Below are 143,624 nucleotides of genomic sequence, written 5' to 3'. Positions count from 1 at the left end.
ACTACTTACTATTCCAGCTCCTGCTTATTCTAAATTTTAAAATAGACTATTCCCCTAGCTGGGAAGACAGTTCAAAGGTTTGAAGCAAATTGCATTGTGTATCATAGCCCTGACTTTGATGTCTGGCATGGCATGATCCTCTATGCACCTGTGAGAGTGAGCACTGAGTTGGGAGTAATCCCTGAGCACTGCCAGGTATGCCCCACAAAGAAAACAACACCAGCCCTCCTGAGCATTACAGATTCTAGCGCTGGAGGCGTCTGAGGACCACTAGGTGGTCCTGGTGATCTCCAGCATATGTCACAGACTGAATATTGAACCATGTGTTTGGCCAGCTACCCTTGGGAGTGACCCAGTGCAATCCCCACCCCTACCAAATGGACCACAGACAATATATAACATTCATAGTCATTTGGGGGCTGTAGAAATAGTACAGTGGATAGGGCACTTGCTGTGCATGTGACTGGCTGGGTTCAATCCCTAGCACCCCATATGGTCCTCAAGAGTTCTTCGAGGAGTGATCCCTGAGCACAGAGCCAGGAATAAGTCCGGAGAACTGCCATGTATGGTCCAAAAAACAAAAAGAAACTACCAAAAGCTGACTCCTAGTCATTTCATGTGAGTGTGTCGGTTTTTTGTTTTTTTTTTTAAGGTAGGGCTATTTGAGTCACACTCAGTGGTAGTCAGGGCTTACATCTGGCTCTATGCTCAGGATTCACTTCTAGCATTGCCTGGGGGACCATATACAGGGTAGCACTGTAGCCCTGTCATCCCATTGTTCATCGATTTGCATGAGCGGGCACCAGTAACGTCTCCATTGTGAGATTTGTTACTCTTTTTGGCATACTGAATATGCCACGGGTAGCTTGCCAGGCTCTGCCGTGGGGGCGGGATACTCTGGGTAGCTTGCCGGGGCTCTTCGAGAGGGATGGAGGAATCAAACCCAGGTCGGCCGCGTGCAAGGCAAATGCCCTACCTGCTATATAGGGTACTAGGGATTAAACCCAGGTTAACTGTGCAAGTCAAGCACCCTTACTCTATTGTACTATCACTCGGGCCTCAAGAAAAGGTTGAATTCTAAAAATAGGCCTGGGACTAGAAAGGGCTGAGCAATTGCGTTGCATGCATGAGGTCTGGTACATTCCCTACTATCACATGCTCTGCCAGTACCACAGGAAATGACCACTGAGCACTGCCATATGTGGCCTCAAGATGAAAGTAAAATAGGGGTTGTCAAGCCCCTAAAACAATTTTCATAGAACACAAATTACATTATACTTTTTTCATGTCAGAAACTGGTGAGTTTTGGGGCCAGTGTGATAGTACAGCAGGTAGGGTGCTTGCCTTGCATGTGGCTGACCTGGGTTTTATCCCCGGCATCCCATATGGTCCCCTGAGCACTGCTAGGAGTAGTTCCTGGGTGCAGAGCCAGAAGTAACCACCAGCTATAGCTCATAGAAAAAGAAGGAAGGCAGGCAGGAAGGAAGGCAGGCAAGTAGAGAGGTGACTTTGAGAGTCAACTCTGCTCAAAACGCCACCTCCCCTCACCGCAACACAAAGCCATTGTCTAGTTTTCACTTCCCAAAAGTCTTCCTAACTCAATCCCCTGAACCGAAGCACTTATCAGTTCCCCAGAAAACACAGCTTCTAGTACCTAGCTGGAGAGGCTGGAGAGATAGTACAGTGAGTAGAGCGTTTGCCTTGTATGCGGCCAACCCGGGTTCGATCCCAGGATTCCATGTGGTCCCCTGAGCACTACTAGGAGTAATTTCTGAGTGCAGAGCTAGGAGTAAGCCCTGTGTGACCCCAAAAGCCAAAAGTAAGTAAGTAAGTAAGTAAGTAAGTAAATAAATAAATAAATAAATAAAACCTAGCTGGATAAATTGCTTTTTTTTTTTTTTTTTGCTTTACAGGTCACACCCAGTGTTGCACAGGGGTCACTCCTTGCTCTGCACTCAGGAATTACTCCTGGCGGTGCTCAGGGGACCATATGGGATGCTGGGAATTGTGCTATCACTCTAGTCCCTGGATAAATTACTTTAGCCCAGTATAATTCTTATCTCTTCACAACTACCTGAAACTTACATCTTCTTTTGTTTGTTTTGGTTTACACTTGGAGGTACTTGGGGGCCGATTCCGGCTTATTAGAAGGGGATTGCTCCAGTTGGTGCTTGGGGGATCACAGTTTTGATAATGGAACTTAGGTTTTCTGAATGCAAACTATGCATTCTGGCCTTTTGAGTCAGATGGAGCCTGGGTCCCCGCCTGCTGTACTAGCCTTCTACACCTACCACCCAATACTGTCTCTTTGGCGTCTGTTTTATTTCTAATTTAATTCCTTTTTGCTGTTTTTGTTGCAGTGCTTGGACTGGACTGAGGGTTGCAAGCCTTTTGTTATGCTTTCTGGGAATCACATACCTTTGGTTGTGGTGCCAGGGATCGCCAACAGTAGTGCCACCGGGATTTTTTACAGCATGTGAGGCAATGCTGGGGTTAAACTCTTGGCCTCAGGCCTGCGAGGAAGGGGCTTTACCAATGAACCAACTTTGAGTCTTGTGTTTCTTAACCTATGTCCATATGATTCACCTGTGCGCCTCCAGGTTATTCCAAGGGGGCTGCAAGTGAAATTAACATTGAGAGAAGTAGTAGAGTGGGTATGGCATTTGTCTTGCACTTGGTCAACGCAGGTTTGATTCCCTGGCACCCCATATGGTCCCCCAGCCTGGCCAGGACTAATTCCTGAGTACAGAGCCAGTAGTCCAGAGCCAAAATTAAAAAAGGTGTGGAGGGAGTACAGGGGGTAAGGCACTTACCTTGCATGTGGCTAATCTGAGCCTATCCCCAGCAATGTACATATTGGTTCTCTGAGCTCTGTCAGGGGTCACTCCTAAGCACAGAGCCACAAATAGGCCCTGAGCACTGCCAGATGTGGTCCAAACCCCCTCACCTCACACACAAAAATAGCACTGCACTGGAGCACTGTCATCCCGTTGTTCATCGATTTGCTCGAGCGGGCACCAGTAACATCTCCGTTGTGAGACTTGTTGTTGCTGTTTTTGGCATATTGAATACAAAAATAAATGAATAATTTTTATTCGCAGTAATCAGCGGCCATTCGCAAGGCTAAAGGCCAATTTGTAGGATGGCAGTACAGTGCTAGGGGGGGCATACCAGAGAAACAAGCTCAGAAGGGGACCACATTGGGAAAGATCTAGAAATGTTGCTCTATCCTCTTTATGTATTTTTAGTGCTTTTTCAAAAAAAATTATCTTTTAATGAATCACCATGAGATATAGTTACAAAGCTTTCATATTGAGTTTCAGTCACACAATTATTGAATACCCCTCCCTCCATCAGTGTACGATCTCTACCACCAATGTCCCCAGTATCCCCCACCTCCACTCCATCCCAACCCCCCCTTGTCTCTGTGGCAGACAATTTCCTTCTTACTCTCTCTCTACTTTGGGCATTGTGGTTTGCAATACAGATACTGAGAGGTCATCATGTTTGGTCCTTAGTCTACTTTCAGCTCACATTTTGGAGCTTTTTGGTTTTGCTTTTGTTTTGGACCACACCCAGCGGTACTTGGGGGCTACTTCTATCTCTGTGCCTGAGAGTCACTTCTGGCAGTGCTCAGAGAACCTTATGTAGTGCCAGGAATTAAACCAAATTTTGCCATGAACAATGCAAGTGCTTCATCCCTGCACTATCTTTCCAGTTATTATTATTATTATTATTATTTTTGCTTTTGGGGTCACACCTGGCGATGCTCAGGGGTTACCCCTGGCTCTGCACTCAGGAATCACTCCTGATCAGGGGACCATATGGGATGCTGGGAATCGAACCCGGGTTGGCTGCGTGCAAGGCAAATGCCCTACCCTCTGTGCTATTGCTCCAGCCCCTAGCTTTGTATAGTCTTGAGCCAAGAGTATCCCCTGAGCACTACCTGATATGGCCCAAACAAACAAATGCCATTTTGTTTGCTTTTTTTTTTTTCATTTTATTTTAAAATCCAGGGAAAGCGTCCTCAAGTGTAACTCAGGGTGCCAGGGCTTCACTCCCTGCTTTTCTCTGCTAACTTGCCTGGAAGCTGAATGTGAGGGTCCAAAGACAAGGTGCTTCTGAGGCCCTGTGGTGCCAGGAGTGGTGCTCAGATGCCTCTAGGACTACACACAGTGATCCTGGGGGTGGCGGGGTATGTGGTGCTGGGTTTTGATCAACAGGAGATCTCCCTGGCACCGAGTTTTTTTTTTAATGTTTTATGGTTTTCTCTAAACAAATCATACATTATGGAATGCACAGGAAACCGACAGTGATTTAGGCAGAAGACTTAGTTTGGCACTTGTGTTTGTTTTATTTTGGGTTTTGTTTGGTTTGGTTGTTTATTGTTTTTATTTTTCAGAGTCATATCTGCCAGGACTTAGGGACTATTCCTAGCTGGATGCTCAGGGGTCACTTCTGGCTGTGCTCTGGGAGCCATATTCAGAGCCAAGGATTGAATCTAGGCCTCTAGCTTGCAAATTACGTGCCTGTTGAGCCATCTTTCTGACCCTCTTGTACTTTATTTGTTTTGTCTTGGGGGGTGCCACGCCTGTATTCAGGGATCACTACTGGGGGTCTCAGAGACCATAAGCAGTCTATGACCTGGTTAGAACCCAGGTTAGCAGCATGCAAGATAACCAAGCCACTTCCTTACCAGCTGTATCCTTTCTTTCGCTACCCGTTTTTAAAATTTTGTTTCAACTCATCATTTTTATTTTGTTTTGGTTTTGGAGCCACACCTGGGGTTGTTCAGTGCCCCAGTGGTGCTATTGAGACCATATGGTACCAAGGATTGAACCTGGGACTCTCATATGCAAAGTATGCAGTTCAGCACTTTGAGCCAACTCCCCAGCCTTTTAACTTTCTATTGCAGTTTAAGTGCTTACAGGAAAGTATGCATATCATAAGCACAATTCAAAACATTTAACAAATTGAATTAACTCATAAAGTCAGTCTCACAATCAAGAAAGACATTACTAAGAATCATACAGGGCTTAAAGTGCCTGCTTTGCAACTATGTGGTCACAAGTTCAAATCCCAGGGTCTCACATGCATTAAGTATTATCTAAAGCTCTATTGTTCGGGTCTGGCTGCTCTGCTTATCTGCCATCTCCAGCACCACAAACATTTCTGCTTGCACAATAGTGAAGTTGGTGCAACCACCACAAAAAAAAAAAAAAAAGGGTGTAACCTCCAGAGGTTGAGCATTACAATTAAAAAAAAAAAATGCTCCGGTTGCCTCAGAGGGAGTGCAAAGAGCTGGAACCCATGCCTGATGGTGCAGGGATCCAGGTTTGATCTTGGCAATAAAAAGGCTCCCAGGCACCACTAGGTATAGCCCTGGTAGCCCCTGGCACCACTGAGGAAGTTAAAAACTAAAAAAAAAATAATAAGAAACATAAACAAAATAACCCACAACTGGAATAGTGTGCAAGTAATGCAATTTGATGTGTGACTCCTAGTAAGTACCACACATTTTTTAATTAAATTAATTTTTTTTTTTTTTGCTTTTTGGGTCACACCCAACAGTGCACAGGGGTTACTCCTGGCTCTGCACTCAGGAATTATTCCTGGCGGTGCTGGGGGACCATATGGGATGCTGGGAATGGAACCTGGGTCGGCCGTGTGCAAGGCAAACGCCCTACCCGCTGTGCTATTGCTCCAGCCCCTAAATTTAATTTTTTATGGGGGACAGGTTACACTCGGTGATGCTCAGGGGTTACTCCTGTCTCTGCACTTAGGAATCACTTCTGGGAGTGGTTGGAGGGATCACTTAGGAATCAACTGGGTCAGTTGCATGCAAGGCAAGCACCCTGCCCACTGTGCTATCTCTCTGGCCCCTCCTCATGTTTTTTTAGACAACTCTTAGTCTTTACAACAGTCGTAATGAAGAGAAGGAGGAGCAGGGAGGAAATTAAAATTAATAAAATTTTAAAAGGGAATCACCAACAATCTCCCAGATGGCTAACTGTGATTTGGCTCTCTAACACCAGAACTTGCTTTTGCCTTTTAAATGGGAAGGGTAACACTTACCGGTGTCAGTTAAATACTTGGATCCGTTCCAGAATAGAAATAATATTTAAAAAATACCTCTGAACATGCTTGTCCAAGTCTTTTGGTTAACACATACATGTGTATTTGCCTACCCAGAGTTTCAAATATCTGAACAAATCACATGAAAAACTTAAAGCTCAGGGACCACACATTGGCAAAGCAACTACTCTACCACTCACACACATACCTGGCTCCGAACTCCAAATAGTTCTTCTTAATTTGGGAACCACAGTCAGCTGTGGTGAGGGTTTACTCCTGGCTTTGTGCTCAGGGATTACTCAAACTCGGGTTTGCTGCACGCAAGGCAAGAGCCTTATCTGCTATACATTCTCTGTCCACTATGTTTTTTGTTTGTTGTGTTTTGGGGTAACGTGGTGATGGTCAGGGGTTATTCCTGGCTCTACACTCAGGAATCACTCATGGCAGTGTTTGGGACACCACAGGAGATATCAGGAATTGAACCCAGGTCAGCTGCACGCAAGGCAAGCAGGGTACCCACTATACTCTTGCCCCAGCTCCTACAGTTATCTCTCTCTCTCTCTCTCTCTCTCTCTCTCTCTCTCTCTCTCTCTCTCTCTCTCTCTCTCTCTCTCTCTCTCTCTCCTCCTCTCTCTCTCTTCTCTCACCAAAAGATTTGGGGCTAGAACAATAGTACAGTGAGGGTAGGGCTCTTGCCCTGCACACAGTCGACCTGGGTTTAATCTCCATCACTCCTTATTGTCCCCCAAGCATCACCAGGAATGATCCCTGAGCACATAAACAGAACTAAAAATAAATCCTGAGCATTTCTGTGTGTTTCCCCCGAATAGCAACAACAACAGCAGCAGCAACAATAAATGGAACATTTAACAACACAATCCACATTTCCTCATAGCCACATTTGGCTAGACCTGAGAGTTGGTTTAGATAAATATGGCTTCTTCATGGACCCTGCCATAATGCATATCTATTTATTTTAGCAGCTAATTTAATTTTTAATTCAATAATACTTAGGAGAGTCTTCCCCCAAATAACTAACTCTAAAGCTTATTTCCTTATTTCCTCCATGTCTGCTCACATGCTACCCTATCAGGGAGACTTCCCTGTCCTCCCACCCTATAGAAATGTCAGCTTTCGGGGGCTGGAACGATAGCACAGTGGGTAGGGTGTTTGCCTTGCTTGCGGCCGACCCGGGTTCAATTCCCATCCCAGCATCCCATGTGGTCCCCTGAGCACCGCCAGGAGTAATTCCTGAGTGCAGAGCCAGGAGTAACCCCTGTGCATCGCCAGGTGTGACCCAAAAAGCAAAAAAAAAAAAAAAAAAAAAGAAATGTCAGCTTTCTCCTGCATTATGCTTCCTATCTTCCTTATCTCACTTTTTCTCCATTTTATCTCTGTCCATTTATTTTCTCTTCCACAGTCCTATAAATCCATGAGGGCAGTTAGCTCTTCTTATTTGTGTTACTACTGCTTCTACGGTTCCTAGAATAATGCCTAGTGTCTAGTAGAAAGTTGATTTGCATGTGTGTATATGTGTGTGTGTGTGTGTGTGTGTGTGTGTGTGTGGTGGAGAAAATGGGGGGAGCAACCACACTTTTTGATGCTTGGAGACCTCTCCACTTCGATTTTCAGGGATCACCCCTTTTGGTGTTTCCATACAAAAGATTCATTCCAGCTTTTTGAGCTATCTCACTGGCCCTAAAAACTTATTTATTTGGGGCTGGAGTGATAGCACAGCAGGTAGGCCATTTGCCCTGCACTCGGCTGACCTGGGTTCAATTCCCAGCATCCCATATGGTCTCCTGAGCACCGCCAGGAGTAATTCCTGAGTGCAGAGCCAGGAGTAACCCCTGTGTATCGCCAGATGTGACCCAAAAAGCAAAAAGAACAAAAACAAAAACCTAAAAACTTATTTATTTACTTATTTACCACACCTGGCAGTGCTCAGGGCTTATTCCTGGCTCTTTGCTCAGGGATCACTCCTGGCAGAGCTCAGGGGACCAGAAAGGGTGCTGGGGATTGAACCCAGGTTGGCTGCATGCAAGACAAGTACCCTACCCCCTGTACTATCATTCCAGCCCTGAAACCTTATATTTAATGCATGAATATTAATAGTTACTGAAGAGCTGCTATGCACCAAGTATTGTTATCAGTACTTTTTACATGTGAACACAGTTGATCTCCGCAAAATCCTATATTGTGGGTGGACAGCATTATTTGCTCCGTTTAACTTTTCTTTTGTTTTGTTTTGTTTTGGGGCCATATCCAGCTGTGCTCAGGCCTTACTCCTGGATCTGTGCAGAGTTTACTCCTGGTGGGTTTGGGGGACCATATGGGGTGCCAGGGATTGAACTCAGGTTAGCCGCGTGCAAGGCAAATGCCCTACCTGCTGTACTATCACTCCTGTCCTTGTTCCATTTTATCATGAGGAAATGAACCCAGCATATTGTACTCCCACCGGTAGACATATTTGATATATTGTGCAGCAACCAAATTTTTTTTCCTTTGGGTCACACCTAGTGATGCTCAGGGATTACTCCTGGGTTTGCACTCAGGAATCACTCCTGGCGGTGCTCAGAGGACCATATGGGATGCTGGGAATCGAACCCGGGTTGGCCACGTGCAAGGCAAACGCCCTACCTGCTATGCTATCACTCCAGCCCTGCAACCAAAATTTTAAAAGGCCTTTGAATGTGCTAGAGAAGCATCCCACCAAAGATGCCCTGGTGGGTATCGTGCGTACCTCAGAGAAATACTGGGTGTAACACCAACCAAACAAATATGGGCTGGAGGGTAGGGAGCTTGCTTTACATGTTATTGACCTGGGTTCAATCCCTAGCACCTCATATGGTACCCCAAGCCCCACTAGCAATAATCCCTGAGCACAAAGCTAAAAGTAAGCCCTGAGCATAGCCAGGTATAGTCTTCCCCCACCACAAGAATATGTATCTATTTTTCAGAGGTGAGAGCAATAACATAGCTGGGAGGATGCTTGCATTACATGTGGCTTATCTGGGTTCAATCCTCAGCACCACATACGGTCCTTCAAGCCCTCCAGGAGTAACCCTGAGCACAAAGCCAGAAGTAAGCCCTGAGCACTGGCTGTGGGGGGGGGGGCGGAATCCTAAAAAATAAATTTTCAGGGGATGGGGAAAAATTATTCTTTAACTGGGACCAGAGATAAAGTACAGCGGGTAAGTTGCTTGCCTTACAAGTGATTCCTGAGTGCAGTCAGGAGTTAGCCCTGAGCAAAGATGCATGTGGCCCTAAAAACAAAAACAAAACTATTTTTCAACAAGTTTTTTTTCTTTTATTTGGTCACACCCAGTGATGCACAGGGGTCACTCCTGGCTCTGCACTCAGGAATTACTCCTGGCGGTACTCAGGGGACCATATGGGATGCTGGGAATCGAATCCAGGTTGGCCGCGTGCAAGGCATATGCCCTACCTGCTGTGCTATCGCTCCAGTCCCTCAACAAGTTATTTTCTAGAGTTTTGGGGTCACACCTGCTGGTGCTCAAGGCCTACCCCGGGGCTGTGTTCACATTGGCATCTGGTGCTGCTCAGGCAGTGTCAGAGATCACACAGGGTCTGTTTGAACTGATGACCTGTTTAGCTCCTCTCAAGCTGTTTTTTCATTACCATTCACTTCTGGGATATTCAAGTTTTTGGTTGTATGTATGGCCTAGAATGGTATGCAGTTAATTTGAGATTTCAGGGATTTAGGGCAGTGGTAGCTGATTAGATTTTGCTCTCAGATGGGCTGCAGTTCCTTTCTTCATCTTTCAGAGTACTCAGAACTGGTAGTACCAAAGTCTACTTACCTGATGGAAAGTTTATTTCTGGGGGCAGGATAACACCCAGTGCTTTTGACAGGCTATTCCCAGTTTAGTACTTGGGTTGTTCTTGCTGGTGCTCAAGAGACAGAGTTGCTGGGCATAGAATCCAGACCACTCATGTGTGAGCCTGCTCTTCTGTTTCTCTTGCTTCTGTACCTTTGACATTTTGTTGTTGTTGTTGTTGTCGTTGATTTGTTGTTATTGTTTTGGCCATACCTAGTGGTGCACACTGGCTCGACTCTTCACACGCTACCTCTCCAAATGCAAGGTAGCGTGTTTTCCCAGTGGAAAACCAGTAGGACCGTTCTGTTGTACAAGAGAGACATCCACAACATCGGCAACTATCGCCCAATCTGCCTGTTATCCGTCATCTACAAGTTATTCACTCGAGTCATCCTGAATAGAATAGGCAGAACACTAGATGAAGGACAACCATGCGAGCAAGCCGGGTTCCAAAAAGGATTCAGCATGATCGACCACACAGTGACCAAACTCATTGAAGTTTCGCAAGAGTTCAAGATGCCGCTCTGTCTAATGTTCATCGATTTAAAGAAGGCCTTTGATTCTGTTGAGACTGAAGTGGTTATCGAAGCCCTAGCCAAATAGGGTGTTCAAACTCAGTACATCAAGATCCTCCGCAAGTTGTGTTATGGATTCACCACCAGGATCTCACCATTCTACAAGGAAGTGATCATTGACGTAAAGAGAGGGGTTCGGCAAGGTGATACCATTTCGCCAAAACTCTTCAGTGCCACCCTCGAGAACATCATGCGATGACTGTAATGGGAAGGAATGGGAGTGAAGGTAGACAGTCAGCAACTACACCACCTCCGCTTCACTGATGACATCATTCTCATAAGGACAAACACTAGCCAAGCGGCAGAAATGCTGGCCGACTTCCACCGCAAGTGTGGAAAGGTAGGATGGCAGCTGAATCTCAGCAAAACGATGTTCATGAAAAAACAAACTAGTTTCTGATGTTCCATTTGCTCTCAATGGAATGAACATCTCCGAATGCAGCAGCTATGTGTACCTGGGTCGAGAACTCAACATGAGGAACGACTTGGTACCAGAACTGCACAGGAGGAAGAGAGCAGCATGGAATGCCTTCAGGAGCGTCAAAGAAATGGTTAAGAAGACAAAGAACCTCCGGCTCTGGGCACATCTTTTCGACTCCACCATTCTTCCTGCACTAACATACGGCTCAGAGACCTGGGACGTATGAAAACAGGATGAGAACGCCATTCAGGTATCCCAAAGAGGAATCGAAACAGCCATGCTAGGAGTATCACGCTCCACTCAAGTGGGAGAAGGAATCTGGAGTTCCGACCTCTGTCGATGGTCAAGAATAAGGGATGCTGTCTCATTTGCCAAGGTGTCAAAAATCAGATGGGGGGGCTGGAGCGATAGCACAGCGGGTAGGGCATTTGCCTTGCATGCAGCCGACCCGGGTTCGAATCCCAGCATCCCATATGGTCCCCTGAGCACCGCCAGGAGTAATTCCTGAGTGTAGAACCAGGAGTAACCCCTGTGCATCGCCGGGTGTGACCCCAAAAAGAAAGCAAAAAAAAAATCAGATGGGCTGGACATGTAATGCGATTCAGAGATGACCGCTGGACTAGAGCTGTTACCAACTGGATTCCATGGGACGTCAAGAGACCGCATGGCCGCCCACCAACGAGATGGTCAGACTTCTTTGTCAAAACCCTGAATGAATGATTTGAGGTTCTTCCTGTTCCTGAAGCGAGCAGATATCATTGGGCTACACTAGCACGCAACAGGGACAAATGGAGATGTTACTAGCACCCGCTCGAGTAAATCGAAGATCAACAGGATGAAAAATGATACAAGTGAATGGTGCTCAAGGTTTACGCCTGGCTCTGTGCTCAGGTATCATTTGTAGTAGGGCTGGAGGACTGAGCCTAGGTCAGCTGGATGAAAAGCAAATGCCTTACTGCTATACTATTTCTTCAGCTCCAGTTATTTAATTTTTGGGGGCCACATCTGCTAGTGCTCTGGGGTTCAATCGGTTGCTTGTGGCTAGGGATGGTGGGGAGTGAGGGAGGTAGCCTTGAAGAAAGAGTGCCTCCACCTCTCTGCTGGACCCACCTCAGCTACTAGTCTCGGGGAAATGTCTGACATGGGTCAGGACTGGTAAAGTGGGCTATGAGCATCCACACAGCACAGAGACTTAGATCTCACCAGTGTCAGACACAGCTTGACAAGGCAGCCATCATGCAGTGTCTGGAGTCCACTTGCTCTGCATGGCGTGGGAGCTGATCCCTGCCACCTGATTATTTGAGAAGCTGTGGACTCAGGCTGGAACAAGGGATTGTTCTTTGCAGGAATAGAAAGTCAGTCCTAACCTTGACACAGGAATTCTGTGTCCACTGCTTTCCCTCAGAAAAAAAATCTCTGGAGGAGGTGAAATGGTGAAGCAAGAGAGTTTGATTGTAACTTACTTAGAAAGATGTGAGAGAAGGAGGCCAGAGAGATAATACAGAGAGTAAGGTGCTGGCCTTGCCCTTGCCCCAAGGGACCCAGCCCCGGCAGCCAAAAACCCTCACAACACAACTGCTGCCACGCTCAAGGCCTCTCCCCAGGCGCTCAGGCTGAGCCTTACATATGAGTAAACATTTTCCTGGACCACGCGACTGCTTTTGAAGCCACACAACACATCATAAAACACTCCCTACCCTTTCTCCATAATTACCACACCACATTTGATGGGGTTCAGATGGCAGGCAACAAATCATAGAGGGAAATATATATATGCATATATACATATTTTCAGATATATATGCCAAAGCTCACAACATGTTAGTGATGTCCTATAGGATGTCTTAATGGCTCCTGCCAAAATAGAACAATCTTCACACTGTTTGCTACATGAAAACTCTTTTGTAAGCATGTTCAGCAGTTCTTCATAACAGACAATACAAAATATACTATTTTGGTTGTGTTTTGGGACAGGGATTGGGGCTTGGGATGGAGGCATCCCGAATTTGGTAGTAGGAAGGTGTAATGGTGGTGGGATTGGTGTTTGAATATTAAAGGTAATCAAACATTGTGAACTAACATAAAATTTTTTAAAAAAGTAATGTGGAGTTCATGCCCAATTCAATCATCTTAATCAGTGGCTGAATAAATAGCAGTGCTACTTATATACATTAAAAAGGTGCTGGCCTTGCATGTGGGAGACCCAGATTCAATCCCCAGCATTCCATATGGTCTCCCAAATATGGTCAGGATTCCTGAGCGAAGAGCCAGGAATAAACCCTGAGTATCACTGGGTGTGGCAGCACCAGAATAATAGTACAGAGAAAAAGAGAAAGAGAAAGAGAGAGGGAGAGAGAGAGGGAGAGGGAAAGGGATAGAGAGAGAGAGAGAGAGAGAGACAGAGAGAGAGACAGAGACAGAGAAAGAGAGAGAACACCACAGACTTCTCCAGAGTAGAAATAGGCAAGCAAGCAAAGAAACACAAACAAGTGAGATAAGAGCTGTTTAAGGAAGAACTCAGGCTTGAAAAGCAAGCCCAGAATAGCTTTGGGAGGAGCTTTTGCACAATTCTTCAGAATTTTTTTTCTGGAGTTTGCATACATAAAAGTTCATCTGGGTATTGCCAGAGAAAAGTTTTGCATGGTTGATGATCTTCTCATAATCTCTTGCATAGTTGTTGGTCTCTTTATAACTTTATAATCTTATAGATTCTTTTGTAGCTTCTCCTTTTCTAAGGGGTCCACTCTTCACTGGGTGGGTCCTTGGATGATGCTGGGGTGATGCCTCAGTTTCTCCTCTCCAAAGAGCTCAGGATTTGTATTTCAAGGGGATGTGTTCTCCATACCTTGAGGGATATTTTAGGACTAGGAAATCTTTTCTTTTTTTTTGGGAGGATACACTGGGGATGTTCAGGGGTTTCTCCTGGTTCTGCACTCGTGGTGGTGCTTTGGGGACCATATAGGAGGCTTGGGATTGAACGAGGGTCAGTTGCAGGCAAAGCAAACACCATACAATCTCTCTGGTAGAAAATATCTTCTTGGGCCGGAGTGATAGCACAGAGGGTAGGGCGTTTGCCTTGCAAGCGGCCGACCAGGGTTCGATCCCCGGCATCCCATATGGTCCTCCAAGCACCGCCAGGAGTAATTCCTGAGTGCAAAGCCAGGAGTAACCCCTGAGCATCGCTGGGTGTGACCCAAAAAGCAAAAAAAAAAAAAAAATCTTCTTAAATTTTATTATTTTCCAAAACCCAGGCCTCCCTATCTATATGCCTACCACAGATCCCAGGGCTCCAACATGCAGCATGTATGTTCTAGTCCTTAGAGTCATCTTTCTGGTCCAAATAAATGGTTTTTGTTTGTTTGGGGTTTGGAGGCCATACCCAGTGGTGCGAGGGGCCATGCCTAGCTGCGCTGGGGCACTGTATGCAGTACTGGGAACCAGGTTCCTAAGTGCCTTGACTTTTGTACTATCTCTACAGCCCCTAAATAAATGGTTTATTTGGGAAATATGAAAGGAGAGATATCTCATGAAGGAGAGTATACTATAGAGGCAGGAAATTATATACCACATGCTGGAATAAAGGCAACTCCAAAATGTACTGTGCCCCATGGTAAATTTTAGAAATCTGTAAAGTCTGCTCCCTTTTACTACTATTTTTCTTTTTCTTTTTTTGGGTCACACCCAGCAATGCACAGGGGTCATTCCTGGCTCTGCACTCAGGAATTACCTCTGGCAGTGCTCAGGGGGCCATATGGGATGCTGGGCCCCAGGGTTGGCCCACATGCAAGGCAAACGCCCTACCCACTGTGCTATCACTCCAGCCCCTACTTTTTTTTTTCTTTTTCCATCCTCCCTTCATATATGTCCACAAAGGTCTGTATTCCACCTTTCAGAGTCTAAAATGGCAAAACTACTAAAAAGAGAAGAAATAAACCACCAACAACAAAGAATGAAACTGGCAAATCAGGGACCAGGGAGGTTTGAAAGGGCTGGAGCAAATGTTTTGCCTGCAGTAGCCCTGGGAGTAGCTTTGAGCACTGTTGGGTGTGGCCCAAAACAAACAAACAAACAAATGGGATAACTAGAATGGATTGCAGACGTTATTTTGATCTAACTTCCTTATTGGTCTCGGAAAAATAGACCTCCGGGAGAAAATCATGTTCCTGTCTTCTATGTCTCTGGCTTTTTCTCTTCTGAGAAAATTTCATGAACTCCTTTGGCATTAGCAAATATCCTAATATTAAAGACTCTTAAGGGGCTGGAGCAATAGCACAGCGGGTAGGGCGTTTGACTTGCACACAGCCGACCTGGGTTCGGTTCCCAGCATCCCATATGGTCCCCTCAGCATCCCATATGGTACCCCTGAGAGGTAATTCCTGAATGCAGAGCCAGGAGTGATTCCTGTGCATTGTGGGGTGTGACCACCCCCCCAAAAAAAAGACTCAAGATATGTATTCCAAGCACTCCACCTGCCCTGCTTTTAAAGAGTCTATTTACAGCAGGTATGCATGCAGCCGATCCTGCCCGTACAACAGAGCCTGGCAAGCTCCTGGTGGCATATTCCATATGCCAAAAATAGTAACAAGTCTCACAATGGAGATGTTACTGATGCCCGCTTGAGCAAATCGATGAGCAACTGGATGACAGTGACCGTGACCACACTCAGCAATGCTCAGGGATTACTCCCAGCTCTCAGCTAAGGAATTACTCCTGGTGGTGCTCTGGGACTATATAGGATGCTGGGAATCTAACCTGGATCATCCCCGTGCAAGGCAAGCAACCTACCTGTTGAACTCTGGCCCTGTAAGAGCCTGTTTTTTCTAATGAAAATTTTAAGTCATTTAATTAATTTAATTTGGGGGGGGGGAATTTTTTTTTTTTTTGCCCAACCCAGCGCTGCTTAGGGCTTACTCCTGGCCCTGTACTTGGGATTCCTTCTGGTGGTACTTGAGGAAGCATATGTAGTACTGGGGATCTAACCCAAGGCAAGAGCCCTTAATTCCTATACTATCACTCTGGCCATGAAGTCACTTTATTACAACACTTTCCCCTAGGGCCAGAGAGATAATACAGTGTGTAAGACCCTTGTACAAAGCAATTGATCTGGGTCTAATCCCCAACACTACATATGTGTCCCTGAGTAGCACAGGTGTGATCCCTGAGCACTGCCAGTGTGGCTCACTGTATCACTGTATCACTGTCTTCCCGTTGCTCATCGATTTGCTTGAGCAGGTGCCAGTAACGTCGCATTTGTCCCTGTCGCGTTAGGGTCATGGGAATGAGGCCCATTATTGTTACTGTGTTGGGCATATTGAATACGCCACGGGTAGCTTGCCAGGCTCTGCTGTGGGAGATTCTGCATTGCCCTCTTTTGGGAGCTTCGTTTTATAGTCTCTGGAACTTGGCTGTTGATGTAGGGGCAGCTTGTGGGTGTGACTGCCAAGCTACTGGAAAACGGGGGACCTGGGTGGAGGAGGCCCAGTCCCAATCCGAGCAGGCTTGGAGATCTCAGCCATGGGTCCCGCATACCTGGGTTCCTCTGTCGGTTCCTTCATGCGAGAGGCTCGTCTGAGCATGTGGAGAGTGGCCTTGAGCATGGCTGTGGCTGGGTTTTGAAGGTTTTCGGCTGCTGGGGCTCTGTTTGGGGTGGGGAGGGAAACTCAACTCACCCTCCTTTCAAGGGGACCTCAAGTGTGGCTCAAAAAAACAAAATAAGCAACCTAGAAAAACCCATTCCCCTAACCCCCCTTCCTTTTGCTGTTGTTAACATAATTGGGTAGAGGCTCACACAAGTGGTGCTCTCACACATTTGGTGTGGTGGTTGCAGTGCTTGTACACATTCTGGTTGCAGTGCTTGTACACATTCTGCCTGTTGTGTTCTGAGGTTTGCTGTGGGGCTCTACCATGTGCTCGCTGGTAGTCTAGGAGGGCGGAGGTGTGAGACTGGAAATCACTGTGTTGTGGAGCAGAGCTCAGGATTCCAGGCAGCCGAGCTGTTGGGACTGAGCTCCGTGCAGGTGGGTAATTCTAGGGATCCTCATCTTACTTTGCCAGAGACCACTTTATCATTGCTCCTTCTCCCCTGGGTTTTCCCAAGCCTTTTTTCTCTGTCTCTGTCTGTCTGTCAGTTTGTCTGTCTGTCTCTGTCTCTCCCTCTCTCCCCTCAGAACCACAAACTTCTCCACAGAGCATTTCTATTTGATGTTTATATTTGCTAGCCAGTGCATTCAAAGCTACAATAAATACATGATCTTCTTTTATCCACATAAATGTCCTTTAATATAATGACATCCACCTACAACTCAAATCAAGCCAGGTGCAACCCTTGATATTTTCTTTTAATGCTCCTCTCTGAATCCAATCAATTGCTAAAACTTCTCAAAATACCTCCTAAAATATTAATTTTGTCCACTTGTCATTTTCTTTGTGCTATTACAGTAGACTGTTATTCCCCCCTCCCCACACACAGTTATATTTTGCCAGCATTCACTGTGATTTTCTCCCAAATCTTTATCTATGCTTCCTTCTCTAAATCTATTGCCCACTATGTTCCTATTAACCTTTATTAGCCAATGCAACATTTATAGCTAATGACTGACGTCTCTATTTTTCTCCCTTCTGCCTACTTTTCCAATCTCCTCTGGTGCCATATTCTGTCATTATCTGCCAGTCATGCTGGCTTTCTTTCAGTTCCTTACCAGTGCCAACCTCCTTCCCCTTTGCACGTATTGTTCCCTGGCTTTCCTTCCTTCCTTGTCTGGTCAATTTCTAGCCAACCTAGAGGTCTTAAAGAAAGAGCTCATGACCCCTGGCTCTATTGTCTAGATTAGGTTTTAGACATTTATTTTTTTCTTTTTTTCCTTTTTGGGTCACACCCGGCATTGCACAGGGGTTACTCCTGGCTCTGCACTCAGGAATCACCCCTGGCGGTGCTCAGGGGACCATATGGGATGCTGGGAGTTGAACCTGGGTCGGCCACATGCAAGGCAAACGCTCTACCTGTTGTGCTATTGCTCCAGCCCCTAGACATTTATTTTCTCATTGTATTCTATAGAGCTTTTCATTTACTATTCGAATTATTGTGCTTGCTGTCATTTCCCTCAGTCAACTTCACAATTGGGTGAATTCTTATGATACCTGGCCCTAAATAAGTACTTGTTTAAAGGGTTTTTCTTTGAAAGTATAGACCGAACATGATGACCACCTAATACCGCTATTGCAAACCACAACACCCAGAAGGAGAGAGAGAGCAATAGGGAATGCCCTGCCACAGAGGCGGGGTGGGGGTGGTGAGAGGAATGCTGGGACCATTGGTGGTGGAAAACGGGCACTAGTGGAGGGATGGATACTCGATCATTGTATGACTGAAATGCAAGCATGAAAGTTTGTAAGTCTGTAAGTGTACCTCACAGTGATTCACTATTAAGAAAATAATTTAAAAAAAAGATGAAAGCACTTTTTTTTTTTTAAAAAATCCCCCTTCCCCATGGGTGCTGGAACAGTACATAATCATGAACAGTTTTGTAAGGGTCTATCTCACAGTGATTAAAATAAAAAAAAAAATCCTCCCAAACCTAAAAAAAAATAGAGTTTTTCTTTCTTGGTGAAGGAGGGGGCACACCTAGTGGTGCTTATACTTGGTTTTTGAGTTCAGCACCTGGTGGTGCTCTGGGGACTATATGCAGTGCTGGGAATTGAACCTGGGTAAGCTAGTAACCCTCTACACTATTTTTTTAAAAATTTATTTATTTATTTTATTTTAATTTTTTTGCTTTTTGGGTCACACCCCGCAATGCTCAGGGGTTACTCCTGGCTCTGCACTCAGGAATTACCCCTGACGGTGCTCAGGGGACCATATGGGATGCTGGGAATCGAACTGGGGTCAGCTGCGTGCAAGGCAAATGCCCTACCCGCGGTGCTATTGCTCCAGTCCCTAACCCTCTATACTATTACTCCTTCCCTAAAGAGCATTTAAAAAGAGATTGAGGTGCTGAAGATAGTACAGGGGGCAGAACATTTCCCTTGCTTGTGTCCTACCTGGGTGCAGAGCCTAGAATAAGCCCTGAGCATAGCTGGGTGTGACCCGAAAACAAACAAAGTAAATAAAAGGGATTTATTGCTTAATATACCAGGTTAGAGATGAAACTAACTCAATCTCTTTTCTGCTAAAATGTTCTTTTCTCCAAACCCTGAGGGTTCTGGCCTCATAGAATGACTCTTTTTATTTTGTTTTGGCCACACATGGTGGTGTTCATGGGCTCAATGAGCATGGGTAGTGATGCCTGTTATGACCATAGCTCAGGATATGCAGTGCCAGGAATGGTACCCAGGTCTCCTGGTGTGCTCCAGCCCACTAAACTGTCCCTATGACACATCACTGTCATCACTGTCATCCCGTTGCTCATCGATTTTTTTCAAGCGGGCACCAGTAATGTCTCCATTGTGAAACTTGTTGCCGTTTTTGGCATATCGAATATGCCACCGGGAGCTTGCCAGGCTCTGCCCTGTGGGCGAGATACTCTTGGTAGCTTGCTGGGCTTTCTGAGAGGGACAGAGGAATCGAACCCGGGTTGGCCGCGTGCAAGGCAAATGCTCTACCTGCTGTGCTACCGCTCCAGCTCCCTATGACACATGAAGTATTTTTTTTACATTACAGACTTTTTCCTTCTCTTCTTAGAATTTAAATATATCAGTCTTGGGTGTTGTGTCTCTAGAGGCCTGTCAAAGGCAATCGAGTGAACTAATTCATGTTTAGAAACTATCCTTCTCCCAAGAATATTTGTGTTTTAATTGTCAACTCCAGGAGGACAAAAAATAATCACGAAAAGATTTTATTTAAAAGAAGGAGAAGAAAAGAAAAGGTATGGGGGGGGCAGAAAGATGCAGGGCTAAAGTGCTAGATTATACTGGGCTGACCTGGGCTTAATCCCGACATCCCACGCAGTCCCCAAACACCGCCTGGAGTGATCTCTGAGCACAAAATCTTGAGCACTACCAGGTGTGCCCTCCTACTCCTCTCAAAAATAAAGAAAAAAACCCAACCCAACACAAAAACAACAACAAAAAGAATTCTGGGTAACTCCAGGATAATGGGAGGGGCCGCTCTAAGATTCCCCAAATTGACAAGTAGATACAAGGGCCAAGGGAATTGCCCCATACCTGGAAGACTGCTTCATGAGCGGAGGGGAGAAGGCAGATGGAATAGAGAAGGGATCACTAAGAAAATCATGGCTGGAGGAACCAGTTGGGATGGGAGATGCATGCCGAAAGTAGATAATGGACCAAACGTGATGACCTCTCAGTGTCCGTGTTGCAAGCTATAATGCCCAAAAGTAGAGAGAGAGTATGGGAATATTGTCTGCCATAGAGGCAGGGGGAGGGTGGGAAAGGGGGCATATATCCAGGATATTGGTGGTGGGGAATGTGCACTGGTGGAGGGATGGGTGTTTGATCATTGTGAGATTGTAACCCAAACATGAAAGCTTGTAACTATCTCACCGTGATTCAATAAAATTTAAAAAAATTAAAAAAAAAAAGATTCCCCTGATTTGGGAAACCTAACCCCCCCCCAAAAAAAAAAAAAACCCAAAAAACCAAAAACAAGCCTACAGCGACATGGTGCCTGAGTGACATAGTACAGCGGGTAGGGCATTTGCCTGCACGCTGCCAACCCATGCTCCATCCCCTGTACCCCATATGGTCTCCTGTGCACTGCCAGGAGTAATTCCTAAGTGCAGAGCCAGAAGTAAGCCCTGAGCATGACCGGGTGTAACCCCCAAAAAGCAAAACAGAACAAAAATGAGTCTATAAATGCAACATTTAATTTTTTTTTTACTTTTGCTTTATCTACACAACCAACCTTTTAGACAAATATTATTATTCCCTTCATCAAATGAAAGAATCTGAGAAAAGTTTAGTTTACCGAATGTTGCAATTTGGTAGAGGGACCAGTATTTAGTCCTTCCACCTCCCAAGACATGATTCCCACTTTTAGTCCTTTTACTATACCACACAGCTTACTACTTTCAAGGATAAGTTCAGAAAACGAAGCTTATACATAAATCTGGGCCATGGGGTTAAATGGTTCAGTATCAAAAAAAGTGTTACTAATTTATTTTATTTTCCTGATAGGGTTCTAAGTTTGGGACTTGATGATTGACTGTCTCTGCCAGAGTTCATCCTTTTATACTGCCTGATGTCATTCCCTCCAACCACAACTCTTGCTAAGGGTAGAAACAAATGCTTAGAACAAAATTAAAATATAAAATTCATTATGTTATGCCAAAGTTTATTGTATTAGTCCAGCAAAGTCACCTGGATCCAGAAAGTGCATCGTATCAGGTTGACACCCAGTAGTGCATGCATTATTTATCTGTTTACTACTATTTACAATAACTAAGCTCTTAGGAAATGTTGTTTTAGGACCAAATATTTCTGTGTGAATTGGGGTTGCTCAAATGAAAAATGCTTTTGTCCATTTTTTTTTTTCTCGGCAACACCCACTGATCCCAGGAGGAATCACTCCTGGAGGACCATATGCTGTGCCGGAGACCAAACGGGTTGACTGCGGAGCTTAACCCCTGTCTATTTCCCCAGTCCCTGGACATTCTTTGGTTTGTCTCAGGATTCTGGTTCCTGAACACAGGAATTCTCTCAGAGTGGGTGGAAAAAGTTTTGGCTATTTAATAATTTTGTGATATCGGGCACATTCCTTATTATGTTTCTCCTGTTGTAAATCGGGAGACAGAGCTATTTTGAAGATGCTGAAAGCCTCCAATGAGTTTGAAAACGCCTAAAAGCAAAAGCATAACCCAAATACTAAAATATTTCTTTGAAAGACTGAGAGGAAGAGGATGCAGTGTGAATGGTTTCGTTTTTTCTTTTTTTTAAAATTCTCCTTCCTTACATTTACAGCTATTTTGAACTTGTTGAAAGTTCATGTGAAATTTTGCTTACATGTGTGAGGCGGTTTTATTTATTTATTTATTTATTTGGGGGGAGGGGGAAGCACACCCGGTGCTCAGGAACCACTCCCAGCGGGGTTTGGGGAACCATATGGAGTACAGGGGATGGGACCCGGGTCGGCCACGTGTAAGTCAGTCGCTTTACTACCGCTCTGGATCCCCAGATGCGTTTTTTCTTAGAAATAAAGTTCAACGGATTACCGGGCGGGAGAAGGGGGGGGCAGGCGACTTTGCTGTAAAAGACTCGCAGACTCTCCTGCCTCCCGCAGTGCCAGAGAAAGTCTTTTTGCGGAAAACTAGATTTTTGTGTGTGGCTAACTTCTATCTCTGGGACCTCTATTTTTGCAGTCTAATAAAGGTAAATAATTAGGCCATGCCCCTGGGGAGGGGGTTTCTTGAGGCACGACCCTCCCCCGCCCCAAGTTTTCCTGCGGTGTCCGTGGCCCGTCTGGGGGCGCTCCCAGAGCCGGTCGGGTGCCATTTGCAGCTGGGAAGCAGGTTCATTTTAAGGTCGCTCAGGCTTCGAGGGTCGCCTCCTCGCTGGGAAACCGTTTTTCGGTGGCTTTTCTCAAGCCGAGCCTCCGCTCTCCAGGATAGCGAAAACCTCGTGGTCCGGCTCCCCCCACCCCCCTCTTCCTAGGCCCCAATCGCGAGACGCGGTGGGGGCGGGGAGGCCGCACGCGCCGCTTCCGCTCCTCCAGCCCGCCAGGAGGCGCTGCGGCCCCGCCTCTCCCTTCCCGGGGTGCACCGCGCCGGGCGCCTTCCGCGTGGGTGAGTGAATGTGAGAGTCAGCGTCGCGCCGCGCGCGCCGTCCGCCTCCGCCGCTCGGCGCCCTTATTTTGGCTGCGAGGGGCGGGCGCGCGCGCACAGGCATAGAGACGAGCGTTGAGCCGAGGGGCTAGAGCGTCGCCGAGTCGGAGCCGGAGCCCGAGCCGCGCGCTTGAGTCTCCGCTGCGTCCGCCGAGGCCCCCGAGTGTCAGGGACAAAAGCCGCCGCCGCGCCGCCTGCTCCCGCCGCCGGGGCTCATCTGCCGCCGCCGCCCCGCCGAGCAGAGTCCGCCGCCGTCGCCCCTCGTGAGGATCCGAGAGCCATGTCGGCCAGCAGCCTCCTGGAGCAGGTACAGGCCCGGCCCGCATGCCTCGGCCATTGTGTGAGGCGAGAGGGAGTGGGACTAGGCCCGGGCCCGCCGCCCCCGGCCGGACCGGGCCGGGCCGCGCCGCGCCGGCGCCCCTCGCGGGCTCGGTTCCGGGCCTCTCCGCCCGGCCGCGCCCCGCGCCTCGCCCTCAGCCCGCTCGCCCCTCGCCCCGCGGGCCTTGGCGCCCGGCGGCCGCGCCGCGCTCCCTCGCCTCAGGGCACCGCGGCTCTCTCCCGCCGCTGCCCTCCCGCCTCCCCGGGAGCCCCCGGGTGTCCTCGCGGCGCGGCTGGCGCGTCCCCCGCGTCTCCCCCGCCTCCCGCTCGCTGCCTCCCCCTCAGCCCCGCGCCTGACGCCTCCCCTCAGGCCCGCGCCTTTCCGCCCGCCTCGCCTCGGGCCCGGCTTTAATTTGTCTTTCCTTCTCCCGGGCCTCCCGCGGACCGCTCGCGCCTCGGCCACGTCTCCTCCGCCCGCAGAGACCCAAAGGTCAAGGAAACAAAGGTGAGGCCGGCCCCGCCGGCGGCCCGGGGCGGCGCGGGGGGTGCGGGGGGCCGCGGCGGCGGGGTGGGGGGGCGGGGTCTGCGGGCGGCGCCCCGGGGAGACGCGCTCTCGGGAGCCGCCGGGGTTCGCAGGTGCCGCGCGCTCGCTCGCTCGCTCGCTCGCGCGCGCCTCGGACCCGCTCGCTGGGGTGCGTGCAGCTGGCGCCCAGCTTTTTTTTTTTTCCTCTCTCGCTTTTTTTTTTTTTTCCCTTTTCGGGAACAAGGAGTAATTCATCGCGGGCGGGGGTGGCTACGGCTTTGAGGCGTCCCAGGTCCGGAGTTTCCTGTAGGTCTTAGGAGGCCTTTGTTTTTCCTCCGCGTGGACCGCACTCTGGAAGTGCTCGCCGGCGCGGGGGGGAGGGGCGGCGGGCGGCGGGCGGCGGGCGCGATCGCCAGGAGCCAATAAAATGACCTTCTTGGATCCACTTGCTCTCTTGGTGGAAGGAGGCGTTTTCCGGCCCCTGACGAGCGAGCGCTGCCCCGCGCGCGCGCTCTCTCCCCGTGTTGGTCCTCCGCGAATGGAAACTTCCTCCCTCGCCGCGAGGTGTCTCCGCTTCGGACCGCGTGGATGCGTGCGGGCGGGGGAGGGAGGGATTGAGGCACTCCTAATTTGAAAATTTTCCCTTCAGTACAAAATGGATCTGTACACCAGAAGGATGGATTGAATGATGATGATTTTGAACCGTACTTGAGCCCACAGGCGAGGCCCGTGAGTAGTTAACCGTTTACATGCCTGATGGGGGGGGTGTGGGGGTGTGTGTGTGGGGTGTGTGTGTGTGTGTGTGTGTGTGTGTGTGTGTGTAAGCTTGCGCTTTGGTTTTCTCTGACCCAGCAACTCTCTGTCTTTAAGACTAGTCAGTGTCCGTGTTATACGATAGGTATTACAGAGTCAATACGGCCAAGATTCTCATCTCTAATGTCAACAAACGCTGAACTCAGTACTGCTGGTGGCATTTCCCACATACTAATACTCATCTGTTTAACTACTTGTTCCTAAACAAGAATATAACAGTGCAACATTATTTTCAAATACTGTGCATATTAAAACATTCTGAACTTGCATCAACCAAACCATACTCTTTTAGGAAAATAGAATTCACTTGATGTGAAATAACTAATAAATTTGCCTGAGCTTCATTCAGTGTTGCTGAACTCGGTATCCTTCTGGTCACTAGTTAGTCAGCTCCTAAGTTATTAGGTCTATTTCAGAGTTAGGCACTCATTTGTTTAGTTGCATGGTAACATAGAAACAAATTTTATATACCACTGGCTTCTCTTAAGAGACAGGATTTACAAAATTAGAGTAAAAAGAAGGTTTTTAAAAGGTGTGTTAGCAGAAGAAGGTTTTTAAAAGATGTGTTAGCAGAAGCTAAGATCAAGAATCAGTTGACAGTTTCTACTGTGAAGATTAGTTGTACTTAGTAACATAATTTGTGCATGTGGAAACTTCTTTGGTTCATTGTGGGTTTTTTTTTTTTGTATTAACAGATCCCAAAGAAATAGTCTTTAAACTTGTAGCTCTAACTCCCTAGAATAAAAGCCAAAAGAAAGTTGACAGTAATTTCATCTAAAAGATTCTTATGGAGCATTTTTATACAAATTCTGAAAATATGTTATGTGGTATGTATAACATCCTCCAATAACTTGACTACTGGCATGCCCATATTTGGATATAATTTTTCCAGGGAAATTTTAGATTGCTTAGGTAAAATTTTCTGATTGGAAAGTTTGTAAACTAAGTATTGGGAAAACGTTTTATAAAAGACAACCAGTTAATCAAGTAAAGTAGGAAAAGAAGTAGAGGAATGAACTATTTATAGGTTCCTGCTATTGAAGTAGTTTGCTTACATAATCATTATAACCGAGAGTGTGGGAGCATTTGGAAACATAATTCTAGGCAGTTCTTGTGAAACATTGTGTAATTCACATTTTTAAGGTTGGGGCATGTGGGAACCTGCCAGTTTAAGGTGTAAGCATTCAACTATATAATAGCATAGTCTGATATTAATGCATTTGTTCTTTCTTGAATAAACTAAGTCTAAAAAATTGGAGATGACGGAACAGAGAGTAGTACAGTGGTAAGGCACTTTCACAGCCGACTCTGTGCAAGCCCAAGCATTTAATATGGTCCCCTGTGCAGAGACAGGAATAACCCCTGAGCATGGCCAGGTATGGCCCAAAACCAAAACAACAACAAAAATTGGGGTTGGGGGGGAATAACATTTTGAATAGATGGCATGGGAATTTTTGCTTCTCATTCTGTATTCCTCGCAGCATGGAATTTGTCTTTCATGGTCTGTTGAGTAATTCATCTACTTTTAAGCCTTAGTTTTATTGCCTCTAATGGAATAATACTTCAGGCTTAATCTGTAATTATAGGCTGAATTTCTTATAAATTGGGATTTTAATCTGTTACAATTTTAGTATTCTCACCAAGAGCTATACCGTTGTTTTCTTTTTTCTTTTTGGGTCACACTGGGCAATACTTAGTTACTTTTTAGGCTCTGCATTCAATTGCTTCTGGAGGTGCTCAAGGGACTGTATAGGACCCAGAGCATCATACCTGGGTGGTCTGCTTGTGAGGCAGAAGCCCTGCCTCAACTATACTGATCTTAAATGAGTGTATGTGTGAAAAGTCTTCTTAAAATTTATTTTGGATTTTTCTAAAATTATTTTATTTTATGTTTTTTTTTGGCTTTTTGGGTCACATCCGGCGATGCACAGGGGTTACTCCTGTATTTGCACTTAGGAATTACTCCTGGCAGTGCTCAGGGGACCATATGGGATGCTGGGAATCAAACCCAGGTCGGCTGCGTGCAAGGCAAATGCCCTACCTGCTGTACTATCGCTCCAGCCCTGTATTTTGGATTTTTTTAGTCTACCTGGTGGTGCTGGGGGCTGCTCTTGGCTGCTCAGGGGTCACTCCTAGAGATGCTCTGAGAATCATGAGGTGCTGGTGATCAAGCCACTTGATCAGCATGTAAAACTTTATAATTCTTTTTCTAAAATTTATTTATTTTGCTTTTTCGGTCACACCCGGCGATCCACGGGGTTTATTCCTGGCTCTGCACTCAGGACTCACTCCTTTCAATGCTTGGGGGACCATATGGGATGTCTGGGAATGAACTCGGGCTGGCCATGTGCAAGGCAAATGCCCTACCTGCTGTACTATCGCTTCAACCCAAGACTTAAATTTTAATCTTTGTACTGTCTCTGGCCCTTAGCCTTTTTTTAAAAGGAAAATTTTAAATTGGCAGAGAACAGCACCACCATTGTATCAGTTGAAACACTATTTACTTTGGTAAACAAACTTAAGGCCTAACATAGTTATGGTCATCTTCTTTTAAGAACAAAACTCTTTTGTTAAGATAACACATTCTGCTATACCAGAGCTGCTTTAGACTTTTGGTGAGGTGCTGTTTATTTTCAGTTAGCTGTATCTAGGTGAAGAATTGTATATAGATAAGATTCAGAAGTTTTTTTTTTTCTTCCAAGTATGAGTACTATAGGATTTATTGAAAAACATTAGTACTGTTACATACAGTCTAAATAGACTAAGAATGAGTGAGATTTTTGCTTTGTAATCTGTTGCATTGAAGTTTATCAGGTGTTTTTTTCTAGCATGATTCCCCTCCCTCCCTCCCTCCCTCCCTCCCTCCCTCCCTCCCTCCCTCCCTCCCTTCCTTCCTTCCTTCCTTCCTTCCTTCCTTCCTTCCTTCCTTCCTTCCTTCCTTCCTTCCTTCCTTCCTTCCTTCCTCCCTCCCTCCCTCTCTCCCTCCCTCCCTTCCTCCCTCCCTCCCTCCCTCCCTCCCTCCCTCCCTTCCTTGTTGGGCCACACTCAGCAATGCTCAGGAGTTACTCCTGGCTCTGTGTTCAAGAATTAATTCCCTGGCAGTGCTCAGGAGACCATGTGGGATGCTAGGGATCAAACCCAGGTTGGCTGTGTGTAAGGCAAGTGCCCTCCCCCCCCCCCACGTGCTTGATATTGGGCCACACTTTGCTTATTGCCCAAGGGTTACTCTTGGTGGTATTGGGGGACCACCCTGTGCCAGGGACTGAACATGGACCTCCCATACACTTCAACCACTTGAACTGTCTACCCCCATTCTCCTGTTTTTGTAATAGAAAAGTTAAATTTCAGCATCTAGCCACCTTATAGGTGATTTTTCTAGTTTTAATTTCTCTGGAAGCTTAAGTGCAGTTCCTTCCAGAGTTATAAGTAAAAGTGGCATATATGAATGTTTGTCAGAAGCAAGCACTGTAAACAGGATTTAGTTTAACCTTCAGTTGTTCTTTGGTTTACGCAATATAGGCTTTTGGTTTAGGACCTTAATTTTCCAATCTTTATTTATCAAACTACTTTTGTACTTTAATTTTTTAAATTTTTAACCCGGCGATATTCAGGGGTCTCAAGAATCACGCCTGGTGGTGTTTAGGGAACTATCAGATGCCAGGGATTGAATCTAGGTCGGTTGCATGCCCTACCCACTGTATTACTGCTCCAGCCCATGTTTTGTACTTTAATAGGAAAGCTCTTTGAACACTGAACTTTTGTTCTGCCAAAATTCCTGCTCCTTTGACTAGGAATACAGCATAGGAGTAGAGCACTAGCTTTATATGTGTGAGGACTTAGGTCCAATCCCCAGCATTCCCCCACCCCCCCAAAAAAAGTAACGCCATAGCACTTCTACAGAGCAGGACTTACCACTGCTGGTGAGATTCTTGGTTGTCCTTATTTTTAAAAAAATTGCCTCGAGTGCGCGCACGCATGTATTATGCTAGTTTAGCTTTATTTTGTGTGTATGTGTGTGAGTGCGAGTGTGTGTGAGAAGCCAGGCATCATGAACCCAGGGTCTCACATGTGAGGCCTGTAATCAATCACCAGGTTTCATTATTGTTACCAATTTAAATTTAAATAACTGTTTAAACAGTTATTAAGCAAAAATCTCTTAAAACATTCCAAGTATTTTTACAAAGTAGAAGATTTATGGGAAGAAATCATTTGGTCAGGATCAGGAGAGACAGACAGTGGGTAAGATACTTGCCTTGCCCATGCTGATCTGAGTTCAGTTCTTTGGTACCACATATGATCCCCTGAGTTCTACCAGGAGTGATCTCTGTGCATAGCCAGATGTGGTCTTTTGAAAAATGCAAGAAAAATCAATGGTTGCCTTTTTAGTAAAAATGACTCAAGTATTTTGCGTGAATAATTGCAAGAGGAAATGTGATTATTTTGTTTTTGTGTTTTATTTTTGATTTATTTGCCTTTTTTTTTCCTTTTTCCCTACAGAATAATGCATATACTGCCATGTCCGACTCCTACTTACCCAATTACTACAGTCCCTCCATTGGCTTCTCCTATTCTTTGGGTGAAGCTGCTTGGTCTACTGGGGGTGACACAGCCATGCCCTATTTAACTTCTTATGGACAGCTGAGCAACGGTGAGCCTCACTTCCTACCAGATGCAATGTTTGGACAACCAGGAGCCCTAGGTAGCACTCCATTTCTTGGGCAGCATGGTTTTAATTTCTTTCCCAGTGGGATTGACTTTTCAGCTTGGGGAAATAACAGTTCTCAGGGACAGTCTACTCAGAGCTCTGGATACAGTAGTAATTATGCTTATGCACCTAGCTCCTTAGGTGGAGCCATGATTGATGGACAGTCAGCTTTTGCCAGTGAGACCCTCAATAAGGCTCCTGGTATGAATACCATAGACCAAGGGATGGCTGCATTGAAGTTGGGTAGCACTGAAGTTGCAAGCAATGTTCCAAAAGTTGTAGGTTCAGCTGTTGGTAGTGGGTCCATTACTAGTAACATCGTGACTTCCAATAATTTGCCTCCAGCAACCATTGCTCCTCCAAAACCAGCATCTTGGGCTGATATTGCTAGCAAGCCCGCAAAACAGCAACCTAAGTTGAAGACCAAGAATGGCATTGCAGGGTCAAGTCTTCCACCACCCCCAATAAAACATAACATGGATATTGGAACTTGGGATAACAAGGGTCCGGTGGCAAAAAACCCCACACAGGCTTTGGTTCAGAATATAAGTCAGCAGTCAACCCAAGGGTCTCCCCAGACTGTGGGTCAGCAGGCTAACAATAGCCCGCCAGTGGCTCAGGCATCGGTAGGGCAACAAACAGGGCAACAGACACAGCCATTGCCCCCACCTCCACCACAGCCTGCCCAGCTCTCAGTCCAGCAACAGGCAGCTCAGCCAACCCGCTGGGTAGCACCTCGGAACCGTGGCAGTGGGTTTGGTCATAATGGGGTGGATGGTAATGGAGTAGGACAGTCTCAGGCCGGATCTGGATCTGCTCCTTCAGAACCTCACCCAGTGTTGGAGAAGCTGCGGTCCATTAATAACTATAACCCCAAGGATTTTGACTGGAATCTGAAGCATGGCCGGGTTTTCATCATTAAGAGCTACTCTGAGGACGATATCCACCGTTCCATTAAATACAACATCTGGTGCAGCACAGAGCATGGTAACAAGAGACTGGATGCTGCTTATCGCTCCATGAATGGGAAAGGCCCTGTTTACTTACTTTTCAGTGTCAACGGCAGTGGACACTTTTGTGGCGTTGCAGAAATGAAATCTGCTGTGGACTACAACACATGTGCAGGTGTGTGGTCCCAGGACAAATGGAAGGGTCGTTTTGATGTCAGGTGGATTTTTGTGAAGGACGTTCCCAATAGCCAACTGCGACACATCCGCCTAGAGAACAACGAGAATAAACCAGTGACCAACTCCAGGGACACTCAGGAAGTGCCTCTGGAAAAGGCTAAGCAGGTGTTGAAAATCATAGCCAGCTACAAGCACACCACTTCCATTTTTGATGACTTCTCACACTATGAGAAACGCCAAGAGGAAGAAGAAAGTGTTAAAAAGGTAATCAGTTTACCATTATTAAAACTTTAAGGGGAGAAAGAACTAGGGAACAGAAGTATACTTAACTATTAATACTAGTCTATAAATAAGATAATTAACACTTACGATTCTTTGTACTTGGTTCTGCTAATTAAACCTTAGTGTGACGGAATATGGGAACATGAGTGAATGACAGAAGGAAACAGTATAGAGAAAATGAATTTATGTGATGTGGAATCAAGAATAAATGAAAGAAATGCATAGGGGATAATTGAACTGTGAACTTAATTCGAGGTATGAAAAGATTATGACTGTAGTATGACAGGCGAAAACGGTTTTGGTACTGTGGTTATATATGTATTTGAGAATTTGTATATTCTGCATGTCCCGCTTTCTGACAGTTGACAGTTTTAAGAGAATGTATTAAGAACTTCCTGTCTTTCCTGGTGTTTTCAGAACTTTCTACTAGTAGAAAATGTTAAGTAAAATTTCGTAAAGTATAATCAGAAAAGGTGATATTCTTTCTGCTCTTGGTATTTTGTTCTAGTTCAGTGTAGTCACTGTTTATTTCTTTAAAAAGTGTGAGAATCTTGAGCAATGTTAGAGAATAGGTTCAGAGTACAGAGTTGAATATATTTGAAAGTTGGTAATACTTGGGTTCATGTGTATTGAGTGGATGTGAGTATTAATGAGCCTAATAGTCGATAAACTATTCAGGGCATATCTTCAGATTATCTAGAGTGTAGATGTAGGAATTAGGTGAAAATATGGGCAAGGAGAATATTTTTTTTGCACTTTTGGACTACACCCAGTGGTGGTGGGGCTGTTTGTAGCATAATGCTCAGGGCACCAAGAAGAGAGGGGAATACACCTGGGGCACCCTGCATGCAAAACACTCTGGCCAGCCCCCTGAGCCATCCCAGCTTTGTGTTATTTTTGGGCTACACCAGTGGTTCTAAGGGATCACTCCTGGCGTGGTCTAGGGAGCCTTATAGGATACCAGTGATCCAACTCTTCTTGGCCTTGTGCAAGATAAATGACCTGTTTTCTTACTCTCGCTATCACTCCAGCCTAGTGCTATCTAAAATTTTATTTAGGTTTGTCTTTTTTTTTTTTTTTTGAGGGGGAGACTCCATAGTTTTGGGTTATACTTGGTAGTATTCATTTCTTACTGCTGGCACCTGTGGTCGCTCCAGGTGGTACTTAGGTCCTTAAGTGGTGCCAGAGATCAAACTGGGGTCAGTCATATGCAAAGTGTCTTAATCCCAGTACTCTCACCTTGTACATTGCTATAGGTTTTTTGGGGGGTTTTGGGGGGCACGCCTGCCATTGCTCATGAGCTGCTTCTTACTGAGCTCAGGGTTGCTTCTAGAGGTGCTGTTACCAGAAATTGAACCTTAACATGTCCTAACATTTAACATATTAAGAAAACATTTTCTGGGGGCTGCAGTGATAGCACAGCGGGTAGGGCGTTTGCCTTGCACGCGGCCAAACTGAGTTCGATTCCCAGCATCCCATATGGTCCCCTGGGCACCGCCAGGGGCAATTCCTGAGTGCAAAGCCAGGAGTAACCCTTGTGCACTGCCAGGTGTGACCCAAAAAGCAAAAAAAAAAAAACAAAAAACATTTTCTTAAAATATCTGTAATTGACAAAATGGGAGGGAATAATCTTAAAGTTGTCTTTCATCCCTATGAATTCATTGGGATCCTGTGTGACCTAGGATATCACAAGTTTTTGGGGGTGTGGTGGTTGGAGCAATAGCACAGCATGTAAGGATCTTTTGCCTTGCACAACTCTGCAGTTCAATCCCCGGCACCCCATATGGGCCCCCAGCTCCATCAGAAATAAGTCCTGAGCACTGCAAGTTGTGACCCAATTTCCCACACCCCCCAAGGAAGTCTTTTGGCCAGAGATAAGATAACACAGTAGGCTGGAGCACATACTTTGCATGCCACCTAGAGTGATTCCCTTCCATTTTTTTTTTTATTAATTTATTCTTTTATTGAATCACCATCCCTTCCTTTCTTAAGACCAGCAGAGACCTTAGAATGCTCCCACTCCCCTCCAGAAAAGAAGATGACCCCATTTATTCAGCAGTGGGAGGTGGGGGAGGGAGAGAGGGCTTCTTGGTATATTTCTTCCTTGGTGACACAGTTAGCTGCTTAGTTCAACTAAAGCGGGATGGTCACCATCTTTTGTAGTGTAGGCTGCTGATGAATAAGAAATGGATCTGTGTTTGTCAATGATGGAAGGTAGATTACTGAGAATGTCAGTAAATATTCTTGGACTTGAGCCTCAAAAATGAGCAGGTAAGGCACATGCTTTGCAAGCGATGTCCTGGCTTGATCCCTGGCACCACATGATTCCTGAATGCAGAGCTAGGTATAAGACCTGAGGGCAGCGGGGTGTGGCCCCTAAAAAGATCAGGCAGTAAATTTTTTTTTTTTCTGGCTTTTTGGGTCAAACCCGGCGATGCACAGGGGTTACTCCTAGCTTTGCACTCAGGAATTACTCCAGGTGGTGCTCAGGGACCCATATATGGGATGCTGCTGGGAATTGAACCTGGGTCAGCCGTTTGCAAGGCAAATGCCCTACCCGCTCTACGTTTGCTCCAGCCCCCGATCAGGTAGTAATTTTAAGAAGATGCTAAAATAAAGTTGTATGTGTTAGAATCAATAGGGAAAAGTAGCACATTTGAAGAATTTATATGTTTTAATCATATATTTATTTGTATTAAATTCACATGAGTGGTTCAGGGAATAGTTCAACTTTTATATGTATTTGTTTTTTGGGCCTTGTTGTTAGTCTCACAATGGAGATTTTACTGGTGCCCACTCAAGCAAACCGATGAACAACAGGACTACATTGCAGTTTTTTGGGCCACACCTGGTGGCTTAATCCTCACTCTGTTCTTATGGACTTTCTTGGTGGACTCGAGACTATTTGGGGTGCTGGGGGTCAACTGGGTTGGTCATGTGCAAGGCAAGTGCCCTACTGCTATGGTCTCAGGGGATATACTTAAAAAGAAGTGAACTTCTTTTTTAAGTATATCGTTTTATAGATATACAGCTTGTGGGAATTGGCCAGCCTTGGGATGTTTTCAGATTGTAATAATTAGTAATCAAGCTTTAGAGTCTTTGTTAAAACTAATGCATCTTTGGGGCTGGAGTGATAGCATAGCGGGTAGGGCGTTTGCCTTGCACGCGGCCGACCCGGGTTCAAATCCCAGCATCCCAGCATCCCATGTGGTCCCCTGAGCACCGCCAGGAGTAATTCGTGAGTGCAGAGCCAGGAGTAACCCCTGTGCATCACCAGGTGTGACCCAAAAACAAACAAACAAAAGCTAATGCATCTTAGAACTGTCCCATAAAGACTTTGGATGAATAAGTATCTTAATTGTTCTTAAACTGGTAAATAGACTACCAAAGAGTAAGAAATAAAAGCTTTGATTATACTTACATCAAATTACTATTTAGCTTACTTTTTGTAAGAAGAGCTTGCTGGGTTTTCAAGGTCCCTAGGATTACTTTTAAACCCAGTTACCATTTCACAGTATTGCCTTTCTCCTCTTGTTGCCCACTATTATCCTTAATATTCTTACATAACTGATTAAATTGTTCTTCCAGGCTTTCAAGACAAAATAAGTTTCATGTAATGGGATTGATAACTCATTGAGGCAGTAGGCCTCTTTGATTGGTTCCCTTATTTGGGGAAGAGGGGCCACACCGGAGATGCTCATGGGTTACTCAGGAATCATTCCTGGTGGTGCTCAGGAGGCCATATAAGATACCAGGGATCAAATCCTGGTTCATGGCATGCAAAACAAATGCCTTACTCATTGCATCTTATTTCTGGCCCCATGGTTTTGTGTGGGTTTGTGTGTGTGCCTTTGTATTATTTACAAGATTGCAGGAAAACCTTCATGCCAAATTGGCATGGTAATCCAGCAAGTAGGAAAATATGTAAACTTCATTCTGAAAATGATGTCACAGCTGTTTTAAAATTCTGATTGTACATGTTTCTTGGCAAAACATTTTGAAGCAGGACTGCAGTGATATTTGGCCTGCTACATTTATTGACTTGTTCTGTCATGTGATATAATTTAATGTAATTGATCAGGCAATAAGTGATTTGAAACTTCAGAAAGCAATAGTGGTTTCCTCCATGAGTGGTTTACCATGTATTCTATAGAAAATATTTTGTAGTCTGCATTTTCAAATTTTTCTGTAACTTTTTTTGGTATGTTTTTGATTTTTTTTTTTTTTTTTTTTTGCTTTTGGGCCATATGCAGCAAGGTTCAGGGCTTACTCATGACTGTACTCAGGGCTTGAGGAATATATATTGCTGGGATGGAACCTGTTTTGTCTTTGTGGAAGGCAAATGCCTTACCTGCTCTACTATATCTTTTGTCTACTTTGTTGGTGTTATGTGTGTGTTTGTCACATCCAGCGTAGCTGAGGTTTTTGTACTGGTTCTGCACTTTGGTTACTCCTGGTGGGACCCTCTGGGGCACTACAGGGATTTTTCTTGGTCAACCGTGTGTAAGGTGAGCACCCAAACTGTATTGTACAGCTTCTTTTGTGAATTGTTTTACATTCTTTTTGTTTGTGTGTTAGATGGTTGGGTGGCATGGGGATTATGCTTAGCAGTGAACCTGGGTCTTCACACATGGAAGGCAAGTGCTAATTGAGTCATGTCCTGGCCCTCTCTCTACTTTGAAATAGTCTGGCATAATAGGAGTTACTTTGTGCACTTTGTAAATGTCTTTGTAAATGTCACAAAATAGTTATATACATAAACACAACTAATTTTTATCTGCCCTGTGTCTGGGGATCATAGAGCTTCACATGCAATATATGTGCTGTACCACCGAGGCACATCCTTAATCTTTTATTTAACCTATTTTTTTTTTTGTTTTTGGGTCACACCCGGCGATGCACAGGGGTTACTCCTGGCTCTTCACTCAGGAATTACCCCTGGCGGTGCTCAGGGGACCATATGGGATGCTGGGAATCGAAGCCGGGTCAGCCGCGTGAAGGCAAACGCCCTACCCGCTGTGCTATTGCTCCAGCCCCACTCTTTTTTTTTTTTTTAAGTTTTTTTTAGTTTTTGAGCTACTCTTAGCTTTGCTCAGGCCTTACTCCTGGTGCTGAGCTTGGGAATCTTACGGGGGTGCCAGAGTTTCGATGCTGATTATTGTGCTTTCAAAATGGTGAAATACTGCTTAAAGTGGCAAAGGTACATTATCTGTGGTATTATTCTCTCCACCCCCTATTTAGATGAGAATTTAGAATAGTAAAAGATGATTGAGGACTGTAATTCTCTTAAAGCCTAGCCAGTGAGACTCAGGCTCTTATTCTGAAGAATTTGAAAGCTAATGGAGAGTGGATAGACAGATACCTAGAGAAAATGTAATTATTGTGGTAACAGCTTAGGGTTTCTGTATTGTAGGGGTAATTCTAAATCAAGGGACTTGGGGGAGTTCTTGTGATTCTCAGCCAGCTAGACTGACAGTGTGAGACCCTGAGTACCTGCAGTGGTGCTGGGATTAATTGGGCCATCCCAGAGATCATCAGGAAGATCAGGTGATGTATCAAACCAGGGTTGCCCCTTAAATCCTGTATTCTCTCTAACGATAGAGTACTAGGGGAAATCTCACCCTGTGAGCCTCAGTTTTGTGCTCAAATGTCAGGTATACAACACTAAGGTTCAAACCAGAATTGGCCACATGGAAGGCGAGCTGCTTATTTATTTGCCACACTTACTTCTGGCTCTCTGCTCAGAGATCACTCATGATGGGGGTCAGGAGACCATATGTGGTGCTGAATGTTGAATCTGGTGTCAGCCACTAAGGCAAGTACCTTTCCTGCTGTAGTATTTGGCCCCAAAACAAGCTCCCTCTCTGTAGTGTCCCCGTCTCTCACCCCTCACTTTATATTTTTTGAAATTCCAGGCCAGAGTAGTATATCAGGTAGAGTGTTTGCCTAGCATAAGGCTAGTTCAGATTTGGTCCCTGGCATATATCCTATGGTCTTTCTGAGTCTTGCCAGGAATGATTCTTGAGTATAGCACAGAGCCAGAAGTAAACACCAAGCACTACTGGGTGTGGCCCCTGGCTCCCCCCCCCCAAAAAAAAAGGGGAAATCAATAAGAAATTTCATTACAATTGAGAAAAGCAGGACTTTATAAACACTACTTTAATTATTTCTTTTTTAGCAGAAGGCCAATAAATCACGGCTTGTAGTGTGTATGAATATAGTTACAGTTGTTTAAAATTGAGATGGAGAATGGTAATGGATTTATGCTGATCTTTTCTTTTTGGGCTTTTCATAGTGTAATCGTGCTGGAGTAAAGTGCAGTCTTGAACCATTTCCCACCATCCTCACCTGTGAACTGTGAGCACTGAAGGGAATTGTACAGTTTGAAAAATTTAGGATGAAGGTGTTTGGGCTACACCTGGCAGTGCTTAGAAGTGATATTTGGGGAACCATCTCTAGTATGGGAGACTTGAACCATTGACTCCTGTCAGTGTTTGGGGAACTGTATCTAGTATGGGAGATTTGGACCACAGTTACAGTCATTGTGGCCCTATTCAAGGTTAGTGCCTTGCTTCCTCTACTCTCAAGTTTTGCTTATAGTTTTTTATGATGTGTTATATACTATCACACTGACCATGGGAGGTGCTTTTTGGGCTATTTCCTTTTGGCACTCAGGAGATCATTCAAGTGCTGGCAATACCATCGTGCAAAGTTTGTGCTCCAGCCCTTTTTCCTCTGATCCAAGACTACAACAGTTTTATAGTTTTGTTTTTTTGGGGGGGATTTTGGGCCACACTTTGCAACGGTCATAGGTTATTCCTGTCTCTAAGGGGTCTTCTCTGCATGGAACCATATCTAGTGCTGGGAGGCCTTATGCAAGGCAAGCACCTTACATGCTGTACTCTCTCTCCAGCGCAGGACTAGAGTTTTAAAAGAACGGACAGGCAAAGCCTATTTTTATATTAGTGCATTTATTTATTTTGGGTGTGGGCCAAATAAATGGCCAAATAAATGTAAGCTTACTTCTAGCTCTGCACTCAGGGATCATTCATTCTTGGTGGGGTTTTGGGAAACTTAAGGATTGAACCTGGGCTGGCCTTGTGCAAGGCAAGCACCCTACCTGCTGTGTGCATCCCTGTTTTATTTTCGAGTGTATGGTGATGGCAATTGAACCTAGGTCCTCACTAACAAGGCATGTGCACCACCTCTGAGCCACATCTTCAGCCCTGAGGATCAAATTAGGATTTAATTTGAAATGAATAGGGTGCTTGCCTGTGATTGACCCAGAATCCACCACATATATTTCCTTGATTTCTGGCAGGAATGAACCCTGAGTACACCAGGTGTGGCCCACTCATCTCTCTCCCTCCACCCCTTACCACCTAATTTGAAGGTTTCGGTTTATTTTTTGGGGATGGGGTGGGAATCACACCCGGCAATGCACAGGGGTAACTCCTGGCTCTGCACTCAGGAATTACTCCTGGTGATGCTCAGGGGGCCATATGGGATGCTGGAAATCAAACCTGGGTCAGACATGTGCAAGGCAAACGCCCTACCTGCTGTGCTATCGCTCTAGCCTTAGGTTTAGGCTTATTAAAGGAACACATGATTACTTAAAAGTGGTCAACAGTGGTAAAAGTGGTAAAGTTTTTTGGACCTCATTATCAGTGATCAGACCTTACTGCTGACTCTACACTTCAGTCACTCCTGGGGTGGTGGTACTCGGGATCAGACTAGCACACTGTGTGATGCTAAGGATTGAACTGGGGTTGGTCCTGTTCAAGGCAAGTGCAAATGATATTTCATATTGTAAGGAGTAAATAGTTGGTAGGGGTGGGAGTGGAATTTGGGTCATGCCTGGCAATGCTCAGGAGTTATTCCTGTTTCTGCACTCGGGATTATATGGAATACTGGGGATCAAACCCAGCTTGGCCATGTGCAAAGCAAGCACCTTACCTGCTGTACTGTTGCTCCTGCCAGGAGTACTTTTTACAAGATGCCATCTTCTCCCAGCTACACCTTTAATTTGGACATTTAGTCACTTTAGTTAAATATCCAAATTTTAGTGATATAGAGGAAGTGATATAAGGAACTGTTCTTTAGCCAGATGCATTTTCTTATTAAATCTTTAGATTGTTTCCTAATTTTAAAATTTTTTAATAAAAATATCAAGGCTTGGAACAAGAGTGATAGTATAGCTAATAGGGTACTTGCCTTGCACAAGACTGTCTTGGGTTTGATTCTGGAGCCCCATGTGTTCCCCAACCAGCCAGGAGTGATCCCTGAATGCAGAGCCAAGAGCGACCCCTGAGTACCACCAGACATGGCCCCCAAATCAAAACTAAACAACTCCTCTCCATCCTCCCCCCCAAAAAAAAATCAAAACAACAAAAAACAAGGGGATCTTACTAAATGCCTTTAATTAAACTTTCTTGTCTTTTCTAAAAGAATAGAGAAAATCCTGTTTTGGTCAGCACCTTCAATGCTTTGTGGATGGATAGTGTCTGTAGTCTCTTAAAGGACTAGGAGAGAATCATAACATTGCATTTGAATCTCTTTGGACTATGACTTATTTGTGTGTTTATTTTGTTTTGGCTCACACCTGGCAGTGTTCAGGACTTACTTTATTTCTGCTCAGGGATCACTCCTGGTGGGCTCAGGGGACCATATGGGGTGCCAGTGATAGAATCTGTGTCAGCTGTGTGCAAGTGATATAAATACTCGGTATGCTGTACTATTGCTCCGGGCCTGTATTGATGTTTTAAAAACAGAGTGCATTGATTTAACAGGTAAACAAGACAGCATCTTTACCTTAGTATTCTTAGAACAGTAAACCGGATCTACTACACAGAAAGAGCTGTAATGGAGGAATAAGAAAATGTTTTGGCTTTCTAATGAACCGATAAATTATGAGAAATTAAGGGGAGGACTTTATGGAGGAAATAACATTTGAATTATATCAAATTGAGTGCTTAATAGCACAGTGTTTGGCATGTAGTGTGTATAGTTTGGCTATTCATTGAATACTAATTTTGATTTTTGGTCACACCTGGGGTGCTCAGTGGTCGCACTTAGGAGTCACTCCTGGTTGACTCTGGGGACCATATGGAGTGTCGGGGATTTGAAACCAGGTTGGCCACGAGCAAGGCAAATGCAGGTACAGTTATTACCTGCTCTATGGTACTCTATGGCCCCTCATTCTCATATTTAGATAAGAAAGCAAACTCAGAAATTATGAGTAGCAGCTAGGAGGTAGTGGAGTTGGTATTTTTCTTTTTCTTTTTGGGTCACACCTGGCTCTGCACTCAGGAATTACTCCTGGCGGTGCTTGAGGGACCATACTAGATGCTGGGAATTGAACCTCGGTTGCCCGTGTGCTAGGCAAATGCCCTTCCTAGTATACAATTGCTCCAGCACATATATCACTTCTTAACCCCACATTCAGTGCATTGATGGTTTGTAATCAGCAATGTTATTCATGCATGTAAATGCTGCATATAAATCAGGACTTGATTTTTTTTTTTTTTTTTTTTTTTTTGCTTTTTGGGTCACACCTGGCGATGCACAGGAATTACTCCTGACTCTGCACTCAGGAATTACTGTTGGCGCTGCTCAGAGGACCATATGGGATGCTGGGAATTGAACCCGGGTTGGGCGTGTGCAAGGCAAATGCCCTACCCGCTGTGCTATCGCTCCAGCCCCTCTTTTCTTTTTTTTTAAAAAAAATTTACTGATGATGGGGCTGGAGCCATTGCACAGCGGGTAGGGTGTTTGCCTTGCATACGACTGATCTGGGTTCGATTCCCAGCATCCCATATGGTCCCCCAATCACTGCCAGTAGAAATTCCTGAGTGCAATCAGGAGTAACCCCTGAACATCACTGGGTGTGAAGCAAAAAAAAAAAAATCTACTGATGATGAAAATATTACTGCAGGGACTAGAATGATAGTACAGCAGGCAGGGCACTGTCCTTGTATGTGATCATGGTTTAGACTCTCAAGCTTGTCAGGAATGATCCCTGAATACAGAGCCAGGAGTACTCTCCCCAAACAAAAATCCCCCAAAAGCCACTGCAGACTAAATTTTGTGTGTTTACAGCTCTGATACTCTGAATAATAAAATTTTGAAGATCCTAATTGGTGGGGTTCTTTTGTTTGTTTTTTGGGTCGGACCCAGCGATGCTCAAGGGTTACTCCTGGCTCTGTGCTCAGGAATTACTCCTGGTGGTGCTTGGGATGCCAGGGATTGAACCCAGGCCAGGCGTGTGCAAGGCAAATGCCCTACCTGCAGTACTATCACCCCAGCCCTGATTCTAGTATTTTTTTTCTTTTTCTTTTTTTTTCTCTTTTTGGGTCACACTCAAAAAGAATGGATGCACAGGGGTTACTCCTGGTTCAGCACTCAGGAATTACCCCTGGCGGTGCTCAGGGGACCATATGGGATGCTAGGAATTGAACCCGGGTTGGCCACGTGCAAGGCAAATGCCGTACCTGCTGTGCTATTGCTCCAGCCCCATGATTCTAGTATTTTTAATTAAAAAATTTATTGGCCACACTCAACGGTGCTCAGGATTTACTCCTAGCTCTATGCTCAGATTATTCCTGGTGGAGCTCAGGAGACCATACTAGTGATGGGACCTGGGTTCAAACAAATGCCCTACCTTCTGTACTATTTCTTCAGCGCCCTCTTTCCTGTATTAACAGTTTAGAACAGAAGTTTCTCAAATTATTTAATCTGTAAAGATGATGTCTTTGAATCAACAGATATCTATTGGGGGGGGGGCTGCACCTAGTGATGCTTTAGGGTTATTCCTGGCGGACTTGGGGGGAACCATATGGTACGCCAGGGATTGAACCCCTGTCGGACATGTGTAAGGTATGTGCCCTCTTCGCTGTACTATTTTCTCTCTGGTCCCTCAACAGTTACGTCTTGATGGAAAAATGCTAAGTGTGGGGCCAAATCACCCCACCAGTAGTGATCCATGAGTGATTCTGGCTCTAAGCCCTGACCACCACCAGGTGTGGCCCAAACAACAAAACAAAAAGGGCAGTGTAGAGCTGGAGAGATAGTATAGGAGGTAAGGTGCTTTCCCTTGCACATGACTGACCATGGTTTGAATTCCTGGTACCACCTACCTCCAGTTTCCTATGTGTCTGCCATGTGTCAGTCACTCCTTAGCACAGAGCCAGGAATAGCCCCTGAGCTCTATTGGGTGTGACCCTAAACCCTGGCTCCTGAAGAAAATAAAAACATAGGAGCTACAATCAAAGAGTTCTGAATCTCTAGAATCTTCAAGGCTTTTTTACTACTTTGAGGGATAAGATGTATGCCAGATAATAGTGGGGAGAAGGGCGGGGACTCATGTTCTAGGAAGAGCATGTTCAAAAGTGTGGTCTTATGAATGTTAAGGGTATTTTTTTGTTTGTTTTTGGCCACCTCTGACAGTATTCAGGGCTTATTCCTGGCTCTGTGCTCAGGGATCACTCTTGGTGGGCTCAGAACCATATTTGTGTCGGGGGATTGAATTCAGGTTGGTTGCATGGAAGCCAAGCACCCTACCAGTTGTACTATCCTGCCAACCCCAGGTGCTTTTAGAATAATGTGGAAAAGAATGATAAGTGATAAATATGAAGATGTTGGTTGGATCCTTTATATGTACAATTTTGTGTATTCTCTATACATTGCTTTAGTTGGAAAGATTCTGGACATTCTATATTCATTTTACTTAGTTGAATTATAATGAGCATAGTTACTGTGGAGTGAATTTAAAGGATTAACATGTGAGGGGCTAGAGCGATAGCACAGCGGGTAGGGCGTTTGCCTTGCATGCACTCGGCTGACCTGGGTTCGATTCCCAGCATCCCATATGGTCCCCCGAGCACCGCCAGGAGTAATTCCTGAGTGCAGAGCCAGGAGTAACCCCTGAGCATTGCTGGGTGTGACCCAAAAAGAAAAAGGAAAAAAAAAGGGTTAACATGTGAAATAGGCTGTCGATAACTCAGAAAGGGCTGTAGCGTGTGCTTTGTCTGTGGGGATCCCAAATTCAATCCTGGGAACTACAGCTTTCCTCAGCACAGCCAGAAAGTAGCCAGCACCTCCAGGTATGTGTCTGCAAAAAATGGGGGTCTGAAATACTAGTGAGTATTCACTTTGTTAGGCAGTTTTATAATTTTGAAATCATCACAGTCGCGGGGGTGGGGAAAGCAATAACCCATTTTACAGTTAAATGGAAATGGACATATCTATTAAATGAGGATGAGATGTGATGTGTAGGTGATTTTATACCAAATGAAAGGTCATAACAGTTGTCTGAGAAACAATGAGGTCCTAAATTAGGATATTTTTCTTTTTGTGTTTGTTTTTTGAGCCACACCCTCATTTCTTTTTTGGTGGGGGTGGTGAGCACACCCAACTGTGCTCAGGGCTTACTCCGGGCTTTGCTCTCAGGGATCACTTCTGGCAAGTTCAGGAAACCATATGGGATGCCATTAATAGAATCCGGGTTGATTGAATACAAGGCAAGTGACCTGCCCACGGTACAATTTCGCCAGCTTTCCCTGTTCTCTCTGGGACATGTTTTTCTTCTCTCTCCCTTCACATCTAAGTAAATTCCTTTGTATTTTGCTTCACTTAAATATATTTTTGTGGGGGCTGGTGCGATAGTACAGGGGATAAGGCACGATGCCTTGCACACAGCCGACCTGGTTTCAGTCCTTGTACCACATATTGGTCCTGGAACCTGTCAAGAATGATTCCTAGGCACAGAGCCAGGAATAAGCCCCAAGCAGCACTGATGGTGGCCCCAAAGCAAATTTAAGAAACAACCAACAAAATCTTGAATTAACTGCTAAAACCACTTTGAATTAAGGCAAATAGGGAACATTCTTTATAGTTGAATCGTGTAAGCCTGATCATTATCAAGCAGAAACATTGAAGTAGTGAAATTATCACTTTGACCTTTCCTTAAGATTAAATTTATATCCTGCTGTACTGAGAACATAGTTAAGTGGAATAAAACAAGTCTCATGGTTGAGGCCCTGGGTTTGGTCTCTTGCATTAAAAAATGGTTGTGGGGCCAGAGAGATATTACAGTGAATAAAGCATTTACCTTGCATGCAGCTCATCCTGGTTTGATCTCTGGCATCCCTTATGGTCCCCCGAGCACCACCATGAGTGATTCCTGAGTACAGAGCCATGAGTAACTCTTGATTGAGCGTTGTCGGGTGTGGCCCCAAAACAAAAAATTTAAAAGATTGTATGTTGCTGTCACCTCCCTATCAAATTGTTAAGAGTTGAAATGGCTAGTTCAGTAAGATATTCGTTAATGCTTTCCATTCATTGCTGAGTATCACTATCACTGTCATCCCGTTGCTCATCAATTTGCTCAAGTGGGCACCAGTAACATCTCCATTGTGAGACTTGTTATTACTGTTTTGGCATATCGAATACATCATGGGTAGCTTGCTGGGTTCTCTCACTGAACTGATTTTATTCTAGTTAACCATAGGGAAGCTATAACTAGAAATTCTGAGGTATCGTGACCTTTGGTTTTTGTTTTTTTGGGCCACATCTGGAGATTCTCTGGAGTTACTCCTGGCTCTGTACTCAGGAACCACTCTTGGCGGTAGCCCTTTAAGATATTTTATATAAATATAATATTTTTAAGTAAACTTAAAAATTTACAGTAGTTTAGGTAACAGGTTACCCTCAAACATTCTCCCCCCCCCACCACCACCTTCCCTCACCTTCAACTCTCAGAGGAATGTCAGTTTTGTAATCCAAGAACAAGAGTTGATCATACTGTTCTCTTTAGGACTTTTTTGTTTATGGGCTACACCCAGTGGTGATCAGGGTTGTGTTTAGGAATAGGTTTGTGTTAAGGAATTCCTAGGTTTGTGTTTAAGAATCACTCACGGGAAAATTTGAGGACCATATGGGATGCTGAGCATCAAAGCTAGTCTTCCGTGTGCAAGGCAAGCACCTTGTATGCTGTAATATCTCTCTGTCCTTCGTTAGGACTCATGAAGGGTTTGTGTTCTGGACTATACCTAGGAGAGCTTAGAGGTTACTCATAACTCCCCTAGACCATGTGCAAGGCAATGACTATCCACTCTGCTATCACTCCAGCCCCAACTTGAGTATTTCTAAGAGGCTTTCATGTTTTAGATTTGAACGTTCAGTGCTTTTTTTAAACTTTTTTTTTTTTTTTAAATTTTTGGGTCACACCTGGAGATGCACAGGGGTTACTCCTGGCTCTTCACTCAGGAATTACCTCTGGTGGTGCTCAGGGGACCATATGGGATGCTGGGAATCGAACCTGGGTCGGCCGTGTGCAAGGCAAACGCGCTACTGCTGCACTATCGCTCTCGCCCAAACTGTCTTTTTTTTTTTTTTTTGAACAGCCTAACTTTAATAAAAAAGTTTTGGTTGTGGGCCATACCAGCAGTGCTCAGCAATCATTCCTGGTAGTGCTTAGGGTACCTTTGGGGTGCAAGGCAATGGGATGCTGGGAATTAGACCTCTGTAGACTGTACAAGGCAAGCTGGTCCTATCTGCTATACTATCTTCAGCCTGACACATTAACTTTTTAGAGAGTTAGGTAATTCAAAACTGTAAGATTAGTGCTACTGGCCATTTGCAGTTTCCCAAAGTAAGATGCTTTTATCAGTATAAAACCTGGGCCTTTCACATACAAGTCATGTCCTATAGCCTGTAAGCCATCATCCTAAAGGCTGGTTGTTTCTTTAGGTAGAAGGGATGGGGAGAAAACCATAATTGATGATGCTCAGGAGTTAACTTTTATTGATGTTCAGGGGACCACATGCTGCCAGGGATTGAATGAACATGGGATCCTTTCATGCAAAACATGCTCTCTAGTTTAGTCACTTAGTCACTTTTTTTTCCCCCTTGTTGGGAATTTTATCTAGCAGTGCTCAGGGACTACTCCCAATTTTTTCTAAAAGGTTACTCCCTGCTATGTTTGGAGAATCATGTGCTGAACTGTGATCATTACCTTTAGATAACTAGACCAGATACTGAGAGCTAGAAATTACTTTCCCCTGTTCTTCACTTTCTTAGTTAATATCTTATTTAAAAAAAATTTTTTTTAATATCTTATTTTTTAAATTACTATTTTATTTTGGGCCATACCTGGTGTTGCTCAGGGGTTACTCCTGACTGCATTCAGGAATTGCTCCTGGTGGGGGTTCGGGGTTGCCGGGGTTCGAACCCACATCTGGTCAACCTGTGCAAGGCAAATGCCCTACCTGCTGTAATACTGCTCCAGTCTTCTAATATTCAACTTCCAATAAGTTGACTTTGTCTTTTTTTTTTTTTTTTTTTTTAAGAATTTGTGTTGACTAAAGATTAGGGTAAAGACTGTTGATTTGGGCAAAAATCTTCTTTGCTGTCTTCTACTCTTAATTTTTTTTTTTTTTTTTTTTGGGTGGGAACACACCTGGCTGTGCTCAGGACTCACTTCTGATGGGGCTCAGGGGATCGGTTGGGATTCAGGCTATCGAACCTAGGTCTGTTGTGTGCATGGCAAGCATTGTGCTCTCTACCAATCTCTGATCCCTGTTTTCTTCTACTCTTTGTTTAGCACATTAGTTTTTTCAAACTCAGAATGCGTCTTCCCTTCCTTAGCATTTGGTCTGTGTTGCTTTGTAATAAATTTATAGTTTGTGATTGCTCCTACCTAAGAATTTTCTGTGGATGCCTTATAGTAGGACTGAAATATAAACTGGCTACTCTAACTCCTACTGCTGATTGCATTTGTGGATGCTTCCTTGCATGCTACTGACCTTGGTGTGATCCCTGCATGGTAATCTTGTGCCCATAGGGAACTGCATTAGATTTGAATCCTGTTGTGTGAGTCACTGCTCCCACCCGCAATGAAAAAGGATTAGTGGCTCTATAGGACAACATCACAGGAAAATCACCTTGTTGTAAAAACTTGCCTGTTACAGTGTCAGTATCTTGAGTCTGGAACCTAAAGTGTCCAACAGTACAAAAGTACCTGTGTTTATGGCAATTCTGACTGTGACATGGACTCTTGGAAGTCTGATTTTTTGGGGGGGAGCCTCACTTTTTTCCCCTTTTATTAGTTTTCATATTTTCTTGCTCTGGGTTTATTCCTGTCTCTTGGGTCACTCCTGGTGGGTCTCAAGAAAACGTGCTGGAAATCTGACTGGGGTAAGCAGGTGCAAGGCAAGCAATGTAAATTATATAATCTTTCTAATTTTCCAGTTCCAGATAATTTTTTAATGTAGGCTCTTCCCCTTCTAAAAGTAAGTGAAAACCCATGTTCTTTTTACCCATTTTATCTTTACTCTCAAATAATTAGAATAATTTCAGTGCTAGTAATAAATCTCCCATATATTCTTCACCAGGTTTAGCTATGTAGTATTTGCTACATTTGCTTAACATTCTATTTGGATGAATGTGTATTTTTTCCCCCTTATTTATGTTTTGGGGCTACACTTGGCAGTACTTATGGTCAGACTTGCCTCCAGCACTTTGAGTCATCTCACTGGTCCTCCAGAGTTTTTTCTCCCAGAAGTAATGTGGATTCACTATTTTTTCAATTTCAAGAGTAATTTAGAAAAAAATCAGAGACTGGAGAGATTATAGGAAATAGGATGCTTGTTTTACATTACATGTGGCTGTGGGCACCACAACTGTGGTTTGAATCCTGACATGCACTTGTATGTGCACACATTCAAATCCTTTAGCATCAATGACAGGTGTGTCCACCCCCCACCTCCCTAGTTCCACCCCCCAACAATCCAGATCTTTGGTATATTGGTGAGTTTATAACGGAATTCCAGAATTGTGAAGTGGGACAGCTCAAAAAAACAAAAACCAAATACTTAATAAAGAACCTCCTATTTCTATCTATGTGTATTTTTAATGGTAGGGTTGTTATTTCATCACTGATCTTCACTTAAGTTTATTGACCTTTCATGTATTTATAGTAGTATGGTGTAGTAAAATAAACGAATATTTTTAGACTTAAATCTTGGTTCTTTGCTAGGTAAACATGGTCAAGAAACTTATCTTTCTCTAGACTGAAATAATCTAGTCCTTGCAGGGTGGTTATGAAGGTCATTATAATGTACAGTGCTTGAAACTGAGAAGCCCATTAGTGGTAGGGTTTTTTTTTTTTACTTTTTTTTTTATCTTATACTTTATATAAACACTGATTTACAAAATTGTTCATGATGATTTGTTGAAGACATTCACTATTCCAGCACCAACCCTATTATCATTACACCTTCCTTCCACCATTGTCTCCAGTTTTTCCAACCATCCTATTGCAGGCCCTCAATTTATTTTTATTGCTTGTTATCGATAACTTGCTAACAATGATTAAAAAAAAAAGTGTTTCCTTAGGAAAAAGTCAGTGAAAATTGTTTTATTTCATCATGGAACCATTAAGTCCTTGTGTAAGAGATTACTTAGACTTTACAGGTAAAGCCTTCTGTGTTTATGGTTTGTTAAGTGAGAGTGGTTGCCTTCGGTGTTAAATCCCATACAATCTGGTGTGCTACTGATTTATCAGTGTTGTAGAGTGGTGCGGCTGGAGTTAATTTTTTAATTGGGTGGTGACTGGGGTTTGTGTGTAACTGCCGAACCTCCAGGAAGTAGAGGAAGATGGGGGGGAGGTAGCCCATCCCAACTCTGATAAAGACTGGAGATTTTAGTCACAAAACCCACGTATCTGAAGTTTTCAGCAGATTAATATCTGGATGAAGCTTGTCTTGAGACAGTGAAGTCTGAGGTGTGTGTGTGGGGGGAGCATGGTGATGGTTGTGGATTGCTGGACTCTGGGTGGGCAATAGGCTGACTTGACTCCCCTACCCTCAATTATGAAAGTAAATATATGTGATGAGTAGATTATTTAAAAGATTCATAATAGTTCTTTGCTAGAAATGAACATTTAGGGCTAGAGATGTAGTCAGTGGTAGAGAGAAAAAGAAATGAGTATCTAGGTACATTTCTTAGGGAAAACAGTTACGCTTTCAAACTCTTGCATGGATTGGAGAGGTGGCACAACTGGTGATGCTCAGAGTTACTCCAGGCTTTGCACTCAGGAATTACTCCTGGCAGTGCTTGAGGAAAGCCATATGGGATGCTGGGAATTCTTTGCATGATGTCAGCGCCCTACTGTCTATAGTCTGGCCATTCTAAAGGTTTTCCCCCTTCCCCAACACCCTTCCCTTGTTGGGCAGAGAAGCGCTACTCCCTGCTCCGAGCTCTAGGATTAATGCATTTTCTCAGGCCCTTGATGTGTGATTTTAGTTTTTGGCTCACACCTAGCAATGTTTGGGATTTCTCATATGTAAGGAATTGATTGCACACTTCCTCTTTGAGCCATTGATACATGTTTTATGTACTTCCTCTAGACCCATATTTGACTGTTAGTATTAATCTAAACTATAGTAGAAGAATAAATACATAATGAAAATTTTTACTTTTTGGTAATGAAAACTTAATTTTTATTTTTGGGTTGTTTTGGAGCCATACCTGGCTATGCTTGGGTCTTTCTGGTCCTGGGCTCTGGAATCACTCCTGGTATTATTGGAGGGGAGATGACTGTATGTGATGCTGGGGATTCAGCCCCTGGGTCAGCTGCTTTCAAGGCAAGCGGTCCTATTCTCTCTCTCCAGCCTCTCCCCTACACTTAAAATTTTTTTCCCCCCTTTGAGCCCCACCCAGTGATGTTCAGGGGTTATTCCTAGTGCTGCACTCAGGAATCACTCCTGGCCGACTTAGGCAACCATATGGGGTGCCAGGGATTGAGCCAAGCAAGCAAGCAAGCTGTACTATGGCTCCAGCCCTTCCCCTGACCCCCAAACCCGTGTGTGTGTGTGTGTGTGTGTGTGTGTGTGTGTGTGTGTGTGTGTGTGTGTGTGTGTGTGTGTGTGTGTGTGTGTGTGTAAGAGATAAATATTAAAGTCAAAGGAAAATAACTTGATACTTGTTAGTTTGGTTTAATATGAAAATAAAGGTCCATTTTTACTGTGGGGAATATTCTATATAGCACTAATAATTTTATTTAAAATTATTATTACTCTGAAGTTTAATTCTTAAGCATGTTCAGATAACTAACCAATTTTTGTTTTTAAACTTCTAGGAACGTCAAGGTCGTGGGAAATAAAGCAGTTCTTCACAGACTGCAGCAACGGTTGCATCTGCATATCCTAAGAGGAAAAAAATGACCTTCAAGAGAATTAGGACTTTTTTCTTAATTTCATTGACTTCAGAGACAATTGCAGATTTGCAGTTTAAGTATTGGAATTTCACAAAGACATAGGACTTAACTGGAAAATGAAAAAAAAAGAGAAAAAGAAAAAAAACTAAAAAAAACCCTCTAGGTAGTTTAGATGAAAAATGTCCCTTTTATTTTGGCTTTGGTTGTGATTTCAGAGCATAATGCTTTGGGTTTTTTGTTTTGTTTTTGTTTTTTCTTTTTTTTTTTTTTTGTCTTTTTACTATGTTTCGGATTTTAAAGTCCGTAAGTGCATACAGTTTTCTCTAATTTTTAAACCCTTTCCTCCCCCCATTTTGACATTTGCACTTGGAGAACACTTGAGTTTCAAAGGTTTTGGGCCTCCACCCCAGAAAGTGGCAATTTGGTTTTTCCCTTCCGAACTGGAAGAACATTTTTATGAAGAATTTTTGTCTTGGAGAATTTTAACAGTGTTACCCAAGGTGTGTCTTTAAGGGTGGTTCATTTTCTATGACCCTTTGTTACTCAAAGTAAAGTACTAGAAGTCCTAAGAAATGGTTCAGTTCTTGTACATTATACTGATTAAGTCAGGATTAATTTGATTTCAAAGCTAAGAACAGTGGTAAAAACTTGTTTACAGAAATGCATTTTGGAAGAGAAAAATATTGTAAAATGTGTAGTGAATGTTTCTTCAGTTTCTTGTTCAGCCAATGGGGAAAGGGCATTGCCTTTCTTTTTACCATTAATCACTTCTCAATAAACGTGAGATCCTGTTGAGCATCATTTCTAGTACCATTTTTTAGTATTACCTGAGTCTGCTACATTTTATTAAAGATTTGGAGTGCTAAAGAGGTTTGATGACAGCTATTTTTAGAAAGATTACTAAGACTAATTTGCTTTTGTATGGGGCCAGATAGCCATGACCAACCTCTGCAAAGCTAGGAGGGCTAGTATTCATAATGATGTATTTCTAAATATTCCCAAATATAGCCTTTGGTTAAGTCATTCAACAAACATAACTATATAGAAACCTGTATAGACAACTTCTGCAAGGGTGGGGTGGGTTTTGGCATACCGTGTGTTCAAGGATCGTTCCTGACTCTGTGCTCCAGACTCTGCAGTGTTGGATGTATTCAAGGCAAGCCCCTTTACCCCTTTGTACTATCCTACCAGCTCACGACCTGACAATTTTTGGGCAAAGTTGGTAGAGTCCCTTATTAAGAATGTAAGTGATTAGACCAAAATTTGACTTCAGTTGCAGGTTTCAGAATTTTAAAAAATCCAGAAAAAAAAATAATGTTTCTGAATCATAATAATCATAATGGTATTTGAGTTGACTCTTAACTTGTTCCAAATTTGGTTAAATTTGTGAAAGCTGTATTAAGAAAGATTTTAAGAAACCAGGGTTTGCTTATTCTAGTGCTTTCTGATTCCCCAAGCACTGCCAGGATTGACTAAACAACAATGCTAGGAGGTAGTTTCTGAGCATCACTGAATGTGGCTGCAGAACCAAAAAGCAAAAACCCAAAATCAGGGGCCGGAGTGATAGCACAGCGGGTAGGGCGTTTGCCTTGCACACGGCCGACCTGGGTTCGATCCCCGGCAACCCATATGGGTCCCCCAAGCACTTCCAGGAGTAATTCCTGAGTGCAAATCCAGGAGTAACCCCTGAGCATCGCTGGGTGTGACCCAAAAAGCAAAAAAAAAAAACAAAAACCCAAAATCAAAGGATTTTCAAAATAGGGTTTTATATGTGTGTGTGTACATATATATAATACATCTCCATTGTGAGACTTGTTACCGTTTCTGGCATATTGAGTGCCTGCTCGAGCAAATCGATGAGCAACGGGATGACAGTACATACATACACATACACTGTAGCACTGCACTGTCGTCCTGTTCATCGATTTGTTTGAGCGGGCACCAGTAACGTCTCCATTGTTACATTTTTATATACATATATTTTTAATGTATGTTTAATTTGGGGGTTGCCCACCCAGAGGTGCTCAGGACTTATTCCTGGCTCTGTTCTCTAGAGTATCACACACAGGGCTAGTGGTCTGTTTCCTAAACTTCTCTGGCTCCTAAAATGAGTTTTAAATCTTTTGAATGGTGTTTGGCTTTGGGGCCACACCTGGTGGTGCTGAGGGGACTGTATATTGTTACTGGGGATCAAACTGGGATAGTCCAGGTGCACAGCAATCACCTTAACTCCTATATGATCTCTACATAACCTAGTGAATGGTGTATTTAAATGACTACTGGGCCTGGAGTGGATAGGGCACTTGCCTTGCATGTGGCCAAGCAGGTCAGTTCCTGTTTCCCAATAAGGTCCCCTGAACCTGCCAGTAGTGAGCACAGAGCCAGGAGTATGCCCTGAGTACAACTGGTTGACCTCCAAATAAAATCTTTTGCCGGTGGGTTGAGGGGGGCACCAAACCCGGTGGTCCTTAGGGATCACTCCTTATGAGACTTAGGGGATCATTTAGAGTGTTGGGTCACCACATGAAAAGGAAGCGCTGTACCCACTGTTCTATCACTTGGCCCCCAAATAACTCCTTTTTCTACACAGTTTGTTTTATGAGTCCCCTGTACTAAGTCCAAGGGTGCCAAAAAAAGTTTCGGTTAGTAATTAGCATAAAAATGCTTTCAGTTGAGAACTTGTCCAAGACACACTAATACAGTATACCTAATCCTGTTTGTCAAACTCTTGAAATGCATTCCCTCCAAATTGGAGAGATTTTGTTTGATCAGTTTGATTAGTTTACAATTAGAAAATGCAATTTTTCAGTTAGCTCCAATTTGCATAACTTGTAGAGGACCTCCTCTGGGCTAAAATAAACATTTTACTATCAAAAGGGGATATTTCTCCACCACCTCCTCTTGTGACCCCTGCTACACTCAGTCCTTTCAGTCCTTCCCTCTCTCTCCACCCCACCTCCCCACACACACACCCCAGGTATTTGGTCTGCACTCGTCCCTGGAGGTGCTGAAATAGTGGTGCCCGGGATCAGTGGTTTTTAAAACTTTATAAAAGTTTTCACACTTTAAATTTATCCTACCTGTCCTACGCATTCTACTATCTCTGGCTTAAAATGCCTCACCTGAATAACAGATTCAAAAGCAATATTTTACTTTGGATTTTTTTCTGTCTTATATTGAAGATGAATGAGATTATTCATTCAAAGATGCTTTTGAGGTGGTCCTGGAGATCATACCAGGATTAAGGTGCTTGCCTTGCTAATCTCACTTGGATTCCTAGCACTGCATGGGCATAACCTCTCCCTACAGGATGAGATAAGGCCGACCTCATTCTTTGCCTCAAAAAGGTAAGTTTTGGGAGGAGCCAGAGTGATCGTGAACTGTGTAGGGTTTCCCTTTGTGGCAAACCTAGCTTCAATCCTTGGCACCCTATATGGGCCTCTGAACTCACCAGGAGTGATTGCTAAGAGCAGAGCTCGGAGTACCCCTTGAACACTGCTGGTGTGGCCAAAAGACAAAACAACCCCAAACAGACCAAAAAGGGTAACATTTTTGCAATTTGAAATGTTAGCACTTTTAACCATTTGAGTCAGTGCTTTTCAGTCTTTTCATATCAGAGAAAATACTGAGAATGTTACAGAAATATAGAAAAATTGGGGGACACATGCAAAGTTACTTGGAGTATCCTGGGTCAGGATTCTGAATTTGTATTAAAAATATTTAGACATACTTCCTATATATAAATAAACTTACTGTGTACTAGAAAAATTATATTCACGTTCAATACTCAAAATACAGCTTTACATGCACAGTTTTTTTTACATTTGTGGCACCTTGGTGTGTAGTACTGCTGATGATAGGGTTTCATGTGTACAATGCTCTGACACCACACCCACCACCAGTTGTCTCCTTCCCTCCACCTGTAAACACAATATATTAATTCCTCAACATGTTCCCTCTTTTGGAAGAAAAAGTTATTTTGAAGTAATTTGGGGGTGGTGCAGTTCCTCCCCAGCAGCATTCAGGTGGTCTGGAGGGGTGAGGGGTTGGGACAGTTTTGATGATTGTGCTGCATACCAGGTGATAACTTGCTTGGTTTAGGACCAGGGGTTCTGGGGCCATCAGTGCCACACCTGGTGATTTTCAGAGGGGACCATGTGATGCCAGGTATGAAACTCAGGGCTTCCACAAGCAAGGCATGCACTTAGTCTTTAGAGTTATCATCTCAGTCCCTGGTGTCAGACTGATTAAAAGCATGGAGAGTTCTCATATACCTATAGCTTAGCTTCCCCCGAATGTTAACCATAGTACTTTAAAGTGAACCTTAATATTGGTTCTGCCAGTTGCATAATGAGTATTTTTCAGCATCGTTCAGTCATTTATTGTTCAGCATCCGGGTTTTTTTTTTCCTTTTTGGGTCACACCCAGCAATGCACAAGGGTTACTCCTGGCTCATGCACTCAGGAATTACTCCTGGTGGTGCTCAGGGGACCATATGGGATGCTGGGAATCAAACTCGGGTCGACCATGTGCAAGGCAAACAACCCTACCCTCTGTGCTATCGCTCTAGCCCTCAGCATCCAGTTTGGGGATCCCACATTGCATTTCCATTTAGTTGTCTTTTATCTGTGGCAGTTCTTCAGTCTTTATATGATTTGTTTTGGCTCATAGCTGGTGGTGCAGTGCTTATGATTTATTCCTGACTCAGGCTCAGGGATTACTCCTGGGCTTGGGGAGACTAGAAATGGTGTGGGACTTGAACCCAGGTCAGCTGCATGTAAGACAAGTTCTCTTAACCACTGTACTATTGCTCAGGCCCCATTTTTTTTTCCCTCCCTTCATAATTAGTAACTCTTGGAGAGATAGACTTCAAAACTCAATTCTTGCATTGTAACTTTGCAGTTAGTGTTGTGGCTATATATAAAGATGATGCTTCAAATAAAACCTAAGCCTTTACACATGCAAGGCAGCGACTGTATTGCTGGTCCCCAATTAATGTTAAATACCATGTATATTTCTTTATATTTACTAAGAAATCTGTACTGGGAAACTGTCTCTTCTCCCTACTTTGCTTATATTATTTTGGACTTGGATATTTTGTTCTGTGGGCCTGTGCTATTCTAGATTTGATCTTTCAGACCTTCATTTAGTTGACTCCTGTGTCTCTTTGACAAGCCTTCAGTGTGGTGGATTTTTTTTTTTGGGGGGGGGAGGGGCATGCCTGGTGGTGCTCAGGGCTTACTCCTGGCTCTCTGTTCAGGGATCATCCTGGCAATGCTCAGGAGACTGCTTGGATGTCCAGGATTGAACTTGTGTCAGCATGTGCAAGGCAAGCACTCTAGCCTTTGTATTATCACTCCACCCGTTTAAATGTTTTTGGTTTGGGTGCACTTCTGTATTTTATAAAATGTTCTGGGCCAGTCCTGTATTTTCTCTTTGCTTTCTAGGCCAAACTTGGCGGTTCTCAGAACTTACTCCTGGCTCTGGTGCTCAGAGATCGCTCCTGGTGGACTTGGGCTATGTGGGGTGTGGGATCAAACCCAGGTTGGCCCTATGCAAAGCCGATGTCCTACACCCGCTATATTATCTCTGGCCCGAGGTCCTCTATTTTCGCTGCTCCAGTCCATTATTCTAAGGGACAATGCATGTTCTTTTTGTCAAAGAATGCTTAGAAACCATTCCTTGAATATTCAAAAAATTAAAATTGAGGGGCTGGAGTGATAGCACAGCGGGTAGGGCGTTTGCCTTGCACGTGGCCGACCCGGGTTCGATTCCCAGCATCCCATATGGTCCCCTGAGCACTGCCAGGGGTGATTCCTGAGTGCAGAGCCAGAAATAACCCCTGTGCATTGCCGGGTGTGATCCAAAAAGAAAAAAAAATTAAAATTGATGCTTTAAATTGCAACAAAAATAAGCAAGGAGATTTTTAAAAATTAGTGATGTGGGGACTTGTTCAGCCTAATCGAACATATCATAGCGCTATATAGTAATCTTCTAAAGCTAGTGGAGAGGACTTTGACTTAACATGCTACTTCACCTATAATGAGGCCCATTAAGTGTGAGTAGTTTTGTGCCCTTCCTTATGTCTACCATTAGCCTTAAGTAGAAGTTCAAAATGTTTCTGGAAATTCTGGATATCTCCCTCTCCCACCAGTGAGACTGTTCTAGGGGATCAGAACTTGTTCTGCCTGTGATAAAATAGTCACATACTAGGGTGTAATGTTTTTCATCACTGTCACTGTATTACTGTCATCCCGTTGCTCATCGATTTGCTCACGCGGGCACCAGTAACATCTCCATTGTGAGACTTATTGTTACTGTTTTTGGCATACTGAATACCCCACGGGTAGCTTGCTAGGCTCTGCCGTGCAGGCGAGATACTCTTGGTAGCTTGTCCGACTCTCTGAGAGGCGGGGGGGCTCCAACCCGGGTCGGCCGCGTGCAAGGCAAACGTTTTCCCTCCCTGCTATGCTATCCCTCCAGCCCATGTTTTTCATCATGGAGCTAATATAACACCAAAATATTGGACTATTTTTTTTTCTTTTTGGGTCACACCCAGCGATGCTCAGGGGTTACTCCTGGCTTTGCACTCAGGAATTGCTCCTGGCAGTGCTTGGGGGACCATATGGGATGCCGGGGATCGAACCCAGGTCGGCCGCGTGCAAGACAAACGCCCTACCCGCTGTGCTATCGCTCCGGCCCCCTGAAAAAATTTTTTAAAATGTGTTACTGCCAAACCTTCTGTTCTGAAAACGAGTGTGTCCCCCGGAATTCAGACTTGATCAAGTTTATTTTTTTTCCCTCTTTGTTGGGAAACAATGCTAATTTTATTTTAAATTTTTACTTACATATATTTGTGGGCCACTCTGCAGTGCTCAGGGATCACTCCTGATGGGGCTCGGAGGACCATATGGGATGCCCGAGATCGAACCCAGTCAGCTGCGAGCGAGGCAAGGGCCCTACCCACTGTACTACCGCTCTAGCCTCTAATGCCACGTCTTAAGACTGTTAACAAGTGGCTTCTGGGCAACTGGTGAAGTTCCTTGTCCGAGCGAGCCCTTCCTTAGGAACTGCAGTAACAGCTGTAGGGGTTGTAGGTGGAATGCTGACTAGGCTAGGAATCTCACAGCAGGTTGTGTGAATTGAAGATACTCCCGTTAGCCTTGCGGGCTCTGTGATCAGGTTTCCCGGGCTAGTTGGAGCTCGGAATGCCGGGGAGCCGCGGTGAAGGAGCTCTGCCCTCCCCGTAACGCCCAGGTTCCGGTTCCGCGCGCCGGGCCACTGAAGTGCGCGTGCGCGGGGCCGGCTGCCGCGTGCTTGGTCCCAGCTCCCTGGCGCACAGGCCAGAGATCTGCCCTTCCTAACCAAATTTTGTTCACCCGATACCACCAACTACAGGCCTTTAAAGCTCTTGAGGCCGCTCTTCACCCCCTTGTTTTTTGAATGCTTTTCTGGTACCCTAACTGAGTAGCTACCGTTAGGAACCGTAGGTTCAAGGTGGTAACGGCTTTTGCTATTGCACCCACGCAAAACCCACCCCTTTTGCCAAACCCCTGACTTTTATAGATCCCGTAGGTGGGACATTGGGTTTGCCATTACTCTGCTGCAGGGCAGAGATAGTATCATGCATAACTTTTTCTGTTTTAATGCTTAAGTACATGGCAGACTAAAGATTAGAAAGCTATTACTCTGGCCCCATCTACTGGCCATAGAGTGTTCACGTAAAAAAAAAAAAAGCCATTTCAGAGAAAATTTCTTTGAGAGAACCACCAATTTTGCTGCTGTATCCAGTGATGCTATTTGGTGATTTTCTATGGGTACTAGCGGAAAGGGAACTAAGATTCAGTTCAGAGGCTGGCAGATAAATATGGTGCTCTAAAAGAAGAGAGGCATCGCCAAGAGGATTGCCTTTTGCAGATTGGATTTACCTTCCTAGCTTATCCTTAGTAGAGTCGAAAACATGATTCTGCTACTTCTTTATCTGCCTCTGTATTGCTCTCAATCCTGGGCATTCTTCTTCATTAATGAACTATGAGTTGGACAAGCCAGGAAATTGCTCTCTACACACATTTCCTCACTGGAAAGAAAAAATACCTCTAGAGCCACTTTATGAATATTTTTTCTTTTTTTTGGGGGGGGGTCATACCAGGCGTTGCTCAGGGATTCTTCCTGGTTCTGGACTCAGGAATTACTCCTGGCGGTGCTTGGGGACCATATGGGATGCCAGAGATTGAACCAGAGTTGAGCCGTGCGAGGCAAACACCCTACCCACTGTTCTGTTGCTCTGGCCCCTAACTTTGTGATTTTTTTTTCTTTTTGGGTCACATCTGGCGATGCACAGGGGTTACTCCTGGCTCTGCACTCAGGAATTACCCCTGGCCGTGCTCAGGGGACCATATGGGATGCTGGGACTCGAACCCAGGTCAGCCGTGTGCAAGGCAAATGCCCTACCTGCTGTGCTATCGCTCCAGCCCCAACTTTGTGATTTTTGTAGGGATTTAAATTCACTTAAACTGATAGCCCTTTTGTAATTAAAAGAAAAATAGGGTCCAGAGTGATAAGGGTATTTGCCTTGCATGCATCTGACCGGGGATCGGTCCCGACATCCCATATAGTCCCCAATCACCACCTGGAATAATTCCTGAGTACAGAGCCAGGCGTAACCCCTGAACATCACTGGGTGTGACCCAAAAAGCCAAAAGAAAAATAACCAGTTTAGTTTCATATATCGTATAGAGAGACAACATGTCTACACCTTGATAAAATAGTTTGCTATATCCCCTTCTAATGCTTAAAAAAAACCTGCTTTATAATCTATGCATAAAATCTATAGAAATCGTGTGTTCCTCTCTCTATATATACACACACATATACACAAAAATTATTTTATATAAATGGAATAACAAACTCTGCAGATTCCCCCATCCCTTTAGTTGTAGTTCCATGAATTAATTTTGTTCAGCTAAGGAAGGAACTTTATATTCTATAATAATCTAATGAGGATGACCTAGGATCTAGAGGTGAACATAATCCAAGGACCCATGTTTCATCTAAAGCAAGTTGGCAGGCTAGAGGGATAGGTTAAAGGACTAGAGCATGTGCTTTACATATGGGAGCTCTGGGTTTGATTCCTGGTATTGCAGAGTTTTTCAAGCCCTGAGGTGGAATTATGTCCTGAGCACCATTAAGTGTAATTCCCCACCCCCCCCAAAAAAAAAGAACAACAACCAAAAAAAAAAACAAACCGCATTGTAGCCTATTTTAATCTCTTAACTATCAGAACACAAATTTTTCTGGATTCCTGCTTTCCAAAGTCTTCTCAACTTGGGAAAAATTAAGGTACTCCACTCTTTTTTTTATTTTGTTTCTGGGCACAGCTGGTGATGCTCAGAGCTTACTCTTGGCTCTGCACTCAGAAATCAATCTTGATGGTGCTCAAGGGACCATATGGGCTGCTGGGAATCAAAGCCAGGTCTACTGCATGCAAGGCAAGCGCCTTACTTGCTATATACTACCTTTCCAGCCCCGACACTCCATTCTTTAATGTATGGCATACTGTTGAAGAATTTTGTTGATTTTTTTTGTTTGTTTCATAGTCACACTTGATTATTCTCAGGAGTTACTCCTGGCTCTGCACTCAGAAAGTATTTCTGGCAGTGCTTGGGGGAATCATATTGGATGCTAGGGTCTAACCTGGGTCAGCTGCATGCAAGGCAGATGTCCTTCCTGCTGCACTATCACTCTGGTCCTACTGTTAGGGCATTATGAAGCTAAAGTAATGGGTACATGGTTGAAGGTAAACTGGTCAGGATTGGGCAGACAGAATAGTGTGGGGGTGGTCTAGTGCTGGGCAGAGTTTCTGGTGCTGGAGTGAACAGAATACTAACGTCCCTTGCCTTTCTTTAGTGACCTGTAGTTGTGGAAGGACAAGGCTGTCAAGTGGTGATGAGCATTAGGGAAAAGTACTCAGAAAGAATGAGAGTGGAGGAGAGGAGAGAGATAAAGCAAGTTGCATAAGGCGTTGAAAAGAAGGCACCTTCTCTTCAGGAAAAAAAAAAAACAAAACAACCTTTCCTTTTTATCTCACCATGTCTCATGTCTTCTTTTCCAGCTTAAATTTCATATTACACTACCTTGTTTTCATCAATTTCTTTGCCCCTGTTTCTTTTTTCATAAGTTACAAAGTTGTTTATGAATGGGTTTTAGTTGTTGGGTTTCAATACCCAACCCCTCATCAGTGTAACATCCTACCATCAATGTCCCCATCTCACCACCTCCCCACTCACTCTAGTCTGTTTTAGTCTATTTCTATGGCAGACTCTCTCTCTCTCTCTCTCTCTCTTTCTCTCTCTCTCTCTCTCTCTCTCTCTCTCTCTCTCAATACAGGCACTGAAAGGTCATCATGTATGTAACTTTACCTCCTTTCAGCACTCAGTTCTTGTTCAGAGTGATCATTTCCAATTGGCCATTGTCATCATGGTCCCGTCTCTGTTCTAACTGCAGTTCCCCCTTATTGGCCTACAGATATGTTGTTGTTTCTCCCATTTATTCCACCCAATACCACTCATTTCTCTATTCCTCTTGACAGCAAAACCTCAGAAAAATTGGCGAGGAAAAAAAAAAACTTAAAATAGTTATTGCCTAGAGGCTTTATTTCTTATTCTATTCTGTCTAACCCACCCCAATTAGGTTTTTTGTTTCTATTTTTGGGGGGGCACATTCAGCAGAGTTCAAAGCCCTGATAGGGCTTGGGGGATTGGACCCAGGTCAGCGTTGTGCGGGGCAAGCACCCTATTTGCTGTACTGTCACTCTGTCGTGCTGGAGTGATAGCACAGGGGTTGGGCTTTCATCTTTCACGCGGCCAACCCGTGTTTGATTCCTCCGCCCCTCTCGGAGAGCCCGGCAAGCTACCGAGAGTATGGAGCCAGCACAGCAGAGCCTGGCAAGCTATCCGTGTGTGTTGGATATGCCAAAAACAGTAACAATAAGTCTCTCGATGAGAGACGTTACTGGTGCCCACTCAAACAAATCGATGAGCAACGGGATGACAGTGACAGTCACTCTGTCACTCTGGCCAGGCCAATTCGGTTTTATTCTTTTCATTCCAATGGAACTGGTCTTGTTTGGATCCCTAGTGGCCTCTTGTTAATTTTTAGACCACATCTTATCAAGAAACAGTGTATGGCATTGCTGCTGTTTCCTCCTTCATATACTTTGCTAATTCTAGCGCAACCTTCTAGATTTTCTGCCTATTTCACTGATTACTTCTGCTTAGTCTTTTTGACTACTTCCTTCTTTACTTTCTGTCCTCTGCTGCCAGAGTGACCCTGGGCTTACCTTTGACCCTCTGTACCAATGAACTTTTATTCAATTCTGTGTCTTTTAACACCATTCGTGTGTCAACTTCCAAATGTAGCCCAAAATTGCCTCCTAAACTGCATATTCAGTTGTGAGCTCAGCTCATCCATTGGACGTCTCACCAACACCTCAAACCCAGTACTTTCAAACCTAAACCCCATATCATTTAATAAAAAATTACTCTTTGCTGTTTCCCAGGTCAGATTATGGGCCACCCTTTCCCACTATTTTTGGGGGGTTTGTTTCTTTTCCACTACTTTTTATCACATTAATCACCACATTTTATTGGCTGATCATTACCATATCTGTCGGCCATGCCACTATCCTCTGCAGAATGACAGTAACCATCTCCCAGCTGGTTTCTGCTTTCCGTGTCGCTTCTGCAGTTTGTCAGTTACACAGGCATCAGGGGAACCTGTGAATACATAGATCAGATTAAATCATTTCTCAGCACTCACTGTTTCAGGATTCCAGTCTCAGAGCCATCTATTTTCTATTCCCTCATGTTCTCCCTGCTCACATCTCCAGTCTTCATATCTGTTCCACTTACCTTGCATCCCTGCTGCTTATCAAACCCGCCAGGTTCCTGCGAGTTTGATAACTGCATCTTTCACCCTTCAATGGGCTGTAAGGCTCCCTTCCTCCTTCAAGTTTCCCCTGATGACCCAATTTACATTTGGTATTTCTCACACTACCTGTTTCCCTAGGAGCTAGGTAGACCAGGTACCCTATATCTATCTCCTGCTCTGAGGCAGAGAATCAAGAAAGCTAAAAAAGAAAGAAAACCAATAAAGCTAATAAAAAGCTACCACAAAAAATTTAAAGCCTTGACTGTATCAGTAATTACCATTCAACAAGTGTTTGGTGCTAGGGATTGAATCCAGGCCTCAAATACAATAAGACATGAGTTCTACCACTGAACCACACCCCAACCCAGAATTATTTTGGGGACCCTCATTCAGTGGTGCTCAAGAGGCTACTCCCAATTTAGAGCACAGTAGTTGCTCTCAAGAACCAACCTGGGGGGGCTGGAGTGATAACACAGCGGGACAGCGGGTAGGGCGTTTGCCTTGCACATGGCCGACCCGGGTTTGAATCCCAGCATCCCATATGGTCCCCTGAGTACTGCCAGGAGTAATTCCTGAGTGTAGAACCAGGAGTAACCCCTGTGCATCACCAGGTGTGACCCCCCCCAAAAAAAAAAAGAACCAACCTGGGCCTTTCTCTCCAACTCACAGCCCAGAATTTTAAAAAGATGGTTTCTATTCTTTTTTTTTTTTTGATAGAACTTAACTTTTATTTTATTTTATTTTTTATTTTTTTTAAATTTATTTATTTTTAATTAGAGAATCACCGTGAGGGTACAGTTACAGATTTATACACTTTTGTGCTTATACTTCCCTCATACAAAGTTTGGGAACCCATCCCTTCACCAGTGCCCATTCTCCACCACCCGTAAACCCAGTGTCCCTCCCACCCTCCCCAATCCCATCTCCCCCCCACCCCACCCTGCCACTGTGGCAAGGCATTCCCTTCTGTTTTCTCTCTCTAATTAGCTGTTGTGGTTTGCAATAAAGGTGTTGAGTGGCCGCTGTGCTCAGTCTCTAGCCCTCATTCAGCCCGCAACTCCCTTCCCCCACATGGCCTTCGACTACAATGTAGTTGGTGATCGCTTCTCTGAGTTGACCTTTCCCCGGAACGTGAGGCCAGCCTCGAAGCCATGGAGTCAACCTCCTGGTACTTATTTCTACAGTTCTTGGGTGTTAGTCTCCCACTCTGTTATTCTATATACCATAGATGAGTGCAATCTTTCTATGTCTGTCTCTCTCTTTCTGGCTCATTTCACTCAGCATGAAACTTTTCATGCCCATCCACTTAAATACAAAATTCTTGACCTCCTTTTTTCTAACAGCTGCATAGTATTCCATTGTATAGATGTACCAAAGTTTCCTCAACCAGACCAGTCATCCGTTCTGGGGCATTCGGGTTTTTTCCAGATTCTGGCTATTGTAAACAGTGCTGCGATGAACATACATGTGCAGATGTTGTTTCGATTGTACTTTTTTGCCTCTCTGGGATATATTCCCAGCAGTGGTATTGCTGGGTCAAATGGGAATTCAATATCTAATTTTTTGAGAGTCGTCCAAATTGTTTTCCAGAAGGGCTGAACCAGTCGGCATTCCCACCAGCAGTGAAGAAGGGTCCCTTTCTCCCCACATCCTCTCCAACAGCGGTTGCTTTTGTTCTTTTGGATGTGTGCTAGTCTCTGTGGTGTGAGGTGGTATCTCATGGTTGTTTTGATCTGCATCTCTCTGATGATTAGTGATGTAGAGCACTTTTTCATGTGCCTTTTGGCCATTCGTATTTCTTCCTTGGTAAAGTTTCTGTTCATTTCTTTGCCCCATTTTTTGATGGGGTTGGATGTTTTCTTCTTGTAGAGCTCAACCAGTGCTTTATATACCATTGATATCAACCCCTTATCTGATGGGTATTGTGTAAATATCCTTTCCCATTCTGTGGATAGTCTTTGTATTCTGGTCACTGTATCTCTTGCGGTGCAGAAGCTTTTTAGTTTAATGTAGTCCCATTTGTTGATCTCTGTTTTTACTAGATTGCTTAGTTCCGTGTCACCTTTGAAGATACCTTTATCTTCAATATCGTGGAGGGTTTCGCCGACCTTGTCTTCAATGTACCTTATGGTTTGTGGTCTAATGTTGAGGTCTTTAATCCATTTTGATCTGACTTTTGTGCATGGTGTCAGGTCAAGGTCTAAACCCATTTTTTTGCATGTGGTTGTGATGGTTTCTATTCTTGAATTTCAATCCCTGCTTTACTATTTTCTGATTTTCTATTATTAACCCAGGAGTCAGCAATATTGGATGTAGCCTAAGATATGTCACTCAGGAACTTCATGACCTGTAGCAAGAAAGTCATCAAGTGTTGGATAACATTGGTTTTCCCTTGGTCCTGCCACAGGGAGCTTTAGGTTTATTTATTTATTTATTTATTTATTTATTTATTTATTTATTTTTTGCTTTTTGGGTCACACCTGGCCATGCACAGGGGTTACTCCTGGCTCTGCACTCAGGAATTACCCCTGGCCGTGCTCAGGGGACCATATGGGATGCTGGGATTTGAACTCGGGTCGGCCGCGTGCAAGGCAAACGCCCTACCCACTGTGCTATCTCTCCAGCCCGGGAGCCTTAGGTTTATTGAGTTACTCCTATCACAGGCTCCCGAGACACACCCAATTCCATCAGGCACTAATGATCCTATATTGCTTTTCTCTTTCCTCTATATCCTTTGCATGGTTTAGCAATATCTTTTTTGTATATACACAGGAACACAGTTGATGCTATGCTTTTGTAACATGGGAGTTAATTGACTCCAAATAATATTTACCCCTGGGTATCCATCATATTTACTGACTTAAACCTCAGTTACCTTTATTTCCTAACACCCCCAAAAGGAGGGTTCCAGTGAGGGACAAGGATAGACCCAGGGCAAGCTATAAGCCTACTCTGGCATTGAAAACGGATAAGTTAAACACCATAAACTGAATAAGGACCCTGCTGAGATTAGGAGAGACTAACCTGGCCCAAGGACTGTAGTCTGGGATATATAGCAAGATGTCCCCAGGAAGAGCCACTCTTTAAGCTTAATATATCTCTTACTATGCTCATACAAAATGACTAGAAATATTAGTATTTAATATGAGTGTTTAAGTCAATTACTAGCTAAGGAAAGGAGAAAGCATATTTCTTTCTTTAGACGAAATCCCACCCTTGAGTGGATCTCCTAGTAACCTAGGGTATACTGAACCTCCAGATGAGATTTTGTCCGAGTTAATCTAGGAGAACTTCCTCTGAAGGAAAGGCTTTACATCTGTTTATTGTAATGATAATATTTAATCCCATCTATGTGTACCCCCACCCTTTATAATTTTTATATAACTATGCTGTAAGAGATAAAGAGAAGAGAAATAAACAGTTCCTGACTACCAACCAGTCTGTGGCTCCTGTTCCTTCATTCTCTGTTCATCTGTTACCATCGGTGGGCTGGGAAGGTGGTTCTTGGCCACCAAATGCATGCGTCGCATGCCACGCTTTTTGAACTCACAATCAAGCTTGGTTATAGTGAGTAAATAGGGCTAAAAGTTAAATGCTAGGGGCCAGAGAGATAGCACAGGGGTAAAGAGGCTCACCTTGCACATAGCCAACCTCAGTTCTCATTCCAGCATCACAAATGTTCTCCTGAGTTGCTGAGAGACATCCTTTTGCACAGACTGGAATAAAGCCTGAGCATGTATGGTCAGCCATCCCCAATACTGCCAGTTTTACATCCAAAGTTAAGTCCCAACATTGCTTATGTCCTTTCATGCCCACGGCCCCCCCCACCCTCTCTCTATGCTCTTCTCTTCAACTAACGCATCAGCCTCCTTCCTGATCCCCCATTTTGGTTTTGTACTTGAACCCACCTCCTACTAGTGAAGTTTCTTATAAGCATAAATCAGAGTTGAACCCCCTTTGCTCTGCAGCCCTCCAGAGACTTCCAGTGTCATTTCTTTTTTGGGAGAGGAGGGGGCACACCTGACAGTGTTCAGGGTTCAGGGGTTGCTCTGCACTCCGTAATTACTCCTAGTGGTGTGTAAGGGACCATATGAGATATGGGAATGGAATCCGGTTGGCTACATGCAAGACAAGCGCCCTGCCCGTTGTACTATCACTTCAGCGTCTCCAGTCTCATTTAGATCCTCATTTAGGCCCTTGTCCTCCAGGGCCCCTCATGCATCCTCCAGTCAGTTTCCAGCCTCTCATTCCGGGTTCATTTCTTGGCAATCTTTTGTTCTTTCAGGTTCTTCCTCTGCATGCTCCCTTGGTGGATATTCTTATTTTTTAGGACTCAGCCTCCAGTCTCCATGTCATTTCCTGAGAGTAAGCTTTCTTTCCTGACCACCTTATCTAAAATCAAACCTTCCTGGTTATTTTTACCAGTCAGCTCCCTATTATTTTCTGTTTACATCACTATCACAATTATTATTACAGTTATTATTACAGTGTTATTGTTATTTTTAAATCATGAAATAGTTACACAATGGGATATCAGATAAATGTAAAAGATGTACTGATATAAAATCATTTCTTACAATCAATGTGAAGAAAGCCCCAAGTGCAGTACAGAGTGTGTAGGATATAATGATATATGTGTCCGATGAGGGAAAAAGAATAGATCTTGTATGTGAGCATGTTTTCTGAATGGATACAGAAGTGGATGGCATTGCTTGCCTCCATGGAAGGCATTAGGTGATTAGAGGGAGACTGTTCACTGCACCTTTTTGTATAGCAAATTATCTAATGGATCACTTATTAAAATAAAATATTTAAATGTTTTGTATGTGCTTTGTTTCCTATCTCTTCAAAGAGAACATAAATGTCATCAGTTTTATGTTTGTCATCAGTTTGTAGATCATGTTTTGCGGGGAAGGGTTACTATTATATTCTTTATTTTTTTTTAACTATTATAATCTTAGCATTTAAACTATACCTGGCTGAGGCCAGGGATATGATTAGTATTTATTGAATGAAGAAATGATGGGCTCCTCTAGCTTTATTATTATTATTATTATTATTATTATTATTATGCTTTTTTGGGTCACACCTGGTGATGCACAGGGGTTACTCCTGGCTCTGCACTCAGGAATTACTCCTGGCGGTGCTCAGGGGACCATATGGGATGCTGGGAATCGAACCTGGGTAGGCCACGTGCAAGGCAAATGACCTACCCGCTGTGCTATCACTCCAGCCCCGATCCTCTAGCTTTAAATAATGACTAGAATGTAAGAGGATAGAAATCATGGTTATTTCATTAAAAAAATATATAAAAAATAGACTCTGAGAGACTCACTTTAAAGTGGCACCATCTAGAGTAGTTTTTGTTTAAATCAAACTGTCAAAAGTGTCAGGAAGTGTGGGATCCAGGAATGCAAGGCCCTTCCTACCCTCATCCTCTGAGTACAGCAACCTCAGGGACAGACAAAACAGTCCCCTTTCACTTCAAAATAATATGTATTAGGGGCAGGAGAGATAGTAGGTTGTTTGCCTTGCACTTGTCAAGCCTGGGTTCAATGCCCAGTATCCTGAGTCCCGGAGTAATCCCTGAGCATCACTGGGTGTGAACCCCCCCCTCCAAATCTGGATTACAGCACCTATCATATTCCCATTATGAAAATGGCCTTCTGCACTTGATTCTAAACTGAGTCAGGAACTGAGTCTGTCTTGGTTCAGTATAATCAGAGCCTGAGAACAAAAAGAATGAAGAAATAATAATTTACAGGAGTTAAGGAGTTTACCTTGCATGCAGCTGATGCCAGCTCTACTCCCCAGCACTGACTATGCTGCCTTGAGCACAGCCTGGACTATTCCCTGAGCAGAGCCAGGAGGAAGTTTTGAGCGTGGCCAGGTGTGTTGCGACACTAGGAAAGACTCCTTTTGGGAGCTGTCAAAACCCCTCTAACCAGGAGGTGGCACTAGAGGAGCACTTTCAGCACTGTTTAAGCGTTAGCATCTTTGACCAGGAGAGGAGTAGATGATCTTTGATAAAGCACTGTAGTAGGCACGAGGGATTCTAAAAAGGCATAGTTGGGAAGAGAGTGAGAAGCCCCACTCAGAAATCAAAGCTCTATAGAAGAGAAGGACAGTGCTAATCTCAGGCCTTATGAGCCCTGACAAGAGAGGAATCAATCTGTTTGTGGTATATTGGAAGAAGTTACCTCTGAATTGGGCCTTAAATATGAGAACGTTGGGCGCATTGCATGTGTGGGACCATGGGTTTGATCCCAGTGTTTAAAAATAAAAAGGGGCTCCCTGCAGACCTAGGTTCAATCCTTGGCACCTCATATAGTCCCCAAGCACTACCAAGAGTGATCCCTGAGCATCACCAAGTGTGGCCCAAAAGCAAAGTCAAAATATTTAATTTATAAAAAGGAAGGTGGCCCTAGATCAGAGGAATAGTACAGTGGATCTCCCTCCTTTGTTCATCTTTTTCCAGTGGGATCTGCAGAGGGGCCCTGAGTCTGTGCTCCCTCTGACTCTGCATTCCATTATCTTCCCTGGAAGCCGAGGGAGGGGGCCAAGACTGCTGGCTGGCTGGCTGGGGGGTTGCTCCCAGGCCCTTGATGGTGACGACCCACCCTCTACCATACTTGAGCTTCCTAGAGGGGGTCCCAGCTACTATGGCGGGGCTGCTCTGGGAGACAAAGCTGGCTTCGCATGGTGGGGTTCAGATTTCTGCCAGGGGTCTCAGCGTCAGGCTATGCAGCCTATCAGCCAAGTGCACGGCCCTCAACACGTAGGTGTCTAGGAACTTGGTCTTATGAACCTGCTTCATTCTTCCCAACAAGCAGATCATCCAGCTCACGGAGGAGAAAAGGAGCACGGGGATTGTTTAGCAAACGGGCTCCGGGCAAAGTGCTGGCAAGACTCAGAGCTGGGCTTTGAGTGCAGGAACTCCCTCTCCAGAACCCTGCCACCCCAGCTGCTCACAGCTCCCTGCCCCCCAAGGGCCTGTGAGGGCGCAGGCGTTCTCGGCTTTATTGAAGATGTGGCATGGAAATGAAGGACAGCTCTGACTTCCGTCTTCCTCCTGGGCACCCATGTCCAGACATTGGTCTCTTTGGGGCCAGTTCTGGTGGAGGAAAGGCTGACTCGCATGAGTCTGTCCCAGACAGGTGGAGAGTCGGACAGTCCAGGGCTTCCCCCTGCTTCCTGCGGCTGCTGGTTGAGCCCCCATGTGGTAATTATTTTTGTTTTGGGAGAATCACTCCAGGCCGAGTTCTAGGGATGGGTGGGGAGAAGCATTCCCAGTGGAGCTGGAGTGACCACATGGTGCTGAAGATTGAAGTTGGGCCTCTCACATATAAAACCCGTGCTCGGCCCCACTGAGCTCTCGGCCTGGCTCCATGAGTCTTTATGTGAGTGGGAGACTTGGTTGCAGACGCTTTCCTCAGGTTACCTCATTGAGCCATTGGGCTGGAGTGATAAAACAGCGGGTAGGGTGTTTGCCTTGCACTTGGCCGACCTGGGTTCGATTCCTCCATTCCTCTCGGAGAGCCTGGCAAGCTACCAAGAAGAGTATCCCGCCCGCACGGCAGAGCCTGGCAAGTTCCCTGTGGCGTATTCGATATGCCAAAAACAGTAACAAGTCTCACAATGGAGACGTTACTGGTGCCCGCTCTAGCAGGTTGATGAACAATGGGACGACAGTGCTGCAGTGTGCTACAGTATAGTGGATAGGGCGTTGCCTTGCACATGGCCCATCTAGGTTCTATCCTCAGCATCCCATAGGGTTCCCCAAGCTGTGCCAGGAATGAGTAGAGTCAAGAGTAAACCCTGAGCACTTCTGGGTGTGGTCCAAAACCAAAACAAAATAAAAGTGGAGGGACCCACTTGAATTCAGTCCCCAGCATTCCATATGGTTTTTCGAGCTTCACCAGGAGAGATCCCTGAACAGAGAGCCAGGAGTAAGCCCTGAGCACCACCAGGTGTGTTGCCAGCCCCACTGACCCCCACTCTCCCCCAGAAAATAAAGAGAGAGAGAGAGAGGTTGGAGAGATAACATGGGGGTTTAGGAGCTTGTCTTGCATGTCACTGGTTCAGTTTAACTCCTGGAATCACCACTAGGAGTGTTTCCTGAGCACGGAGCAGGAGTAGGTTTTGAGCTCTGCCAGATATGGCCAAAAAACAAAACTTAAAAAGGGGGGGGGTGTTAGAGAGAGAGTCTAGGAATTAAGGTGCTTCCCTTGCAGGTGACTGACCCAGGTTGGATCCCCCAGCACGGCAACTCGTCCCCGGAGCCCTTCTAGGAGCAATATCTGAGCACAGGAGGAAGCCCCGAGTACCACCAATTGCAATCCCAAACCCAAAAATAAATAAAAAAAGAAAAAATAGTAAAATTAGGAGAATTTGTACAGTTGGTGAACATTCAGAGTAGATGGAATGGACTTTCGGAAAACTGAAGGAATGTTAAATTGCAAAGGCAAATTATTGAAGTTTCAAGGGAGGTCAAAGAATCAAAAGAAAGCTTTTTGCTTTCTGAGAGTTTACATTTTTGGTAAAAGGACAACAAATTTATGAAATTTACTAACGCAATGCACACAGTAGGAACTCAAAATTAACCTAATGGAGGAACTAGAAAGATAGCTCCATGGGCTGAATGTATACGTGGGAGGGCTGTGTTCAATCTCTGGCACCATGTGGTTGTCTAAGCACTGCCCGGAATGAGTCCTGAACACAGCGCTAGAAGTCATTCCCAGAAGTATTGGCTGATATTCAAAAACAAAAGGAATAATCCAGTGTGTTGAGATTTATGTGTCTATTAAGTAGTGGGGACTCAGTCTGTGAAGAGACAGGCCTAATGGATATGCCTTGTATGTAGGAACCTTGGGCTTGGTGCCTGAGTTCCTCATTGGATGTGGCCAAAGAACTAAAAAAATAAAAGTTAAGAAAATATAGAGGCTCAATAAACACATCAAGTGAATAAATAAATCATGCAACTCTGGTTGGTTTCTTTGCTAAATCATATGTTCTTGTTGGTGCTTCGGGTATGTTATCCAAGATTTTTTTCTGCATCAGAAACTCTTCAGGAATATCTTTTCTTCCCATAAAAGAGAAGAAATCCTGATTCCAGAGGGAAAATTGCAATAATCTATAAGATCCCTGGAATCTAAAGAATTCATTAGGGGATTCTTGAATCCGATTCCTAGTCTCAGAGTTGTCACAATAATTATCAACACTAATATTCTTAGAGCAAATAATGTCAGCCATCATGTCTATACTAATAAATCTAGTGGAAAGATTTATTTTTGTTTGTTTTGGTGGCATACCCAACAGTGCTCAGTGACTAGTCCTGGATTTGTGCTCAGGAGTCTCTCCTGGCATTATTTGGGGAATCACATGGTGTTGGTGATTAAACCCCGGCCTCCTGCATGTAAAGCATGCACTCCATCCCCATGAGCTACCCTCCATCCCTAGAAAGTTTTCCTTTTTTTTAAACTTAATTGAGCAGCTTGCTTCTTTCTTAAACATTCTTCTTACTTGTGTGACCTGTCTCTTCATTTTGCTTTCAGCCTCTCTCCTCTCCTTCGTTTCATTTGCCAGGGTTCCCTTACTGCTCTCTAGAGCTGTGGGAAGGTCCACTTCCAGGCTCTAACACCCTTCCATCAATCCTCTCCCTAGATAATCTCATTCTTCCCCATGGTTTCAATTACCGTCTGGATGCCATCCTCCGAGCTCTCCGAGGCCCAGCCCACACATCTAGCGGCCTGCTTGACTTTTTCATTTGGATTCTCCTTAGGCATCTTCATCTCAGCGTGTATAAAAACTGGTCCCCATAGAACCTGTTCCCCCCTTCCAATGTCCCTGTTGTGGTGAGTGGCAACATGACCCCACCTGCTGCTTTAGCCAGAGCCTGAGCCACCTTTGCTCTGAGATTCTGATTCTTCGGCCTGTTCAATAGTGCCTGCATCTGCCCGCTGCTCTCCCTCCATGCCACTTCCAGCACCTTCCATGGTCCCTGCTTCAGTCCATGTTGCTCCTCAGTACCCAGAATGGCTTTAAAAATGCAAGTAAGGGGAGGCCCGAGTGGCAGTACAGTGGGTAGGGTGTTTGCCTTGCACGGGGCCGACCCATGTTCAATCCCCATCATCCCATATGGTTCCACCCATGGGCCTCCCGAATACCTCTCGGTATCCCCCTCCTCCTGTCACTTGTCACTTGTCACTTGTCATCTCCCTCTTCCTGACAAAATAAAAATAAGTAAAATTTTTTAATGAAAATTAGGGGATATAGAGATGATACAAGGGGTTCAATACTGTCTCTTGCATATTTAATTCAACCCCAGTTCAATCCAAGACACTGCATGCGCCCCCTGAACACCACCAGAGGTGACTCCTGAACACAAGAGTCAGGAGTAAGTGCTCAGGACCTGTATGTGGCCAAAATTGCAAATTAGATACAGCACATCTTACGATTCTTTTTTTTGGGGGGGAGGGGGTCACACCTGGCAAGGCTCAGGGATTACTTCTGGCTCTCCACTTAGTTACTTACTATTCCTGACAGTCCTCAGGGGACTATATGGGATGCTGGGGATCAAACCCAGTTTGGCTGTGTGCAAGCCAAATGCCGTACCCATTACACTATCACCCCAGCCCCTAACAATTCTTTAAATAGTCATCATTTCCCTTAAATTCAAGGTGTTTTTTTTTTTTTCTTTTTGAGTCACACCTGGCGATGCACAGGGGTTATTCCTGGCTCTGCACTCAGGAATTACTCCTGGCGGTGCTCAGGGGACCATATGGGATGCTGGAAATTGAACCCTGGTCCACCGTGTGCAAGGCAAACGTCCTCCCCACTGTGCTATCACTCCAGCCCCAAATTCAAGTATTTTAATCACGGATTTTAAGACCCTCCATGGCGAGGCTAATGTCCATCTCTCAGGTTCCATCTCATGCTGTTTTTTTTCCTCATTCGACTTCAAAGTCAAAGTTAGATTTTTTTTTTAAAAGAAATATTTTATTGAACCACCGTGAAAACAAGAAAAAAAAATACAAAGCTTTCAGGTTTAAGTCACAGTCAAATACTGATTAAACCACCATCCCTTCACCAGTGCACCCGTTCCACCACCAAGAACCCCAATACACCCCCCTCCCACCCCACCCCCCATCTAAGTAGCTGATGATATTCCCATTATTCTCTCTATATATTGAGTACATTTCATATTTCCATACAGAACTCACTATTGTTGATTTGAAATTTTCCCCAACAATCAGGCCTGCTGAATAAGCATCATCTAATAATTTCTCTTCCTTGGTAAAAGTGAAGACTTTGAGTTTTGGGTTTCTAATATTTTAGCTCAGTTCACAGTCAAAATGGATGGCTGCAAGAATCCGCTCTGGTGCCAAAATGGGTTAGGAGACCTCAGGATCACAGTCAGTAGGCGGGAGGCTCTGCTTCTCGTGCCGCGGCTCTTGGTTCATCTCTGGGCGGAAGGCACGCCGGGAACACCTCCCCTCCCAGGATCACCTACAGGCTACGTCACTAAAGAAAGTCCTACCTCCTGGTGGAGGGGGTCTTAGAGGGTGGCTCTCACCGCGTGGCTGCTGCCGCTGCCGCCATTTTCGCTCAGAAAAATGGGGTGGAGAGGGAAAAAAATCCCTCCCCGGGCTGCACGAGGTTGTAGTTCAGTTCACAGTCAAAATGCATGGCTGCAAGAATCTGCTCTGGTGCCAAAATGGGTTAGGAGACCTCAGGATCACAGTCAGTAGGCGGGAGGCTCTGCTTCTCGTGCCTCGGCTCTTGGTTCATCTCTGGGCGGAAGGCGTGTTTTTGTTTTTTGAGCCCAGTGGTGCTCAGTGGCTACTCCTGGCTCTGTGCTCGGGGATATCTCCTGGCAGGGCTCAGAGGACCATGTGGTGACAAGATCAGGCACTCTACCCTCTACCCTCTGTACCATCTTTCTGTCCCCAGAAACGTTCTGTCTTGATCTGGATGGTGAACTCTTGGGTGTAGGTAAAGCAGATGAAAATTCCTCCAACACTTGGGAGTTGTGCGTGCTAATGTATGGAAATTACAGCTGAAAAAAAGTTTCACCAGAGGAATTTAGCAAAGGAAGCAATTTCTTCTAGTCAAGTGGACAGGGCAGGCATGTAGCCTGGAGAAGAGACTGCCACCGGGAAAGGCCACTTTTTCCCTCTTGGTGGCTTGGTAACAGAGAATCTAAACAAAGCACTTAAGCTTCCGTTAATGGAGGCAGGAGTCATCAGAAAGTGCCACTGGAGATTATTTGCCTTATGTTTACAATGCAAAACAAAACAAACGGGGGAAAAAAGCCTGGGATTAATATATAATTGCAGATGTCATAGGCAGGGCGGTAATTATCAAGTATAACATGAGTGTTCTATTTTGGGGCCTCACCGCCGGAGCCTCTGGCCCTTCATTCCCTTAGGGTGTTGTGATTGTGAGCTGCTTTGCTTGTTTCTCTGCCATGGGAAGTGTCTCAATGATGGGGGGGGATCAAGGATGCAGGGTCCAGAGTTGAAAGATAAATTGCATCTCTGCTGGGATTCTCTGCCCACAGAGCACCTGTGTATACAGAATCACCCAGCACAGGCAAGGAGGGGGCAGACTGTCAGTCATGGTTATTGATTGTAGGCAACAGAATCCAATTCTGGGTTGTCCAAGCCGAAAAGGAAAGTGTTGGGAGGTTGTTAAGAAGCTCATAGAATATAAAGGAAAGCTGCAGAACTTGAACCAGAAAACAGGAATCCAGGAAGGAGGATTTCAACCTGTGGGTTTTAAAGTGTCTGTGTCAGTCACTTCATTAGTGCAATACCCTGCATGTGCCCACTAAAATGAGGATGGACGGGTTCAGACAAGAGGTGATGGGCCAGCCTGATCACCTTTTCACACTTTGCAGGGCCCTCCAGAGCCTTTCTGGATACCAGTGCTTCCCCATCCACTCAGGTCTGGCTAGTGGGGTGAGGTTGCTGGGGAAGGGGGTCTCTCCAGGATCTGAGGGGGAAGACTCAAGTTACAGTAGCTCTTCAGCTTGTGTGCGTGCGTCTTCTATTTTTTGTTTGGGGGGTGGGGTGGGGTGGGTGTAGCACACTGGCAACACTCAGGGTTTACTGCTGACTCTGCCAGCTTATTGAGTTTTTAATATCGTGTGAGTGGAGTAAAATCAAATTTTCAACTTAAGCTTCCAAACACCCACCCACTGACTCCCCCTGAGATTGAGAATGCAAGTTCTCTTGTCTCCCTGGGTCGAGAGGAAGGTTTTTGTCTTCATTTCTCTTTCACTAGGGCCTCAGCTCACTCTCCTTGCCTGGCTTCATTAGAACTGAGCCTGGCTGCCACCGAACTGTGACCTCCTAACCTTCCTTCCCTGGGACTGGCCCTTGCTGTTCCCCTATATGAGGTGGATCCTAGTAAGGTGTGTCTCTGATCCGGATCAAGGTGCCAAGTCTCCGAGGGCCTCCGGGCTCTTTCGGACTAGGCTTGAAGCACAAAGCTAATGAAGTGGCGCTCTGGCCGGACAGCTGCTCGGCAGCCCCACTTGGCGGCCTCAGTTTGGTCCTTCCTGGCAGGGGTCTCCAGACAGACAACAGAAACCAGGGACTTTAGGGAGAAGCGCAGGCCACTCACTGAACACAGGGCCACTTGCCTGGCAAAGGGGTGTCCCCCTTCCATGAATCCTGCCATTCATATTCACGTCAGACTTCATTTGCCCCTTTTCTTTATAATGAAATCAAGATGAGAAAAACAAACAAAAGAAATACTACATCAGGGCTGGAGTGATAGCACAGCGGGGAGGGCGTTTGCCTTGCATGCGGCCTACCCGGGTTCGATTCCCAGCATCCCATATGGTCCCTTGAGCACCGCCAGAAGTGATTCCTGAGTACAGAGTCAGGAGTAACCCCTGTGCAATGCCAGGTGTGACAAAAAAATAAATAAATAAATAAATAAATAAATAAATAATTAAGAAAAAAGAAAGAGAAATACTACTTCAGAAAATAATTCAAAATGCTAAATTCTATTTATTTATTCATTTGGCCTTTTGGGTCACACCTGGCAATGCTCAGGGGTTACTCCTAGCTGTGCACTCAAGAATTACTTCTGGTAGTGCTCAGGGGACCATATAGGATGCCAGGGATTGAACCTAGGTTGGCTGCATGCAAGACAAACGCCCTACACACTGGGCTATTTCTCTGGCTCCACTAAAGTCGATGTTATGCATAGAGTTATGTATAGGACTATGTAATATAAAACTCTATATTATGTATAAAAACTATGAACATAACACAACAAAACCCATGCTGACTGATAGATAGAATTTTCTTAGACTCGGGCAGATTTCATCTTGGAGAAAACAGGATTTTTCTTTTTGGATAGCATATACGCTTACTTGACCTTCTGGTTAAACAGAGGAATGGAGGGGCCGGAGCGATAGCACAGCGGGTAGGGTGTTTGCCTTGCATGCGGCCGACCCGGGTTCGATCCCCGGCATCCCATATGGTCCCCCGAGCACTGCCAGGAGCAATTCCTGAGTGCAAAGCCAGGAGTGACCCCTGAGCATCGCTGGGTGTGACCCCCCAAAAAAAAAAAAGCAAAACAGAGGAATGGAATGGAATGTATGTGGGGGCGGGGTAGTTGAGCCCAAAGAATTAAATTATTTATTTATTTTATTTTGGGGCCACACCTCACAGTTCTCATTTATCACTCCTGGTGGGCTGAGGGGGCCATATGGGATGCCAGGGATGGAGCAGAGAAAAGCAAAGACACCGCAGAAAGCACTGACCCGAGCAGAGAAGGCTAATACGGTAGGAAGCCACAGGCACGGGAGGCTAAAGGACCAGCAGGTGTGACTGAGGTTCTTAAATGTCGTATTTGGCTTTTCTACCGGTACTCCAACATTAAGTTTCTGAACGACAGCCTCCCACTCACCTCCCCAGCTGTCAGCAGGGCAGGTCACAGCCAGGAAGTAGCCTGGGTTCAGCTGCCTCTGGGCTGCAGGGAAGAGCATCGGTCCTGTCCCTGGTAAAGATGGTTGCGTGTGGCAGCCACCTGAGGAAGTGCTAACAAGACAGCCTGGAACCGTTAGGAAGAAACAGAATAGCTGTTGAGACTGCTTGGAGACACGACACACAGCCAGAGTGAAGTGTGAAGTTGGGTGCAGGCTGCCTCGCTTCGATTCCTGATTCTACTTTACAAACTGTAAGAATGTGAGCGAGTTAATTAACCTCCCTGAGACTCAATTTTACTTTGTTACATGAACATGACAGTCTCTAACTCACAGGGCTGTCATGGGGATTAAATACTGGATGTTACTCTGCACAGAGCCTGTCACATGGACTTCAGTTCAGCCCTACATATGGAATCGCTGTTCTGGGTTGACAGGAAATCCATAGGACTCCATATGGATCCAGTAGGGGCTGGGGTCATAGTACAGCGTGTTGGGCATTTGCCTTGCACAGGGCCGACCTGGGTTTGATCCCGGCATGTGGCCCCCTGAGCACTGCCAGAAGTAATTCCTGAGCACAGAGCCAGGAGTAAAGCCTGAGCATTGCAGGTGTGACCCAAAAAGCAAAAAAAAAAAAAAAAAAAAAAAGGAGTGATTCTTAAGTGCAGAGCCAGGAGTTAGGAGAGAGAAAGAGAGAGAGAAAGAGACAGAGAGAGAGAGAGACAGAGAGAGAGAGAGAGAGAGAGAGAGAGAGAGAGAGAGAGAGAGAGAGAGAGAGAGAGAGAGAGAGAGTGAGAAATCTCTGGTATCTTTTGGTCCCATAACTAAAGATCATGACCCTTGGGGGCTGGAGCGATAGCACAGCGGGTAGGGCGTTTGCCTTGCACGCGGCCGACCCGGGTTCGATTCCCAGCATCCCATATGGTCCCCTGAGCACCGCCAGGGGTAATTCCTGAGTGCAGAGCCAGGAGTAACCCCTGTGCATCGCCGGGTATGACCCAAAAAGTAAAAAAAATAAAATAAAATAAAATAAATAAAGATCATGACCCTAACACTATGATGAGTATGTAGGCTCCACAAGCAAAGTGTGTGTGACCGGGGGCTGGAGCAATAGCAAAGTGGGTAGGGCATTTGCCTTGCACGCGGCCAACCCAGCTTCGATTCCCAGCATCCCATATGGTCCCCTGAGCACTGCCAGGGGTGATTCCTGAGTGCAGAGCCAGGAGTGACCCCTGTGCATTGCCAGGTGTGACCCAAAAAGCAAAACAAAACAAAACAAAAAACAAAGTGTGTGTGACCCCCCAGTTTTCACAGGGGCAAAGGGAAGGGGAAAAATGGAAATAGAACTAACTGGTTTTGATGTGAGTTCAAAGGTGTGATCAGAAAGGTGGCCTGGAGCGATAGCACAGCGGGTAGGGCGTTTGTCTTGCATGAGGCCTACCTGGGTTTGATTCCCAGCATCCCATGTGGTCCGCTGAGCACCGCCAAAAGTAATTCCTGAGTGCAGAGCCAGGAGTAACCCCTATGCATCGCTAGGTGTGACCCAAAAAGAAAAAAAAAAAAGAAAGGTTAGAAAGCAGAGAGGCTCCCACTCCCATTGTTATGACCATATATTTTTCTCATTTGGACTATTTACTAAATGTACTTTTCCACTGAATTCTACACTTTTCGGTAAGAAAAAGAAAAAAAAAAGGAGTGATTCTTAAATGCAGAGCCAGGAGTCAGGAGAGAGAGGAAGAGAGAGAACTCTCCACTATCTTTTGGCCCCATAACTAAAGATCATGACCCTAACACCATGACTGAATGTCATATATAGGTAATATATCTAAATTTTTCTACTTAACTTTTTTTGTGGAGTGTGGGAATCTAGACCACACCCGGTGGTGTTCTGGACTACTCCTGGCTCTGTACCCAGGGGTCACTTCTAGTGGAGCTCAGCTCATGATTGAATCAGGCCACATGCAAAGGAAGTGCTTATCTCTCTGACCGATATTTCTTAATTTTTTATGGACTGGGAAAGAGCTTTATTGGCAGCAAGATGACAGGTTGGAAGATGTTCTCAAAGTAACCATCTTGTCTACACTCTTACAAAAGTGGGTATTTTTTTTCTTTTTTGTATATTTTTTTAGGAGAAGGGAAGCACATTTTTGGGAAGGGTGGGCTATAGACTAGTGGGTACGAGAATGAATAATAAGCCCCCTCAAGGGCTGGCCCATGATGCATACTAAGTCTCCCCTGCGCACCTGAACATAGTATCACTTCACTTGTAGTCCCGTTGATCTTCGATTTGCTCGAGCGGGCGCCAGTAACGTCTCCATTTGTCCCTGTCTCGAGCTAGTGTAGCCCTGCTCACTCCAGGAACAGGAAGAGCCTCAAATCGTTCATTCAGGGATTTGACGAAGAAATCTGACCATCTAGTTGGTGGGCAGCCACGAGGTCTTCTGACGTCCCGTGGAATCCAGTCAGTAACAGCTCTAGTCCAGCGGTCGTCTCTGAATCGCATTACATGACCGGCCCATCTGATTTTTGATGCCTTGGCAAACGAGACAGCATCCCTGATTATTGACTGTCGACAGAGGTCAGAACTCTGGATTCCTTCTCTCACTTGAGTGAGACGTGATATTCCCAGCATAGCTCTTTCGATTCCTCTTTGGGATACCCTAATAGCATTCTCATCCTGCTTGCGTAGGGCCCAGGTCTCTGAGGCATATGTTAGTGCAGGAAGAACCATGGAATCGAAAAGATGTGCCCGAAGTCAGAGGTTCTCCATTCTCTTAACCACCTCTTCGACGCTCTTGAATGCATTCCACGCCGCTCTCTTCCTCCTTCACAGTTCTGGCACCAAGTTGTTCCTCATGTTGATTTCTCGACCCAGGTACACATAGCTGAACAGAGTAAGGGTTAGGCATTGGGGGATGGACTACTCTAATGACAGCTGACCTTTTGACTTGGGTGAGAGTCAGCCAATGGCAGCTGTCCTTGCCTAGACACGTTTTCTTGTTTCTGGTCAGTGGGAGATATCAAAGTGCTGGGGCAGATGCTTTCTATGAGGAGCCCTGGGTTCAATCCCTGGCATCACTTGGGCCCTGAGCATTGATGAGAGCAACTCCCAAGTAGAGACTGGAGATAAGCCCCTGGGCACTGCTGGGTGTGACCCTAAAAACAAAACCCCAAACAAACATTTTCTGGTTTTAATTTTAAATATTAAATTCAGTGTTTAATATCTTTGGGCTGACTTCAAGCTCTACTTTCACCTCCACCTTCCATTTTTATGGAAGTTGGGGTGTTGGGTCAGATCTGGCAGCACAGAAAATAGCCCTTTGTCTCTTGCTTGAGATTCTGGCATAAGGAAACAAGTTAATCTCCCCCCACCCTCTTTTAATTTTTTGGGGGGGTCACACCCAGCAATACACAGGGCTTATTTCTGGCTTTGCACTCAGAAATTATTCCTGGCAATGCTCGGGGGACCATATGGGATGCTGGGAATGGAACCCGGGGTCGTCAGCATGCAAGGCAAACGCCCTGCCTGTAGTACTATCTCTCCAGCCCCCTCTCTTTTAGTTTTTGGGCCACACCTAGTGATACTTAGAAGATGCTTACTCTGGCTCTGTGCTCAGGTATTACTCCTGGTGGTGCTTGCTATGGGATGCCGGGGATGGAGTCTGCATCGGCTGCATGCAAGGCAAATGCCTCGTCTTACCTGCTGTACTCTCACTTCAACCCCAACACTGTTTATTTTTTTTTTCCAACACTGTTTCTGTGATATATTTCCGACCGGGTGCCAACTTAGATCTGGCTATCCCTTGCTGAATGGGGTTTTCATCAGGGAGAATTGGGTATTAAAAATAAATTGACTTTGCAAATAAAACTTACCTCCTCACAGGTAAACTACATTCTGCCTTGGAACCCCTCTCATGAAAATAACCTTGTAACCTTTTACTTAAATTACAATTTGGGGTGTGGAGGGCAGAGTCAGCTTAGTGGGTAAGTAATTTGCATGCAGCCGACTTGGGGGCTAACCCTGCTTCAATCCCTGTTATCCCATATAGTCCTCTGAGCCCAACAGGAATGATTTCTGAGTGCAGAGCCAGGAGTAAGCTTTGAGCACCACTTGGTGTGGACTCCCTCTCTCCCCCCCCCCAAAAAAAGAACAAATCCAAGACACAATTTGGGTGGCAGATGATTTGTTTTTTACAGTCCCCTTTTTGTTGTTGTTATTCGGTTTTGGGCCACACTGATTGGTGCTCAGAGCTTACTCCTAATTCTGTGCTCAGGGATCACTCCTGTTGGCTCAGGGACACAGCTCAGGGTATCACATGTGGTGCTAGGAATCAAACCTGTGTTGGTCACATGCAAGATCTCTGGCCCTACAGATTCCTTTCAGAACTTTTTTTCTTTTTTGAGTGGGGAAGCACACCCAATAGTACTCAGAGCTTACCCTTGGCTTTGCACTCAGGAATCACTCCTGGTGGACTCAGAGGACCATATAGAGATGCTGAGGATTGAACTCTGGTGGGCCGGGTACAAGGCAAGCACCCTACTTGCTCATATTCTCTCCATACCTTTCTTGGAACTTCTTGAGAAGTTCCATAACTCTGAACATTTTCTTTTTTTTTTTTGTTTTTGTTTTTTGCTTTTTGGGTCACACCTGGCAATGCACAGGGGTTACTCCTGGCTCTGCACTCAGGAATCACCCCTGGCAGTGCTCAGAGGACCATATGGGATGCTGGGAATCGAACCCAGGTTGGCTGCGTGCAAGGCAAACGCCCTACCCGCTGTGCTATCACTCCAGCCCCTGAACATTTTCTTTTTAACATCTTCCTCCCCAGATACCCCTGGCAAGCAGATTTTTCCCTGGCCAATTGGTTATGGAAGCAGCTGAGGAGGAGTTTTGTGACCCCCCCCATTTGTGGGTGGGGTCTGGTGGGGTCTCTAGGAGGGAGGCAGGAGGGGACCTGTAGCTTCTCCTCCTGGGCCTGTGGGGCAACAAAGGCTGTGGGGCTTCAGGAAGGCACAGGGGGCGGCAGGAAAGGAGGCATCTTTGGCACCCATTGTGGGAATGGGGCTGGAGTGGGGTGTGGGACGAAATGGAAAAGAATCCCCTCCTCGGTGACTAGCTAGGATTGTGGGCCAGCAGGAGTCCAGCAGGGTGGGCCTGGCAGGACCACCAGCCGCATAGGACTCCTGGGTTCCTGTCACTCTCGCTGTGAGAGACAGAGGGAGTGGTTGGCCTGTGTGAGTCTCTCTTCATTTTCTTGGGAGCCTGAAGAACGAGATGAGTCATGTTTCCAGATGCACGAGGGATGGAACCTCAGTTTCTTCCTTCCCGCCCTCCCCCCACCAACCCATATCCTCCCATTCCAGCCGCTTCGGCACGACTGGCAGCAGGGAATGTTTTTCTGTCTAAAAAAGAAAATCGCGTTGTGAGCTCTTTTCCTGCTTATTTTGAAAAACATATACATATATATATGTACATATATATGGGTATATATATATATTACTACTTAGAGTCAGCAAAATTATATACAGCCCACACAATCTGTCATCCCATCATCCAAAAAGAGCCTGTTGGCATCTTGGTGCCATGCTTCCCATACCTGGTTTTCTCATTCCCTCTCCACCAGGTCACCTGGCGCTATCTCTGGTCTTAAGGCTGAGATAAGATGACTCAGACCCTTTATTCAATGCCTCATGGAGATTTTAATTCCCTCTTCAAAACAGAAGGTTTTGTTGTTGTTGTTGTTGCCTTTTTGGGGGAGTGTGGTCCTTTCATTTTATCTTTTAGGTCTTAGGGCATAGGGCCATACCCAAAAATGTTGGGGGGACTACTCCCAGCTCTGTGTTTAGGGACTGTGTGGGGCTGGGGATTCAACCAGGGTCATCCACATGCACGGCAAGTGCCTTATCCTCTGTACTATCTCTCTGGCCAAGTCAAGGATTCTTTCTTCAGGACTGAAGTAGCAGAGGGACGGAGGACGCAAAGGACTGTGGGAGAAGGAGCCGGGTACTTCGCTGATGGGCTCAGTGTGGAGACTTAATGAGAGGCAACCTGTACCCTAAAACAGTGCCATAAGCTGGTGTTCTATCAAGAAAAAATAAAATGGAATACTATATGCTGTTTAAAAATAGTCTTGGGAGGGGGCTGGAGCGATAGCACAGCGGATAGGGCGTTTGACTTGCACGCGGCTGACCCGGCTTCGATTCCCAGCATCCCATATGGTCCCCTGAAGCATTGCCAGAGGTGATTCCTGAGTGCGTAGCCAGGACTGACCCCTGTGCATCACTGGGTGTTACCCAAAAAGCAAAAAAAAAAAATAGTCTTGGGGAGAGGGGCTGGAGAGATAGTACAGCGAGTAGTGTGTTTGCCTTGCATGCAGCCGACCCAGGTTTGATCTGAGGCACCCCATCTGGTCCCCTGAGGAATGCCAAGAGTAATTCCTGAGTGCAGAGCCAGGAGCAAGGCCTGAACTCTGCAGGGTGTGGCCTCAAAACACAAGGAAGGGGCTGGAGCGATAGCACAGCGGGTAGGGTGTTTGCCTTGCACTCGGCCAACCTGGGTCCGATTCCCAGCATCTCATATGGTCCCCTGAGCATTGCCAGGAGTTAATTCCTGAGTGCGTGAGCTAGGAGTAACCCCTGTGCATCACCGGGTGTGACCCAAAAAAGAAAAAAAAACCCACAAAGAAAAAAACAAATTCTTTGGACCCCCTGTCACAAGGCCCGTTCCCCTGTCACAAAACCTCTCCCCCTTCCTGCCTCCCACGCAGCTGGACCCCAGTTCATATTCATTTCTGTCACTCCTGGTGGCGGGTTTGAGGCCCAACGCTCTCACTTCGCACCTCAAGTGGTGTCTCCAAATATCATCTTAGGGAGAGACAGTCTGCTCCCCCAGGAGCCTGCTGCCATCTGTTAGGATGACAGTCCCCTCCATCCCGTGAGATGTGTTTTTTTTTTAAAAAAAAAAAAGCCCAGCTCATTCTCCATGTCTACAGAGCAGACATTCTTTTCTCCATTTGGCAGAAGTGAAACCAAGAATGCAAGCCTTAGCCTGGCTTAGAAGTGGCTTGGCCCAGACTCCGGAGGGCCCGGTCAGAATTGTGTCCTGGGGGTTTACACACTGCCAACACCTGTGATTTGTGGTTAGGGACCTACTTCATGTTTCTTGCTTCCTATTCTGACTAGGATACAGACCCAGAGCAGTCTACAAATCCAGCCAGCTTGCTCAGCATTCAGTGCTCAGAGTTACCTCCTGGGGAGGGTGGTTCAGTCAGAGTTCCCCAGGATGTATCTAGAGAGGGAAACTGGATCTGAAGGAACTGACTCATGATTAGGGAGGAGGCCACATCCCATACCTGTTGGGTGGGCTGGGAGGCCTGAGACCCCAGGAAAAGCTAATGTTGTGGTTCAAGTCAGCTTACGAAGCGGGGGACTCACTGCAGGGAGACCCATCCCTGGTTCTAGTCATGTCTTCTCGGACTGGATCAGACCCGTCTACATTATGGAGGACAATCTGCTTATTTAAAGTTCAGCCATTTGGAACTAGAGAGAGAGTAAGTGGGTAAGGTATTTGCCTTACCTGCGACCAGCCCTGGTTCAATTCCTGGCACCACATAAGGTCCCCCAATCACTGCCAGGAGTGACCTCTGATCACATAGCTGTGAGTAGGCCCTGATCACTGCTGGGTGTGGTCCAAACCTCAACCCCTCCCCCCCAAAAAAGTTTACCCATTTGCATGTTATTCACATTACAAAAAATATCCATAATAATATTTAACCATATATCTCGGCACTATGGCCTAGCCAAGTGAATGCACAAAAGTAACAAAACCGAAAACCCAACCTTAAAAATGCCGTGTGGGGGGGAAGGGGGGCATGCATGTATGTCCCTTTCACTCCTGCTCTGAGTTACTCTTAGAAAATTTCACTGTATGACCTGAAGCAAGTAAAGAATTTGTTCCTTGTCAAAAGGAAGAACTTTACCCGTACCTTTCTCCCACAGGTAAGAATGAGGCACTCTGGTATGGAGCTACCAGAGTGGAGATCTGGCCCGAACCTGCCAACTGTACATCAAATTGTTTCCTCTGATCTCGACCTTCCAAAATGAAGCTCGCCGGAGCGATAGCACAGCGGTTAGGGTGTTTGCCTTGCACGCGGCGGACCCGGGTTCGATCCCCGGCATCCCATAGGTCCCCCAAGCACTGCCAGGAGCAATTCCTGAGTGCAAAGCCAGGAGTAACCCCTGAGCATTGCTGGGTATGACCCAAAAAGCAAAAAACAAAAACAAAAACAAAATGAAGCTCCCTCTTATTCCTGGAACAAATCCTGCCATTTGCTGTCTTCTCTATGTTCTCCTGGTGCTGTTCCTGCAGCTGGGCTATATCATCTCCCTCCTTTCTTCAACATTTCATCCACTTATTTATTTATCCATTCATTCTGCATGATTTTTGAGAACACCTACAAGGGGCCAGGTGCTCTCTTCACATGGGGGACACAGTGATAAACAAAAGATCTGGGGCCTGGCCCTTCCGGAGCTCATATTCTAGTATTGAGAAAACAGACAAAACTCAAGCTAGTCAATGAACAGGATAATTTCAGGGAGTGAGAAGTGCTAGGAGGCAAAGCAGGAAGTAATCACAGGTTGCCAACACACAGGCAGAGGTGAAAGAGAGAGCCAGGTGGGGAAGAGATGTAATTTAGACGGGAGCTGATAGCTGAGGAGAGACGTTAGCTATGTGGGGACTCAGGGAAGAACATTCTAGGCAGAGGGAACATCCAGTGACAAAATCCAGGGAAGAGCAAGTCTGGTGTACTGGGGGAAAGAAAAGAAAAAAAAAAACTTGTATACTTTCAGCTTGTCAGGCTCTCTCTCTCTCTCTCTCTCTCTCTCTCTCTCTCTCTCTCTCTCAGAGCCCGGCAAGCTACCAAGTGCATCCTGCCCATATGGCAGAGCCTGGCAAGCTCCCCGTGGCTACTTGATATGCCAAAAACAGTAACAAGTAGGGGCTGGAGCAATAGCACTGCAGGTAGGGCGTTTGCCTTGCACACGGCCGACCTGGGTTCGATTTCCAGCATCCCATATGGTCCCCTGAGCACCACCAGGTAGAATTCCTGAATGCAGAGACAGGAGTAACCCCTGTGCATTGCCAGGTGTGACCCAAAAAGAAAAAAACAAAAAAACAGTAACAAGTCTCCCAATGGAGACGTTACTGGTGCCCTCTTGAGCAAATTGATGAACAACAGGATGACAGTGCTACAGTGCTACAGTATACTTTCAGGCATGTGCTAGGTTCTGTGGATACAGACATAAGGACAAAATCCTGTAACCTGGATAGAGGTCAGTAGTCTGGAGCAGGCAGAAACTATGGCTGACACCCTTTGGGGGTCTCCTGGGTCATGAACCAATCATATCCCCCGCCCTTCTTATTAAGAAAGTCTTTCCAGCTCTGGCCATGGCAGCCATGATTGTGGTCTATGATCCCATCCTGTGATGGTGGGTGATTGGACCAGGAGGGTCACCTGACTTACACAGACCCAGTCAGACGTTTTCCTTTGATTCTTGGAGTTGGGGCTTAAGTACAACCTCTGGCACTGGAACTGCAATGAAGGATCAAATGTGTGAAGGTCTCACACATGTGAAGTATGTACTCTATCACTGAACCACATTTCCTATTGGGCACTGGAACATTTGTTTGCATTAATTTTTTGACGGGAGGGCCCATACATGATAGTGTTGGGATATATGATCGTCTTCCGTGCATGGCGCTCAGAACCACTCTCAGAGGTGCTCAGGGGACTGTATGGCCCCAGGAATTGAACCCTGATCTCCTGCATGCAAAGCACAGGCTCCAGTTCTTCAAGTCATCTTCCTGGGCCTTGAACTTTTGGGGGGATGGGTCACACTCAGTAGTGCTCAGGGCTTACATGTGGCTCTGCTCAGGAGTCACTGCTAGTGGTGCTTAGGGGAGAATATGCAGTGCCAGGCATTAAACTGGGGTCAGCTGCATGCAAGATGAATGCCTTAACCTCTGTACTATTTTCCTTACTTAGTTTGTCTTATGCAGCTATTGCTAGAGTGAGAAATTGATGAGGTTATTCCAGGACTGAGAAATTTCCAAGGTAAAACTAGGAGACGCAAAAACAGGATAGAAAGGGCCAGAGTGATGATACAACCGGTAAGGCGCTTGCTTGGACAAGGCCAACCCAGGTTTGATTCCCCAGCACCCAAATGATCTCCTGAGCCTGCCAGGAGTGGCCTCTAAGCACAGAGCTGGGAGTAAGCCCTGAGCACCACTGGGTGTGGCCCCCAAAGCAAACCCAAACCCAAACCCAAATCAACCCAAGGCAGTTGGTCACATTGAACCTTAGAATCCCGGAGCTGAGTATGGTCAGACTGTGACTGGGGTAAACCAAAGGTTGGTCTACAGAGAGGATGAAGGAGAGGTCGGAAAGAGAGAGGGAGACCCCTAGATTTCATTCTTGGTTCCAGAACCTTCCTAGAGCCAGTCTACATACTGGCCTTCGCTTCCTAGACCCCCTGCTCTCTTCTACTAAATCTCCTTTGTCCACTTCCCATAACATGCACTGCCTTTATACGCTCTCACAGAGGCCACACTTCGAGAAGACAAAGTAAGTAACTGGCTCAGGGGGCATTCGTGGAAGTAGCCACAGTCCAAAGACCACGAGGCTATGTGTCCAAAAAGCCTGCCCCGACAGTCTGTCTGTCTCTCAACTCTTCAAAACTTCCTCTATGACCTTCTCCCATGACACCACTGCCTCCCTTAGAGCTTCTGTGTCACCTTCTCGGGCTGTGACAATTCACGTAGGAGTCATCTTTGTGCTTCTCTCCAAGTATAGTATCCAACGTGCCTATTATATGGAAAATTCCATTTTTATCTGCAATAAGGGGTCTATACAGCCAGGAGACGGTGCGGTTTCTTACTGAGAAATAGTTGCTTGCACTTGTATGGTGCTGCTGATTCCTAGGCAAGTTCATTATCTAACTTTCAGAATTTAGTTATTAGGAATAATAATGACAGCTATTTATTGGTGCAAATGCACAAGCCTTGAGGCTCAGAGAGAATACATGTTCTGGGGCCAGAGTGATAGTACAGCAGGTACTTGCCTTGCATGTGGCAGACCCAGGTTTGGTCCCCAGCATCTATATTATGGTCTCCCAGCGCTGCCAGTCGTAATTCCTGAGTGCAGAGCCAGGAGCAACCACTGAACATTGCGAGGTGTGGCCCATAAATAAACGAAAAAGAGAGAGAATGCATGTTTTACCCAAGATCTCCAATATGTTGCAGATTTTAATCACAGGGAGTCTTTGCCCCTTTTTCTCTTAAATTTGTTTTAGGGGAGGGACTCCCGGCAGTGTTCTGTGTGGAGCCAGGAATCAAACCTGAGGCCTCACGCTCGCAAGGCACATGGTGTACCACATGAGCCCCATCCCAGCCTGACTGCAGAGCCTTATTTCGGAGCTGTGATCCCACGTTTCCTCTTCCCCAGCGGAATCCCTGCATCTCCCATCTCTGGCTCCTGTCCTGAGCCACCATGCTGGCTCTCTCCACGTGTGGTCCAGCTCTCTCCACTTGGGGGTGCCGGCTCTCTCCCTGTCATGGTGATGGGCAGAGGTCAGGCTACTCTGTTGGATGGTCTGGCCTAGCTGGGTGAATTCGGAACCCAGAGCTGCCGCAGTTGCCGTGTCACCTTCCTGGGGGTTGGGGGGAACAACTCACCAACTGCCTGTCTTTCCTCAAAATTCCTTCCAACGCATCCCAGGTGACTTCTGGGGCTCTGTAGAGCAGCTTCTCATCTCACAGTGTGGGAGATGTGAGGCGGGGGTCCCCTAGAGTCCCACAGAGACATGGTGCCTCTGCAGGGATGGTCTCTGGAACCAAAAGACCCACTTTAGTCCTGCCCCTGGACTGTAACCTGGGTCATGGGGAGACTGAGCTGGCCCTAGTGGCTCTTGTAAACAGTGTCATTCCCCGGCTCCCCGGGGAAGCCCCATGGTGTGGGTCACATGGGATTAAAAACCTAAAGATGCCTGACCATGTGTGGGGCCCACAGGAAATGCTCCTTCCAGGGTGATGCGGCCCGAGCTGGAGATCACTGCTACAGGATTCAAGGCATGTGGGTCCAGTCTTGTTTGCCTGTTTGGGGGTGCCTGGGCCCCGGTCTCTGCACACAGGGCAGGCGCACCTCACACACAGGCTCTGGTCCTGACTTTGGAACTGAGTTCCTTCACCGCAAACTTTTCTGTGAGCCAAAGGAGAAGTGGAATACAGAACTTCTCCCGGAGCCCTACAATTCTGTGTACCCGGTGACAGAGAGCTAATCCTAGGGTACCTCAGTTGGATTGGTTTCACCCCCTCAGTCCGGCCTCATGCTGGCGGGCTGCAGAGCCCATCACCAAAGCTTGAGGGAGAGATGCCTTTGAGGGCAGCGGCTACTTTCTGAGTGCTGGGCTTTCAGCTCTCAGCCCCACTCCCCAGAAGTTCCCTCTCTGGGCGGTCTTGGTGGGGCAGAGTAGATGGGGGGGAGGAGGAAGGTACTTTTGTTTTTGGGGGGGTCACACTCAGCGATGCTCAGGGGTTATTCCTGGCTCTGCAGTCAGGAATTACTCCTGGTGGTGCTCAGGGGACCATATGGGATACTGGGAATCGAACCCTGGTCGGCCGTGTGCAAGGCAAACTCATTACCTGCTGTGCTATCACTCCAGCCCTGATACTTGGGAGGTACTTGGGAGAGAGTGTGTAGGGGCCTGTTCCTGTGGTGTTCCCACCTGACAGGGAACCTGGGAGTCTTCTGTAATCCCCTCAGCATCAAGCGTGGAGAGCCGGCAGCTTCGGTGCCAGGAGAAGTGCTGAGGGAGGAAGGGGGAGAGCGGGCAGGGGGTGGCTCTAGGGCGTCTAGTGGAGGGAGGGAAAGTTCAAAGCCAGGTGGGAAGCAGGAGGGAATCAACAGGGAAGAAGTGCAGAGAGAGGGAAAGAGGGAGCCAAGATTTTCCTTCTGTTTGGGGGCCTCCCCTGACTATGCTCAGGGCTGACTCCTGGCCCTGTGCTCTGAGGTCACTCCTGGCAGTGCTCGGGGAGCCATATGAGATAAAATACTTCAGGGATCAGACTTAGTCATCTGTGCACAAGGCAAAGGCTTCCCTCTGGACTCTCTCCAGCTCATCACCCTCTACTCTAAACACGCAGAGCCTGGACTCAGACACGCAAATCTACTCTAACAGGATCCAGAACACTCTAGTGTGGGTGTCAACACTGGCTAATTGGTCTAATCCATGGATGGATTGGTCTAAAGCTGGAATCGCTTTACCCTGTAAGAAAGGTTGACACAAACCTGGATCTTGCAGTCATAGTAACAGCCAAGGCAAGGATTTATCGAATGTTTCTGATGTATCAGAGACCACAAGAAGCTCTGTCTTTGCATCACCTCGTTTATCTTCTTCCTCATTCTATAAAATATGTATTATCATAGTTTCCTCTTAATGGATGAGGAATTTGAGACTTAGTCAAGTTGAGAAACTTATCCAGAGTCACAGAGTTGGCTTGTGAGCTTGGTGGTGAAGGAACTGGGGAGCCTATGAGGGAAGGTTCCAGACAAAGCAACCATTGTCCCAGCCACAGCTCACACATGCTGAGTGCAGCCAGTGGGCAGTGAGAGAGACCAGGAAACTTGGAGCTGGGGATATAGCTCAGTGACAAAGCGTTTAACTTTCAAAATGAGGACCAAGGTTTGACCCCCAGCATCACGAGAGAGAGAGAGAGAGAGAGAGAGAGAGAGAGAGAGAGAGAGAGAGAGAGAGGAGAGAGAGGAGAGAGACAGAGACAGAGAAGAGTATATATTGGTATATTGGGTGGGAAAAATAGTACTGCAGGTAAGGCACTTACCTGTCTGGGTTTGATCCCTGGCACTGCTGCCAGGAGAGATTCCTAAGCACAGAGCCAGGTGTAAGCCCTGAGAATAGCTCAGTGTAGTCCCAATCCCCTCCCCAAAAGAAAGAAACTTGCTTAAAATCATACAAGAACTTCAGCTGGGATTTCAAATCCAACCGGCCTGATGCCCAGACTCCCCTGACACCCACCCCCTTTTTGGTTTTAAGTACAAGGCTTACTCCAGGCCCACCAAAATCCCCTCTTGAAACAATTTTTTCATTATGACTTATATAACATGGTTAAATAGTGTTTATGTTTTGATTATAAAGTTACTGCACCCCAACACCACAGTCCCTGTGTCTCCTCTGATCCAATCTTTATTTCCCTTCCCCCACTGTTTTTATTTTACTTTGTTTTGTTTTATTAATTTACTCTTTGGCCACATCCAGCTGTGCTTAGGGATAACTCCCAGTTCTGTGCTCAGGGATCACTCCTGGTGGGGCTCAGGGGACCATATGTGGTGCCAGGATTTGAATCTGGGTGGGTCACTTGCCCTATCCACCGTACTATAGCTCCAGCCTCTCTTTAACTTTTCTTTAAAGTTAAAATTTATTACAAAAATAAATTTTGTAATTCAAGGGCAAGGGCTTGTCATTGTTTGATACTGTCTATTCCCTTATTTCCTCTCTTTGGATTCCACAGATGATTGAGATCTTCTGGCCTTTGTTCTTCTCCCCCTGACTTTGCTCACCGTGAAAGCCTCCGGTTCCATCCATGTTGCAGCAAACTGCAGCAGTTTATCTTTTCTCACAGCTGCATGATATTCCATTCTGCATATATACCAGAACTTCATCCATTCGAGGTTGTTGGATGTTTGGGTGGTTTCCAGATTCCGGCTATTGTGCTGCAAGACACACAGGTGTGTCTCAGTCTTTCTGATCGATGTTTTTGTGTTTTGAAGATAGATGCCAAGAAGTGGAATCACTGACAAGCTCCCCTTTTAAGAGCTTAGATTAAGCCTGGGGTGAGAGTAGTAGGTTATTTGGAGAATCGCCGAAGTTTATTTTGGCTGGAACACAGTGGGTGAAGGAAACCCATGAGCCAGGGAGAGGGAAAGCAGGGCCAGCCCGTGGTCACGTGGCCCCTTGAAGGCAGGGGGCAGGGAGACCACATTAGATTCTATTTCAGTAAGTGGCAGCCAGAGATGATGATGCATCTGACTAGGAAGGGAATAGAAAAAATAAATAAAGAATAAATAACAATGGCGGGATCCTTGGCTTATCTAGGAAGAATGAACCGCAGAACCTGTGAATGTTTAGAGGTGGGGGGCTTGGCTAGGGAGGAAGAGATGTAGGCATGAAGAATGACTTAGAAGTCTGGCTAGGACAACTAGATGAATGGTACCAGCTCTCTCTCTCTCTCTCTCTCTCTCTCTCTCTCTCTCTCTCTCTCTCTCTCTCTCTCTCTCTCTCCTCACTGATTTGCTGTGTATCCTTAGGGAATCTCACCCAATCTTTCCAAATGTCTTCCTCGCAGTAAAATGAAGATAATGAAACCAGACCTCCTCGTGTAATCAGCTGGTGTCAAGATAAGATGAAGTCATCAGTTGGAAGAGTGCTTCGGAAAAATCAAAAGTACTTTGCAAATGCAAGTGGTTATTATTTTATGGTTATTCGTTAAGGAAAGGGATGCCAACACCCCCCTCCCCACCCTGCCCCCAGAGCCTGCAGATGGAGCCAGACTGGAAGGCACCCCAGGAGAGCTGCCTGCTCAGTGAGAGGCAGCCCCAGTATTTTCCATCCACTGGATCCGTCTCTTTGGCAGGTGGGAGCCTCATTCCCACATACTAAATTGTTAATAGCTCCTCTGGGGAGTTCCACTCGGCTGGTTCCTGCAGTGAGTCCCGCCTCTCCTCTGCTGACACCTTCTGATGCCCTGGGTGGGCCCAGCAGTTCTCGTCATTCTCTGTTTTGATTTATTTATTTTGGTTTGGGGCCATACTAAGTGGTGCTCAGGGCTTACTCCTGCTCTGTGCTCAGGGATCACTCCTGGCAGTGCATACGCCCTACCCATTATAACCCTTGTTTCTATTCCTTTTCTCTGGAGCAGAGGGTTGAAGCAGCGTCAGAAGGTTCTGCAACCCAGGCGCGAAGAGCCCTTCCTATGTGCCATCAAGAGAGGCTCCAGCTTCTACAAGTGACTCACGGGCGCCCCGCTGGCCACGCAGAGGCAGGACTGATGGGCTGTTCCATTTGGGGAGTGACTTTCTGGTCTTTTGTCCTGGGAGGCTGCATAGGTGAGAGCAGGACTGGCAGGTGGATCACCCAGGCCTGCTGCCTCCCCTCCAGCCCCCTGGTGCTGTGCCGTGGAGTTATCAGAGTAGCCCCTGCAGATAGGGCTGTGAGTAGGTGGGCAATTAATGGTGTGAGCAAGGTCAGAGACAGGAGAAAAGACAGGAAGGGTGAAGCAGGTAGCAGGTTTCCCTAGTGTTTAAATCAAATGTCTGAGAGAGCAACGACAAAGCCACGTTTATTTTTAATTATTTTTTATTTTTTTAAACTGTCATCCCATTGCTCATCAATTTGTTCGAGTGGGTACCAACCAGTGACGTCTCTCATTGAGAGACTTATTGTTACTTTTTTTTGGGCATATCCAATACGCATGGGTAGCTTGCCAGGCTCTGCCTCGAGGGCTTGATACTCTCGGTAGCTTGCCGGGCTCTCCGAGAGGGCCGGAGGAATCGAACTCGGGTCGGCCGCGTGAAAGGCAAAAGCCCAACCACTGTGCTATCACTCCAGCCTTTTTTTTTTTTTTTTTTGCTTTTTGGGTCACACCCAGCGATGCTCAGGGGTTAGTCCTGGCTTTGCACTCAGGAATTACTCCTGGTGGTGCTTGGGGAACCATATGGGATGCCGGGGATCGAACCCGGGTTGGCCGCGTGCAAGGCAAACACCCTACCCGCTGTGCTATCGCTCCGGCCCCGCTCCAGCCTTTTAAAATAAAAAAAAATAATAATAAATTTTTTTTTAATTTTTAAAATTTTATTGAATCACTGTGAGATAGTTACAAGCTTTCATGTTTGGGTTACAATCTCACAATGATCAAACACCCATCCCTCCACCAGTGCACATTCCCCACCACCAATATCCTGGATATATGCCCCCTTTCCCACCCTCCCCCTGCCTCTATGGCAGACAATATTCCCCAGACTCTCTCTCTACTTTTGGGCATTATGGCTTGCAACACAGACACTGAGAGGTCATCATGTTTGGTCCATTATCTACGTTTGGCATGCATCTCCCATCCCAACTGGTTCCTCCAGCCATCATTTTCTTAGTGATCCCTTCTCTATTCCATCTGCCTTTTCCCCTCTACTTATGAAGCAGTCTTCCAGCTATGGGGCAATCCCCGTGCCCCTTGTATCTACTATCCTTGGGTGTCAGCTTCATGTGGTGTTATTCTATACTCCACAAATGAGTGCAGTCCCTCTATGTCTGTCCCTCTCTTTCTGACTAATTTCACTTAGCATGATACTCTCCATGTTTATCCATTTATAAGCAAATTTCATGATTTCATCTCTCCTAACAGCTGCATAGTATTCCATTGTGTAGATGTACCAAAGTTTCTTTAACCAGTCATCTGTTTTAGGGCACTCGGTTGTTTCCATATTTTGGCTATTGTGAACAGTGCTGCAATGAATATATAGGTACAGATGTCATTTCTACTGTGCTTTTTTGCATCCTTGGGATATATTCCCAGAAGTGGTATTGCAGGGTGATATGGAAGCTCAATTTCTAGTTTTTGAAGGACTGTCCATATTGTTTTCCAGAAAGGCTGGACCAGTCGGCATTCCCACCAACAGTGAAGGAGCGTCCCTTTTCCCCCACATCCACGCCATCACTGGTTGCAAAGCCACGTTTATGGTGAGAAATTCCAGTCAGTTTTGTGTCCCCCAGCAAGGCCTCTCCTTGTTCCAGCCTGGGGAGAAGCATCAGTCAGTCCTAGGTGAGCACTGAGCACACTCAAGAGCATCATGTGACCGTTCCAGTGCGTCAGATCACAGAATCACACCTGGTGCAGGACAGCTTTATACTTCCCGTGCTGACTGTGGCCAGATGTGTCAGGACCTCAGGCCCCAGGGGTTCCCTCCCACATTTGGGGAGGAGAGTGGAAAGGAACAGGAAAGGAAGAAAGTCTAAAACCAAAAAAAAAAATACACTAAGCCAAGTCATTAGAGGTGTTCCCCTTCGTACCCCACTCCTTGCCCGTGCGAGAGTCTTTGTTGCTTTCCTAACAGGCCTCGCCTCCTTTTCCTCTACCTTTCCTTTCATTTTATTATTTTTTTGGGGGGGACCACTCCTGATGATGCTCAGGAGCCATATGGGGTGGCAGAGACTGAACCAGGGCTGGCTGAATGCAAGGTAGACCCCCTACTCACTATATTATCTCTCTGACCCCTTCCTTCCTTCTTTCCTTCCTTCTTTCCTTCCTTCCTTCCTTCCTTCCTTCCTTCCTTCCTTCCTTCCTTCCTTCCTTCCTTCCTTCCTTCCTTCCTCCCCCTCCCTCCCTCCCTCCCTCCCCCTCCCTCCCTGCCTCCCTTTGAATCCTTCCTTCCTTCCTTCCTTCCTTCCTTCCTTCCTTCCTTCCTTCCTTCCTTCCTTCCTTCCTTCCTTCCTTCCTTCCTTCCTTCCTTCCTGCCCTCTTTCCTTCTCCCCCTTTCTCTCTCCTTTCTCTCTCCCCCTTTCTCTCTCTTTCTTTTGGGACCTTGTGTGGTCCTGGGATCTAATATGGGTCAACTGTGTACAAGGCAAGCACTTTACCCTCTGTATCATCTCTCCTGCCCTCATTCTGCCATTTTTTTTTTACTTTGGCCTACACCCAACACTACTCAGTGCTTACTTACTTCTTGCTCTGTGCTCAGGGATCACTCCTGGTGGGACTTAATGGACCATATGTGGTGCTGGAGACGAAATTCAAGTTGGCCAAAGCAAGTGCCGAGCTAACTACACCATCACTTCATCATCCCACCTCCTACCTGCTTCTAACTTCTATTTTTTCATCTTTTTGGGTCACACCCGGCGATGCATAGGGGTTACTCCTGGCTCTGCACTCAGGAATTCCTGCTGGTGGTGCTCGAGGTACTCTATGGGATGCTGAGAATTAAACCCGGGTCAGCCGCGTGTAAGGCAAACACCCTACCCACTGTACTATGGCTCCAGGCCCCCCTCCGCCCCCCCCCCCCGCCACTGCCAACTTTGAAAGCAAATGTTTTTTTTTATTTTGTGTTCTCCATGAAGTACTTCTTGGGAAGACACAAGACAAGACGGGGGGAGGGGGGAGGGCGGGTGCCCCAGCCCCCTCATACTTTATGAAGGCTGCTGGAAGATTGAATGAGACCATCCACAGAAGGAGCTTCCCAAGAGGAAGAAATAGTGTGCTAATGCCCCGTGGTGGGAAAGTTCATCTTGTTAGACAGGTAAGGATGTGGTCTTCCTTCTTCTTGTCCCAGTTTCTTTCCTGGCACCTCAAAACCCACCCCCCCCCCAATTTCCCAAACCCTTTGGGAAGGAGGTGGGGGAGAATTTTGGCAGTCCATGTGATTGCAGAAGGAAATCACTTGTCTAATGAGTCGTTGGGTGGCCAAGTGGGAAGCCCGGGTGGAGAGTGTGCAGCCGGGGCAAAGAGAATGGAGAAAAGGGTTAACTCAATGCTCCAGTTTGGTTCTTCCTGGGGAGGAGCAGCGCCTTGTACACAGTCGGGTGATAAACTATAGAATGACCAGTCACTGATGTGGTCCAGAGCATCGTCAGAGCCTAGAACTCCGCAATGCCAACTAGCCCATTTTGTTCCTCCTGAGAAGCTTAATTCATCTGAAAAGCATTTCCCAAGCACTCACTGGGACCCCAGTGCTCAACTGGGTGCAAGGATCCCAAGGAAGCAGACTCAGGGAGAAATAATTACTACATGATTCGATCATCTGCTTAGTACTAGTCTTCTCATCTGTAAAATGGAGATAGACTCTACTCCAAAGTGCTGATTCATACATGAGATGAGAGTAATGGTTATTAGACAGAATGTTCTTCAAAGGACAAGTGTGCCAAGAAGGAAGCTGGTGGTGGGCTGATCAGTTTAGATGGGGGTGTGGGAAAGCACCCCCATTCTTCCTGCTCCTATAGTAGCTGGAGAGGTTCTTAGGATGTTTCCTGGCCATGGGGTCTTTTCTTACTTGCTGCTTCCCGACTTTCTCTTCTCCTGCACCTCCTAGTCGTCCTTTGATCATGTGAGGTTTATCTGGGATGTTCTTTCCTGGTTTACACGTTAAGTTAGTTCCTTCCCAAACTTCGTATCTCCTTTGGAGTATCATTTCAAGAGGGAATCTGTCCTGCCCAGAGCCCGGCCCAGGGGAGCTGGAAAGCCCCACTTTCCTTTCTTCCTAGAGGGGGAACCGGGTATTCCTCCTAGCTCTCTTTCCCGGCACCTTAGGGAGTTGGGCGATTAGGCCACACTCTGAGGTGCTCAGGAGTGACCCCTGGCGGTGCCCGGGAGCCCATATGTGGTGCTTGCCGATTGAGCAAGGGAAAAGTTAGTGTAGCAGCTAGGGCTTTCACGCGGCCCACTCAGGTTCCTGCTCAGGCGTCCCATTCCCCCCCGGGCGCCACCCGGAGTAATTCCTGAGCAGAGCCGGGGTGATCGCTGAGCATGGAAAGGTGTGGCAAAAACCAAACCAAAACAAAACACACAACCCAAAACCCACCGCCACTACCACCGAAACCCAACCCGCTTATTCCTGTACTGTTTCTCCGGGTGCTTTCCGGGGACTCTGTCTCCTGCGCCGCGCGGCAAGCCCCGGGCTCTGCTCTTGTGCCCGAGCAGATCCCTCACAGTACCTCGCGCTTGCATTCACCCGCAAACGTCGGCCCAGGGAATGCATGCGGTGCAAGGAAACCAGGGATCCCACCAACTGTTTATGGAGCACTTACGGCTTGCCCAGCACTAAGCTAAGTTCTCGCAGCCTTTTATTTATTTTCCCGCACAAACCCTCGGAGGAGGTGCTGTGATTTTCATTTCACAGGGGTGGGGAATGAAGTGGAGAGCGCTTAAGTGACTTGCTCAAGGTGACTTTGCCCGTTAGCGCAGGCACGGACGAAGGGCAGGATTCCCATCCAGTGCCTTGGGTCTCCAAAGCGGCCGGAGGGGAGAGAGGTGATCTCCAGGGGAGGTGATCAGCCACAAGAGCACCCCTTCGGAAGGGGTGGGAAGCCTCGGCCCAGCTCCGGGGTGGTGCAGCGCCCGCCCCCAGCCGCGGGCGCAGACTGGCGGCCGCCTCCGGGCCACGTGGTGCGCGCGGCGGGCGCGTCCGAGCAGCCCGCAGCGGCTCGGGGCTCAGAGCGCTCGGGGCGAGCAGGGCGGGCGGGCTCCGAGGGGACCGGCCCGGGGAGGGCGGCCGAGGCGCAGAGGGAGCGGGGCAGCCCCCGCGCTGCAGCGGGCGGCGTCGAGCCGGCGGCCCCTTCCCTGCCCGCGCTCTCGCACCGGCTCTCCGCGCCCAGGGCGCACGGCGGGGAGGTCGCGGTGCCCCGCGCGCGGCCGCCATGGAGCCGCTTCCCTCCACCGACGCCGCGCTGCAGCCCGCGCTCCTCGCCAACGCGTCGGACGCCTTCCCCAGCGCCTTCCCCAGCGCCGGCTCCAATGCGTCGGGGCCGCAGGGCGCACGGAGCGCCTCGTCCCTCGCCCTGGCCATCGCCATCACCGCGCTCTACTCGGCGGTGTGTGCCGTGGGGCTGCTGGGCAACGTGCTGGTCATGTTCGGCATTGTCCGGTGAGTGCGCGGCGGGGCTGGACCGGGGGATGCCCGAGGCAACCGCGGGGCTGGAATCTCGCCCTCGGACCCGGGACTTCTCGGGCCAGCTCGCTTCCTGCAGGGGACGCTGGAGTCCAGCACTGCCGTGTGCGTGCGTGTGCGTGCGCGAACGCGCGCGTGTGTGTTTGTGCGTGTAAATAACATTGGATCGTGTTGGCATCCCCGCGCGTCTAGCGTTTGATGATCCGCTGGCACCCCCGTCTGCATCGGGTTATGTGGGACAGTCTTTGTGTCTGTCACAGTTTGTGAGTGGGTGATGCTGTGTTGGTGACAGCACAAATGTGTGTTTGGACCTCCAAAACCTGGCAGGGGTGGGCTGAGATGCCGGAAGTGTCTTGGGCTCTGGGGAGACAGCTGTGTGGGGGCTGTGTGTGCAGGTGGGGGGACAGGAAAGTGCGTGTCTGTACCATGTGCTGTAGGCACTTAACCAAGTCACATTTGATGATCCTCCGTTGGGGTCCCTGTGTCACTCTGTGCTTGTCCCACATGGTCATTTTTGGTTCTCTGTATGTGAGAACTCGGCAATGGTGACCATGCCATTTCTTGTCAACACCCTGTGTCCCTGGGGGAGAGGGACATTCGGGGTGTCTCTGGACACATGTCTTGGTGAACCTATGTGTGTGTTTTTGCCAGTGGACAGCTGGAGGGTGGACTGCTTAACTCCCTGCTTCCTTTCCTTGAGACCAGCCTCTTCGGTTTCAGAGCTCTCAATGTGATTCTGAGACGCCTGGATCCTCTTCATCAAAAGCGCCACCTCCCATTTTCTCCTCACCTCTAATCGTCTTTCCCCCCTATTTTATTTTTGTCCCTTTCGAAAGGCTGGATTTTGTGCTTTACCTCAGGACACAAGTTTCCCTTCCCTGTGCACAGAGCAGGACCTTTTGGAGGGTCTGAAAATTCCCAGCCGGCTGGGAAGCAGTCTGACCTAGCTCCATCCGCTCACACTTGGGGGAAACGGTTGAGAGAAAACCACCACAAAGAAACCAGTGGTAGCTTTTCCTTGGAGATGGGTGCTCTGTGCCCACAGACAGGGCAGCGGGTAGACTTAGAGGTAGGAGTTGTGAGGTGTGGCCGCAGCCCATTACTGTCACCCATCACAGAGGGGCTCCGCTATCTATTCTATCTGCCCCAGATAACCTGCCACAGCATTTTCCTTTGGGAGCAGGAATTCCAGCATACAGTGGAGCATCTGTGCCTAGGATGGGAGATGGTGGGGGGTGGGATGGGGGGTGTCTTTGCAGAAGCTTTGGAAGACCTCTGGGGATCTTTGTTCCCCCAGGAAGATGGAGGGGACAGAATTTCCGGTTTTCAATGACTCATCGCCAGTGACAGTGGGAAAATTACCCCAAGTACAGGCAGGATTGATTTTTTTTTTCTTTGCTCTCTCGTCAGTACTTCTCCCCATTTTTGCTTTGGGAGGCCCAATGGGCTGAAGACGGCCTGATTTGAGTATTTGTCCAGCTTTGCCACATACTGGCTTTGTGACTTGGATAAATCACTTAACCTCTTGGAGCCTCAGTTTCTAAATCTGTAGAAGTGGGTAAAAATAGAAACTTCTAGAATGATATTTTCATGGACTCTCAATGAAATAGCATATATAATGCAACTGGCTTAGTGCCTGATCCAATAATTGGAAGCTACCCATGAGATGAAGAAGAGGAATTTTCCAGATCTTTCAGATCCCAGGACTTATTAAAGAAGGGCCAGAGCTAGAGAGGGCTCAGTGGACCAGAGCACATGCTTAACAGGCAGAAGTCTGTTAAGCACCTCTTGATCCCCAGCACCTCTTGACGCCCCAAGTGCCATTAGAAGTGACCTCTAAGCCACTTATGCTTCCCCTCCTGTGGGCAGGCAGCTGTTTAGGGCTCAAATTCTCATGACTCAGTCCCAAGAGGATTGGGGTGGGGGGCCCAGAATGGAGTAAAGCCCCTGATCTACCCGTATCCTCGACATAACCATAAGTGAGATGGTTGGTTGAATGAATGAACAGACGAATTCTATACCAGTCTTGCCCTCAGGCAGTTTGGGATGGAGACAGAAATCTGCAAGGAGAGGTGAAGAGGCCCCTAAGGTGAGGAGAGTGGCCTGAGGAGAAGGCTGGGATGGTGCGGAACCCACCGGGTCCAAGTTCAAATCCTGACTTTGAAGCCATTTTCTGGCTATGTACACAGGCCAGCAACCCTCCCTCTTCGAGGCTCATTTCCTCTGGTGTTGGCTGTGGTGAGCAGCCATGCCTCTGGGCGTGGTGTACCGTCATGGGCTCGTGTCTTGTGTCTGGATCCCTTTGACGAAGGTTTCTCCATCTTTTTTCCCATGGAACTTGTTTCGTTCCTGTGGCCCCATGTCCTACAGGCTGACCTCCTAGTCATGTACCATGACCCTACGTGGATGTGACTTTCCGGAATTCCTCCTTGAGCTTCTTATCTTCCTTGGTAACAGGGTGAGGGGAGGACTCTCAGCTCCTACGGGGATTGGCTGTCACATGGGAGGCCCCCTCCTGTGAGTCCCTGGCGCCCCCGGCTGCCCCTCCAGGCAGAGCAGCCGACTGGAGCCTGACGTTCTGCCTTTCCACGAAGGGGAAGCCCTTCCCCAGGACCTTTCCCACCGTCTCACAGGCACAAGGACTCGCCCCTAAACATGGGCTGCTACTGACCTGACCCGACTCCTACCACAGCGATCGAGGCCCCACCCCCATTACTGACAGCTCCAGGGATGATCATAACTTCCTAGAGCCACAGAGTCTAAGGGAGGCACCTGAGCTGGCCAGTGAGGCCAGAGGAAGTAGAGAAGGGGGTGGGGAGGTGCTGATGGATAGATGGGGGAGCATTTGGGCAGGAGCAAAGGAAAGGAGCATTTGGGCAGGAGCAAAGGAAGACAGTTCAGTGGGTGATGGTGGAGAACTGCTGGGGACGGGAGCAATGAAGCTCCCTGTGTCTGGGCTAAGGGAGCGAAGGACTCTGTGTGTGTGTGTGTGTGTGTGTGTGTGTGGTGTGGTGTGTGGGGGCGATGCAGAGAGCTGCTCTGGCAACAGCAGAAAGGCAGGGTGGAGGCATCCTGACCCCGAGACTCGTCTATGCCCTTTGCCACCCAGAATTCCTGCTGAGGGCTAACACTGGATGGACGTCAAGGGTCACCCCTTCCCCCTGTCATTGGGAGCAAGTCTTGGAGGAAGAGCAAGGCTGAGGGCCAGGACAGGCGCAGGCCTGCGGGAGGGCCCATGCTGAGACTCCTGTTGCTGTTTTTGGTTCTTGGGGTGCACGATGAGGTGGGAAATGCGGGGACTTTGGGTGCTGGCCAAGGAGAGGATGACTTTGGAGTAGGACGGTATTTTCTTTTTTAATTTTAATTTTTTAAATTGAGTCACCATGAGATACACAGTACAGAGCTGTTCATAATCAGGTTTCAGTCTTACAATGATCCAACACCCATCCCTCCACCAGTGTCCTATTTTTTTTTTTTTTTGCTTTTTGGGTCACACCTGGCGATGCACAGGGCTTACTCCTGGCTCTGCACTCAGGAATTCTTCCTGGTGGTGCTCGGGGGACCATGTGGGGATGCTGGGAATCGAACCTGGGTTGGCTGCGTGCAAGGCAAACCCACTGTGCTACCCGCTGTGCTATCGCTCCAGCCCCCCAGTGTCCATTTTTCACCACCAATAACCCTAGTTTCCCTCCCCCGACCCCCACCCCGGAGGAGCAGGACAGTATTCAAGAAGAGTCGGGGGGCAGGAGATAGCTCAGTGCCTCCTGCACATGCTTTGTTTGCTGCTGGAGGCACTAGTTTGAGGCCAGCGCTCCATGAACTCCAGAGTGACATGCCAGGAGTCACCCTGCCGCACGAGTAGCCCCTCGCAGTAGAGTGAGCTTGGAGTGGCCTGGGCTGGAGGTGCCTCAGATGTGGGGGAGTCACACAGGGGCTGGCTCAGAGCAAGAGGAGAGAGCCGAGTGACCTTGAGAGGCTCAGCAGCACTGGCCTTGGTTGTCCCTCATGGAAAGCACGTGGAGACAGGAGGCTGGGGCTCATGACTGGGTTGAGGCCAAGCAGGGACAGTGGACAGCAGGCGGTTCTGGCTGGACTCTGCACATCTCAGTGTGGGCTTGGCCCTGGGATCTTGGTGACTTGTCATTCGGGGCTGGCCAGGGGCGACACGGAGGGGCCAGTTCTGGGCTTCCCACTGCCCTGGTCGCTCCACTATCCTGCAGCGGAGACTGGAGGTGGGCTTTTAAATTTTTTTTTGCTTTTTGGATCACACCCAGTGATGCTCAGGGGTTACTCCTGGCTCTGCACTCAGGAATTATTCCTGGCGGTGCTCAGGGGGCCATATGGGATACCGGGGGTTGAACTCAGGTTGGCCACGTGCAAGGCAAATGCCTTACCTGCTGTATATCGGTCCAGCCCCTAAAGGTGGGCCTTTAAAAAATTTTTTTTCCTTTTTCTTTTTTTTCAGGGCCACACCCAGCAGTGTTTAGGGGTTAGTCCTGGCTCTGTACTCAGGGATTACTCCTGGCAGTGCTCAGGGGATCATATGGGGATGCTGGGGATAGAACCCTGGTTGGCTGCATGAAAGGCAAGTGTCCTACCCACTGTATTATAACTCCAGCCCAAAAATAATTTTTCTTTTAATTTTACTATTTTTTAGTGAATCATAATACTTCTGTTGAATGAAGTTTACATAGAAAGATAAGGGGAGAGAACATGGGCCTCTCCAGATTGGAAAAAAAGCAGAAATACATGTTCAAGAGAGAATAGTCTTGAAAGAGCAGGCCATTATATTTATTCTTTAAAAAAAGTTTTTTACTGATCCAGGTTCTGTGATTTACAATAATGATGGTTTCCTGTGTGCATAATCCCAGTGCCATCCCCCTGCACCCACCTCCCTCCCCCAGGGACCCCTGAGTGCTGGGGTAAACCTTTTCAACACCCTTGTGCCCCCAATTCAGTTTTGTGAATCAGGTTCCGACTTCCTCGGTCCCCCCGCCCCCCGTTGTGTTTCTGGATCTTTCCCTTTCCTTCTGATGGACTTCACTCAGCGTGATATCCTGGCGCTGGAGGTTCTTACTCATCAACCAGAGCAGAAGACTGGAGGGGGCAGCTGCCTCTCAGCCAGAAAGGCACAAACCCCAGGCCTCTGACTCCCCAGCTCCTCTGTGGCTATTCTCTTTGAGAGACCCTGAGGTCTGGGTGTGTCCATGAGGGAAGGGGTGAGCAGGCCCTCTGGGGGGCCTCGCCTTTAAGAGCTTGGGCCTGGGAACCAGGAGGAACTGGGGGTCAAATCCTGTTGTGTCATTTATTGAGAGGGTGAACTGGGATCACACATGTATGCAAATCTTCGGAGCCTTGGTTTACTCACCTTTGGAGCCTCGGTTTACTCATCTGTGGAGGGGGAATAGTGAGACATCCTCCTAGGAGCTGTGAAGACCCCAGTCCTGATGGGACTTCAGCACAGGGCCAGGCATTTGGCACTGTTTTCAAAAACCCTTAGAACTGATGAAAAAGCTTGCTTCTCCCTTATTTGATTGTCATTTATTGAACCCCAAGGGAATTGGAATTATTGGGTGGATGCTCTAGAAAAACTTCATTCGCTCAATATTTAAAACTTGCTTTTTCAATCATTAATGCTGAAGTAATTATTATTATTTTTTGTAATGGAGAGGACCAGTGATCTAGTACAGTGGTAAAGTGCTTGCCTTGCACAACTCCAACCCCAGTTTGATCCCTGGTCTCACATATGGTCCCCCAGGCATTGCCAGGAGTGATCCCTGAGTACAGAGCCAGGGGTTAGCCCTGACACAGCATGTGTGGCAAAAACAATGAAATTTAAGCAGAGACAAACATTACCCATAGTCTTTCGACTGCAAAGAGGAAAGCTTTGTCATCTCCATGTATTTCTTTCCTTCCTTTCTCTCTCGCTCTTTCTCTCTCTCTCTCTCTCTCACACACACACACATTAGGACCACACTACATTGGAATAATGATCACAGCATGTATCATGTTTTGTAAGCTGCCTGTTCACATATCATGGGCATGTCCTCATGCTTTCAAATGTTTTTCAAAAACATCATTTTTGATGACTGCTGTGCTCTGTTATGGGGAGATGTACATTGTTTTCATTATGATGTCAACCTAAATAATGTGTCTGCCCGTATTCCTGAAGGCAGTGTTCATGTGCACGACTCCTGGTTTTTCCAGGAGTTTTCCCTGTTCTCCCAGGGCTGGACTGCTGTCTGATGCAAGGCCTGGCATGTCCCCGAGGTCCACTGTAGAGGACCCTGCGAAGGCGCTGGGTGGAGGATGGTGCTGGAGACTTGGGTGGAGACAAAATGAAGCCAGTATCATTTCCTTCCCCTCCCCACCATGGAGGAGGGAGAAGACTTCCCAGACATCTGCCGGGTTCCCTTCCTGGAAGGCGATGCGTGGACTTTGAAAGGAGAGGGGGTCTGGCGTGGGCACAGCGTGGCACAGTTCCACTGACCCGAGTTCCTGGGACCTCTCAGTCCAGTTGCCCACCCAGAGCATCCTTCTGTGCGTGGGAAGAACGGAAAGCCGGCTTACAGGAGCAGTGCACCCTCGGCAGGCTGCGGGTGGGGGCCGCGGTGGGGTGGGGCGTTGGGCTGTCTTCCATTGATTTCTCGCTCCCCGGCAGCTGCAGAAATCAGCGGCTTTGTCTCTGGCCGGGGCTGTGTGTGCAGAATCTTATCTTCAGTAGCTTTCTGAGAAGTGGAGGGAACTCAGACCTCGGAGTCCTGTGCCATGGAAAACACATGGCTGGGAGAAATGGGAATAGCTCATTTGCCCCCACCCCACAGCTCTCCACACCTCCACCCTACCTCCCCTCAGAAGTGAGTTTCTCATCTTGGTGCAGAATTTTGAACCCTCGCTCGTGATTCTCTTTAGTGGATGCTTGTTTTTGTCCATACTCTGTTAGAAATGTATAGATATTGGTCAGTTTTTGGGGGGGAGCTGGAATGATAGTACAGTGGGTAAGGCACTTGCCTTGCACACAGTCAACCCAGGATTTGATCCCCAATATTCCATATGGTACCTCGAGCCCCACCAGGAATGATCCCTGAGTGTAGAGCCAAGAGTAAGCCCTGAGCATCACCACGTATGACACAAAAAGCAAAATAAAATTAAATAATTTTATATGTATATAGATTGAAGCACTTTGATTTATAAGTTATGGTTTTTAAGCTATGATATGATTTGCAGTTACAGTTGTAACACTGTCGTCCTGTTGTTCATTGATTTGCTCAAGTGAGCACCAGTAACTTCTTCATTGCGAGACTTGTTGTTACTGTTTTTGGCATATCGAATATGCCACGGGTAGCTTGCCAGGCTCTGCCTTGCGGGCAGGATACTCTTGGTAGCTTTCCACGCGCTCCAAGCGGGATGGAGGAATTGAACCTGGGTCGGCCGCATGCAAGGCAAATGCCCCACCTGCTGTGCTATCGCTCCAATCCTTGCAGTTACAATAGCATTTATTATTATGATAGGGTTTCATGCATATAATGTTCCAAGACAGCACAACCCCATTAGGGTACCCCTATAGCTCAGTCTGTCCCCTACCCTGGTAGGTTCAGTTCTGTAAATCAGTTTTCAGGGGCCCTACATCTTTTGAGTTAATGACCATGACATGAGCAGAAATTGCCTTTCCTAACACCTTGCCCCTTCTACTTGCATCTCTTCCCATGCTTGGAGTACCTGGGCTAAGGGTAGCCCAAAGCCAGACACAGGGCTACTCGGGAGCATGAGAAATTGGGGGGCCACCGACAACACTTAATAGGTCCAAAGAACCCCAGATGTGCTGTGGTGGCGCCAGCGGCCACATCCTTTTGAAGCAGAGAGATGGGGGTGCCAACCCAGATTTGCTTCCTCCTGGGGCTCCACCCTGGATCTCACTTGACTCAGCAGCTGGTCCAGGGGCCTGGCACATGCCAGGTGTGCAACTTCCATTGGCGATCCAGACACAGGCAGCGCCCAGAGAGCTGGTGTCTGGGGTGCAGACCCCAAGAAGCCCACTTGAGTGATGAAGTCCCCCGAACAGGCAGGAGGGAGGGGGTGCAGGGGGCTACCGGGAGGTCAGGAGGAGCCTCTTACTGGAAGGTGATTTCACAGCCGCACTGATGAAGGCAAAGGTTAAGAGAGATGATGTATGGGAAGGCACAGGGTCTGGCCCCTGATAGGAAGTCATTGATGATAATGACACCTTTTGGCTGCTCGCCCAGAGCTTGCAAACTAGGGTCAGGGACGGAGCCAGATGGAGGGAAATGTCCAGATGCCCCGCAGGCATGAAGAGCCTCTGTTACCCCGGGTTACAGAAACACCATCTTTGTGTATGAGGAAATGCCCTTCGAGTGATTTTCCGCTTCTCCCTGTGGGAGGGAGCAGTTCCTGCACGAGATCCGGGGGTCTGTCCCAATGGGAGAAATAGGGAGCCCCAAATCACCCCTTTCTCCTGCCTGGGGACTGAGCACCTCAGATAAGGAGGTTCTGTCAAGGTATGGCTTTAAAAAAAAAATTAACATTTTAATTTTGCTCTTCCCCCTTCCCTCTGTTACTGCTGTGAACGCGTGACCTGCTGTGCTTGTACGCATGCTCACTGGGGGTCGCACATTTGTGTCTGTGTGAGCAGTTGGTGACACCATCTGTGTTGGGGGGCTGCTCCTAGCTCTGTGCTCACGGGGTCACTTGTGCAGTGGTCGGGAAATCATCTGATGCTGGGGATCAAAACCCAGGTGGTCTGCGTGCATGAAAAGCACCACAAACCCCGTGCTATCTCTCCAGCCACGCTGCACTCTCTCTTCAGTTATGTGCACTCACACGCTGGGGGTGAGCTCCGGTCACGCATCTTTTTATTCAGTTGCGTGCTCTATGCTGGCCCTGGCTGCCTCCGGTAGCAAAGCTCACTCACGGCAGCTGGACGCCTCCTGGGACTCCAGAATCTCAGGCAGTAGAGTGGCCCTGGGGACTGGACTCTTGATCTCACACCTGCCAGGCGGGGGCTTTAGCCACTGCGCCATCTCCGCGCCCCATGATGGACTCCACGAGACATCAAAAATAGAACTGCCGGCCTTTCTTGGGTGAACGGGGTGGCCAGCTCTGTGCTCAGCCCCATGTTATCCCACTTGATTCCTCCAACTCGGGGGGGGTTCTGTTTGACAGCAGGGCTCAGAGATGGTGGCTCACTCATGCAGGCCGCCACAAGCAGCTTTGGAAGGAGGGTGGCGTGGGGCGCCAAGGTGTGGCCACTCTGAGGAAGGCTGAGGGCCTGGCACACTCTGATTCCACCCAGGGGAAGATGCCTTTAAATCGAGGCGAATATAGCAGGGTAGATCTGTTTGTGAAGGTAATCAAGTGAGTCTTAATTGTGTGTCCGGCAGAAGGAGATACAAGGGGGCATACACAGCATGGCCAAGGCCTTGAGATGGGGAGCCTGGGGTTCTCGGAACGCCTCTGTCTGGATCCTGGTGCTCCCCTCTGCCCTTCAGGGCCAACCCATTTCCTTTGGGGCCCAGTTTTCTTCAGTCAATGAATTGGGATCAGATTTTTCCCCTTCAACACATGCAGGTGTGACTCACATGGTTGGTATGAGACAGGAAGAGAGTGGGTGTGATTGTGTATAATAGTATGTGCATGTGTGGTGTGTGTGCATGTGTGGTTGTGTATGTGATTGTGTGTCCATGTGCAACTATGTATGCATCTCTATAGGCCTGCCTTGCCCACTGTCCTCAAAAGACTGTCCCGGGGGGGAGGGGGGAAACAGGTGAGCAACCACCCCAGGTTCATGGAGAATGACAAAGTCAAGGGTAATGGTTTTGCATGGGATTGTGGAGTTGGAACATTGACTGGTGATGGAAGGGCCAAAAATCTCCGAGAATCCAAGACTGGTAGCTGGTGGCCTGTGCCTCGGTTCAGGAGAACTTACCTGCAGAATCTCACATCTGTGCTGTAGAGACAATGAAGCCCCTGATTTAGAGAAGTGTGTAAGACTTCGAGGGCACTGGGTTAGTGAGGGACTGCAGAACATTCTCTCTCTCTTTCTCTCTCTGTCTCTCTCTCTGTCTCTCTGTCTCTCTCTGTCTCTCTGTCTCTGTCTCTCTCTCTCTCCCCCCCCCTCTCCCTCTCTCCATCAGCCTGCAGAGTGATGGCTGTCTCTGCCCCTTTCTTGGGGGAGGACACAGCGTGTGACTCCCTGGCCTGCAGCCACGCCCAGAACCTGGGCTTCCAGCTCTGTGTCAGTCAGGCCCTTGTGATGTGGGGTCTGGCTAGGCAGGTCTGACATCCGCAGGACAGGCTGGCAGTTCTCAGGCTGATGCTACATTCTGCAGACAGAGTTTCTTCTTCCTCTGGGAAACCTCAGCTTTACTCTTCTTTTGGGATGCTGGGAATCGAACCCGGGTCAGCCGCGTGCAAGACAAACGCCCTACCTGCTGTGCTATTGCTCCAGCCCCCTATCTCTGCCTTTCTGAGCCTCACACTCCTTGTCGGCCCAATGAGGTTGTGTTACCACAGTCATTTGTTGGGAGGAGTTTTTGTTTGTTTGTTTTGGGGCCATAGGGGATGGTGATCAAGGCTTACTTATGGCTCTGCGCTCAGGGATCACTCCTGGCGGGGCTTGGGGGACCATATGGGATCCTGGGATTTAACGTTGGTTGGCCGTGTGCAAGATAAATGCCCTAACCACTGTACTATCCTCTGGCCCCCTCTTGGGAGGATTTAAAGCAACGACGTGAGCCAACTGCCCTTAGCTGGTGCTAGTCACAAGAGCGAGGGAAGGGCTGGGGGGATGGCTCATTGCCAAAAGCTCCTGGTCTTGCACCCCTAAGGCCAAGAGCTGGGTTTCTGGTGCTGCCCCGGTACATATGCCAAGCACTGCCCCGGAGGCTCTGTCTGGGATCCCTGGCACTGCAACTAAATGTGTGATTTCTGGCATACAACCAGGTGTGCGTGAGCACCATGACTGCAGGTGAGAGCACAGTGGCCAGGAGAGAGAGCCCCAGGGGTGCTGCATCCAGAGTGCAGAAATGCAGAAATGTGATTCCCACCCCCCTCCCACCCACTGCCGCCGTGTGTGTAAGCACTGCAGCTAGCGTGTGGCCCCGGCGAGCACCAGAGCCAGTGTGTGTGTGACCCCCGTCTCACAACAGCATTGAAGGGAAGGGGGAGGGGCATGAGGGAGACACAGGCAAAATCCAGTGGCCGTAATGCGGGGTTTCCTCCTTGTGCGGCTGCTGGGCTCTGCCTTGCCGTCCCCTCGTCACCAGTGGCTCTTGGCATGCAGAAACTGTCCCCTCCATTCACTGTCCTGTTCCAGTCCTGGCATCGGAGGCGGCATCACTAAGTATTTCTTAAGTATCTAGTTGGCACTTGGTTAATGAGATTCCCTCTGGGGAGTTGCAATCTATAATAACCCCAACTTCCAGGCAAGAAATCAGACACGAAGCCCTCAGGCCTGTCATTTCCTCCTCAGCTTAGCTAATCTTCCCTCCTGCTGGCTTCTCTGATGCCCCCAATGCCAGCAGGCCCCCCTCCTCCCATTGCTGTTTTCATAAGACAGTGTCCTGGTCCCCTTCAGAGCAGAGACCACATTTTTTTTCCCTTTTTTTTTTCTTTTTTGAAACTTAAAAGATTTAATCTTCACTGCTTTTTTCCTTCTTTTTTTTTCTATTTTAAAAAAATTTTTACATGAGGGACTGGAGCGATAGCACAGCGGGTAGGGCGTTTACCTTGTACGTGGTCGACCTTGGTTCGATTCCCAGCATCTCATATGGTCCCCTGAGCACCGCCAGGGGTGATTCCTGAGTGCAGAGCCAGGAGTAACTCCTGTGCATCGCCGGGTGTGACTCAAAAAGCAAAAAAAAAAAAAAATTTTTTTTTACATGAATCACCATGAGGTACAGTTACAGACTTTCGTGCTTATGTTTCAGTCATACAATGATCGAGTATTCATCCTTTCACCAGTGCCTGTTAACCACCAATGTTCCCAGTATCCCTCCCACCACCCCCACTCCTTCCCCTCCACCCCACCCCGCCTCTGTGGCAGGGCATTCCCTTTTGCTCTCTCTCCTTTTGGGTGTTGTGGTTTGCAATATAGGTATTGAGTGGCCATCATGTTTGATCTATAATCTACTTTCAGCCCACATCTCCCATCCCGAGCGGGCGCTCCAGGCACCCTTTACTTGGTGGTCCCTTCTCTATCTGAGCTGCCTTTTCCTCCCAGCATATGAGGCCAGCTCCCAAGCCGTGGAGCAGTCTTCCTGGTACTCATCTCTACTATCCTTGGGTGTAAGTCTCGCATTCTGTTACTTTATATTCCACAAATGAGTGCAGTCTTTCTATGAGAGACCACACTCTCTGCCACGCGCCTGCTTGTTTATCTCTCCCCGAGGAGCCTGTGCTCAGAGCTGGATCCCCAGTCCCGTGGCCTAGCCAGCAGGTTTGTCCATCCTGACACCCTTGAGCCCCGTGGGCTGGCATGCCAGACCCGAAGGACTCCGCTGTTGGAGGCGTCTCTTAGGTCCAGTCGGTCCATCTCCGGCCAGAAACAGGGAGGAGGGCGGGAAAGCGCGACTATTCTTGTGTCCACGTTGTGGTTCTTGGCCAAACCGAACCGATTGGTCATGCCTGTTGCTGTGTGCGAGCTGGCCGCCTGTCTCCCACTCAGCCCAGGAGCCCTTTACTTCCAAGTGCCAGCCCTTAACCTTCTCCCGCGACAGGCTCGCCGGGTCCCATTATAATTAACTGCTTTCTTTTCTCAAGCTTCGCCAGAAATGAGACAGCTAATTAATTTCTGGCCGCTCGCCACTCCCGTTAGCTGGTGGGCAGGGATGTGGCTCGCAGCCCTGGCTGCCCAGCCTGGCTGGCTTTGCCGTCAGAAGCGCAACCGCCCTTTGTCTGCAAATAGAGGGAACTCCAGCTGGACCCCGGCTGCCTGGCAGCTGCTTTATTTAAGCTCTTTGTTCTCTAGAGGGCAGAGCCTTTGTGAGCACCGAGGGTGTAGCTGTGCCCTGGTTATTTCATCTATAAAACAAAGAGATGAAACGCGTCTGGTCGTGGGGGCGGAGAGGGCACCATCAGACCCTGCCATTCCTAGTTGCTGGACTTTTGGGACTTTTCATTCTCCTTCTGAGCCTCAACATTCTGCACCTGTACAATGGGAGTGATAATGCCCGCCTACTCAAGGTGTGCAGATTCAACAGGTCACTAAACATGCGTGTGGCCTTCACTTAGTAGGGCAGCTGGCACCAAGTGAACAGTCAGTGAGTGCGCTCACCTCCCCTCTTTGCTCCCAACAGGGACATTCGGTTTCTGATGAAGAACCTCTTTCTGCTGGGAGTAATTTTAACAAATGCTGGTTCTGTTTTTCAGCCACAGGATAGCTAGTCCATCTGGATCGGCTCCTGAGGATTATGCTAACAAGTGAATCGAAAGGGGGTGCTTTCAGGCCAGAGGAAGGGATTCTTCTCTCCATCGGAGACAAGGCTAAACTGAGGTGACAGTAGGGCCTCGCTCCACCGAGGGCCCCAGGAAAGCGTTCTGCCAACCTCGCTTCTGGCGGCTGCGGCAGCGCTTGTCCTTTACCCACTGAGGCTGTTCCTGCCTCTCCCTATGTGTCCGTGGGTCCTTCACAACGGTCTTTAGTCCTAGTGGACTCAGGCACTCAGCACTTCTAAATGCATCACATCCGCAAAAACCCAGCCACGTTTCTCAGGGCTCACGGACATGTAGCTAGCGCGTTCTCCAGGGCTCCCCTGCCCTCCTCCGTCAGGTGTGATACTCGAATCTATGCCGCGGGCGATCGGAGTGGTTCGGTGGGACCATCTCTATGATGTTGGTTGAATTCTATGGAACGTGTCAGCGCACGGGAGCCGATGAGACAGAGTCTTAGCTCCGGGGACAGAGGTGGTGGCAAGGTGAGGACAGGGATGTGCACAGTCCGGTCCGTGGATCTACCACGTGCTGACTAAACACTGTACCCGAGAACCAGGGGGAGGCCCCTCCCAGGAGCCACGGCCTCTTGGGGAGTCTGCAACCCTGGACAGGATCCGTTCCCCTTTTTCCTTTACTTAGTCTACTTGAACTCTCATCTGGCACATCTCCTGTGGGGGCCACCTGAAGAAGTTCGAAGACTTGATGCTCCCGCATGCTGGGAGAACTGGCATTGACTGACTTGGCTCCTCCCGTCTTTTCTGCTCACGGCTTCAGTTTCCCCATCTGTATGTTGTGAGAAAAGATTTGAACTCCCAGATCCAGATCAGAGCCTCTTCTAGGGCTGCAGTTCCAGCTCAGGGCTCAGGGCTCCTCCCTGAGGGGCAGAGGGGTCCCCTGGCATCATTCTGGGCCAGGCAGTGTCCTGGGTCGTGCTCTGGGTTGTGTGCTCAACAGCCCTTGGGGAGAATCCTTCTGGCCCTTTCCGTTTTCTGGGGGCTCCATTCTACCATTTCCTGGCTTGTAACTGTTGTTTTGAGAGTGAAAAAAAAAAAGATATGTAAGTACAATTGTCTTGATGGTGTGATGCTGTTTTAGGGCTTCTGTTGCTGTTTTGGTTGTTTTGTCTGTTTATTTTTCTTGCCGGCTTTGACCCCCCACCATGGAATACTGTGCTGAAGCGGGGAAAAAATAGCCCCAAGTTTAGTGAAAAACAGGCGATGCTTTAAAGAGATAAGCTGACGTTTCTCTCTCCAGGCCTGGGAAGTCGCCTGGCCCAGGGCAGAGAGGACAGATCCTTCACTGGGTCTGGATGGAGGGTAGAAGGCTGGTGCTTGGGTTTGGGGGGGGGATGTGTATGCTAGTGTCTGCCAAGAATCGGGACACCTGGTGCCCTTTCCCACAGGAACGCTTCCAGCGAATGCCATGTCCCTTCTGACCCTGGCAGTGTGGAATTCTGGGACACAGCATGAGAGCTCACCTCCCTGCTTGCAGGTTGCCTGCTCAGTGCCAGGTGCCAGAGACAGGTGCCAGCCTGCTTTGGAGCACATGTTTCACCAGTCAAAGACTGGAAGGGCCCAGGAGAGAAGCTGATGCCCAGAACTCCGGGGCTGCAGGGCAGAGCACTGGCTGCTGTCTTCCCTCAGCCTTTCCTTCGTCTTTTCCTCTTCGGCCAACCTGGGGATGGAACCCAGGGCCTCACCCTGCAAGGCAAGTGCTCTGGCACAGGGCACTCGTGACTCTCAGCCCCTTCCTACCAGTGGGCTCTGTCATTTCCTTCTCTGCTCCCTACAAAATGGGAGCAAGGAACTCCCCCCCACCGCCGCCTCCCCACCGAGTCTGGGAAGATGAAATGATATAAAATGCTTCCCAGTGCCCGGCACCTCTGTGTCCAACAATTATCTACGACCTAGTAAAAGTTCAGGCCAAGCCCCGGGGTAAGGAACACCACAGGATCGGATCTGAGAGAGCCCTGTACTGCGTTGCCGTTGGCACACGGCTAGCTGTGAATTTGGTGTTGAATTCCCTCTGCTCCTTGCCTCACTCATTGTCCCGGGAGTGTTTCCCAAGTAGAGGTGGGGTAGTCAGAGATCGGCTCTCCACTCTGTGTCCCAGCCTCCAGCCTGTGCCCAGCCTGGGCAAGGGCTGATGGTGAGCTGGTGTAGGTGATGAGGAGGCTGGGCACAGTGGAGCCCAGCCCCAAGGGACAACAAAGATAAGCTCTCAATCCGAGTTGCAATCCTGTCACTGTCGCTTCATGAGGTTATGCTCTTGGCACAGGAAAGGAAAGCTGAGAATCTGGCTCCTCAAGCAAACAGCCGTTTCCCCAGCCCCCGCTGTCAGCCAGTCCCCCCTTGAGGCCTCCATATGAAGGAGGATACCGGGCACTTGGCAGGGAGATGCCAGCCAACTTCCCTGGGTTTTCTGGGGGACGTGCTGCCTGGTCCAATGAGGGCATAGTTGGGGTGGTGGCCCTGGGTGGTGCCAGGGACTGAAATCACACCTTTTTTTTTACTTTTTGGGTCACACCCAGCAATGCACAGGGGTTACTCCTGGCTCTGCACTCAGGAATTACTCCTGGCAGTGCTCAGGGGACCATATGGGATGCTGGGAATCGAACCTGGGTCGGCTGCGTACAAGGCAAATGCCCTACCCGCTGTGCTATTGCTCCAGTCCCTGAACTCACACCCTTGTTCATGCAAAGCAGGTACTTTTCGCTGAGCCACATCTCTGGGTTCTTTTTTCCTTTGATAGCTGCCATCCTAATGGGCATCAGGTGGTATCCTATGATAAGTGTTGGTTTGCATTCCCTTATGCATTTAATGATAAGCAGCTCTTCATGTGCTTACGAGCCTTTTTTAAATTTAGAGAAATGTTGGCCTGAGACCAGAGCATAATACAGCAGGTAGGGTGTTTCAATCCCCAGCATCCTGTAGGGTTCCCTGAGCCCATGAGGAGAGATCCCTGAGCACAGAGCCAGGGCTAAGTCCTGAACACCACTGGGTGTGGCCAAATAGAAAAACAAAAAAATTTAGAGAAATGTCTGTTAAAGTGCTTTGCCCATATTTTGGTCATTTTGTTTGCTATTTCATTCATGAGTCATAGTAATCTTTTAACTGCACTTTTATCCATTTTGAATGTGTTTTGGTAAATGGTGTAGGTAAGGATCCAACATCATTCCAGAACATTTCAAAACAGAAAAAGGTATATTGGAGGTTGGCTGTGGGTTTTGGGTATATTTGGCCACATTTGGAAGTGCTCAGGGCTGACCCCTGACTCTGTGCTCATGGATAACACCTGACTGGGCTTGGGGGACCATATGGAATGCTGGGGACCCACCCCAGGCTGGCCACGTGCAAGGCACACTCCCTACCTGCTGTACTGTCTGTACTGCCGTACTATCGCTCTGGCCCCAGAAAAAGAGAATTAAAAAACTGAAGACCAACAGTAAGATGTTGGAGAGTAAGGCCAAAACAGCCTCACTTTCTAGAAAGTTCCGTTTCTTTCACACTCCTCCTCTACCCCTCATCGAGCAGCCTTACCGAGGTTGGAGTGAGCTTTAAACAAGTAATCAGACACCTAAATCAATCCTCATCCCTCCCAGGCCTGATTAAAGTCTCTGATGGTGGGGCTGGAGAGATAGTACAGAGGGCAGGGCATGTGCCTTGCATGCAGACAAACCTGGTTCAATCCTTGAGCACTGCCAAGAATGATCCTTAAGCACAGAGCCAGGAGTAAATCCTGAATACAGCTGGGTTTATTCAAAACAAAACTAACAAATGAAATTTCTTTTTTTTTCTTTTTGGGTCACACTTTTTGGGTGATGCACAGGGGTTACTCCTGGCTCTGCACTCAGGAATTACTCCTGGCAGTGCTCAGGGGACCATATGGGATGCTGGGAATCAAACCCGGGTCGGCCGCGTGCAAGGCAAACATCCTACCCACTGTGCTATCGCTCCAGCCCCACAAATGAAATTTCTAACTAACAAACAAAATTTCTAAGAGTGGGCCAGAGAGATAGTATCAAGGTTAAGGTACTTGCCTCTTCTGAGGCTAAAGCTGTGACCCAGGTTCAAATCCTAGCACTGCATATGGTCCTCTGAACACAGAGCCAGGAGCAAGCCCTGAACACAGTTGAGTGTGACCAACTGTGGCTAACCCCCTCCCCCACCAAAAAACAAAAATCTCTTATAGTGGGGCTGAAGGGAGACCTCAATGGGTTGGGGTACTGGGATACATCCCTGAGTACCTGAGTACTGTTGAATATGGCCCGAGTCTCTCTCTCTCTCTCTCACACTCTCTCTCTCTCTCTCTCTCTCTCTCTCTCTCTCTCTCTCACACACACACACACACACACACACACACACACACACACATAATTACGATGATCTCTGATGGCTTGTCATTCCACCCCAGATAGAATCCGAGCCCTTCCCGACTCAGGCCGTGGCCCCCCACACCTTTCCTGCACTCCTCCAGGCCTCACCATGCCGCAGTCCCACCTGCCTTCTGACCTTCTGTGGGTCATCCCATCCTGTCCCTAAGTGGGAGGCTATGCATGACTAAAATTGGCTCTTCTCTTTGCACAGCTGAGATTTACTCATCCTTCCCAAACTGGCAGGAATGTCACCCGGACTTACCTTGAGCTGCACTAAATGGTACCACGGGAACAGAAGGGCTCAGGCCACAGAAATGAAGTTTCCTGCAGTTTTAGAGGCGGGAAGCCCCAGACTGGGATTCCAGCAGGAGTGCCTGCTGGTGGGCACTCTGTGGCTTGTACATGGAGATTTTTTTTTTCTTGTTTGTGGCCACACCCAGTGGTGTTCAGGGACAACTACTGGCTCTGTGCTCAGAGGTCACTCCTGGCAAGGCTCAGGGGGTCCTGTGCAATTCCAGGGATCAAACGGGGGGGGGGGGGCAGCTTCGTGCAAGGCTTGTGCCCTTATGCTCGCATCTCCCCAACCCCTGACCAGAGGTTTACTTTATCGGAGAAGGAACTTCAAGGACAAAATAAATATGAATATGAATTTGGGAGCAGCAGAATAGAAAGGCCAGTGAGCCTCCCAGCTCAGGGAGCTGGCTCTCTGCGGGGAGTCCAGACTGCAAGCACGGGGTCCTAGTTCCATCCCCAAGCACCAAAGAGGCCTCTGAGCACTGCTGGGTGTGGCCAGCTGCAGGTCTGAGAAGCACTGGGTCTGGGTCTGAGCTGTCAGCTCGCACTGCTGGGACCCCACCACAAAGGGTTAGAGCTGGATGCCAGATGGAAAAGAGCAGCCCCAGTGCCCCTAACTCTGCGACCAGAATCCTTATCATCAGAAGTATGTTCCCTCATTAGGAAACACATGGATTCTCTTTGGATGGCCCCTGAGAAGCTGTGCTGGCTCTGATTTATAGAGGGGGGTCCGCTTTACAGCCGTGTCCACCTCAGTCCCCCACAGTGCAGCTCACCTGTGGACAGCACCCCCCCACACCCCTAGCTGTGAGTCAGAGCTTCACTCAGACCAGCCTTTAGCCAAGTATCACTGTGGATTTTTTTAGGGGTGGTGGGGGGCACACACACCCAACGATACTCAAGGGTCCCTCCTGATGATGCTGAGACCGAATGGGGTGCTGGAAACTAAACCCGTGTTGGCCCTGTGCAAGGCAAGCACCCTACCCGCTGTACTATTGCTCCAGCCCCCACCAGGTATTTGAAGGAAGTGTCTAGGAGAAGAGGGAGGCTAAAGCAGACAGACAGAAGCGTTTGGAGCAAATACACAACTCGGAGAGCTAAAACCAAATAATAAAGCAAAGATCAGCCTCCTCAGAGATAAGAGAATATATTGTATCATGAATTAAGATGCTATGTAGGGAATAATAAGGAAAGGGAGGGTTTGGGAAAATAAACCTGAGAGCAAAAATATTTTAAAAGTCAACAGGAAAGCTGAGAGACAATGAAAATGGAAATTTCTTGCTTATAAGTGGATAGTCATGAAGAGTATCATGCTAAGTGAAATGAGTCAGGAAGAGAGGGACAGACAGAGTGACTGCACTCATTTGTGGAATATAGAATATCATAGTACGAGACTAACACCCAAGGACAGTAGAGACAAGGGCCAGGGAGATTGCTCCACGGTTGGAACTCCACCTCATGAGCTGAGGGAGAAGTTAGCTGGGATGGAGAAGGGATCACTAGGTCAATGATGGTTGGAGGGATCACTCGGGATGGGAGATGTGTGCTCAGAGTAGATAAAGGACCAAACATGATAGCCTCTCAGTATCTGTATTGCAGACCATGATGCCCAAAAGTAGAGGGAGGGTATGAGGGACATCATCTGCCATAGAGGCAGGGGAGTGGTACAATGGTGGTAGGGGGTGGGAGGAATACTGGGGACATTGGTGGTGAAAAATGTACACTGGTGGCGGGATGGGTGTTTGATCATTGTATGACTGAAACTCAAACATGAGAGTTTTGTAACTGTAGCTCACGGTGACTCAAAAAAAAAAAAAAAGAAAAGAAAATGGAAATTTCTAGAAAGGTGTCCGTCAAAGACCAAGATATTAAAGGAAGAAGAAGAAGAGAAGAGACAAGAAAATTAGAGGAACATGGCAGACCTCGGTTTTAATCCCCAGCATTATGTGTAGTCCCCCAAGCACCTCTAGGTACGATAAAAATAACACCCCCCCAAAAAATATCAAAAGAGAAATGAAACATATTGGGAGAGTAAATTATAAAATAAGCTGCTAAGAGGTGAACTGAGCAGAGGAAGCTGCTAAAAAATACAGGCTACTGAGGATGGGGAGACATCTAAAGATAAAGTCCAGGGGGCTGGGGCTGTAGCGACAGTACAGCAGGCAGGGCACTTGCCTTGCACACAGCCATCTGGGTTTGACTCCCAGCATCCCATCTGGTCCCCTAAGAACAGTGAGGAGTGATTCTGGAGTGCAGAGCCAGGAGTAACCCCTGAGCGTCACCGGCTGTGCCTCCCCCCCAAATACAAAGTCTGTGTCCTGCATGAGCAGGATAGTCCTCTGGGTTCTACCCTAGGCAGCACGGCCCCCTAGACAAGGCACTGCAACCCCAGCAGCGTCACACCCAACCCAGGTGTGGGAAGCCCTTGCTTCCAAACGATAAAGAAGCGAAAAGACTGGAGAAAGGTAAGGTGAGGTGAGGCACTCCCGAGGAATGTAGGCGTTCCTTTGGCCTTTGAAGGAGATGAACACATAGTTTTGGTTAAAATACAAATGAAATTTAAAAATGAAAAGACTAATCGAGAAAATGTAAAGCAGGAGTATTTTTCTGTCTGTGAAATAGAGACGATTTTTGACTGCTGTCTACATTTTCTTTTTTAAGGTACTGTATACTGTATAACGTGAACAAAGATTTGAGGAAAGCAAATGTCTGAAATAGGGCTATGTTCCCTCAAATATCTTTATGCCCATGACTCAAACCAAAGTATATGAAGCAATATGAAATTTGGAACAGTAGCCAAATGAAGCAGAATAAATTAGTGTGGAATAAAAAAATAAAATAAAATTAGAGGAGGCCAAATATCTAATGGAATTTCCAGGGTTTCCAGAGAAAGCTGTGGAAAGGAAATGATTCTTAAACAATGTGATTTATCCAGGAAGACACAAAACTTCAGTTTCGAGGGCCAAATCAGAGTGAAAGAGCCTGCAAGTCTTGTCTCTCAGACAGAGTCTAAGGTAAGGGGACAAAAACAGAAATTAGGATTCTAGGTTCTTCCTGGCAACCCTGGGTACTGGGAATGAGGGAAGCATGTTTACAGAATTCTAATAGAAGATGAGTTCCAAATAATAATCTTTTTTTCCTTTGTTTCCTGTACAAAGAAAGAAGAAATTGAGGGGCCGGAGCGATAGCACAGCGGGTAGGGCGTTTGCCTTGCACACGGCCGACCCGGGTTTGATCCCCGGCATCCCATATGGTCCCCTGAGCACTGCCAGGAGTGATTCCTGAGTGCAAAGCCAGGAGTAACCCCTGAGCATCGCTGGGTGTGACCCAAAAAGCAAAAAAAAAAAAAGAAAGAAAGAAGAAGTTGAGGCTAGAGTGATGGTACAGCAGGTAGAGCACTTGTCTTTCACACTGCTGACCAGGGTTCAATCCCTGGTCCCCATAGAGTCCTGCCAAGAGTGACCTCTGAGCACAGAGCCAGGAGTTAAACCCTCAGGATATCCGGATGTGGTCCCAAAACAACCCCCCTCCCCAAAGGAAAGAAAAAAAGGAAATCAGAAATGAGGGTAGAAGAAGGACATTTTTCAGATATGCAAAAAATAATAATAATACATTTTTTTTCTTTTTGGGTCACACCTGGCGATGCACAGGGGTTACTCCTGGCTCTGCACTCAGGAACCACCCCTGGCGGTGCTCAGGGGACCATATAGGATGCTGGGAATCGAACCCAGGTCGGCCGCGTGCAAGGCAAACGCCCTACCCGCTGTGCTTTTGCTCCAGCCCCCCCAAAAAATAACAATACATTTTTACTTCCTATATGTCCTTTCTTAAGGAGTGAGGAGAGGTTGTCTTCCACTAAAATGGGGGCATAAATCAAGATAGTTCTACTAATGCCTCATAGAACTCTATAAAAAACATACAACCCCACCAAAAAATGGGGCTAAGAGAGGAACAGAAATTTGCTTAAAAAAGAATAAAGACACATGAAAAAGTGCTCTACATCACTAATCATCAGAGAGATGCAGATCAAAACAACCACGAGATACCACCTCACACCACAGAGACTAGCACACATCCAAAAGAACAAAAGCAACCACTGTTGGAGAGGATGTGGGGAGAAAGGGACCCTTCTACACTGCTGGTGGGAATGCCGGCTAGTTCAGCCCTTTTGGAAAACAATATGGACGATTCTCAAAAAACTAGAGGTTGAGCTCCCATTTGACCCAGCAATACCACTGTTGGGAATATATCCCAGAAAAGCCAAAAAGTATAGTCGAAATGACATCTGCACTTATATGTTCATCGCAGCACTGTTTACAATAGCCAGAATCTGGAAAAAACCCGAGTGCCCTAGAACAGATGACTGGTTGAAGAAACTCTGGTATATCTATACAATGGAATACTATGCAGCTGTTAGAAAAAATGAGGTCATGACGTTTGCATATAAGTGGATCAGCATGGAAAGTATCATGCTAAGTGAAATGAGTCAGAAAGAGAGAGACAGACATAGAAAGATTGCACTCATCTGTGGAATATAGAATAATAGACTATAAGACTAACACCCAAGAATAGTAGAAATAAGTACCAGGAGGTTGTCTCCATGGCTTGGAGGCTGGTCTCTCATTCTGGACAACTCAGGGAAGGGAACACCAAGTAAAATGTGGTCGGAGGTCATGTAGGGGAAGGGTGATGCGGGCCAAATATAGACTAGAGACTGAACACAATGGCCACTCAACACCTTTATTGCAAGCCATAACACCTAATCAGAGAGAGAGAACAAAAGGGAATACCCTGCCATAGTGGCAGTGTGGGGTGGGGGGAGACGGGACTGGGGAGGGTGGGAGGGATGTTGGGTTTACTGGTGGTGGAGAATGGGCACTGGTGAAGGGATGGGTTATCGAACTTTGTATGGGGGAAACATGAGCACAAAAATGTATAAATCTGTAACTGTACCCTCACGTTGACTCACTAATTAAAAATAAACTATTAAAAAATTAAAAAAAATAAAGATGACGAAAAGGCATATGAAAAAGTGCTATGTATCACTTATCATCAGGGAAATACAAATCAAACCGACAGTGAGATATCAGCTCACACCAGTGAGACTGGCACACATCACAAAGAATGAAAACAACCAGTTTTCCCCCACATCTACCCTGGTGTGAATGTGGGGAAAGGAACCGTCATTCACTGCTGTGGGAATGTTGACTGGTCCTGCCTTTTTGGAAAACAATATGGACACTTCTCAAGAAACTAGAAATTGAGCTTTCATATAATCTAACAATTTCACTCCTGAACATCTATCCTTAGGATCCATAAATTCAATTCAGAAAAGCCATCTGCACTCCTGTGCTCATTGCAGCACTATTCATAATGGCCAGAATCTGGAAGTGATCCAAGTGTCCAAGCATTCTTTTCTTAATCACACTGAAACCATCTTTAGGCTAGGAAGCATGGGGATTTAACTATTTAACGTCAAACGGACCACAACTAGGCAGTCTTCTGAAGTTGCTGGATAGGGGTTTAGAACTCCTTTCATGGGAGTTTTTCTGGCCGTCATAGCGATGATGAGACAAAGAGAAGGGCATAAGAATAGAGATTTTCATTTAGTTACTCTGTCACAGCTTGCCCTGTGGGAGGGCTACGTAGAGGGCATCAGCAAGGAGACCCAGTTGCTAGTAATTTTTGTGTTGGTACATTCTGTTTTTGAGGGACATTTATTGTTCCTATGGCCCCCTCCTTTGCCTTGCCTACTTACCCAGGTTGGTCTGGTTCTTCTGTTCTGGTTAGCTTTATGCTTTTTTTTTGTATGTTTGTTTCTGGGCCACACAGAAACACACAGCGGTGCTCAGGGCTTTCTCCTGGCTCTGTGCCCAGGGATCACTCCTGGCAGGGTTTGAGGGACCATACGGGATGCCAGGGATAGAACCCAGGTAGGCTGTGTGCAAGGCAAGTGCCCTGCTTGCTGTACTATCACTCCGGCCACAATGATTTATGACCTATTCATCTTTGTCTGTTTCCCAGAATGGGTCACTCAGAGGTTTCTGCCTCCAGCTACCTGATTATTATTTCCAACTTTCCTACCATGACAACAGTGCAGCAAGTAAGGCATTTCTTAAGCCAAAGGAGTATATGAAAACAGAGCAACACTGCAATCTAACCCTTACATATTACTAGATCACATGGTTAGATAAAGAAACTGTGGTACATATACGCAATGGAGTATTATTCACTTGTAAGAAAAACATGAAAAATGGGGCTGGAGTGATAGCACAGCAGGTAGGGTGTTTGCCTTGCACACGGCCGACCCGGTTTCGATTCCCAGCATCCCATATGGTCTCCGCAGCACCACCAGGAGTAATTCCTGAGTGCAGAGCCAGCAATAACCCCTGTGCATCACCGGGTGTGACCCAAAAAGAAAAAAGGAAAAGAAAAACATGAAATCATGAAATTTGCTGCCATGTTGGTGGAGCTGCAGAGTATGATGCTGAGTGGTCAGGAGAGGGGCAGACAGAGCAATATCTCTCATGCTCGGGCTATGCAAGAACAGAATAGGGGAGTAACAAGTGCCCACAGGCAACAGAAACAGGAAACTTGTCTCCAGTAGGGAGTTTACCATGGGGGTAGGAGACAGTGGGTGAGGGACCCTGGGAAATTGATGAAGAGAAACCCTGGGTGGAGCTTATGGTGTTGAAATTCATGTGTGAAATCCTGCTAATAGTTTGTAAACCATGGTGCCCAGGGGGGCAGGGAAATAGTACAGGGGATAAGGCACTTGCTTTGCACACTGCCAACTTGGTTTCATTCCCCAGCACCCCCTATGGTCCCCAAGCCCACCAAAAATGATCCCTGAGCACAGAGCCAGGATTAATCCCTGAGCACTGCAGAGTGGGGAACCCAAACCAAAAATAGAGGTGCTGGAGAGATAGTACAGTGGGTAGGGCACTTGCCTTGCACGCAGTTAACCCACCATCCCATATGGCCCCTCCAGCACCTCTAGGAGAAATTATCAAGTGCAGGGCCAGGATTAACCCTGAGCCTCACCTGGTATGGCCCCAAAACAAAAGCAACAGCAAAAGCAAGTGAAAAATTAGAAAAAGAAAGAAAAGCTCTGCCAGCAGAAGGCTCCAGCCCGGAGAGAGAGGGCATGGGTGGGAGGGTAGGCCCTGGAAAGACTGAGAACCCAGATCCTGCAACAGTGTGGAGAAGGCGTTTCCCAGGGCTTCTGGGTGGGGTGGAGATATAGTCATGTGTACACCCACCTAGCAAATGGGAAAAGGGGCCATTGTTAACTGCAGGGAAAATCAAATCTGTACTTGGAAATACATGTAATTATAGCATACCACTGTGGCTTAGCAGTGAAGAGTATTTGTTAAGTCCTAAGAACGTAAACACCTTAAAAATAAATCCTGAATATGAATTTACCCCCCAAAATTGCATATTGTGCACGGACCATATTGGGAGGCTGGAAAGAGGGAACTGGGTGGTGTAAGAGTTCATTTTCCTCTACCATAGTATGAAGTTAAGGGGGTTATCGCTAGTGGTCAGTGATATCAGGCTTCCCATGTTCCCAGCCCCCCCAGCTTCCGGTACGCTATATGGTCCCTTGAGCCCTACCCAGTGGGCCCCATGACTGGCTGAGGTCATCAGGAGCAGGAGAAAGTGCTAAGCGGACCTTCTGGCTATTTCTTCTCCCTTTGTGGTGATCTGGAGGCCTCAGGGAAAGACAGCAGAGCCCCCAGTCAAATCAGGCTGGAGTTGCTTCCCAGGGACTCCGAATAACCTTGGCAAGGGAGACAAGGAGAGCTTTATTGTGATAAACCACCAAGATTAGGGATTGGCACCGCTGAGGTTTGGGACTGTCACAGCCCTAGAGCCTGGCTTCACTGAATGCAAACTTCAAGAGACACTGTGAAATTGGTAAATCAAGAAATAGCACTACAGCTTAGTTTAGAATTATGGAGATAATATTAGAAGCTTCAAACATGAGAAATGGCTGCCTTGGGGAGTAGGCAGGGGAGGGAGGAAGGAAAGGGAGGGCAGGGCTGCTATTTCCACTATGTCACTCCATGATGCTTTGTTTATTATTATTATTATTATTATTGTTATTATTATTATTGGGCTGGAGTGATAGCACAGCGGTTGGGCTTTCGCCTTTCACGCGGCCGACTCATGTTCGATTCCTCCGCCCCTCTCGGAGAGCCTGGCAAGCTACTGAGAATATGGAGCCTGCATGGCAGAGCCTGGCAAGCTACCCGTGCGTATTGGATATGCCAAAAACAGTAACAATAAGTTTCTCAATGAGAGACGTTACTGGTGCCCGCTCGAACAAATCGATGAACAACCGGATGACAGTGATGATGATGATGATGATGATTTGGTATTTGGATCACACCTGGTGGTGCTCAGGCATTACTCCTGGCTCTGCACTCAGGGGTCACTTCTGGCTCTGCACTTAGGAATCACTCCTGGCAGTGTTCTGGGAACCATATGGGGTACTGGGATTGAACCAGGGCTGGCTATGTCCTTACCCACTGTATAATCTCTTACGGCCCCTTTTTTAAAATTTTATTTTTATAAATTTGTTCACAATAATTTATTGCATTCAATATTTCAACACCAATCCAACCACCATGACACCTTCCTACTACCATTATTTTGAATTTTTCCACCACCACCCAAGCGTGCCCCAAAGACAGATGCTAAATCATTTATTTTGTATTGCTTGTTATGAATAAACCACTAAGAGTGATTCAAAAAGGTTTCCTTAAAGGAAAGTGTGTGAAAATTGTATCTCATCTTGGAGCCATTAAACTCCTGTATAAGAGATCACTAACATGTTGTTACAGGTTGAGCCATGTGTACTAGTATATAAATATATACATAAATATGTATATGTATATATATTTTGCTTTTGGGGTCACACCCAGTGATGCACAGGGCTTACTCCTGGCTCATGCACTCAGGAATTGCTCCCGGCAGTGAATTACTCCCGGCAGTGCTCGGAGGACCATATAGGATGCTAGGAATCGAACCCGGGTCAGTTGTGTGCAAGGCAAACGCCCTACCCGCTGTGCTATCGCTCCAGCCCCTATATATATATATATATATATATATATATATATATATATATATATATATATTTTTTTTTTTTTTTACTGGAGCGATAGCACAGCGGGTAGGGCTTGCTTTCTTTCTCTTTCTTTCTTTCTTTCTTTCTTTCTTTCTTTCTTTCTTTCTTTCTTTCTTTCTTTCTTTCTTTCTTTCTTTCTTTCTTTCTTTCTTTCTTTCTTTCTTTCTTTCTTTCTTTCTTTCTTTCTTTCTTTCTTTCTTTCTTTCTTTCGTCACACCCGGCAATGCACAGCGCTTACTCCTGGTTCTGCACTCAGGAATTATTCCTGGCAGTGCTCAGGGGGACCATAGGGGATGCTGGGATTCGAACCCGGGTTGGCCACATGCAAGCCAAACGCCCTACCTGCTATGCTATTGCTTCAGCCCAGGACGTTTGTCTTGCATGCAGCCAACCCAGGTTCAATTTCTCCATCCCTCTGGGAGAGCCCAGCAAGCTACCGAGAGTATCCTGCCCGCATGGCAGAGCCTGGCAAGCTCCCCGTGGTGTATTTGATATGCCAAAACAGTAACAACTCTCAAAATGGAGATGTTACTGGTGTCTGCTTGAGCAAATCAATGAACAATGGGATGACAGTGCTACATTTTTTAAAATCAAGATCGGTTGACTTTTGCTCTATACCCTCTCAAATGTGGTATACTACTCTTGGTACATCAGTGACATAAAGTATGAAAATTTTCCAGGGATTCTAAAATTTTAAATAGGGTGATAGAGCTGGAGTGTTTAACTAAATGATGATTTTGGGATGAGGAGGCATCTCTGTAGCATGTTGCTCTCTTCTGAGATTTGTTTGTGAATCTCTGGATCATGGCCGTTAATGAGCTTACATGGCACCCAGAGGCTGTGCCTGGGCGTGACTGCCAGGCTACTGAAAGCAAAGGGAGATGGGAGGGAGGGACCCATTCCTGACCCCATGCGAGCCTGGAGATTTCAGTCACAAAACCTGCATACGTGGGCTTTCCAGCAGATTCATTCTTGTGCATGAGGGCTCGTTCTGAGTCTGTGAAGATTGGCTGTAAGCATGGCAGCAATTGGGTTCTGGAGGTTTTTGGCTTCCGGGGCTCTACTGGGGCAAGCAGAGGGACTCACCTGCCCCCCTCTGAGGACCCCGGATGAAGTCAGTTTGGCACGAGGTGAAGAGGCATCTCTGCAGTGTGTTGCTCTTTTCTGAGATTTATTTGTGAGTCTCTGGATCATATCCATTAATGAGCTTATATTATGGCCCCTATTTTTAATTATTTTGTTTTTTAGCAATACCCAGTGGTGCTCAGGCTCAGGGCTTACTCTTTTTTTTTCTTTAAATTTATATTAGTGAATCACCATGAGGTACAGTTACAAAGTTATGAACTTTCATGTTTGCATTTCATTTACTCTTGGTTCTGTGCTCAGGAACCAATCCTTGTGGGACACAGAGTCCCATATGATATACTGGGGATTGAACACCTGTCAGCCTCATACAATAAAAGTGCCTACCTACTCTACTGTCTCTCCTGCCCCACTTCCTTGGTGCTTGCTTTATTTATTTATTTATTTATTTATTTATTTGCTTTTTGGTCAGACCCAGAGATGCTCAGGGGTTACTCCTGGCTCTGCACTCAGGAATTACTCCTGGCAGTGCTCGGGGGCCATATGGGATGCTGGGGATTGAACCTGGGTCGGCTGTGTGCAAGGCAAACACCCTAAATGCTGTACTGTCGCTCCAGTCCCCTCTCCATGGTGCTTTAGACTGTGCAGTCCTATTCTGTTAGCAGGGAGAACATTTCAGACAAAGCTGGATACAGAGAAGTGGTTAGCTAAGATTCTGACCAAATCTCTCCAAGTGTCGTCAGAGGGCAGGCACCCAGACTGAATGTCTGAGGAACTCCAGATAGACTGGACATGGGAAGGCATGCCGGAAAGAGGCCAGATGGATGGAATGTAAGTCGGAGGAGTCAGGTTTTATTCAGGAGACAGTGAGAAGTAGGAGGTTGTGCACCCTGGAACATCCTGAGCAAATGTGCTTTTTATTGGGAGTGCCCTGACTAACTGGATGGTAAGTTGCTGGGAGGAGAAACTCCCTGGGTGGTCCCCCGTGGAACTGGATGGTGAGGCCTGGACTACAGCATTCATTCAGTGAATGTCTGTGTAGTTCCCTGTTGGCAGGCCCGAGGGGGTAGGGACACACACTGGACGCTGTGGGCCAGGGGAGCAGTGAGACCTGGTTTCCGATTTCCAGCTCTGCAGGATCCCCTGCGAACTGAGAATAGCCCCAAGCATCACCAGATGTGACCCCTGCCCTCCTCCTCAATAGAATGACCAACGTCCTCCGCCTTCAGGAATATTATAGGATGAATGAGGCAGATGGAGAGAAAAGAAGGTAAACCTAAGTCAGGTGTGTGTTCACAGAATAAAGAAAAAGGCAAATGGACTGGGGCAATGACACCCAGCTCAGGCGTGTGTTGTGCATTCTGCTGACCTCGGTCCAACCCCCAGCACCAAGATCCCTTTAGCATTGCCTGGAATGACTCCAGAGCATAGAGCCCGGAATAGCCCCTGAGTACTGCTGGGTGTGACCCCCAAGTCCTCGCCCCCCTCAAAAAGCAGTGTAAAGAGATGGAAGTGAAGCGGGGAGAGGGGTCCTTTGGTGGGGTGTCACCTCTCTGAGGAGGTAGCATTTACATTGAGTCTTGAATTGAGTGAAAGATCAAGCAGTGCCACACTGGGACTGAGCTGCCATGGAGAGGCCCTGAGGTGGGGACAGGCTTGATGTAGCTGACCAGGGAATAGCAAAGAGCCTGTGTATGGGGAGTACGTATCTGTCAGGAGGAAGGTTCTGGAATCAGATGCCTGAGAGACCCAGGGGGCAAGTGGGGACCTTCATGGCCTGTGGGAGACTTGGGAAGTAAGGGCAGGCAAACAGCATGACACGTGTGAGGAGACCCATAGGACAGCCTGGGCTAACTGTGGGTTAGCTGTGGGATGAAGGGTGAGGGGAGCCGTGTGTGGAGAGGAGCCCCACGCCCTGTCTGGCAGAACTGCACCTCTCAGCCCTGCCTGGACCCACGGCAGCTTCATCACCTCCTTCCCAGCACTCCCTAACCCTCTCCGGAATGGAAGGATCCTTCACAAATCAAAATAGCAGGCAAAGAACAGCTTCTAATTGTTCGGAGTAAAAAAGAAGTGAAATGAGCCGAGTCAGCTGTGGGGTTGAGACCGCCTCCCACACAGCTGGGATCCGGCAACTCGCAACCGCAGCCCGCTGAAGACAGACTTCCCGAGACCTGAGCTGTGCAATTCTGCTGGCTCCCGGCAAAACTTCCCAACCCGGGGCAAATGACAGCTATTCTGGGAGGGAGCAGGACAGATGTGGGCCTGGAGGACGGTGAGCGAGTCCTTTCATTTTTTTTGAACTGAAGAAACCAGTCACCTCTTGAACATAAGCTCTTTGCTGGTCATTCATTCATTCAGTTGGAATCCAGAGAGAACATTTGTCCTGGGTGCTGGGATGGATGATGTGTGGAGGATGGAGGGTTCTAGAGGTTCTACCCTGGCAAAGGAGTTGCAAGAGCACTGGACTGGGAGGCAGGAGTTGAAGTTCTCCCTTGGTTCTGCCACTTTCCCTGTGCTCTGTGCTCAGGAATGACCCCTGGTGGTGCTCAGGGACCAGATGTAGGGCTGGGGATTTAAACTAGGATTGACCCCGTTTAAAAAAAAAATACCTTGGGGCCCTGGAGACATAGAACAGCAGGTAGGCTGCTCGCCTTGCCGATCCTGACTTGATCCCTGGAATCCTATAGGATACCCGAAGCCCACCAGGATTGATTCCTGAGTGCAGAGCCAGAGGTAACTTCTGAGCATCATTGAGTGTGCCCCCCAAACACACACACACACACACACACACACACACACACACACACACACAGCTTAACCCCTATGCTCTTTCTCCAGCAAGTTTTCTTCTTTCACCATATTGTTTCTCGAAGTGTATCATTCTCAGATGATTTCCCTAAGCTTCCTTATGCCGAAGACAAAAGTCCTTTTCCACCTATGTATAGTAAAAAGGAATGAAGCTGAATTGGATAGTACAGAATTCTAGCCCCACCTCTGCTCCCCGCTTTTATGTGACCTTGGCTAAATCATTTCACCTCCCTGAGTCTTCTGTGAAACTGGACTCTGCAAAACGCAACAATTTGTCATGTGCTTCCTTTTAAGGTACACTAAGATGAAGACAGCCACCAATATCTACATCTTCAATCTGGCCCTGGCCGATGCATTAGCCACCAGCACACTCCCTTTCCAAAGTGCCAAGTACCTGATGCAGACGTGGCCTTTCGGGGAATTTCTCTGCAAGGCTGTGCTTTCCATTGACTACTACAACATGTTCACCAGCATCTTCACGCTCACCATGATGAGTGTTGACCGCTACATTGCTGTCTGCCACCCAGTCAAGGCCCTAGACTTCCGCACCCCCGCCAAGGCCAAGCTGATCAATATCTGCATCTGGGTCCTGGCCTCAGGGGTTGGAGTACCCATCATGGTCATGGCTGTGACCCGACACCGAGGTGAGTGCCTGGGGCAGTCCCGGCGCAGGTCACTCGCTACAGTAGGAAGCGTGTGGTTCTGCACTTATAGGCCACTAGCCAGGGTGGGTGTCAATAACACGCCAGTGGACATGCATATGGCTGGTCAACGATAGTAGATGGCTGGCCATGGGAATATGGGTGGCCAAGGAATAGGAAGCTTTTTATCTGTGAATTGCTGGGTCAAAGACATCTACGACTGCATTGTAAGGATGTTGAATTAAGGATACAGCTGGCCAGTAATATGTGGATGCCTAACTCAAAGTAAGAGGAATGGATGGCCAGTGATGTAAGGGGTCACAATCAGTAAGCCATGAAGGCTATAGTACTTGTAGCTCCATCCTACACCCTCTTCTACCCAGCTTGAAAATCAGGGGCCCAGATGAACAAAGCCTTTGAGAGTAGTGTTTCTCAACCTTTTCCCAGGCTGTGGTTCCCTTCTAATCTTGTATCCTTCCTGCCCCCCCCCCTTTTCCTACCAGTTGGCCCCATCATCTCATGCTGTGACTCCTCTCCCTATTGATTCAATTTCACCTGTGACCCTTTGGAATCTCCTGGGGGTGCTCAGGAGGTCACCTGATCCCCATTTGCGTAATGGGAATCTAGAGAATGCCTTCCAGGGAATGCAGGTGCATTTCCTCTGCTACATGGTCACTGTCTTTAGAGTGAAGTGGTAATTATTAGAATAAGTTCCTGCATTCATTAGGGTACTTGTTGTAGCTGGCAGTCTCCAAAGCTCAGTGCCTTTACACGCACATCACAGCCCAGTATAAGAGGAAGCCAGGTGCTATTCCACACACTCATGTAAGGACCTCGTTCTAAACACTGCTTTGGAGTCCTTCACTGTGACAGCTGGCCAGCAGGTGACTCTGCAGGGGGAGCAGTGAGAAAGCACCACCGCTTTTAATGGCACAGCCCATTTTTTCCTGGTAATCACTAGTTGTGTGGCTTCATCTTGCATAGGGAAGTGAGAAAAGCCATTTAGCAAGCTGAAAGACGCGGGTCACCAATTAACCTATCGGAGCCACATTATATTGTGGAGTGTTGAGAAGATGAAATACAGAAAACCCTTAGCACAAGGACTGACTCAGAGCCAAGATTCACTAAACAGTAGCTTTTAGAGTGATGAAAGCTGTGGGATAAAGGCACAGATGCCTTCCTCCTTTGCTGTCAGAAAACCAAGACTCAGAGAGGTTTGGTGGTTGACTTAAGGTTATACTGTTGGGCATTAGGTGGAACTTAGCTTAGAACTCAAGGCTCCTGGTGCTCCTGTGGCCACTGAATTGGAGGTTTGTGGAAGCTGGGAGATGGGAGAGGTAAACAAGGAGCCGGGAAGCTTCTTGGTCATACTTGACCCTTTGAAGCAGAGAGCCTCAGCACTGATGATTGGTCTTTACTCAGCAGCTGGGCCCCATTCCTCATTGTCAGCCTTCTCTTCACGGGCCATTAACTGCAGCTCTGCTGGGGCCTGCTCAACACACACACACACACACACACACACACACACACACACACACACACACACACACACACACACACACACACACACACACACACACACACACACACACACACACACACACACACACACACACACACACACACACACACACACACACACACACACACACACACACACACACACACACACACACACACACACACACACACACACACACACACACACACACACACACACACACACACACACACACACACACACACACACACACACACCCTCCTCTCCCAGGTGTGTGTCTGTAGCACTTCTCCCATCTGTACAAATGAAGTCATTGGACTGAACCAGTTCCGAGAGGTCTGCCAGCCTGATGTCCTGCAGACCCACTCTTTGGGTCCCCATGCCCTCTCTTGTCCTCCTGTTCCACGTTTCCTGGGAGGCCTTTAAGATCCAGAATTCTAGATCTTGGGATTCCCAGAGGCCAACCTTAAGATTCAGCCTGTGTCTGAATCCACATCCTCCAAGAGGTAGTTGAGCTCATTACCTCATGGATGCCCTTCTGAGCTTTGGTCTGGCAGCCAGACAGTTCTTGCATGCAGCCGAGAGCCGCCAGGGTGGTCCTGGCCCAGACCTTTGCATTCCTGCGAGGGTCTGCCCTGAGCCCTGGAGTGCAGGAGGAGCTTCCAGGCCAGTGTGCAAAATGACTGATTAGGGGCCGGAGCGATAGCACAGCGGGTAGGGCGTTTGCCTTGCACGCGGCCGACCCGGGTTCGATCCCCGGCATCCCATATGGTCCCCCAAGCACTGCCAGGAGTAATTCCTGAGTGCAAAGCCAGGAGTAACCCCTGAGCATCGCTGGGTGTGACCCAAAAAGCAAAAAAAAAAAAAAAAAAAAAAAGACTGATTAGCCCATTAAATTTTCACATCCACCCCTGAAAGTCAGCTATTGTTCCTAGTCCCATTTTACAGTAGCTCTCATAGAAGCAGAATAAATTGCCCAAGGTCAGAGAACATAGTAGGACCTTGTGATAAATCAATCTTAGTTGCATTGTTGTTGCCACTGGAAACGTGCACAGAGTCTGACTATACTGACAGTGGGCTTGGGTTAAATTATATCATTCCTGCCATCCATGGACATGGGAATTTATGAAGTGACTGGGAGGACAGAGAGAAGGGAGACCTCCCAGTTTAGGGTCGCTCCTGCTGGGGCGTTCGGGAGAGTACGAGTTCATCAATTGCGGAAGCCAAGGAGGACAATCCCGGTGGAAGAGTCCCCTTGAGCAAACCCAGAGAGGATGAGGCGGGACCTGACCAGAGCCCGGGAAGGGGGTTGGGGGTCAGAGGGCAGGTACCCTCAGTAGCCACGCCGCCCCCTCACCACTTGTCTTTGCTTGTTTCCCCGGCCCAGACGGCGCGGTGGTGTGCACGCTCCAGTTCCCCAGTCCCAGCTGGTACTGGGACACGGTCACCAAGATCTGTGTGTTCCTCTTCGCCTTCGTGGTGCCCATCCTCATCATCAGCGTGTGCTACGGCCTCATGCTGCTGCGCCTGCGCACCGTGCGCCTGCTGTCGGGCTCCAAGGAGAAGGACCGCAGCCTGCGGCGCATCACGCGCATGGTGCTGGTGGTCGTGGGCGCCTTCGTGGTGTGCTGGGCACCCATCCACATCTTCGTCATCGTCTGGACGCTGGTGGATATCGACCGCCACGACCCGCTGGTGGTGGCCGCGCTGCACCTGTGCATCGCGCTCGGCTACGCCAACAGCAGCCTCAATCCCGTGCTCTACGCCTTCCTCGACGAGAACTTCAAGCGCTGCTTCCGCCAGCTCTGCCGCCTGCCCTGCGGCCGCGCGCAACCCGGCAGCTTCAGCCGCGCGCGCGAAGCCACGGCCCGGGAGCGCGTCACCGCCTGCAGCCCGTCCGACGGCCCCGGCGGCGGCGCGGCGGCCTGAGAGCGCACAGCCGCCGGGTCCAGCAGCCTGGGGCCGCGGACGGGGCGGGGCCAATGACGAAAGGGGCGGGTCTAGTGGGGGCGAGGCCAATGGCGGGGCGGACTGAGGGGGGCGGGGCCACGAAGGAGGGTCAGATCTGAGATGTCCCTGTAGGACCCTGCAGACGCACAGACCTCCTCGTCCTCCTGGTCTGGAAGCGGGCCAGACACTGGGCCATACCTCTGGGCCAAGGGCACTGTCCGAGACTTTAGGTGGTCCGAACAGGTGTGACTCCTGTAGGGCGCGAGGGTGGGGCCTCCACCTAGACCCCGCTAAGTGGCCTCCACGAGGTGGGGGAGCCCCCACCCAGACCCAGCTCTACCCTCGAGCCTAGCTGGAGCCGGCTGCAGGACTGGGGTCCAACCTGAGTGCTGGCACCACGACGACAGCTTGGCACACAGGTAGCTGGGGAGAGGTTTAGAAATTGAGCTGCAAGGGACTGGAGCAATAGCACAGCGGGTAGGGCGTTTGCCTTGCACGCAGCGGACCTGGGTTCGATTCCCAGCATCTCATATGGTCCCCTGAGCACCGCCAGGAGTAATTCCTGAGTGCAGAGCCAGGAGTAACTCTTGTGCATTGCCGGGTGTGACCCAAAAACAAAAAAAGAAAAACAAAAACGAAATTGAGCTACAAGATTGGGCCTCTGTAGGGGTGGGTAGGTGGGGGGGGAGGGGGCGGGCACTGCTTCCTGGACAGGATCAAAAGGACAGCCAGGCCCGAAGAGAAAGAAGAGCTGGTAGGGTGCTCGCCTTGCATACGGCCCACCCAAGTTCGATCCCTCGCATCCGTATGGTCGTCTCCCAAGTACCGCCGGAAGTGATTGCTTAGTGCAGGGCCAGGAGTTACCCTGGAGCATCGCTGGGTATGGGCCAGAAAATCAAAACAAAACAATAAAGAACAGTTGGCTGGAAAGATGGTACAACGGATAGAGCGCTTGCCTTGCACACTACTGGCTGAGGCTAGATCTCCAACCCCACATATGGTCCCCTGAGCCCTCCAGGAGTAATCCCTGAGCACTGCCGGGTGAGACCAAAAAGAAAACATTAAAAACCAAATAAAAGATCCAAAGTACAGTGAAGCGTGGCTACAGCTGTGTATTACAGCCTCAAGACAGGGCCTGTGTGCCAGGAATGGGACTCAACTTCGAGGGAAAGCGCAAGGGATGTGACTCAGTGGCAGAGAAGTTTCTTACATGCTGAAGACCTGGCGCTCAGTGGGAGGGTTGGGGGCTGGAGCACATGTTTTGCACGTAGCAGGCCAGGGTCTGATCAGGAGAACTGCAGGGAATGACCCTTAAGTTGACCCTGAGTACCACCAAAAAAAAAAAAAAAAAGGGAGACAAGGGCCATGGATGAATGAGTTTTTACTTCTCTCTCTCTCTCTCTCTCTCTCTCTCTCTCTCTCTCTCTCTCTCCATTTTGGGTCACAACAGGCAATGCTCAGGGGTCACTCCTCACTCTGCACTCAGGAATTCCTCCTGGTGGTGCTGAGAGGACCATATGGGATGCTGGGGGCCAAACCCAGGTTAGCAGTGTGCAAGGCAAACGCCCTACCTGCTGTGCTATCACTCCGGCCCCTCTTTTCTCTCTTTGACAATCATTCTTAGTTAATGTACAGGGGCACCTCAGGATTATAGCGTTCCTAGAACTGTGTGTCCTGGGGTATTGGGACAGGGTTGAGGCTCCAAGATAGGGAAACTTCCGTTGGGGGTCCTAGCTCCGAGTTCTAAAGCTCTAATGGGGCCCAGGGAGGAACAAGGGAGGTCCCCGAGCTTCTATGCCCAAATGCCCACTAACCTCAAAACAGAAGCCCACCCCCTCCAACGCAATAGGAGTAATAGGGCATTGGAGGGGTCAGGCTTCTGTTTTGAGCTAGTGGAGAATTCTGTGATTCCCAGGGCCCTGACTCCTGGGACCCAGCACCAGGGGACAAAGGGGTGCACTCGTTAGCTCCCTGGAGGATAAGTGTCACTGGCCAGAAGCCACTGGCCTGCCTCCTCCTGCCCTGGGTCTTGAAGAGAACCACCAAGGGCCGGAAAAAGTGTGCAGAAGGTAAAGCACTTTCTTTGCATGCAGTCGACCCTGATTTGATATCCAGCACCACATGGTTTCCTGGGCATTGGCAGGGCTAACGCCTGAGCGCAGAGCCAGGAAGAACCCCTAAGCACTGCCCAGTGTGGCCCCAAACCCTCCCATGAAAGGAAAGAGCCTCTAAGAAGTCCCCTCACCCAACATTCGACCATATCCAATTCTCAGTGGTTCTATAGAGCTGCTGAGGCTTGCACAGGAAGTTGTTTTTGAAGGACCTTCGGACAGAAACTTCTAGAACTGCAGTGTGTGCCCCCTCTTCCTTTCCTGTCCCACTCCTGTGCTCCCAACATTCTGCTGTAGCTGCCTCCAAGTTGCTAAGGGGTTTGGGGGAGGGGGGAGGGGGGGAAATGAGTGCCGGATGTAGAAGCCTTGACTTGGTGTTTTATCTGGGCATTCCGGGGTCCTGGATGCCTGTGTCGGCACAGGTTTCATCTCTTCCCTTCCCCTCACCGGCACTGCCTCAATCTCACTGTGCACCCCTGACTCCCCAGGGAAGCAGCACACTGACATCCTTGTAAAAACAAATTAAATTTTCTTCCCTTTTTGGGACAGAGGGAAAGAAATTGACGTCTTTGTCTCAAACAACACACAAAAAAAGGAACAATGTATGTCTTCTCCTTTTGACAGTCATTTCCTTGGAACAAAAGCTTTTCCCTCTCTCTGGGAGACTGTGCCAGAGAGGGCTGATGGCAGGAGCGCTCAGGGAGCTAGGGGCTCTGGGAACATCAGGGCCAGCCCCCTCACCCTTTCTCAGGAGAGGTCCCCAGAGCCAGGTGCTCTGAACGATGCCAGCTGGGCCCAGTGGGCGTTGGGACTCAGAAATTCAGCATTGGCCCTTCGCTGTGAAAGCCACAGCAGGTGTGAGAAATGAAGCAGAAGAGATGCGAGGGGGAAAGTTGTGTGTTTCTGGGGCCTGGGGCTTATCTGGGCCTTGGCCCAAGCTCCATTCCAAGCACTAGAATATTCAGCACCTGCTCCCTTCTGAGCTTCTGGATGTCCCAGGGAGGCAGCGTTCCCCTTCAGAGATGCCGAGGTCCAGCCCCTCACTCCGAAGTCCGGAGCCTGTCAGCGGGAGCAGAACCCAGGTCTTGGCAGTGAATTCCAGGCCTCCGTGAAGTAGAAGAGCTTCAGTGACTGGAAGCCAGGGAGGAAGTTTAGGGAGACTTTAAACCAAATGGAAAAGTCTGAGGGAAAAGACAATTTTCCCTGAACTCTTGTTCCTACAAAAGCCTCCAAACCCGAACATTTCAAAATGCACATGATGCATTTTAAGTTCCAAATTGACAGTGTAATTCTAGATCATCACAAGGCTCTCAAGATTGGAGTAGGTCTGATTCCCCCTTATTTCCATTTTTCTCTCATAAATAGGAGGGATTTTTTTTTTTGCCTCTGGTTTCAAAATGTCTTACAATTTATTTTTAATTATGTGGTGAGGGGCACATCTAACCGTGTTTAGGGTCCCAGGACCACAGGGTGGTGGGGAGTGAAACCAGGGTCTAAAACATGGCATGTGCTCCACCACTTGAGTCGTTTCCCTGGCCCCTACAATGTGGTATGGTTTTATAGCTTTTATTACCTTTTGAGGGTTTTTGGGCCACACCCAGCTGTGATCAGGGACCAAATGTGGTTACAGGGGTTGAACCAGTATGTTACAATCAAGGCGGCCACATGAGAGGCAGTGCCTTTCTTCCTGGACCCCAATATTTCCTCTTATAATAGAAATAGTAATGAAGACCAGAATCAGATTTTAGCTTTCCCTGTGCCTCAGTTTCTCTGTCTATACATACTTCCTGGGTTCATTTTTTTTAATTTTTTTTTTTTTTTGCTTTTTGGGTCACACCTGGCGATGCACAGGGGTCACTCCTGGCTCTTCACTCAGGAATTACCCCTGGCCGTGCTCAGGGGACCATATGGGATGCTGGGATTTGAACCCGGGTCGGCCTCGTGCAAGGCAAACGCCCTACCCGCTGTGCTATCTCTCCAGCCCCTTCCTGGGTTCATTCTAAAGCTATAAGGAGTCATAGTCTATAGAGGGGTCCAGAAAGACAGTGCAGGGATTAAGGCACTTGCTTCACATGCAGCTGTCCCCGCTCAATCCCTATATGATTCCCTGAGCCCACCAGGAGTGATCTCTGAACGCAGAGCCAGGGGTAAGCCCGTGAGCTACAACCGATGTGTCTCAAATTAATTTATTAATTTAATAAATTCATTAAAATGGGGCTAGAGAGATAGCACAGCCCATGAGGCATTCGCCTTGCAAGCAGCTAATCTGGGTTTGATCCCCAGATATTGGATGGACCAGATATGGCCTCCTGAGAAATGCCAGGAGTGATCCCTGAATGCAGAGCCAGGAGTAAATCCTGAGCACTGCCAGGTGTGGCCCCAACCCCTGCCCCAAATGAATTTTAAAATAGTAGATCAAGTGTGCATAGGACTAGCACCGACGGGTCACTGTGATCAGCCGTCTGAAAGCGGTGCTGTGTGCAAGGTCAGAGCGGGAGATGCAGAGGGCAGGGCTGATGAGATGCAGGAGCAGCAGGGAAGGAGAGTGGGGGCCCAGTCAGGGGATCCCTCTGCTTTCCAGGTTCAGGAGCCTCCGAGGAGAGTGAGAACCACCAGGGAAGCAGGAGGAGGATGGGGGAAGAGTGCTGCCATGGAAACTGGAGGCGGAGGGCGTTCCCAGGGGAGGGCGTGATGGGGAATATGTCAAGTGTCAGATAGAAGAGGTGGCGGGTGGGGAGGGCAGGGGGGTGATGGGAGCAAGCCTGACCCTTCAGGTTCCGTCTCCTGCCTGGCCTGCCAAGCCCCAGATTGGGACTCGTCTTAGTTCAGACGAGTGTGATAGAGGCAAACGATTTGGCCTCTGACCTGTTTCCCCGAGGCTGAAGATAAGGGAGGGACGAGTCTGATGTGATGCTGTTTGCAGGAAGAGTCTGGTATACCTGGGTTCCTGGCCACCCGCTAGCCGTTGGGCAAGTCGCTTCACCTGCATGAGCCCCAGGAATCTAGAGATGAGCCAGGTGCCTTCCACCCCTCACTGGTTCTGGAATGGTGCCCGGGTACCAGAGGCAGCTGTGTGAGGAGCTTGCCTTGCCTTGCTGTTGAAATGCAACAGCATTTCTATCCAGGTAGATAGGGCCACCCTGACGCAGAGAAGCAACAGGCCAATCTGGGCCAAGCTGGGCACCAAGCACCAGCCCTTCCCTCGACTGCGGCTCCCAAGCCCAGCCCTGATTACCTCTCGTCCCTGCCACTGGACACCCAGGCCAGGAAGAGCTTGGGCCTCCCAATCCCCCCACGAGAACAGCACATTCTTTTTTTTTTTTCTTTTTGGGTCACACCCGGCGATGCACAAGGGTTACTCCTGGCTCTGCACTCAGGAATTACTCCTGGCAGTGCTTAGGGGACCATATGGGATGCTGGGATTTGAACCCGGATCGGCCGTGTGCAAGGCAAACGCCCTACCCACTGTGCTATCACTCTAGCCCCAAGAACAGCACATTCTTGCAGCGTGTGTATACACATACACACACACACACACACACACACACACACACACCTTTCCTCTCAGTTGTTCATTCACTATTGCCAGATCTTATATATTCTATATATTCTATTCCTGGACAATGAGCACAGTGCTGGCAGCTGGGAGGAGTGACAGAGTTTGGGTCTGGTCCCCCACTTCCAGTCTGCAGATATTGGGTGGTGGGGGACCAGGACAGGTGGCTATGTGGTGCTGGTGGTGGGCAGCTTAAGGGTCCAAAATAGGGTCCTGGTCTGGAATAGTCGTATAGCAAGTAGGTCACTTGCCTTGCACACAGCTGACCTGGGATCAATTCCTGGCACCAAATATGGCCCCCCTAAGCCTGCCAGGAGTGGTCCCTAAGTGCAGAGCCAGGAGTCAGCCCTGAGCATCAGTTCCTGTGGTCTGAAAACAAACAAACAAGCAAACAAAATTGGACCCTGAGGCCAGAGACATAGTACAGTGGGTAGGGCACTTGCCTTGCATGCAGTTGACTTGGGTTCAATCCCCTTCACCACAGATAGTCCCCTGAACACTGCCAGAAGTGACACCTTAGCGTAGAGTCAGGACTGGCCCCTGAGCACCGCTGGGTATGGCCCCTTCCCCTACCAAGGGGCCATGGATGAGGGCACGTGCCTTGCTTATGTGAATCCCTGTGTTCCATGCCTCACACTACCGAAAAGCAAAGGGTGCTGGTGGGAAGTGCTTTGCCAGGGAGCTGGTGGCTATCCCTTCTGGAGTTCAGGGGGCCCTGTGACCTCTCAAGGTGAAGGCAAGGTGAAGGCAGGACAGAGCCCCCAGCATTCAGCTGCACTTTCATGGAGTGACCAGTTACAGCATGTCTGTAAAGGATTTACTGTCACTACACCTGTTTCTTTTGTTTGGTTTTGTTTTGGGGCCACAGCTGGCAGTGCTCAAGGGGACCTGTATCCCCACTCAGAAACTACTCCTGGAGGGGCTGGAGTGATAGCACAGCGGGTAGGGTGTTTGCCTTGTACGACCGATCCAAGTTCGATTCCCAGCATCTCATATGGTCCCCTGAGCACTGCCAGGGGTAATTCTTGAGTGCAGAGCCAGGAGTGACCCCTGTGCATCGCCAGGCATGACCCAAAAAGAAAAAAAAGAAATTATTCTTGGAGGGCTTGGGGTGACTATAGGATTTGGGGGATCGAACCTGGGTCTGCTGCATGCAAGGCAAGCATCTACCCCATTGTATCAGCATTCTGGCCCCTACTATCCATGTCTTACAGATGAGGAAACTGGGGCTCGGAGAGTAATGACTTGCCTCAGACCACACGGCTTTGTTGGCAGTGGGGCTGGGCTGGCCAGGACCCCAGGGTAGGTCTGCCAAGACCTCTTGCTTTACTTTCCCTCCCAAGAGAAAACTGATGCTTCCAAGGGCACTTGGAGCCGCACAGTCATGGATCAGGTGCTGGATCAGGTGCGGTGCCACCACCTTGGCAGCAGAGACTCGGGCGAGAGGCCCAAGAAACTGCTGAGCACTTAACAGATGCCTCTCTCACCCCCCTCCCTCGCCGCCACAGACGCCTCCAGTACTTCCAGCCGGTCCCTGCTGTCTGACCTTGGCCACGTTGCTTCGTTCTGTGAGCACCTTTCCTCCACTACGAAGCAGTTGCGAAGGTTAAAAAGAGGCCACAAGGGAAAAGACTTAGTCTGCTTGTGTTACAAAGAGCTCCCAGTCTGCAGCGACGGAACTGACACCTCGTGAGACTCTATCTACCTAGTGGGTGAATGGTGAAGCCCAAGCCTGCAGACAGAGCTTTTTAACACCGCCCGATGTTCCAGACCGACCCTGCCCTGTCCCAGGTCTCTTAACGCCTGTAGGTCAGAACCCAAAGACTTCCCCTGTTACCCACCCCCTCAAGTTCAGAGATGAAGACCGTGCACCAGAAAAGCAGGTTTCTTTGGGGCTGGAGCAGTAAGACAGTAGGTAGGGCGCTTGCCTTGCACACAGCCAACCCGAGTTCTACCCCCAGCACCCCATCGACCTGAATTTGACCCCTTGAGCACTGCCAGGAGTGATTCCTGAGTGTGGAGTCGGGAGTAATCCCTGAGCATTACTGGGTGTGGCTCAAAACTAAACCAGAATAAAAACCAAATAAACCAAGAGAACATCATCTGTTAAGTCCCTTCTCCATAGTCATCCCTTCCTGTCCCCACCAGAACTATCTTCCCAGGGTCCCCAAACAGGCTATTACCTCGGAGCAAAGCAAAGTCCGGCTTGCATCAGGGGGATGGAGTCCTTTGGTGAATGCTGGTGTGGGCAACGTCCTTCTGTGGGGCTCATCTAGAATTTTCTCTTGGAATGGCCCTGAGCCAGCAGGCAGGGAGTGTGGGTTTGACTTGGGGGCCTCCATTTTCTTGCTGTGTGACAGTGGGTGGTGTCTATTCATCTCTGGGCCTCTCTACACTAGAGGGATAGAGGTAGGAAGAGATGGGCTCTGAGGGCTCTGCCATCCAGGGGAGAAGACGGTCCCCCCTGTTCACGGACCCCAGAATCAGATACCCATTGGTGAAATCTGCTGTGCATTGGCCCAGGCACAGGAGAGGGAGGCCCGGGGCTGGCTGCAGACACTGCTCGCGGTGGGCTGAGGGAGGCAGAGACTGGCTCCTACACGGGCTTGGCGCCCGTCCCAGGTCCCACCTTCCCATCAAGGACCAAGCTCCTGTCTTCCCAATAAAGTGAGCACCGTTCTCAGTGTCTGCAGCTCTCCCTGCCCCTGGGCTCACTCTCAGTGCTCCCTTCATAGAGAGCCCAACCTGGAGCGGGGGGCAGTGACGTGGGTCTCTGACCCTGAGAGGAAGCCTGTAGCTTTGGGGAAGGAGCCCTATCCTAAGAACCCCATTTAGGGGGCTGGAGTGATAGCACAGTGGGCAGGGTGCTTGCCTTGCATGTGGTCTACCCAGGTTTGATCCCCGGCATCCCATATGGTCCCCTGAGCACCACCAGGAGTGATTCCTGAGTACAGAGCCAGGAGTAACCCCTGAGCATCGCCGAGTGTGACCCAAAAGCCAACCCCCCCCCCAAAAAAAAAACTTCATCTAGGTGTGGGGCTCTAGCCTCATTGTATTTCTAAAAAAAGAATAGTAACTAACAGTACTGTAAATCACAGGGCTGAAATTTTAAAAATGATTTTAAAATAAAGAATTCCAAGGAGATGGCTTCAAGGAGATGGGACATATAATTGTGTGTTTGTTTGTTCTGGGCTTTTTTTTTTTTCTTTTTGGGTCACACCCAGATGTTGCTCAGGGTTTACTCCTGGCTCTGCACTTCAGGAATCACTCCTGGCAGTGCTTGGAGGATGCTGGGGATATATCCCATATGGGATGCTGGGGATCAAACTTGGGTTGGCCACATGCAGGGCAAATACCCTGCCCGAGGTACTATCACTCCAGTCCCAGGGGGGCATATACTTCGTATGTGGGAACTCTGGTTCTATCCCAACTACTGCATGGGCCCCTGAGCACTGACAGGGACCTCTTCTAGGGTCTTTTCCTGGGGGTCCACCAACGTGGATCACGTTCACACCTTCACACCAAGACTGTGAAGAAGTTGACCCGGGGGGACCGCGTGTGCCAGCACCAGGATTTTCACACCAATAGGAAGCTCTGCAGTGAGGTCTCGGGAGCCGAGAGAGCATGGGAGAGGCAGCACCTTCCAGCTCCAGGATGAGGGGCGAGAAAGGAGAGGTGACAAGTACCTGGGTGCCCAGCCCGGGACCGGATCCCTGACTCACCCTGGCCTGGCTGGGAGATGCTGATGCTGAGGGCACCCAGCTGTGTTCCAAAGTGTGAGTGGAGGGGCTGGGGCTGGGGCTCGCAGGGCTGGAGCATTTGCTTTGCAGGCAGGGGGTGGTGTCCAGATTCAGCCCCTGACACTCACGTTTCCTGGTGCACAGAGCTGGGAGTACTGCTAGGTGTGGCCCAAAGCAACGAAGAAAACTCAAACTGAAATTCTGAGTGGAGCCATGTGAATCCAATAAACCTTGAAGCAGAAAAGAAAAGAAAGGCCATTTCGGGGCCAGGGGTCAGCCCAGTGACAGAGCACATGCTTTGTATTTCCGAGGCTTGGTCTGCTCTCTGCATACTGCCCCCACGACAGTGAAGAAGAACAGCAATAAAGAGACTGCCTTACGGGGCATGCGGCCACATCCGCCCGCCTGATGGGGGACACAGCTGTGGCCACCTGCCCTGAGCAAACCTGGCCTCTGGCTCCTGCAGCTGTCCGTCTGCCCTCCCAAGGTCCCTGCACTCCCCCCTCCAAATCTAAGTCCCTCTCAAAGCCCCACCACTGTCCATACCTTGGGTCTCCCAGTAGCTCCTTGACCATGGACACAACAAAGCTCAGCACCACCCAGAGTCACTGCAATCAGGATCAGGTTGCTGGAAGCTTCCAGACCCGGAAGCTCCCAGTCCATCTGTGGAAGCAGGGCATGGAGCCCTGTTCCTCCGGGGCATGTCCTCCCAGAA

The 143,624-nt window shown here is 47.6% G+C and overlaps 2 protein-coding genes across 3 annotated transcripts; both read left to right on the top strand.

Moving 5' to 3' along the window:
• The first annotated feature begins 20,922 nt into the window (after nt 1-20,922).
• YTHDF2 (YTH N6-methyladenosine RNA binding protein F2) lies at nt 20,923-50,472 on the top strand. 2 transcript variants are annotated; one of them, XM_055139836.1, is made up of 5 exons: nt 20,923-22,994; nt 23,486-23,510; nt 24,178-24,257; nt 28,839-30,437; nt 49,594-50,472. In XM_055139836.1, exons 1-5 carry the CDS (start codon nt 22,968-22,970, stop codon nt 49,615-49,617), a joined length of 1,755 nt encoding a protein of 584 aa, XP_054995811.1. In that variant the 5' UTR covers nt 20,923-22,967; the 3' UTR covers nt 49,618-50,472. The 2 variants fall into 2 exon arrangements, with proteins under 2 accessions (XP_054995811.1, XP_054995812.1); XM_055139837.1 differs by lacking the exon at nt 23,486-23,510 and having other exon boundaries at nt 20,924-22,994.
• Nucleotides 50,473-97,822: 47,350 nt separating this feature from the next.
• Nucleotides 97,823-134,593, top strand: OPRD1 (opioid receptor delta 1). Its single transcript, XM_004603524.2, has 3 exons — nt 97,823-98,241; nt 129,705-130,054; nt 132,940-134,593. The coding sequence occupies exons 1-3, from the start codon at nt 98,015-98,017 to the stop codon at nt 133,479-133,481; spliced, it is 1,119 nt and encodes a 372-aa protein (XP_004603581.1). The 5' UTR covers nt 97,823-98,014; the 3' UTR covers nt 133,482-134,593.
• Nucleotides 134,594-143,624: the final 9,031 nt, after the last annotated feature.

This window comes from Sorex araneus, chromosome 5 (genome assembly GCF_027595985.1).
Source record: "Sorex araneus isolate mSorAra2 chromosome 5, mSorAra2.pri, whole genome shotgun sequence".
Classification (NCBI taxonomy): domain Eukaryota; kingdom Metazoa; phylum Chordata; class Mammalia; order Eulipotyphla; family Soricidae; genus Sorex; species Sorex araneus.
This window is presented reverse-complemented; position numbering and strand designations above follow the sequence as displayed.

Coding starts and splice junctions, on each gene's coding strand:
- YTHDF2 (XM_055139836.1), top strand. CDS start 22,968: ATGTCGGCCAGCAGCCTCCTGGAGCAG. Junction 22,995..23,485: donor CCAGCAGCCTCCTGGAGCAG/GTACAGGCCCGG, acceptor CTCCGCCCGCAG/AGACCCAAAGGTCAAGGAAA. Junction 30,438..49,593: donor AAGAAGAAAGTGTTAAAAAG/GTAATCAGTTTA, acceptor TTAAACTTCTAG/GAACGTCAAGGTCGTGGGAA.
- OPRD1 (XM_004603524.2), top strand. CDS start 98,015: ATGGAGCCGCTTCCCTCCACCGACGCCGCGCTGCAGCCCGCGCTCCTC. Junction 98,242..129,704: donor GTCATGTTCGGCATTGTCCG/GTGAGTGCGCGG, acceptor CTTCCTTTTAAG/GTACACTAAGATGAAGACAG. Junction 130,055..132,939: donor GGCTGTGACCCGACACCGAG/GTGAGTGCCTGG, acceptor TCCCCGGCCCAG/ACGGCGCGGTGGTGTGCACG.